This window comes from Rattus rattus, chromosome 17 (genome assembly GCF_011064425.1).
Source record: "Rattus rattus isolate New Zealand chromosome 17, Rrattus_CSIRO_v1, whole genome shotgun sequence".
Classification (NCBI taxonomy): domain Eukaryota; kingdom Metazoa; phylum Chordata; class Mammalia; order Rodentia; family Muridae; genus Rattus; species Rattus rattus.
Genome location: NC_046170.1, coordinates 41,199,197 through 41,339,376, shown reverse-complemented (window position 1 = coordinate 41,339,376; position 140,180 = coordinate 41,199,197). Strand labels below are relative to the sequence as shown.

The following is a 140,180-nucleotide window of genomic DNA, read 5'->3' as shown; positions in this document are numbered from 1 at the left end:
CCTGGGAGTTCAGGGGACTGCTTTCAGCTTGCCTCAAGGAGTGCAGTGGGGGGGCAGCCAGGCTGGAGAACCCCAGGTTAGACCCACATGCTAGAGCCATGGACAGGGTGATAGATGGAAATGCAGGTACAAATCTGGAATCAGGTTGCAAAAAGGTCAGATGAGGCCACGAGGTAGGGCCCTCGGGATGAGGTTAGTGCCCTTGTAACAGAGGGCACCAGGGGGCGCTCTCTCCCTCTCCTCATCTGGACTGTAAGTGAAAGCCACCGTGGACACACCAGGAAGGACCCTTACCAGCCTGCATGCTGCCCCTGAGGAGGCAGGCTGATAACCCCAGGCTGGCCATGCTGCCCCTGAGGCAGGTTGATAACCCCAGGCTGAGAAGCTAGGCTGGCTAACCTTACTGAGGCTAGTTGGGACATAGGCCACCTCCAAATGACCACTGAGACCAGGATGACAATGCACTGTAGCAGGTCACCTCTGTGGAAGGAGGAAGAGAGTAGGGGCTGGGGGCTCGGGAGCAAACCCTATTGTCCCTCCATCCACAGGGAGACACTAACCTCCTCCCCTTGTGAGAACTCCAGTCTGGGTTTCCTTCACCACAGTCTGGGTGGGCCTCCACAGTGACTGTGGTGTTGCTAGGTGGTATCCCAGGATTGGTCATAGGTGGGGATGTCCCAGCCACCACCACGGACAAAGTGGTTTGTTTGGCAGCCATCACTAGCAAGAATGGTGGGTGAGAAAGTGGAGCAGAGGCCTCTCCATCAGAGCCTTTCTTTCTGGAAATGAGGAAAGGCGAGAGACTAGAGGATCCGCATTACTGTGGCCCTGCCATGCCAGAGCCAGAGCAGGGCCCGGCCCCCCGAGGGAGTCTCTGCCTTGTAGACACGAAGGCCCCAAACCCAACCTCTGGAAATGCTGAGGGAGAAGCTAAGGGCCTGGAAAGGGTAAGGGCATGAAGAGCTCCCCAGCCTCTCTACTCTAGAGAGAGCCTAGGGCATGGGGCATCCTCCATTCCTGAACCAGTGCTGGCCTTTGCTAGATGTCGCTCTGGAGATGTGGCTCTGAGAAACACTCTGCTTTTGTGTGTTATCAAATGGGATTGCCCACACACACACGTGTGTGTGTGTGTGTGTGTGTGTGTGTGTGTGTGTGTGTGTGTGTGTGAGAGAGAGAGAGAGAGAGAGAGAGAGAGAGAGAGAGAGAGAGAGAGAGAGAGCCTGTGTGGACAGCAGAGGCAGCTTGGAGCCAGTTCTCTACTTGCACCATTTGGATTCCATATATCCACACATCAGCCTCAGTTTTCAGTTTGGCAGCAACGCCTTTGCCAGCGTTTAAAACAAACAAGCAAGACGCCAAGGGCACCCTCAGTAGCCCAGGCTGGCCTTGAACTCACATCAACCCTGAAGCAGCTTCTCCAGTGCAGGGATAACAGGCTTGCACCCACCAGGCCTGGCTCGGGGGCCACTCCTGCTGCAGAACCCTGGGTCATTCAAAGCACTCCTCCATTCGGCTCCTGTCTCCTGGCTTTCAGCTTGGTAATTCCTGGACATGGTACAACCTGTGACATTCTTTATGACTTCTAGTAGCTTTTCTCCTATACGATCAAGTTTTTAAAAGATCGCGTGTGTGCATGTGAGTGTGCATGCGTGAATGCTTGCATATGTGCAAAGTATTGGTGACTGTCATCCTGGAATTGTCGTTACTGCCTCAGCCTGCTCTCAGTCTGCTAAGCTAGGCCTAGTGCTGGAAACTTCTAGCCTCCATGCAATCTAGTCTAGGCCTAGAAAGTTTTCAGCCTCTGAGACTCGCTGCTGAACAAGCTCACCCTTTCTAGCTCTTTCCGAGCTCTGGCTGACCGGCTGGTTCAACTCAGCTGTTCTGGCTCCAACTCCTCTCCCAGTTGGTTGATTCTCTTCTCTCTCGGCCTCTCCTGAGTTGCTCTCCTTGGTCTCAAACTAACTTGGCAATGTGTTCTAATCTTCTGACGCCTTCTCATTCTCAGGCTCATTCTGTCTTTACCGGTATCTAGATTGTTCTTTCTCTCTGCAACCTGTCTCTGTACAACTGTCTCAGTAAACTGCTCTCTCTCTCTCTCTCTCTCTCTCTCTCTCTCTCTCTCTCTCTCTAGCTCTCTTTTTTTTCCTTTTCTTTCTTTGTGAGTTGGACATATCCTATCTCTGACTCCTTCTGTCAAATCTTTCTCCGATTCGTCACTTTGTCTGCCACTCAATTAGACATCACCTTCAAACATGGCTGATCCCGTCGACAAATGACATAAAATCCCAAACTTTCATTGTTTGTGATTACAGGTGAGTACTAAGGACGCGCCATGCTGAACCACATCACAACTAGAAACAGCTCTTGTCAGCAAATAATACAATCTTCAGGGCACAAAGTGTGATCAAATACCCTGCAACATGTGTGCATATGTGAGCACATGTGTGTGTGCATGTATTCATGTGTGTGTGTGTGTGTGTGTGTGTGTGCGCGCGCGCGCATGCATGCCTGAGTGAATGCATGTAAAGGCCAGATGCCAAGGTTGGACGTATTTCTCAGTCATTCCCCATCTTGTGAGAATGATTTGGCTAGGCTGGGCAGCCGAAGAACCCTGGAAATTCTCCCGTCTCCCCCGCCACAGAGTGGTCCTGGGGATCTGACCTCCGACTCTTATATGCTTGCACAGCTAGTATGTCGCCAGCTGAGTCAGCTCTGGATCCCTTCTGGCCAGTGGTTTTGGTGGGTAACCCTGTCTTCCCACAAGATTGGTGATTCTTGTCAGATTCTTGTTTCAAAGGGCACTGGCCCCTGGGGGATAAATTGAGGATGGCCCTGCTTTTTCTGGATCCCAAGAGCAGTCATCTGTGGCCGAGCTGTTGTTTGAGCACACCTCTGAGCCTTGTAGGCTGCTGGCTTCCTTGTGGGAAGACTTGAAACTCCCAGTGCATTCCACTACTGGTTGTCTGACCTCTCGGGTTTGCTTTCTTTATGAGTGGGTTTGGGTAGACTCCATGTGTGGTTTCCCCACTCCCCTGCCTCCGTCTGCTGAGGTATGCTCCTGCCATCACTCTCTCCTGTCTGCTTACCTCTGTGCCTCCCACAATTCCCTCGGAATCCCTCTCCTGTTCCTCTCTCCTCGCATGGGTTTCCGTGTCTGGATTCTCAGAGCTTCAAATAACAGATCGTTGGGTCGAAAATGGTCTGGACATGTCTAGCATGCAGGAAGCCTTGGGTCTCGACTCCAGCACTCGCAGACAGGACATGGTGATCTATGACTGTAACCCAGGCACTTAGCACAGCTCAAGGTTCAAAGTCACCCTCAGTGTACCTGGGTTTGAGGATACTGTGGGTTTCCGTGAAACTCCGTCTCAAAACAACAACGAAACCCAGCAACAACAATGACAACTGGGGCCTGGAGAGACGGCTTAGTTAAGGGGACCGAGTGCAATTGCAGAAGGCCAGAGTTTCAGTATCTACGCTGGGTGGCTCGAGACTGACTGGAACTCAAGTCCAGGGGCGTCTCATGCCTTTGGCCTTGGCAAGAATCTGCATTCGTGTGCACATACCCATGTGTGTAGACCCACAAATACACACATAATTAAAAAATAAAAATTAGGGGTTGGGGATTTGGCTCAGTGGTAGAGTGCTTGCCTAGGAAGCGCAAGGCCCTGGGTTCGGTCCCCAGCTCCGAAAAAAAGAATTAAAAAAAAAAAATAAAAAAAAAATAAAAATTAATCACCAGATGTAGCGATTTACACACAAACACTCTCTGTCTCTCTCTGTCTCTGTCTGTCTATCTCTCTCTGTCTCTCTGTCTCTCTCTCTCTATATATATATACACATACGTGTGTGTATATATATGCACATATGTATATATGTATACATGTATATACATTATACACTCGTATGTATATATACACATATACAGACACATGCATGCATGTATGTATGTATTTATGTATGTATGTATGTATGTATGTATGTATGTATGTATGTATTTATGTATATGCCGTCCTATACCAGCAGAGAATCTTTACTGGATTGCAGAAGCAGCTGAGCAGATACAGGCTGTCCGGGTCCAGCCTGGGCTCACTAGAGCACTGATCCCACTGGAAGCCCACATTCTTCCTCCACACAGTGGCATGATGGCTGCCGCAGGGCTGGCATGTGTGTGTATACACATGACGATGTCCAAGAAGAGGGGGCGCTTCTTCATCTGCACTCCTTCCAGTAGGAAGGAAGTTCCCTCAACACTCCCCACCCCATGCAGACTCCCTCAGGTTCTGTGGAGAGGAAGGGCTCAGACATTGGATGAGAACGCCAGCCTGGCCAGCGGAAGGGTGGCAGAGCCTGGGCGGCAAGCTGCATGTGGCTTACCTTGGATTGTCCTGCCTGACCCTCTCCTGGGCGCTGGGCGGCTGGACAGAAAACACTGAAAGCTGTGGTCTGCTGATATGCACTTAAGCTGACGCTGGACTGAGGGTTTGGAGTGAGCTGGGATTGAAGATCTGTGGTTCTTGGAATGCGTGTTGGTTGACTCCAGGTGCCTTGTGCCGACCACTGAACAGGGGTTTGGAGGGATGTGGCTGTCTCTCAGGAGCCTCACCAGCAGGCCACTGCAGCCCTGGCCAAACCCCTGGACTCTGCCTTCTGAACAGAGAGAGCAGGACACCTTGGCTAAGGATGACTGAGGCTCTGAGGGATAGCCTCAGGCAGGTAAGAGGCATCCACTGAGCATTCCTCTCCCGAGTGCCAGTCACATCCAAACAGTCTTTACCCCACAGCATCTGTGATGGGAGAGGAAACAGATCAGAGAGGTCGCAGTGCACAGTGGCCCGTGGAGTGGGGACCTGGACCCTGTACATGCCCAAAGCCTGAGTGATTTCCTGCTGGGCATGCAGCTGTCCAGTGGGAACTCTGGCGTGAGCCTAGGTCCATGTGGTTCACAGTGTAGTCTGAATGCGTCTCTGTAAAGCGGGGTGGAGATCCCTGGGGTGTTCCTCTTCATCCTCCCAGGGTGCTGGTTCATACGGCTACTCGGCCTAGAAGCTTCTGTGGTTCCCTTGGCAGGGAAGCAGAAACCAGCCAAGGGGAAGGAGCTGGTGGTAAAATGGCGCGTCCTGGTCCCTTGCGTCACCATCCTCCCAGCAGCTGTGTGTTCTGCCTCAGCCTCACTTTCAGCTTCATTTGCTGACCTTAAAGAAATAACCAGATGGCCAGGTGGTAGTTGCACACCTTTAATCCCCGCACTCGGGAGGCAGAGGCAGGCGGAGTTTGAGGCCAGCCTGGTCTACAGAATGAGTTCTACACAGAGAAACAAAAACAAACAAACAAACAAGAAAAACCGGCTAAGGGATTGGAGGGATGGCTCAATGATTAAGTGCACTTGTTGCTCTTCCAGAGGACCTGGGTGGGGTTCAGTTCCCGGCACCCCCTGGTGTCTACATAAAAGTCAGCTACATTGAGGGAGGAAGGGAGGGAAAGAGGGAGGGAAGGAAGAGAGAAAGAAAGAACGGGCAAGAATGAGATTGCATTCACCACTAACTTTAACCCCAGTGCCAGGGGGTCCTTCTGGCTCTCTGGGCATCAGCTATGTATATAGTGCACAGATATACGTGCAGGCACATAGCAGTTTTTAAGTGACTAGATAGGAGCTGAGGTGTGGCTCAGTGAGTGGAACCCTTGCCTAGCATGCACAGAGTCTTGGTTCAATTCTCAGGCACCTAGCACTCAGGAGATAGACGTAGAAGGACATTCTTGGCTACATCCTGAGTTCAAAGCTGGCCTGCTTACCTATGAAACCCAGAGAGATAGAGAGATACATACATATATACATACATACATACACACACACACACACACACACACACACACACAGGAGGGAAGGAGGGAGGAGAGGGACGGAGGGAAGGAGAGAGGAGGAGGAAGGAGGAGAGGAGGGAGGGAGGGAGGGAGGAGGAGGGAGGAGGGGAGGGAGGGAGGGAGGGAAGAGAGAGAAAGAAAGAACAGGCAGGAATGAGATTGCATGCCTGGAATCCCAACACTCAGTTGGTAAGAGGCAGATTGATTGCCCCAATGTTAACCTGGTCTTAAATAGGGAGCTGTAGGCTAGCCTGAGCTACATAGGAAGACTTTGTCTCAAAATCAAAACAGATCTGGGAAGACGACTCAGTCAGTAAGGCGCTTGCTTCCTAAGCATGAGGATCTGAGTTTGGATCCTGGTGTCTACATAAAAGTCAGTTGTGGCGGTGCACACTTACAATCCCGGGATGTGGGGGTGGAGACAAGAGGATGCCTGAGGCTGGAGCTTGTCGATCAGTCAGCCTAGACTCAATGCTGAGCTACAGGTTCAGAGAAAGACCCTGCCTTAAAAAAAGTAGGTAGGGAGTGACAGAAGACTCTGGACATTGACCTCTGACTTCCACAGATGTGCTTGTGCTTGTGCACAAGCACACACACACAAACACACCCATGCACATGCACATACAATGCACTCATCCACGCATACTCTCACACACTCATGCACATGCATACACACTCATGCATATGGACATGCACACACACATAGGCACAACCATGCACACACACATACACACACACAATCATACACATGCACCCACATGCATACACACTCATGCACATGCACACTAATGCACACACAGGCACACTCACACACTCACATGCACACATGGGTGTGCACACGAGCTCATGCACACATGCACACATATGCACTCATGCACACACATGCTCATGCATGCATACATAGGTGCACACACACACACACACACACACACACACACACACACACACAGGTACATACTCCAGACCACAAAGACCTGTGGTCCTCACTGGGGCATCCTGGAGACTTGCAGTCTCTCCACTTGGCCACTTCCCTCCAGCAATCCAAAGCCTTGCTTGTAAATTAAGGGTCTGCAAGGATTTGACTTTTTGTTTCTATTTTTCCCACGGTTGTCACACAGCTTGACTATCCTAGGAAGGTGTCCGCCATGTGATCATGGGAGCACCTTTCTTCTGCCTGGAAATTTACTGGCCTTGTCCAGCAGCAAGGCTGCCATGGTCTCTGGGTCTCCCTATGGCATACACACCAGGCTGGTCCACTGGATCTCGAGCATCCGCCATGCTCTTCGGGAGGTCAGACTCAGATATTTTTGTAAATTTCTGTTATTTCATTAAGATAAACATGAGGCACTGTGTTATTTTCAGGTGCAAGTGAAGTGGACTTTTAAAAAAAATATGTATTTGGGGTTGGGGATTTAGCTCAGTGGTAGAGCGCTTGCCTAGCAAGCACAAGGCCCTGGGTTCAGTCCCCAGCTCCGAAAAAAAGAAAAAAAAATGTATTTTTATGTGCATGAGTATTTTGCCTGCATGCATGTCTCTGCACCATGTCCTTGGAGGCCGGAAGATTTACAGATGGCTATGTGCTGAGAATCAAACCTGAATCTTTTGGAAGAGCAGCCAGTGCTCTTAACTGAGAGGCCACCTCTCCAGTCCCACAGACGTTTTCTGTGAATTTCATTTCAAAGTAAATAAAGCATTATCATGAAGTATTTTTAAAAGCTGGGGGGGGGGGGGCAAGGACTAGAGGGATGGTTCATTGGTTAAGAGCGCTTGCTGTTCTTCTAGAGGACCCAGGTTCAGTTCCTAGCACCCACACTGGGTGGTTCAAAACTACCTGTAACTCCAGCTTCTGAGAGATCCCACACCTCTGGCCTTCCAGGCATCACACACATGCATACACATGGATGCACACGTGTAATTAAAAGTAATGCAAATCAGGGGTTGGGGATTTAGCTCAGTGGTAGAGCGCTTGCCTAGCAAGTGCAAGGCCCTGGGTTTGGTCCCCAGCTCTGAAAAAAAGAAAAGGAAAAAAAAAAGTAACGCAAATCAATCATGCGTTTGTTTGAGTCAAGGTTTCTCTACATAGCCCTGGCTGTCCTGGAACTCACAATGTAGATCAGGCTAGCCTCGAATTCACAGAGATCCACCTGCCTCTGCTTCCTAAATGCTGGGATTAAATATGTGTACCTGCAGGCCTGTCTGCACCCCCTCCAAAAAAACAAAAATAAAAACAAAACAAAACAAAAAAATAAAAAACAAACAAACAAAAAAAAACTTTTTAAACTTTTAAAAAGCCGTTGGACAATGGGATAGAGAGGTAGCTCAGTGGTGAAGGACACTGGTTGCTCCTCCAGAGGATTCATGTTCAATTCCCAGCACCCACATATTTTGACGGCTTACAAATGTCTGTAACCCCAGTCCCAGGGTATCAGGTGCCTTCTGGGTATCAGTGGCTTCTGTAGCACTGCACACAAATGGTGCACGCTCAGACAAACACGTAGCTGAAATATCGATACACATACGTTTTGAAAAAGACACCGGGAGCCGATGACATGGTTCTGTAGGTAAAGGCCTGATAATCTGAGCTCGGTCGTTGGGAACCACTTGATGGACGGAGAGAACTAACTATCCCAAATTGTTCTCTGACTTCCTCATAACACACGCGCACACACACACACACACACACACACACACACACACACAAATGCAAGTATAAAATCTTAAAAAAAAAAACTTTGATGTTGGGGCTGGAGAGACTGCTCTTCCAGAGGTCCTGAGTTCAAATCCCAGCAACCACATGGTGGCTCACAGCCATCTGTAACGGGATCGGATGCCTTCTTCTGGTGTGTCTGAAGACAGCTACAGAGTACTCATACGCATTAAATAAATAAATAAATCATAAAAAAAAAAAAAAAGACCCTTTAATGTCATTGGGTCAATGTGGTTCCAGGAGCTGTTGAGACAGGTAATGTCTTTTCCAGCTCTCCAAAAAATAATGAAACTGGACTACAAAGGAACCAAACAAACAAACAAAATGTTTTCCTTGATTTAAATAGAGCAAAGTGTCCCTCTAAGGAAGTGCAAATGGAGTCTCACAGCTGACCAGAGTCTCTGGCCCCGAGGACTCTGTTCCTGCTGGGTTTCCTTTTCTTTAAGACCAGGTCTCACTGTGGATAGCCTCGAACTTGATGAGGTCTGCCTGCCTTTGCCTCTTGAGTGCTGGGATTAAGGGCATGAGCCACTATGTCTGGTCCGGTGTTTGTTTTTTTAAGACAGGGTGTCCCTAGGTAGCCTTGGTTGGCCTGGAACCCACAATCCTCATCTCTACCCCCTGAACGCTGGAGTGTGACAGAGGAACACTGTCACATCTGCCTTTGAAGACTCAATCCAAGTCCCCTTGCTTGCCTTGCCACGCATCTTCACACGTGACCTCCAGCTGCAACGTGTCTGCCTGGTTTATTTTCTTTTCCCTTCAGAAGGGAGGGGTGAGGCTGATATCCCAAACTGAAAGTCTTTCTGAGGCAATCTTAGTGCCGCAACAAGTTAAATGCCTGACTGGAATGTTTTGTCAACGTTGTTTTCCTGGAAGGAAATTTAAAATAAGAAGAGCCGGGGCTCCAAGGCAGTGTCTGGTAACAAATTGCCACGTGCGCATGCGGTTCGAGCCGCGTGACAGCAGCCCGAAAGGGCTGGCTGGGCGCCGCCTTTCCCTTGGTGAGGAGCAGAGCGTTCACGACGGCTGGTGTCAGAGATGCCTTGCAGAACCCACAGATGTGCCAGGGGGCGGGGGAGCAAGCGTGGGGAAAAGGAGGCTTCACCCAAACAGAGCCAGTCCCACGGCAAGGGAGGTTCAGGACTGCAGTGTCCTCCCGAACTCCCCAGGCACCCGTAACCCCGTCTCTGCCGATGGAGTTAGCTGTGATAAAGTCAGGCTGGATCTGGGGACCCTGAACATGACAGGGGTGCCTTTGTAAGAAGAGCAGAGGACAGAGGGACACACGGGGAAAGGCATGCAGGGGCAGAGGCTGGAGCCGTGTGGGGAAAAGCTAAGGGATGCCAAGGACTTCAGGAGCCAAACAGGATCTGGGAAACCAAGGCAAGTTCTGCCTGGAGCTGTCAGACGGGTGGGGGAAGGCTCAGTCTTGTCAGATTCCTCCTCTCTGTAGGTTCCTGCCATCTGTCATGACAGCCATGGGAAGCTCACCCAAGGCGTCTGAGGGAAGAAATGTGTGCGCTGTTTGCGGTCCCGTCCCGTTTCCACGCTGTCCCTCTATCTAGCCAACAAGAGCAGAATCTGAATTCAGAGCGAGAGCAGAATGTGGGGGTGGGGTCGGCCTGCCTCTCTGTCCTTTGGGGAGTCCACGGGCTCTCCGAGACCTGGGCACTTATTAGCACCTGCTAAGTAAAGCCTCCTCCTTTCTCCCACAGGTATACTTGGTGACGTTAACAATAAATGACACACATGGAGTTCTTTATGCTCTCCTGTCAGTCTCCAAGAGAGCACAGACAAACGCAGACAGTCCGTATTCTATCTGTTGCATTAATAACTTTTTAAGACTTATTTTAAAGCCGGGTGGTGGTGGTGCACATCTTCAATCCTGGAAAATCTCAGAAAGCAGAGGCAGGTGGATTTCTGAGTTTGAGGGCAGCCTGGTCTACAGAGCAAATTCCAGGACAGCCAGGGCTACACAGAGAAACCTTGTCTTTTTTTTTTTTTTTTTTTTTTTTTTTTTGAATGTATTTGTGCTTCCCCACACATAAGTGCAGTGCCTTAAGAGGCCAAAAGAGGGCATCGATCCCTGAGGTGGAGTTCAATTGCCTGTGAGTCCCCTGATATAGGCGCTAAGCCCTGAAATCAGGTCCTCTCAAGAGAAGAGGAATCACTCTTAACTGCTGAGCTGTCTACGCCTCTGAGTCAATAACTTTATCAAGGCATGTGAGATGTGAGCTCCACCGAAGACGTTATTCTCCAAACGACTGCATTGTAGATCACTGAATACCAGGTACCGAAATCTGCAAGGTACACTGGTATAGACTCTTTAAGAATGACTGAAACTGTCCTTTAAACATGTCATTGCTTGTAAACACACCTTAACTCTCACAATGTTAGAGTGCAGTCTTAGGGTTGGGGAGATCTGTGCCCTGGGTTAGGAGTGTGAAACTAATTCTGAGGGAGAGCTAATACGACTCCCTACACCTGCGTGTATCATCCTGGTTGATACTGCCAGGGAGCTTGCCAGCAATCCAGCCCTCACTGACTTAGGCTGTGCAAGCTACTGCTTCGAAGGCTCCCTTCTGCCCACCCTCTTTTAACATTTGAACCTTTAATTCTTAGTGGGGTACATGATCGCTCAGTAAAAAAAACTACATGTCCCAGCCTCCTTTGCAGTACATGTGGCCACGTGATAAGGTTCTAACCAATTGGAAATAATCAGAAGAGGGGAAGCCCTTCTGAGCATCATGCTTTATAAGGAAGAAAACTCCCATTCATTTCCCCTTCCCTTTGTGTTTTTGGAATGTAGATGTGTTGATTGGAGCAGAAGCCTCCAGCATCGGTCTCAGGGTAGACTGCACATGTTCAGGGTCGGCAGTCAGAAGAGATGAGCACAAAACGAGACCCAGCATTGGATAGGGTCGCTTAATCCTCGGCTGTTTCATAGGAAACAATCTGCTCTTGTCTATAAGGCAGTGTTTGTTTGGCCTCTGTTCCAGCTGCTGATAAACCCACACTTTTCTGGCTCATGCCACCCTGGGAGCTGTCCCTGTCTTCTGAGAGCAGCGGGCTGACTCCACCGAGATGTGGATCAAGTGTCTACCTCAAGGCTGAGCCTCGAGCCTGGACTTCAGCACCCTGTCTGGCAATGGTAGGAAAAAACACAACTCACTCTACTGGATGTCCCTCCCGATACCTACGTCCCCAGTGGACAGCATATCTCTTTGATTGACAGAGCATTCATGGGCAGCCCCAGACATGGCTTCTGATGCTGCAATGGGCCTTGACTAATTGATGCCTCCTCCCTTAGCCTAACAAGACCTCCCCGCTGCTCCACAAGGGGCTCCTCGCAAGCCTAACGAGGTGGCCTCTCTTTGTCGCCACCCTTCACCAGGACAGAGGGCCACTTGTGACCCAGCACGGGCAGGTAATTGGAACGTGACACATGGGTTGGTTTCTTGTCTTAGAGGCTTCAGTCTGCCATGATGAGGAGGGTCATGTAAGTGTGGCTCATCCTGTGGATGAGAGAGAGTGTGAAAGGGATGAGGGGGAGCAGAGGGACAGGGAGAGGGAGGGTGAGGGTGTGCACCCACAGTTCCTGGTGCTCTCCTTCTCTTCTCATATTCCATCCGGGCTCTTGGTCTACGGGATGGTACCACCAATGTCTCAGGGCTCCTCACCCTCTCCTAAGACACATTGGTGTGACACTACCCTCCTCAGTCCTTCTCAGCCCAGCCACGTGCATAGTCAAGATCAACCATCAAAGGCCGTAAGGCAGAAGGAAATTTTACTAGGCTCTGGTTTGTGGCTACAGGCAATCTGCAGATTCCGAGCATCTGAGGGAGATGTCACAGTCCTGATGGCTGCATGACAAATTACCTAAATTCCTTGTAACTTAGTCCTGACCCCTAGTCACGATGAAGCAGTGTTGTGACCTTTTGCTCAGCAACATAGGGGTGGGAACAGGAGGACATAGCCCTCAAGGCTGGGACTGTCTAAGTTGAGTTGGTGTCCTGTGCACCCTGCAGTTGGTACCGGCTGCCCAAGGGAGTCACCAGGTCCCCTCCTGTGGACTCACTGCAGACCCTAATGTGGGCTCACACCCTATCCCCGACCCACACCCATGTCTCAGGGCAGCACTGCTGGTTCCAAAGGCTACTTGTCACTAGAGCAAGAGAATTAGGCAGAAGTCACGGTACCCTTCCACACCCAATCTTGGAGGTCACATGTCTGTTCTATCATTCCAGAGACAAGGTCAGGAGGAGAGGCCTGAAGAATGCTTGCTCACATCGTAAGGATATTTGGATAGGCATTAAGTTAGACACCAAATTCAGAACATGTAACTTCCTATGAACTGTAAGGCCGCCATCTTTCCTTCTCACACAGACATGTCTGTCTACGAAACGACCCCAACACACAGAGCAAAAGCAAGGGTATGCGCTCCATCCTAGTCCCTGGGTCCTGATACATCTATGGGTTTCTTTTCCATTTAAAAAGCCAATGAAGGGCTGGAGAGATGGCTCAGCGGTTAAGAGCACTGACTGCTCTTCCAGAGGTCCCGAGTTCAATTCCCAGCATCCACATGGTGGCTCACAACCATCTGTAATGGGATCCGATGCCCTCTTCTGGTGTGTCTGAAGACAGCTACAGTGTACTCATACAAATAAAATAAATAAACCTTTATTTAAAAAAAAGCCAATGGAGGGGCTTCTATTGTGGGTCAATCAATGGAGAACCTGTCTGTGGTACATGATGCCCTGGGTTCAGTGGCCAACAGCTCAGGAAACTGTGTGAAGGCGAATGCCTGCAGTCCCAGGACTCTTAGGAGGTGAAACGGGAGACTCAGAAGCTTGAGGTCATCCTCAGATACACAGAACTGTTGTGGTTTTTTTTTAAATTCTTATTTTTATTTCGTGTGCATTGGTGCTTTGCCTAAATGTATGTCTGGTCACCATGTGTGCCTGGTGCCCACAGAGGCAGGAAAGGAAGCTCATTCCCTGGAGCTAGAGTTACAGGAAGTTGTGAGCTGCCAGGAACAGAACCCAAGTCCTAGGGAAGAGAACCCAGTGCTGGAAAGATGGCTCAGCAGTTAAGAGCACTAACTATTCCTTCAGAGGACCCAGGTTCGAAGCTCAGAATTCACATGGCAGCTCAGAACCGACCCTCCAGTTCCAGGGGATCTGACGCCCTCTACCTTCTATGGCACCAGGTACCCATGTGATACACAGACATACATGCAGGCGAAATACCCATACACACAAAATACATAGTTTTTATTTATTTTTTCTTTTTTTCGGAGCTGGGGACCGAACCCAGGGCCTTGCACTCGCTAGGCAAGCGCTCTACCGCTGAGCTAAATCCCCAACCCCGATAGTTTTTATTTTAATCCCAGCACTCAGGAGGCAGAGGCAGGCAGATCTCTGCAAGTTCAAGGCCAGCCTGGTCTACAAGAGTTCCAGGATAGCCAGGGCTACACAGTGAGGACCTGTCTTAAAATCAAGCCATTCCTCCAGACACAGATATGTGGAGTTTGAGATCACCCAGGGCTTGAGACCCTGTCTCAAGAGCAGAAACACACACACACATACACACGGGGGGAGAGAGAGAGAGAGAATTCAGGGTTGTGGGTGTAGCTCACTGGCAGAGTTAATGTAGATGGTACAAGTTCCTTAGTCCTAAATTACACACACACACACACACACACACACACACACACACACACGTGCACACTCACATGCCCAAGCACATACATACTTAGTAGTAACAGCTGACCCTTCTGCCCCTGGCATTGAAGAGAATCCTGATTAAGACCAGGAGAACGGGGTTGGGGATTTAGCTCAGTGGTAGAGCACTTGCCTAGGAAGTGCAAGGCCCTGTTGGTCCCCAGCTCCAAAAAAAAAAAAAAAAAAAAAAAAAAAGACCAGGAGAACACAGAGGTGCCCAGTTGATATGGGGCATTGTCTAGTGCTGTAAACTTCCCTTAATTTGTGGATTTTTTTTTTTTGAGACAGGTTTATTGTAGCCCAGGTTGGCCTTAAATGCATTATGCAGCCCAGACTGGCCTCTGACCTGTGATCTGTCTGTCTCAACCGCCTAATTATAGATAGGGGCCACCATGCCTAGACTAGCTGGTGCTTCGAAGGGACAGTTTTCCTCTGTCCCTGACTAGCAGGAGCCTCCCTGGGGTGAGCTGTCATTCTCTATGGATGTGATGAGCTTTCGGTCAGTCAGGTTTCACTTTTATTTGATTTGTTCACCTATGTATTTGTCCGTTACGTGGGGGAGTGGCACGCACATGCCATGGTGCACGTGTGGAGGTCAGAGGGCAGCCTGAGGGTATCGGTTCCTCCCTCCCACACATGCAGGTTTCAGAAATGTAACTGAGATTGTCAACCTCAGTGGGAAGTGCTTTTACCTGCTGGGCCGTCTTGCTAGCCTTTCATTAGGTTTTTAGTACCCAGAACATTCCCTTCTTTCCCTGAGGGCAACACAGCATCCATCTACAGCCCCTGGATGGTGCTGTGAAGTGGCCTGGTCCAGGGGTGGGCAACTCTAGGCCGGGAAGAACAGAAAGTTCACAGGGCTGACCTCCATCCCATGTCTGACACCCGCCTGGTAACTGACAACAGCCTGTGTCACTGAGGAAGAAACCAGGGTGGCGGCGGCTCATAGCTCATCATCGTGGCTGTCCGCCTGTGATGGGGACCCTGGACTGAGGAATTGGCTCTATCTCATTGGCCTGTGGGCATATATATTTGTGAGACGGTTTCTTGATGATCTAGGAGAGCTCAGCTCCCTGTAGGTGATACGAGCCCTAGGCGGGTGGGCCTGAGCTGTGTAAAAAAAAGAAAAACATAGCTGAGCAGGCCAGAGAGAGCAAGCCAGGAAGCAGCACTCCTCTGTGGCCTCTGCTTCAAGCTTCTGCCGTATTGGGTTTTTGCCTTGATCTCTTCTGATGATGAACTGTACTGTGTAAGCGGGAGGTACCCATGTAAGTCCTTTCCTCCCCAAGCTGCTTTCTGGTCATGGTATTTATCACTGACAAAACAAAATACGGAGAGGCAGACAAAAGTAGCACAACATATCCAAGAGCTACAGCTGAGAAGCTGTGAAGCTATATGCAGGCCCCAGGGAGCCTGAAGGGACATGGGGAGTGGCGGGTAGGGGAGAGAAATGCAAGGGGTGGGTGGTGAGGTACAGTGGGAGGGGGGGCGCAGTGTGAGGAGGGTGGGGGCGTGGGTTCTGGTAAGTCCAGCCCAGCCAGCTGAGCTGGGGTTGAGTGGCTGCAGACTGCCCCCCCCCCCCCGGTCTCTTGGCTGGGTGGCCACAAATGAGTCACACTCCCCCGTGCCTGCCTGGCCCCCCTTCTGCCTGGTCCTCGGTCTCATGATCCAAAGAAACAATGTGTGTCTGAGGTTGCAGGATCTGGGAGGGAGCCCTGATCAGGGTATGCAGGGATAGGAACCTGGTCCTCTCTAGACGACAGAGGTCTGTCCGAAAGACTGAGTTCTTTGTACAGTGGAAAAGCCAGGAGGAAGCAGAATTCCCCCCCTTCCAAGACTGGCATGCCCCATCCCCCATTCCCAGAGCCACTTCCCTGCGACCCCTTTCTTGCGACCTGATGGTCACCTTTCCCTTGATAAACACCCTCATATCCCTGAAGCAACTGTCGAAGCCTCCTCCTGGCTAGCCGGGATCTGCTTCTGTTATTACAACCCCCAAAGTCCTGCCTGGAATATCAGTAGAAGCTCCTGTTCACCAGTCCGCAACTGCCAAGGTTCAAGAAAGGAGCGGGCGGTACCCTTGGCCATCGGGCCTTCTCGGAAAGGGCCCTTCCTCCTCTGGTGCCAGTACAGACAAAAGAAGTCCACATTGGAGGGATCCTGCAAGGGAGGCAGCACCCTGTGCAGTCGGCAGGGAGGGTGCTGGTGAGCGGGGTGGGGCTACATGTGTCAGAGCTGCAGAGATGCCAGGCAGGATGTGATTAACGTCGCAGTGGGTGTGACAGCCGTCCTGCCTGCCAGCCCCCAAGCCCATTGTTCCCGCAGCCCCCTTTCCTTCGCCCCACCCTGTTGCAGCAGGCCCAGTCTCTGCGCGTCAGGTCCCCTCTGCGCCCTACCCAGCACTTATCCAAGGTGCCAGCCCCCTAAAAATAGCAGCCTGCCTGAAATGGAGGCCTGAGGCAAACTCCACCAGAGGAGACGGCCTCCCCCTCGTGCCTTGGCGCAAGCCATTCATGAGCTGCCCACCCTGGAGCTGAGCTGTGCTGAGGGCCTGCCTTCACCCACTGCTCTAAACAGAGAGAAAGCCACCGGCGGGCTCCACTTATGGTCCAGGCTCTGCTTCTGTCTCTCCAGGGATACTCTCTTCTCTCCAGGGCCCTCCATATCCCACTGGGCTCAGCCTTGGCACGAGAGAGGATGGAAGGAGCCTGGCTGTAAGCAGACGGCTTGCAGTTCTTACACCTCTACCTCTGTCCCACCCTTTGGTCCTGGAACCCTCTCTGACCACATGTCTTGTTGGCCTCGTTGAAAATAACAGGAGAGATGCCTCAGTGGGTACAGCACTGGCTGCTCTTGCAGAGGACGGGGTTCGATTCCCAGCACCCACACGGCGTGGCTCACAGCTGTCAGTCACTCCAGTACTAGGGGAATTCAATGCCCTTTCCTGGTCTTCAAAGTTATGGCACACACACAGTTCAGAGCTATACAATTAGAGCCAACGTGCAATACACACAAAATAATTTAGACTTAGAAAAAATAAAAAGACTAGCAGAAGAGCCAGACTTGGTGGTACACACCTTTAATCTCAACACTTGGGAATCAGACTTCTGTAAGTAAGATAGATAGATAGATAGATAGATAGATAGATAGATAGATAGATATAGATATAGATATAGAAATATATTAATGTTGGAAACAAAGCTCGAGGACGTCAAAGTCTCTGGATGTCTCTTCTTTGTCTCATCTTAGACACTGTCACATGTCATTCGTGCACTGAGTTGGTAACCCCATTGTAGGGGGAAGAGAAGAAATGGCCAGGATGTGTCTCCTGAGATTCATTTTAAAACATCCGTGTTTATGCCCCCCAGAACTTGGGGGATGAGGCAGGAGGAGGGTGAGTTCAAGGCTAGTCTGGGTTATGTGGTAAGCACCAAGGCAGTTCTCAAATGAAAACAATGACCCCCCAAAACCTATGACAAAGCAGTTCGAGGTTGTTTCTTGCCTGTTAATCACAGGGCCCCAGAGGTCAGGAGTTCAAGGTCATCCTTGACTACACAACAAGGATCTGTTTTAATTTAAAAAAATAAAAACTATCAACAAACGCATCTTTGTCTCGTAAATATTAAACTGTGAAAAGTCCATGGGTAACGGATATATAGATATAGATATAGATATAGATATAGATAGATAGATATAGATATAGATATATGTATATCTATCTATCTATATCTATCTATATCTATATCTATATCTATATAGATATAGATATATATATCCGTCTCTCTCTGTCTCTGTCTCTGTGTCTCCAGACAGGGTTTCTCTGTGTAGCCTTTGCTGTCCTAGAACTCACTCTGTAGATGAGGCCGGTCTCAAACTCACAGAGATCCGCCTGCCTCTGCTTCCTGGGTGCTGGGACTAAAGGGGATGCACCCTCACCACCTGGCAGAAGGTTGTTTCGTAGGAGCAGAGAAGACTGTTGACTGCCTGCTGTCAGCCATGACGCTGTGATGTGCTTTGTAACATAAAACAGTCCCTGTGACTTGAGCAGAGCCCCAGAAACACCAAGCATGGAGCATTGGACACAGAGGTCTGGCACTGTGGCAGAGCAAGGTAAAGGAGGGGTGGGTACAGTGTACACCAGGGCTGGGGGCAGGCACTGCAGTAGCTGCCGGCGGAACAGCTTTTGCCCAAAGGAGCCATGGACCGACAGCTGGGAGCCTTCCAAGAGCAGGCAGTGTGGACTCACTTCCTGGAACTCAGCTGAGCCTCTTTCTCTAGGAGACCCCAGACGTTGTCCAAATAAACAAAAGGCTGCTGGGAAACTGCTGGCCAGGAGGTCAGGGAGGCTGGCGCAGGCAGCCCTGGGGAGTAGGAGGAAGTCAGTGGTTCCTGGGATCCTGGGATTGTGGGCTGTGGGCTCTGTGGCTAGCAGCTGGCTCCTGGAGTCTAGGCTCTGTGCAACACACAGCCCACGTGCTGGCAGGCCCATCCCAACCACAGAGGACTCAGGGGCTGGGCCACTGGGATCCATGGCTTGTACCAGGGTGAACACAGACTCTCACATTTGTTCTTTAAAGTCTCCTGGCCCTTCAGCATCTTGTGAGGGTTACCGACCCATGAGCTAAGGCATGCAGGCTGGGGCTTAGGTGACTCTCTCCATCAAGCCTGAGTACGTGAGTTTTATTTCCAGAACCACAATAAGTGAATAAGTGAAGAAAGAAAGAAAGAGAGAGAGAGAGAGAGAGAGAGAGAGAGAGAGAGAGAGAGAGAGAGAAAGACATGAGCCTAGTGGAGTGGCTTACACTTGTAATCCTAACACTGAGGGGCTTGGAGGTGGCAGAAACAAATGGGTCCCTGTCTCGACAGCAACACAAAAGTCTGGAAGGTGCCTGAGGAATAGTTAGCCTGTAGTTTCAGAAGACAGACAGACAGACAGACAGAAACACACACACACACACACACACACACACACACACACACAAAACAGAGGTCTTTACTGGGTGCAGATGTATAAATATTCACAGAGGTTTTTGTCTGGACATCGGGAATGCCCATCCACTCAAAAACAAAAAACAAAACAAAACAAAAACAAACAAACAAAAAAAACCTAACACGCACTTGTCCTGTGTCTGTGGCCAGCCAGAGCCTGTGAATCTTTTTAAAAACATTATTTTTAGAATCTCAAAAGATGTGTAAAACCCTCTTCTTCTCAGGGACAATCTGTGCTGTAACTTGGATCAAACTTTTCTGTTGTCATAAGTCAAATTAATTTTTTGTTTTTATGTACGATCATAGCCCTTCTCTCTGCTGACCCAAGGGGATATATAGTAACCCAGGGTCTTGAGCTTCCTAGGCAAGCACTCTACCACTGAGCTAAATCCCCAACCCCCCATTTTTAATGCTTCTTAATAGTTGTATCCTGTAACAACTATTAATTCCAAAAGCCTTTGGCTTTATGCAGCACACTCAATACATTTCTTCATTTGCCATGGAAAGGCAGAGTTTGGAGACCATGGTCAAAACAGTGCTTTGTAGGTCTTGGTAGGTCAGACACCTTGGAGTGTGTGTGTGTGTGTGTGTGTGTGTGTGTGTGTGTGTGTAGAGGGCAAGGCCTTAAATTATCCACGTTAACTATACAGAACATGTGACCATTATTGCAAGAAAATGCCAGTAGATTATTCAAAGCATGGCCGACGGTCTAACAGCCATGCAGCAGATACCTTGTTTCCACCACTCTCTTTAGAATGACCCAGAACCATACCTTTTCTGATGGCGAATTTAGGACCAGAATTCTAAGGAGAGGCAGGGGCCACGACTGCCCCATAGTAGTGTCTGGATTTTGGAAGCTGAAGATCCCTACAGCTACTTTTGATGCCTGCCAACTGCCCAGAAGGGGGAGATAATCGAGGGAAGGAATCGTGGCTGTGTCCTAAACGCACTCCTAAGACTGAATAAAGCCAACACCAAACACGCTAGCCTTGTCTACCCGCAAGACCTGCCCGGAGCTCCAAGTCTCCTGTCAGCCTCTGTGTGTTCTTTGTTTGCCTCACAACACATTGCATGCACATGGGGTCTCCTGCCTACGGGAAGGTCACCTCACTGTGACTCGAGCAAGCACCACTTCATGGGAGCTGCTCCTCTCGTTTTACCCTTACTTTCTCTAAGGGGAGCGCCACACCGCCCTGGGGTGATCCTGTCTGGTGGTCCTGGGCAGGGACCAAACTGGAGAAGCCAGCATTTTAGATGCGCTGTGTTTGCCCAGCTGTCTAGCAGATCCGGTGCATTGGGCCCATTTTCAGTTTATTGTAGGAATGCCAGGATGGCTTGCTGTGACAAAGTGCAGTGGGTCACTCAGGAGTGTCCACAATCAGTTTGGCTTGGGTTTTCTCAACAGTGACTACACACGTACTCTTGGGTTTTTCGTGCTGGGTTTTCTCTCTCTCCACCCTCTCCCTACAAAGACACACACAGACACTCACGCATACACGCACATGCGCAGACACATGCATGCACGCACACCCAGGTATATGCTACCCTGCCTAGCACACATTAGCTTTTGTAGCGTGAGGGAACAGTGTGTGCATGATGTCGGAAGCCAGGGGGACACTGACTCCATGAATAGATTTCCTTATGCTCCCTAGTGGAGAGCCAGCATCCTCAAAAGAAGCCCGGCAAGTGACCCCTGTGCTGGCTCCAGGGCTCTACCCCTGACTCACCATGAGCCTCAGGGGACTGTCTGCCTCACCTGCAGCCCTACCACAGAGGGCTGGCCAGAGATCCCCACAACACTCGGCCCTCTCCAGCTGGGCTGAAGTCCTGTGAACTCTGCTTGTCCCTCTGACAGCTTTTTTTTTTTTTTTTTTTTTTGGTTCTTTTTTTTTTCGGAGCTGGGGACCTAACCCAGGGCCTTGCGCTTCCTAGGTAAGCGCTCTACCACTGAGCTAAATCCCCAGCCCCCCTCCGACAGCTTTTTGATGAACCTCCAGGCCGACTTGGTGACTTGGGTGCCTCTGCTCTATAGCTTATGTGTCTCTTGGGTCCCCTAGGAGAACCAGATGGGGCTGCCTCAGCTGTGGGGTCCATCTGTGCAATGTCTGTGTCTTAGGGTTTTGTTGTAGTGTGTGGTTTCTGTGTGTGTGTGTGCGTGTGTGTGCGCGTGCGTGGGTGCATGTGCACACACACGCCTACACACGCAGGCATGCACTCATGCATGCACTCATGTTTTTCTTTCTTTTTTTTCTTTTTTTTTTTTTTTTTTTTTTTTGGAGCTGGGGCCCGAACCCAGGGCCTTGTGCTTACTAGGCAAGCGCTCTACCACTGAGCTAAATCCCCAACCCCTGCATGTTTTTCTAATGCTGTAATTGATCCCTGACAAGGCAACCTAAGGGAGTTTATCCTGACTTGTAGGTAAAGTGCACAAGCTATTCCGGAAGACAAGGTAGCAGGGTGTGGGGCAGCTGGTCCACCCCATCCAGAAGAAGAGCGAGGTGAATGCTGATTCAGCTGGCTTCTTCCTTCTTAGACAGTCCAGGATCCCTGCTCAGGGAATAGTCCTGCCCATAGTCAAGAAGGGACTTCCCACATTAATTAATATAATCACGATGATCCCACACAGGCACGCCACAATCCCACAGAGGCCTACCTCCAAGGTGGTTCTAGATTCTGTCAAGTTGACACTCGATACTAGCCCTCATAGTCAGCAAATGAGATTTAAGCAGAAATCTGTGAGATCGTCTCTCAGGAGAAGAAAAATGGGTTTGTTTTTACCTCCATAATGAGGCATTACGACTTTGTCCCTGGTCTGGCGCTGACATCACAACTTATTTGTGCTATGGCAACCATATTAGTATTGTAAGAAAGCATCCAAAGACTTGTGAACACTGTCCCTGAAGTAACTGACTGACGCTGGGTTTCCAGTCCTTTGAGAAAACAAACGCCCTGTTTATGTCACTATTCATTGTAGCCCTGTTTATGTCACTATTCATTGTAGCCAATGACATTGTAACATTGTGGCTGTTATTGTGACAAAATGCTTGGCTACAGTGACTTAAATGACTTAATGGATTTATTTGGGCTCATCCTTCAGGAGTGTAGTCTGTCAGAGTGTGGAGAACACGGAGGAGAGTCGCTCACTGCTTGCTAAGAATGACCCTGGACTTCTAACCATCCTGCTTCCATCTCCTAAGTACTGGGACCAGGGCCTTGTGCCACCGTTTCTGATTTATGCAGAGCTCACAGTGGAACCTATGGCTTTTCTCACAGCAGGCAGGGACCCTACCAACTGAGCCCAAGCTGCATCTGGGAGAATTCACTTCTCTCATTTGCTGACTCCTAACGGGTTAACCTTGGCGGCCCCAGGAATATGCTTCCAGCACAGATCTTTTCCATCCTGGGATTGTTGCCCAAAGATAAGGAAATACTAACACTATTTTGGAAAGCTTCCATTCTGCAAGCATTCCAAGAGAAGCCAGAGACACATGTGACTAGCCCTAATTGACGGACCATCAACGGAAGGAACGGGCAAAGTCCATGATCTGCACAAAAGTGGACTTTGTTTGGAAGACACATCGCCAAGACTTAGGCAGGAAGTCAGACCGACCACTGACAAGTCTGAATGAGCACCTACTGTATACACAGGACCCACCGAGAGCGGGAAGTCCACAGTGATGGGGTCCTAGGTGGTGTTTACACTCTTTAGGAGCTTCTGCCGTCGTTGGATACTGTGTCATGTGTCGGCGGGGCTGACCTGTCAGGATACCACAAGCCATGTGGCGTTTGATCACACTGATGTCCATCCTGACGGCCTGTACAGGTGTCGCAGAAGTCATCCCTGGGGAAAACAACCTGTTGGGATATCAAGGAGGATCGAAGGGTTGAAAGGGGCTGTGGGGGTGACGTGGATATGCAGGTTTAAAAGAAATTTGGACCCATGGCTCCATTAGCAAAGCACTTGTCCTGCAAGCAAGAGAGTCCAAGTTCAATCCCCTGAGTGCATGCAAAAAGAACAGACCTGATGACGTGGGCTTCTCATCGCGACATTGGAGACAGGTAGATCTGTGGGGCTCGCTAGTTAGCCAGCCAGCCTAGCCTAATGAGTGAGTCCAGGCAAGAGACAGACTGTTGTGAAAAACAAAGTAGATGTTGCCAGGGGAAGGGCAGATGAGATGTTACATGTGCACATGAACATATAAACACACACAAAAGAAAATACAGACCCCAAACTATCCCAAATGAGTTGGAGCTCTCTCTCTCTCTCTCTCTCTCTCTCTCTCTCTCTCTCTCTCTCTCTCTTTCTCTCTCTCTCACACACACACACACACACACACACACCCAGAGCCACTTGAGTCAAACACAGGAGACAGTGGGATCACACAGAAGGGAGAACGAACAGCGTTGTAACCAGCATACTGATCTGTCCTTCCTGTCCACGCTGGGCTCCTGGCTCCTCGGTTTCAGTTTCTCTGTAAGAGGTGAGAGGGTACTGCTAACCCTGTAAATCGAAGCATCACTGAGATGAGTCGCATGAGCAGGGCTGAGGCATCCACCTGGCTCCTCCACGGCAGCTGAGGACTGACTGCCACTGTGGACTCCTCTCCCACACCGATGCTGTCAGGACCCAGCCTCTGTCTGCAGCCCGTCTTGGGGACAGGGCAGTGGGTTCAGGACCACACGCCGTGCCTGCTGCCTGACTTCCTCTGCACGTGGGGACGGTGATATACTGACTTCAAAGTGTACCACAAGGGGGAAATGAGCCGTGAAGGTGCTCTGTCTCCTGGCGCTGCTTTCCTTCCTGTTCTGGATGCCAAAACCTTTACTCTGGTAGGCTTGACAGGAGGCATAAGTAGGGTGCCAGCCTTAAGACGTAGCTCTGCCATTTGCTGTGGGTCCTCCCCGAGCGACATGGCCTCTCATGATACTCAGAACTGTGGTGCAATAGCATTAGCCCATAGGGAATTACCAATTCATGTTGGAGTGTCTGCCTACACACACACACACACACACACACACACACACACACACACGGTGAGGTGAGAGGTGCTTGTGAATCCTGGCAGCCCATCCACAGCTACTGTCAAATGCTACCACACTTTGCTATCCCTGCTCCTCCCAGTTCTCAGCGGAGGCCTGGGCTGCTTCTCTCTATTTTTCGGGAAGACAGGACTGAGGCCAGGGTGAACTGCTAGCTGTGGATTGGACTGCTGTGGAGTGGTCCTGATAAGGGAAGAGGAGGAGGGAGGCTGTATTCCCAAGCCAAGTGATAACAGAAAGGCCCTCAGGCACCAAAAGCTGGTGGGCCCAGAGCCACAGAAGGAAGCAGCTTGTCCAATGGCAGACCTCTGGCCTACAGAGTCAGCAAGGCGTATAATTTCACTCTTTTATGTTGTAGCCGCCAAGCTTGTGACCCTTGATAGCCACCTTAGGAAGCTGGGTTAAATCTGGTGTTAAGAGGCTGGAAAAATGGCTCAGCCGTGAAGAGCACTGGCTGTTCTGGCAGAGGACGTGGGTTCAGTTCCCAGCGCCCCCATGGCAACTCACGACTGTAACCTTAATTCCAGAGATCTGAGGCTTTCTTCTGGCCTCCTCCAGTACTGGGGACAGTCATGGCGCTCAGACTCACATGCAGACAAGACAACCAAACACACAGACATTTTTTAAAGTAGGTTTAAATAATTTAAAATAAGAAACGCTTTCAAAATAAATTTAAAGATGGATTTTATGCATTTTCGATTAGGGGGCTTCAGCTCAGTTGGTAGTGTCTAGCACGCATGAAGCCCTTGGTTCAAATCCCAGCACCTCATAAACTGGGCACGGAGGCACACACCAGGCAGGTCAGAAGGTCAAAGCCATTTGGGGCAAATACTGAGTTCGCGCTTAGCCTAATTTATTGTCATAGGAAGATTCAGACAGTCCATGGTACAGCCACATGAGGCTTGTGGACAATTTTCCTTTTCCCCTTTATTTGGGACCCAAGGAATTCAAACTCAGGTGGCAGCCCTGGACAGCAAGTGTCCTTGCCACGATGGCCATCTTGCTTGCCGTTTGCTTTATTTTCTGAGCAAGGTCACCCTTTGAAACTCAGGCTGGCCTTGAACTTGCTGGTTACGGTTACTCCAGGCTGGCCTCAAACTCTCCATCCTCCTGCCTCAGCCTTCTGGGCTGAGGGGTACGCTCCGTCACCCGTCCAGTGCTCTCTTGTCCGGTGGAATGTCTTCCTTACTATGTTTCAGTCTGAGTGTGTCCTCTGCGACTTCTAACACAGCAGCAATGGACACAGGAAGGCTTAACTTGGAGGTGGGATGTCTGGAATGTGATCCTTCTGTGAACCCCGGCTCAACCCAGAGGGGACAAAGTCCAGGCAGGTAAGACTGTCCTCTGTGTTTCCTCAGCATAGACTTGAGTGCCCAGAACTGGGAGATGTGTGCAACCGGTTAAGGTGCAGCAAGGCCCCATGCTGCCGTTATACCACCGCTGACAACAGCACTGGCTTGGTCATGTCAGGGGGCCAAGCATTGCCTGCCGGTGGTGGTGCTCGCCTTTATACCAGCACTTGGGAGCTAGAGGCAGGCAGATCTCTGTGACTTTGAGGCCAGCCTGGTCTACAGAGAGTTCCTGGACAGCTAGGGTTACATAGAGAAACCCTGTCTCAAAAACACAAAAAACAAAAACAACAAAACCCAAAACCAAAATGTATACATATATGTATGTATGTGCATGTATGTATGGATGTGTGAATGGGTGTATGTATATATGTATGAATGTATATATGTATGTGTATATGTGTGTGTATATGTGTATGTATGTATGAATATATGTATGTGTATGCATGTATGTATAGGTGTATGATGTATGCATGTATGTATAGGTGTATGATGTACGCATGCATGTATGTGTGCATGTATGAATGAATGTGTGTGTGTATGTATGTATGAATATATGTATGTCTATGCATGTATGTATATGTGTATGAAGTATACATGTATGTGTATGATGTATGCATGTATATGTATGTATGAATGTGTATATGTGTGCATGTATGAATGTATGTGTATATGTGTATGTGTAAATGGGTATATGTATGAATGCATGTGTGCATATATGTGTGTATGCATGTACGTGTATATGTGTGTGTGTATAGGGCTCAATTGTTAAGAGTGCTTACTGCTCTTCCAGGGAACCTGTGTTTCATTTTCAGTATCCATGTAATAGTGTGCTCACAACCTCCTATAACTCTGGCTCCAGAGGATTGGAAGCCTCTGACTTCCATGGACACCCTCACTCATGTGCACATACTTCCTCACATAAACATAAAAACAAAATAATGCACACGCACACACACACACACACACACACACACACACACACACACACACACACCACTTTTACTATACCAAAGTCTTTAAGAACAAATCCATCCCAGGTGAAACCGGAAGGTAAAGGTGTGAGGAGATGCTGTATTCCTCCTGCAGCTTTGTTCGGTTTGACGTCTCCCTGATGCCACTGATACGGTGAAAACATCAAAAGCCAGCACCTTGGGAGGGGAGTGAGGCAGTTGCTGGCCTTGAAGCACATAGAAGGAACACCACACACACACACACACACACACACACACACACACACACACACACACACACACAGTGGGGAGGGGCAGATCCAGGAGAGGACCCTGAAGACATGGATGTACTATTCAAGACTCAGTTTTTCCCCTTCATGTCTTTGCCAAGTGGTGTGTGTTTAAAACTCCAATCATCTTTGCTGTGCTTTTTGACCTTTTTAGACCATGTATTCTGGGTTGAAGATGAACTCTCTATGTAGCCCAGGCTAGCAATTCTTTCACCCGAGCCTCCTGAATGCTGAGATAACCTGTGTGAATAACTCCACTCAACAAAGAGTTTATGCAGAAAAGTCCCTAGGAAGGGAAAAACAGTTGCGACTTTTGTTTTTAAAAGTACTTGGTAAATGGTAAAAAAGAAAAAAAATCTTCATTCATAATTCTCTAACATTCAATGTCCTTTTCAAGGCCACCAAGACAAAGTCAGAAATTTAAAATAAAAACAAAAAATTAAAACCCCGGCATATCTGAACATGCTTCCTGGAAATCTCAGCACCTCAGGTTTCTTTTACACCATCTCGCCGGCATTTCCTTCTGCCCCTTAACCCTTGGGTTAACAGTTTATGATGATGTGAGGATGCACACACAAGAGAGTTTTACGTCTTCATTTCGGTTTGACTCTGCTTCAAAGTATCGGATAAATATCAAAAGAACATATTTTCTATTTTTAAATAAGTATCTTGTAAGCAATGAATAAAAACAAAGGGAAAGGGGTTGGGGATTTAGATCAGTGGTAAAGCATTTGCCTAGCAAGCTTCAAGGTCCGGGGTTTGGTCCCCAGCTCTGGAAAAACAAACAAACAAACAAAAAAACAAAGGGAAAGCCTCTAAGGAGGCTGGGAGCAGAAACCCCACATCCCAGGAACACCTCCACAGTGTGTGTGTGTGTATGTGTGCGCGTGTGCGGGAGAGCGCTTCATGGCACCCATGTAGAGGTCAGAGGACAGCTGGATTATCAGGTGCCTCTGCCTACTGAGCCATCCTGCCAGCCCCCCACCCCCCTTTTTTAAGACAGGGTCTCTTGATGTTTCTTGTTTTTGCATATTTTTTCTTTTTGTTTTTTTCTTTTTTTCCGGAGCTGGGGACCGAACCCAGGGCTAGGCAAGCGCTCCACCACTGAGCTAAATCCCCAAGTCCTCTCTTGATGTTTCTTAAGTGTTGTGTATTCCCAGGCCAGCCGGTCCCTGAGCCTCTGGGAGAGTCTCATCTCCACCCTCTCCCATCTTGCTCTGGGGTGCTCAGACTACGGACGGGCACCTTTACCCACTGTGCCATCACACTGGCCTCTCTACCTTGTTTGTTTTTGAAGGCAAGGCTCACATGGTGTTGACTCTTTGATCCTCCTGCCTCAGCTTTCAGAGTACTGGGGTGATATGTGTTCACTACCACATCTGGTAGGGCTCTCTATTTTAAACAAGAACCCAGGTGGGTTTTTGTCGTTGTTGTTTCCACTGGGAAAATAGAACATGTGGCCCCACGTCAGACCCCTGGGAGAACAGTTCCGCTCCAGACCAATCTTGGCTGTGCAGATACCAGGTCCAGGGGTTCTGGGGACAGACACCTGCTATGGCCACGGGTGGCCTCAGTCCCAAGTCTTGGGTGGAAGCTAGGGTTTAATAGGCAGCCTTGTCACCTTGGGCTGGCAAAACATCGAGTTGACTACCTGTGCTGCCTACAGTTCTACCCTGGGCACGGTGTCCTCAGTAGGTGATTGACATGTCAGATTCCGATTCCCCGATTCCCCGATTCCCGCACGGACGAGCTGCCCCTCCAGGCTGCTGTCTGAATCAACCCCGAAGCTGGGAACTGTGATTTGGATGACAGCCTTAGGACCCACTGCTGAAGTGATGATGCTAGGAACCTGGGCCTGGTGTAAGAATCCCACCGGTGGCATAGAAGTTGAGTATTTGGGGTTGGAGATTTAGCTCAGCGGTAGAGCGCTTGCCTAGCGAGTGCAAGGCCCTGGGTTCGGTCCCCAGCTCTGGAAAAAAAAAAAAGAAAAAAGAAGTTGAGTATTTGCTGCCGTGGCAGAAGGCCTGGGTTCCATTCCCAACACTCACGTGTGGCTGACAACCCACCTGTGGTAACTCCAGTTCCAGGTGATCCAGTGCGCTCTTTTGAGTTCTGCAGGCACGGGGATAACGTGTGAACACGCAGAGAGGCAGACAAAAGTGTTCGCACACGTAAAGTTAAACAAAATAAAGAACTGAACCAGCGGGTGAGGGTCTGCTTGAGGTCTGGGCCCCGCTTAGGGGTTTAAATGCTGGGAGAGCAGGCTTGGGCTGCTGGGGATTGCTCCTTCTACTCAACACCCAGTTCACACGGGGTTCCCTGTCCTGATCAGAGCCATGTCTTGGTTCATGGCTGCTGGGCCCTCCGTGCTAATCCTTCTCCACGGCTGGATGGGGAGGCAGAGGAAAAAGCAGGACCCTGGCACTGGGTGGGAAGGGCCCTTGGGGAGGAGGGTAATGTGCCATCCCGGAGTCTGGATTACTAGAATGGCCAGAGACAAATACAGGCACTTCACGTCATTGGGGTGGCCTGTTCTGGGGCTTGAGGGATGACTACCACATTTCTGTCTCAAGTAATCTGTGCTGTGCTCGGTTCTCTAGGAGGGAGTCCCCTCTTCCCAGCTTACTCCCAATGGAAGCCCGTTTGGAACAAACATAAATGCAGGCAGGTGGGCAGGCTGAGTTGCCCAAGGCTGGATAAGGCTCTGGATGGCTGCTGTAGCAGCAGCATCCCCTCAGATGCACTTCCAGGCAGGGGGCCTCGGGGCCTGAATGACAGCCATTTCCATCTACAGCAGGCCTTCTCCTGAACTGTTCCCTCAGAAGCTCAGCAGCTCTTCTGGTTCAGCCTGAGCCCCAGGGTCGGTTCCCAGCACTCCCTAGGTGTCCCCCAGTCCTTCCTAATATCCTGGGCTCCCATACTTTGGAAGGAGTGGACAGGCTAGGTGAGGAGAGGATGAAGGTTGGAACTGGCATGCAGTCTGCAGTCCCTCAGACCTATGCAAGCACTGGAGTGGAAGGCCCAGGAGCCCACGGCCAAGGCTGTGCCAAGGAGGGAGCCCTAGACCTGCCACAGACACCTGGAACTTTGCAAACCAACAGGAGGCCTGGAGCTCAAGGAGGTCCGGCAACAGTGACAGGGACAGAGCGTGCTCAGGACTGAGCTGAGCCTGGGAAGACAAGCTAGAGATGAGAGATCTCTAAAGCTTGGGTGTGTGGACTTGTGTCTCTCATCTCCATGACCCCAAACCCCAATTGAGGTCAGTCTATAGGGTTCTACAGCCGAAGCAAAGGGGACACAACCTTCCCCTGGTTTCCTGTGGTTGCCCTTAGGACTGACTTCGATCCTCCTCACTGGAGGCCTTCATTTAGAGTCAAGTTGTGGTGGCCATGTCCCTAGGGCATGGGGGAGGATCGGTTTAGCCTCCTCAGCACTTGCCATTGCTTGACCTAGGGTCTGTCTTTACACGACCTTTCTGCCCTTGACTCCAAGGAAGATACAGCTTTTCTATTAGGACATTGAATTTGGAGCCTCTCCTTAACCTGGCACAATGTGTCTATTTCTAAACAAGGCCAAGCGTAGAGGGTCCAGGTGGACGTGAACATTTAGGGGCTGTTATTTAATCCAGGATGGCCTTAAATACCACACCCAGCAAGAGCTGGAAGAGCATGAGGAGCTCAGCCTGGGGCCTTTTTATGGTTCCAGTCCTCTGCTTCCCAGCTAGAAAGGGCCTTGGGCAACACCCTCGACCACAGTAGCATGTGCCAGGCTGGGCTTTAGGCTGCCTTTACAGATGAGGACACTGAGGCTCGGAAGGGCTGAGAAGATGGCCCAGGTCACATAGCCAGTTGAAGTCTGGGCAAGGAATCCAAGAGTCCATGGGTTCTAGGGCACTCCTGCGGGCAGTAGGGGTGTGCTGTGTTCCAGGTCAGCTCCTTGCTTTCTGGCTCTTAGGTTTAGGAATGGATGTTTCCCCCAAACTGCAGATAATTATGGTTCATTTAGTAGCCTGCTCTGGGTAAAGGGGTTGGGGATGCCTGGTGAACTTTCCCTCTAAGCCACCCAGTACACTGGTGTAGCCAGAGAAATGTGCCCAAGAAGGTGTGTAGGACCAGGGGAACAGTCTCTTGGTCTCTTGGCGGCAATGTTCGCTCAAGGTGGGAAATCCAAGGCCAGGAATGTTCTGCCTAGAGATTTTTCAGCACCTTGGACCAGACTGGAAGGATCTATTTAGTGGCTCCACAGGCCAGGCTGCAGGCTCTGTATGGGAGCTCAGCTTAGCCCAGGTGTCCGACACTCGATGCCTAGGGACAGTCAGCCTATACCTCCAGGACGTCAGAGGACGCCATCTAGGAATGGGAGTGGGGCTTCTTGTTCCGGACCTCAGTTTCTCTGTCTGTACCGGGCGGGCCCTGTATCCAAAGCATTGGAAGGGGATAGGTGCCCGCCTGCCCCTCCCCCAACTACATCCCGGTGCCAACCAAAAGCCAGGGTGGTGGCAGTCCTTGAGCCCTGCCTCTGTCCGCGGGTTTGCATTTTCTCGGATCCAGGGCCCGAGGTGCCCGCTGACAGGGCGAGCTGACAGACCTGGCTAGCAGATACTGGGGAGAAGACTTGCTCCTTCCATCATCCTCGCCTTTAGGCGGGCCCGCCGCCTCAAAAACGCAGGTGCTCGCCCACTGTGAGCTCACTGCCTTCTCAGCAGCAACCCCCCGGGAGGGTATTATTACCCGCATCTTCCCGGGAGGCAAAAGGGACTCAGAAATCGCGACTCGCCCAAGGTCACACAGCTCGGCTCGGGCAGATCAGAAGGAAGTCCGGCGCCAGTAGTTCTTCTGGGCCCATCGCCGCCTCCTTGCCGTCACATTCGTGAATAAAGCACCGAGGCCCAACGCCCGGCTTTGCCCAAAAAACAAGGCTCCGGGCTAATCTGAGGGAACAAAAGCGCCCAAAATTCCATCCCGTGTTTTCCACCATGCCGATTCCCACCGACCAATCCGCTAGCGCCGGTCGGTAGGGGGCGGGTGCAGGCGGACCCGGCGTGATCGACAGTCCCTTTCAGAGGCGGAGCCTAGGCTTCAACCAATCCTACGGAGCTGCTGAAACGAGCCGGCACGCAGGACAGGCAGCCTGGCCAATCGGCGTGGAGGGGCGGGCCCGGCCAGCCCGGGCTGTCGCGAGAGGCGGCCACCCCGCCCACTCCGCTGGCCGCGGCCGCCCGTGCTCGCGAGCGCGCTCTGCTCAGCTCCGACGGCCCGGGCCGCGATCCGTCCGCGGGTCCCGCTGGATCCTTCCGCCGTGCCAGGCCCGTCCGGGCGCCGCGCCCAGCCTCGCAGCGGGTAACGGCCGGCCTGGGCGCAAGCGCAGGAGGCGGCATGGCCGGGGCGGCTCCGTCGGGGGGCGGCCCACACTGACAGACCCTGCGGCGCGCGGGGAGATGGGGGCGGCCGCCTCCCGGGCGACGACGACGACGACGAGGAGCGGCCGCCGCCACTGCCGCGCACCGGCCGCCGCTGGGGACGGGCGCGGCAGGGCGCCTCCCCGTGAGCGGCGGCCCTGAGGCCGCTCGCCGTCCCCGGCCGCCCCGGCCGCGGCCCCGGCTCCGGCCGCCGCGGGGCCCCTGGCGGGCGGCTCCCCCGGCCCGCGCGCGCCCGGCCCGCGCCCGCGCCCGGTTCGCGCGCGCGCGGCCTCGCCCGGCCCCGGCGCCCGGCCGCGGCCCTGCGCGCCCCCGGCCGCCCGCGCGCGCTCCCGGGCCCGGCGGCGGGCGCGGCGCGGGCGGCAGCATGGTGGAGAAGCGTTGCCCGCTGCAGAGGGACGGCGTGTACCGCTGGTTCTCCGAACTGCCGTCACCGCAGCGCGTGGAGTTCCTGTGCGGCCTGCTGGACCTGTGCATCCCGCTCGAGTTGCGCTTCCTCGGCTCGTGCCTGGAGGACCTGGCACGCAAGGACTACCATTCGCTGCGCGACTCCGAGATTAAGGCCAACAATCCGGCGGACCTGGGCAGCCTCACCAACCTGACGGACGAGGTGGTGCGCAGCAAGCTGTTGGTGTCGCTGGCGCTGCTGGGCTCGGAGCAGCGCGAGGCTGCGGGCGTATTGTACCGCACGCTCACGCACACCGACTCCATCATCCACAACTACGGGCTACAGCTCAACGAGGGCCGCACGGGCGATGAGTTCCTTCTGCTCTTCACCATGGCCTCCAACCACCCGGCCTTCAGCTTCCACCAGAAGCAGGTGCTGCGCCAGGAGCTCACGCAGATCCAGAGCAGCCTGAACGGTGGCGGTGGCAGCGGTGGCGGCGGCGGCGGCGGCGGTGGCGGTGGCAAGAGCGCGCCCGGGCCCAGCGGCGCGCTGCCCACCTGCTCGGCCTGTCACAAGGTGAGCGCACGCGCGCGGTGGGACAGCGCGGCTGGGGTCCTTTACTGGCTAGCCTGGAAGAGGACCCACTAGGGACCAGGTGGCTGGCGTCAGCGCGCGGACTCTTTGTGTGTTGTGTGTCCCAGCCCAGGCTGGAGACAGGATAAGGCCTTTGTCCTGTCAGGCTCAGCTCTTAGGTGACAGTGCATTCAACAACTTGTCGACTTGCATTGAGCAGATGTGGCGCTGGAACCTGGACCTAGGTGGGGGCCCTGCCTGTCCGACACAGGTGTCCCCGGGCGTGCATGGCAGGGGTCCGATGTACAGGTTCGCGTGAATGCGTGTGTGTTCGTGGGGGTTGTGCAGGCTGGTAAGCGTGTCTGTCTGGAGAGCCTGACCGGGGCTTCGCAGCCTCAGCAGGTCTGCGTGTAAGCTGTCACTGGTGATCCACCATCGGGGAGAACCAAAGCTCACTGAGGTGGGATCAGGTCTTAGGATGATGTCAGCTTGCTGGGCAGGAAGGGCAGCCTGACCATCCATTCAGAAATGTTTGAGGACTGGCGAAGCACGTGGTTCTGTGGAAGCTGAAGGCTGGGTGGTCGGAAGCCACAGTGAAGAGAAGATGGAATTCATTTCCTGGGTAGCCAGCCCTCTTAGTTGCAGCCCATAGTTGTGGATGGTACAGTCGGTGTGCATTTGGGTGGAGGTCGTCAGTAGTCAGCAGCCCTGGAGCCGGCAACGCAGGTTTGTTGTGAGAGAAAGGCTCTCCAGTGCCAGGGACCATTGAGGCCCCACACCGTGTTCTTGGTTGTAGGAGGCCACGTTTGGGTCTCCTGCCCAGCTGCTCTGCAGTCTGAGTTTTTTGAAGTTAAAACTCTTAATTTGCTTCCCCTGCCCAAGGTGAGCAAGGTGAGGTGGTCAGGGAGTCAGGCTCAGGCTTTGGTCGTTTTTCTTTCAGCTCTCTTTGAACCTTGGGTTGTGGCTTTTCCTTTTTGATGTCTTCCTCTAAGAAGCGGCTGTGGTTCCTGAATGGGTTTCTGTGGCGTCTTATCTTCTCACCGACATTGGCCTCTGAGACTGCGGTTTGCTCTTTGGTTCCTTCTTCTTTTTCAGTACATACATACTCTCTCTCTCCCACCTCACTTCCCTGTGTGTCACACAGCTGTCAACGAAGAGAGGCAGGGCCAAGGAGAGTTCAGTTCCTCACCTGTCACCTGTCTGTGGTCTCATCAGCTGCAGTTAGTTTCATCCAAGACCGGGAGCTTATCTCCCACCCCGTGCGGCCAGACCACTGTGGTGAGTGAAGCTATGCACGTCAGAGGTCTGTGTCAGTCTGTGTCTTTTAGCAGGGCAGTGAATTCAGAATAGAAGTGTCTAGAACAAATGCCTTGGGTCCTCTCCCACCTACACAGTACTAGGGATGGAGCCTAGTGCATACCGGCAGGTGCTCTGCCACTGAGCCCCACCCCACTACAGCCAGCCCTCACCGTAAGTTGTATCAGATAGCCTTTGTCTCAGGCGAAAGTCTCCCCATTGAGAGATGGAGTTAATCTGGTCCTGAGGGTCTGGGCACTGGTCACTAGCCTTTGTCTCCTGTGCTGTAGCAGGCTGGGCGGAAGTCCTCCAGAGGTGACAGGACAGCTGGCAGCTGTGCTCTCAATGTGCTTCCCGGCCACGTTGGCTGTCTGCATTTTGTAGAGGCGTGCGTTGTCTGGCTTGAATGTCTGCCCTGAGTGTCGCAGCTGTTGCAGTTTTCAGGAATCCTGTGGGCCTGACAGGGTCGGGGTCCTCTTTGGAAAGTTAGGGACATTGCTTGGCCTTAGCAATAAAGGCTGGGTCCCATTTGCTCAGGTCTCTTGCTTTTGCCTGGCTCTAAGTCACTTCCAAAGGGACTGTACTCCCAGGCTGGACCTTGGGCTCATTTGTAGCTCTGAAGCCGGTTGCTGTGCTTGCGGACGCCCAGCTGAGAGCCCTCTCAGCACTGGGCTGACTTGAGCCTCTGCATCCTCAGAAGAAGGTGGCTCTTGCATCGCTTCCTGAGCGGTGTCACTTGTTTGGTCTTGAACTTAGGACTGATACTTGGCTCTCAGAAGTGAAGGTGTGGCGCGTGTTGGGATGGCGTCTGATTCCAGTTTTTATTTCTCCTGACGGAGTTTTCTGGAGAGCTTGTTATTGCAGTTCGCTCAGCCCTCATCCCCTTTCATTTTAAAGTGCACGGTGTTCAGAGGAGCTCCGAAGGTTAAAGGAAAAGTGTGGCTTATTTGTTTTAAAGACCAAGGTTTGGGGAATGTGGGGAGGGGCTCTGTAAGGGGACAGCGTTTGGGATATAAATAAATGAAATAAAGACCAAGGTTTCATTGTGTGGCTCTCCCTGGTCTGGGAGTTGCTATCCTCCTACCTCTGGAGAGCCGAGAGGTTAGTTATGCACCAAGCCCAGCCATGGACATAGTTTATGCATGGCTTACTTCAGAAAACCATGTGCTGTATCTACTGGCAGGGGAACATGAGGGGCTGCAGGGCTTGATCTACTGAATGCTTCCCATCCCTTAGGTGTGTCTCAGGTTGCTGTGAACAGTGTATGTGTTTTATTTAAATAGAAAGCCTTGGTTTTGGAAGCAGGTTAAATCAAGACCTTTAACTGGCTATGAGGTACCAACTTGTAATCAACTCCAGCACTCGGGAGGCTGAAGAAGGGGGCTCACTCTGAATTGTGGTGGTCAGGGGTGTTGTGCAGAGCTGTGTGACCATTGGTTGATGTTGAATTTCAGATCATTTGGTTAGTCCTTCAGGACACCAGTGCCTGTGAGCAATCCCTCCAGTTCTCCTGACCGGCCCTCAGCAGCCCCTCAGGGTCAAATGTCTGTCTGTCTGTTTCCATGAGTTTGTTTTCTCTGATCCTGTGGTGTAAACAGATTCATGAATACTTGCCCTTTTGTGCCGGGCTGCTTTCTCTCGGCATGCTTTCCAGGCTTCTCTTGTAAGAGTGCACAGCACTGTGCTCTTTTTTTATGGCTGAGTAATATTCATTCATCACAATTTATCTGCTTACCTTGGGGTGGAGGTTTGGATTGAGGCTTAGTTGAGATTATTCTTCATGGTGAACTCCTGAATGCCTGGCACTAACACATGCTCCTTGGTACATTATTAGCGAATGGCTGTCCTAAGGGGCTTCATTCTTAGGACGGGCTGCTGCCTTAGGGGTGCTTAATGGTGCTGCCTAGTTGTCAGGCCCTCTGGGTTCTGTGGTTACAGTGACAGCTAGAGCCAGCTGTGGTTCTGTCCTCTGTGTGCTGGAACATAGTCCAGTGTCCTGTGTGGGTTGGTTTTGTTGTTATTGTTTTTTTTTTTTTTTTTTCCCCTTTTAGGGGGTTTGAAATGGTGTGCTGCCTATGGGGTAGATTGAGGTTCTGGTCTTATTTTTGGTGGATGTCTGTACAGTTCCAGAGCTGTCCACCTGAGTTTGGCCATGTATGCCCTAGGGTTAGCCTTGTGTAGACTTTCAACAATGTCCACAGACTATGTATAAAGCTGCTTGTAAGCTCTTGTCTGAGATGGACCACAGTTCCACTTGGCTGCTCATCTCTGGTAAGCTCTTGCAAGTCATTACAGTTCAAAGGTCAGGTTTTGAGGCATTCTTGTCCTGCGGGTATCATGTGAGGAATAGATGGCTTTGCTTGATTTCTCTTTTAAACCTGACCCCTGCACACAGTTGTCAAAAGCCCCTAGCGTTCCAGAGGAGCTAGAACAGATTACAGCGTCATCAGTGACCTGACTGAAGGTGCTGTTTTTTTCTGTAGGGCAACTGGAGCTCCTCTGAGTCCCTGCACTGAGCCTGCTGTCTGTCTGTAGTCATTCCTCCGTGTTTCTGTGTAAGTGAGGTACTCCAACGCAGCACCCTCAGATTCTGTGTGATGGCATTCTTAGTGGCATATTCCAACAGCAAGCAGACGTCGTGTCATGTCTTGAGTTATAGCAGGCCCCTTTGAACCACTGGTGTGACGGTGTGGCTCTGAAGGGACTGTCTTTTCCCACACATGGAGCCCTAAGGCTGTTGCTTTCACGATAGCCAGCCCACTGCTCCTTCACCATTTGCACCCCATCTGAGCTGTGTGCTGGAACGTGGTGCTTCAGAACCTGGAACCTGTCACACCGGGTCTGATGCATAGCACAGTGGCACTGCATGCACAGGTAGCTAGCAAGTGACCAGGAACACACAGAGGCAAGTCTTGCTCCTTTTCTGAAGCCATTTTTACTGAAGTTCATTCTGTTTATTGGCCTCGGTCCTGTATACCATGCCCACTTTGCCTTTGGGTTGAGAGCACACTTAAGATATATAGTTTTTAGAACATTGGCGTGCACACTGCTAGAAGTGCTATCTATATGTGCTGCGTCTGTTGACTTGGATGACTGGTGGCTTCTGGGAGGCTAAGGGTAGATCACAGTAAATTTTTTAAAAAAAGATCTATTTTTATGTTATGTGTATGAGTATTTTGCCTGTATGTCTGTACCACATACAGACCTGGTGCCAGTGGATGACCAAAAAGACATCAGGTCCATGGGCCTGGAATTACTGCCATGTGGGTGCTGGGAATTGAACCCAGGTCTTCTGGAAGATTAGCCAGTGCTTTAACTGCTGAGCCAATTCTCCAAACCCACATTTTTATAAATTATTTTTTGCCTGGGAGAAATAATTTCTACATTAGTCTTGCCTCTTCCTTAGCAGGGTCAGATTTCAGAAGAGCTGGGACCTGGCAGGGTGAGCTCACTAGTGAGATGGCTGTAGGCTTTGACTTTCTGAGGCAGTGTTAGCAAGGCAAGAAGGAACACTGTTCAAGGTCAGCATTGAACTCACAGTGAGATCTGTTCTAGACAAAAAAGCAAAACAGCCGTCAGCATTTGTAAAGCAGTAATGCTGGGTTTGTTGTGGGTTAAAGACTTGCAGTTGTTTAACTCGAGGCCGGCCAGGGTGGAAGCACACGTCCACTGGCAGGGTTGGCTCTCGGATAGCCTACAGGGCACTCAGCTAGCTTCACACTAGCCAGTGTGCCTACCTCTCCTTGGCCACAGATAGAAAGGTACAGGCTTCTCTTGATGTCCTGGCTTTAACCATCTTGTTTCCTTGGGGACTTTACAGGGCCATGCATCTGAACTTCACTGCTTCCTGTCTCTCTTCTTCCCCATCAGCACCTTTGACAAACTCCAGTGTTTCTGTGCTTGGCCCCTAAGCTACTCTTCTTTGTCCTGAGCATGGCTCCACCTTCTGGTGAGGTCAGCACTTCTTCTGGACCTGCCCATGTGTGTCTTGACACACATACATATTGCAGTAAATACATGCATGTTGACTAGGAACCGGGCCACCCTGCCACATGCCCATGGTGTCTGCCCTCATCCTCAGATACACCAGCCTGTGGTCATTCCCTTTGACAGCTCTTGTCTTCAGCTAAGATAGTTTTTCTTGATGGGAATTCAGTAGTTGTTTAAATTAAGAGATGTTTTAAATTGGTTTCATAATCAGACAAGTGGCCAAAATGGTACAAAAGAACCCTGAATGCGAAGTCCCCTCACGAGGGCCAGCTGGCGTTCTCTTCTTTCCCTGGGGCTTGGATCCCTTAGGTTTGCATTTAAGGTGCTTGCTGACAGGCCCTCCAGCCAGCACTCCAGAGGCAAATGCTACATAGCAAGAGTCTGCCTTAAAACAAACGAAAAACCCTCAAAAAAACCCCAAACCACAATTTTGCCTTTTCCCCAGCCACCCATCCCTTTTATAGAACAGTTCGTTTTAGAACTTTTGGGAAAGATTGTATGTACTTGCATGTTTCTTCCTCATACACTTGACCCTACTATATGACATGACTCAATTGTTCACCTTGCTCTTGTGAACGTGGCTGTTTACCTGCCTTGAGTTGAGCCTCACCATCCCCGTGATGCATCTTGCTGAGTACTGACAGGCACTGCAGTGTGCGTGTGTGCACGGGTGTGTGTGCGTGGTGTCTGTGCTCTTTAAGGCTGCCGCAGTGTGTCTAGGTGCTTCTTTCCCTGAACCTGCCAGTGTAGCAGCAGACCTTGGTCACATTCATAGAGAACCATCCTTGCGGCTTTCTCTAGGTCACATTGTTGCACATCTCCTCAGGTGACCACGTTAGCAGTTTGTCACTGCTTTTCCCATCAGGTAAGGGGCTCTGTGATGTAGAGGCAGCTGACCTTTGAGAACGCTGAATGTAGGAGGAGCTGTGGTTTTTTTCCCCCATCTTTGGCTTTCCAAGAGGGTTGACTGGTTATACCACATGTGACTTTTGGTGTTGTGGTCTAGTAGATCACATGTACTGAGAAGGGCACATATGTGATGCATGCATGTTAAGCATGACACCGCTTAAGTGAGGATGCTTCCCTGTATCTTCTGGCCAGAACCTGAGTCTTTTGTCTATTGACTTGCCTCAGTCGGAATTGATTTGGTATGAGGGTGACACGCATGTGCTAGTGTCTTTCTCAGCTCCTGGATGGTGGCCTTAAACCCTGAGTGAAACTGCTCTCTCGTCACGCACCCAGTACTGTTCGGATTTGCTTCTGAACTGTCTGGATGGTTTTGTGGGTGTGTGGGAGGGTATTGTCATCATGGTTGTTGTTCAGTTTTTAATTAATTTACTTACTTTGAGATGGAGTCTGACTCTATGGCCTAGGCTGTCCTGGAACTCATGATCCCCCTACTTCAGCCTCCCTAGGGCTAGGACTAGAGTTGTGTACCAGCAGGCGGGCTCCTGTGCTGTCCTTCCCAGGGTGTACTCTTAGTAGCCTTCAGTGGAGTCTAAGCCTCTGGCCCCCAGCCACTCCTTCCTTGTTCAGGGAATGCCAGCTTTTCGGTTTTAGTTTTAAGCAAACATGGCTGTTGAGCAGTTCCCACATGGTGGTTTGTGGGGTGGGGCCTAAGCTGGCTGCACCACACTTGTGTGTGGAGACTGGCTTTTCTTTCCTTTCCTTTCCTTTCCTTTCCTTTCCTTTCCTTTCCTTTCCTTTCCTTTCCTTTCCTTCTTCTGTATAATTCATGGTATTTTCCTCTTTGATTTTGCCATTCCCACTGATCACTGTGCAGCCCCCTCCCCAGCCCATCCCCAAAGAGGGTGGAGCTCCCAGTGGGCGTCCCTAGTCACCCAGGCCTTCGAGGTGTCCTTGTCCTGCTGAGGGCTGCTTGGCAAGTCCTGCATGGCATCCTAGCCTGGGGTAGTGTGTATAGCATCCTAGCCTGGGGTAGTGTGTATAGTATCCTAGCCTGGGGTAGTGTGTATAGCATCCTAGCCTGGGGTAGTGTGTATAGCATCCTAGCCTGGGGTAGTGTGTAGAGCATCCTAGCCTGGGGTAGTGTGTAGAGCATCCTAGCCTGCTTCTCTCTTCCCCACTCCCTCCCATCTCCTCTTGCTCCCAGCAACACTTACAGGGACAGATACATAGCACAATGTCTATGCATAGGGCACAGATGGACACAGAGCACACCTGGGGCGTTTGCTGTGTGTACACGTCAAGAGGCACGTGTGTGGCACATACACAGCACATTTCTTCACACCCTGGTGTCATTGTTCACTGTTCACCCTGAACAGGGGACTCCTTCCCAGCTTCTTGACTTTTTTTTTTTTTTTTTTTTTTTTTTTTTTGAGCTGGGGACCGAACCCAGGGCCTTGCGCTTCCTAGGTAAGCGCTCTACCACTGAGCTAAATCCCCAGCCCCTTGACTTTTTTTTTTTTAAAGTTAAATCACTAGAAAGTTTTGTCCCTTAACTTTCCTTAGAAATCACAGCAGAATGCCTGACTTGTGACCTTGCCCTGGGTCTGGTTTCTAATGGCAGGTATTGTGGTGGTGCCTGCATTCATTTGGTCTTGGAAAGGTGCTGTGGTTTCCTCGGCCTGGCCTACAGTTGTCAGTGTGGCGTGGCATGGCTGTCTCTGCATGCCGTCTTCTTGTGCCATTCCTGCTGCTCCTGACTCCCCCTCACCTTGCCTGTGCCAGTGTGGCTGCCTCATGGCCACTTCATGGCTCACACACACTCACCTTTTCCTTACGCTCTTAGATTTGTCTGCCCGGTAAGACCATAGGTGTCTCTGTGTTTCTGTTGGAAGACACTGGAGACAAGGGTACTTGCTGGAGCACAGAGATGGTGATCACCCAGCGTCCCTGCACTGCCAGCTCCAAGAGACATCTGTTCTAGCCTGTGGGAAGGTGCAGGGGCTGGTGCTGTGGCCATTCCTGGTGTGATCAGGGGCATGGCAGGAACTGTTTTTCTCAAGTACTGTGGGCCGTTCCCAGGGAGCTTCATGCTCTGTGTCCTACGTAATGGTCTTTGACTTGGTGTCCCCCAATGCTGGCTGTGCATTTCTGAGGGAAAAACACTGCGATGTGGCCTTTGGCTTTGTGCTGCCTTCACTGCCAGCACATAGAACCCACAGGATCCTGAGAAAGTGCGCCCAGTGGTGAGGGCCCTGGGAGGCATGGGCCGTCACCCTTTAGCAGACTGTTCTCCTATGCCACTCTACAGTTTTGCAGAGTAGCTGTTGTTCCGGAGAAAGGCCTATGAGCTGTGTTCCTTCGTGTTCATGCAGCTTGAGTGTGGCAGGCTGGGTGCCGTGGTTGCTAATGCTAATGGCCCGAGTGGCCAGCCTGCTTCTCTTAGCCTAACTGGCGACAATAGGTTACCATCAGAAGGGAAAGCCAGGGAATCATTTTCTGGTTGTTGTAATTAGTATGTCCTCGGCCTGTACTGACGGAGGTGAGCCTCATTAAAGCATGTGTGATGGGAAGTTCTACGTGTGCCAAGTACAGTCACCCGAGATTCTGCAGGTTGCAGTTCAGACTTAGTGAATGAAACAGAGGCCTAACCCTGTACCCTATCGCTCTGATACTCGGGAATGATGCTGGGCCACCTCGTGGTTTGGTAAAGTTGAAGGGATGTTCGAGGTGTCAATGGCAGCTGTGGGAAGGTTGACATGGTACACCCATGTATTGCCAAATGCCAGGCTTTTTGAGGTGGGGTAGAGGCTTCTGTGCAGGATGCCGAAGGCCAGCAGTAGGCATAGCACACAGGGAGGGAGTCCTCTGATAGCGTGTGGTGGGGTTGGGAGGGGGTGTCTGGACTGTAGAGAGAGCAGGAGTGATGGGAGCCATCAGGGGTGGGCAGGGAGGCTCTGACCACCCTGGCTTCTCCCTCAGGGTCAAGTGAGATGTGAGGCAGAGAGCAAGGCTCTGAGAAAGGCGATGATGGTAGCTCACACCTGCCGTGCTCAGCACTGCCTCCAGTGCAGCCCAGGGATAGTTGAATTGTCACTACAGAGTTAGTTGATCTATGTTCCTCTTTTGGCACCAAGAAAATAGGTAAGCCTTAGCAGTTTGCAAAGGTGGCATCAGCTAGTGGCTATTTTTATTATGTGGAGACAAAATGACGACATTTGTTTTAGTTCATTGTTAGAAATGAAGGGAATTTCCAGAGAATGAGATGTGAAGGCAGCTTTGGTCTGGGAGGCTGCAGAGGTGGGCAGAGCCATTCAGCAGAGTGGGGCTACATGCAGGGCTCTGCCTTGGGATCTATAGTCCTCTCCCAGGGCTGCACTGGGACCTGCAGGCCTAGTGTTCTCAGTCCCTCACACCAGTACTTTGCAGTGATTGATTTAAAGACAAAGCTTACAATGGTCTTCCCTGTGCTGTTTGGACTGTGTGAGCTGTGTGAGCCCACGCAGTCTAAGCCCGTCCTGGTAGATAGGGGCTCTTCTTCTCCATTGCTGCCTTCATCTCCTGACCTCCTCATGTCCTTCTGCCTGTCATCTTTGTTCTAGCTGCTACTTTTCTTCCCCTGGTTGGTTTTGTATATCTGAAGACTTCTTTTAACAGTCATAGACTTCTGTTTTCTCTGTCTTCTTCCCACTGTGGGGTTTCATGAACACACACACACACACACACACACACACACACACACACACACACACACACACACACACGAGCAGGTTCTTATGTCAACAACAGAGGCCGTAAGTCCCATAGTACAGTGTAGTAGTTTGCTTCAGTGGGAGGAGTTGTTCTATTTTAAAATCAAAATGAAGATAGAGGCTGGTCTGAAGCTCAGGGGCAGAGTGCTTGCCTAGTGTGTACAAGGTCCTTACACCTTAGTTCAGCATACAGATACACAGGGGGAGGGAGAGAAGAGGAGGCAGGAAGTAAACCCAACATTTAGAAGACTGAAGCAGGAAGGCCCCAAGTTCAAGGCCAGCTTGGGCTTCAGAACAAAACCATCTGAGTGCGTGCGTGCACAGTCCTTTACGTTTGCCCATGTTCTTACCATTTTGTGGTTTTCCTTCCCATAGAAGCTCCAGCTTGGTGCCACATTCTTTCAGTGTGTGCTGTGCTGCACACAGCTTTGCTTTTACCTGTCTCATCAGAGGACGTTGTCATGGAGTTCAGCACCCTCGACTGATAGCTTTTTTCCTCTTCTGGCTTTGAAAAGCAGAGCACTATGGACTGTTCTCACTTCCTTTGTCACCCTCTGGCTGGGCTCAGGCTTTTCTTGTGGTATTGATGGTATGCCTGTGTGCTTTCCTGAGCTTGCCTGCTGGGTGTTCTCTGGACACTTTGGAGCTGTGAATCTATGTCTTTTGCTGGATTTGGGGGTTTAGTAACACATTCCAGCCACGTGTGTTTCCTATGATGCAATCACAGGCATGCCGCCTGTTGTTCCCCATAGATGTCATCTCAGATCTCTCTCCTCTTCAGCTGTGGGGACACTTTCCACGGATCCATGTTCAAAGCCACAGCGTGTCGCCATCTCCAGCCTGATGCTAAGCCCTCCAATGGATTTTTAGTTCAGAAAGAGCATCTTCTGGTTATGAAATTTCCACTTTTAAAGCTTCTTTTTCTTGAGGGGTTTGGTACAAAGCACACACCTTTCATCTCAGCACTCCGACTGCAGCGGCAAGTAGATCTCTGTAAGTTCTAGGACAACTAGAGTTAGTGAGATCCTGCTTCAAAAAACCAACCAACCAATAAACAACCAAACCCTCTCCCACTATGTCGTTTTCTCATGGTGCTGGTAGTTCTTCACTCTGTTCCCCCGTTGTATTGCTTAGTAATGCTTGCCTACTGTTTCTGCCTGAGACTCTTAGCCAGCGTGGTCTTTGCCAGGAGCCTTTTACTCTGCCATGTCCTATTTTTGTTTTTCTTGATGTCTGTTGGTTATGGTTGTTTCTTGAATTCTGTGAGGGAGATACTGTAGGAACTGTGGATTTGGTTCTGGAGAATGAGGGTGCTCAGGGTGGCTGGGAGGACTACATGTTTCTCCTTTTAGTCCATGATGAGCTGTGATCTCAGCAATTCTAGCTGCTGTGTTGTCTGTCAGTCAGGGGTCTTTTTCAAATGCACATGGTTTGTTGTTCATTCACCAGGGATAGGGAAGGAACCTAATAACCTGACAACCTTGTTCTAAGTCAGGCCCCAGTATCAGAGGGAGGTTCACACATGGTGGTTGGGTAGTGGTGGTCCAAGCAGGTCCAGTTGCAGGTCTGAATGAGCAGTGCACAGTAAGCCACTGTTTACATCTTCTTTTTTTTTTTTCTTTTCTTTTCTTTTTTTCGGAGCTGGGAACCGAACCCAGGGCCTTGCGCTTGCTAGGCAAGCGCTCTACCACAGAGCTAAATCCCCAACCCCTGTTTACATCTTCTTATGGAGAAAGGATGGTGAGTGAGAGCTGGCTCTGCATAAGGTGCTCCCGGAGAGTGACAGAGGCTCTCGGTTGTGCTGATCCTGGTCACCTAGGGTGCTGGACATTCAACAATCACTAAAGTCAGAGCCAAGCCAGAGGCAGGAGGTCCTGGTGGCAGGTGTGGTCACTGAAAGGGTCCTTGTTGCTAGTGTACGTGGCTCATGTGTGTTGAGTTGAGGTCTGATGGAGACCAGTGTCTTCTGATCTGATGTGAGCTTTGGTTCTTAGAGCTCTTCAGCGCCTTTTTGGTCTCCGCTTTTGGTTGTTGGCAGTCCCTAGGGCTTTGCTGGTTACACCCAGGGGCTTGCTCTGATGTCAGACAGTGAGCAGGCTGGTTACACCCAGGGGCTTGCTTTGACATCAGGACACAGAGCAGAACCAACCCCATACCTGGGTTTCTCAGAACTCTTTCTGAAGTGTGGCACAATGGATAGGTAGGGCTTGGGTGTGACTCTTACAGTGTGTGTGTGGGGAGGGGTTCTCTGTCCCTTGTACTGGAACTCTACCAATAGACTACACCCTGGATCAGCTCATGGGTTCCCTCTGGCCTTCCCTGATGAGCACAGAGCACAGCTCACAGGATAAAATCCTACCCCTCGTCCTATGATCGTCTCACTCATCTGCTGCCTTTGGCACTCACTGTTCGGCTCATCAGTGTTTGTAGGTTTGGGCTGGCTACTGATCATAGTTTTAATGCTGTGGAGCCCGTGTCTAGGCTACACAGCAGTTCCCTTAGCACTCTGTCTGTTGCGGGGGGTCCATCTTAGGCAGCTGAGTCATTAGTGGATTTACTGTGATTCAGCCAGTTTCTCATAAAACTTCAAGGTGGAAACATGCTTCTGAGCCAGCCACCTGGGAGCCTGATGTGGGAACATTGCTTGAGCCCAAGACTTGGGGGACTTGGGGACAGCCTGGACAAGGTTATAAGACCCCTCCCTTCCCATGTTTAAAGGAAACATTCCTAGCCAGAATATGTGTGGTTTGTCTTCAATGTCAGCAGTCCTTCATAAACACTCACAACTAGTGCCTCTCTCCTGTCCCTTGGGTGAGGGGTCGTGGACCTGACTCCCACTTGTGGTGCCCAGCAGAGGGACAGCACGTGCTGCTTGAGTTTAGGTATTGGGTTTTCGAGGGGAGAGAACTGAGGTAATGGCTTGCTGCTTTACTTTAGATGGCAGATATTGGTGCACTGGAATGAGCTTCTTGTACCAGGGTTCGTCAATTAGGAACACTGGCTGATCTTCCAGAGAACCCGGGACCTGGGTTTGAACTTCAGCACCTATAAGTAGCTCACAAAATGTCTGTAATCCCAGTTACAGGAGATCTCACACCTCTTGTGCTCTGGGGACCTTGCACACATGTGATCCACAGGTCTATACACAGATGAAACACTTATGAATATAATAAAAATAATAAATCACTAAGCATGGTGATTCACACCTTTAATCCCAGCACTTAGGAGGCAACGGCAGGTAGATCTCTGTGAGTTCAAGGCCTGGTCTGGTCCACACAGAAGGCTCTAGGCCAGCCAAGGCTACATAGAGAGACCTTGCTTCAAACAATAACCAACAAAATTTATGGTCTGGAGAGGTGACTCGGGAGTTAGGAGTACGTACTGTTCTTCCAGAGGATCTGAGTTCGATTGGCAGTGCCCCACATCAAGCAGTTCACCAACCATGTGTAACCGACTCCAGGAGAAAGCTGACTCTGATCTCTGCAGGCACCTGCACTCTGTGTGCGCACCCATACACAGAGTTTAAAACTAAACTTGACCTCTGCGGGTCCCTCACCTTCATGGCCATGATCACCTCACTGCTAATTAACAGTGGCTCTTTCTCTTGGCAGCTGCGGCTTCCTACTTCCACCACCCTAGCCAGGCAGCCCCTTACCATCCACCATCATAGAGCAGACGCTGAAGCTAGAGCCTGGGACTGAGACGTACTGCTCAGAATTCCTGTGCCTGTCCATGTCTTCTGGTAGGGCTGTAGGGGCAGCTCACGGACTGTGCATGACAGCCCCATTCTGGGCTGCTCCCGAGAGCCAGCAGCTTTAGTCTTGAGGTTCATACAATGTTAGAGAAGCCACCTGTGCCCTCCGGCTGAATGCACAACCAGTGTGTGAGTTCCCCAGGGCAAGCGTGCAGGCCATGGCCCTTGACTATAGGAGGTCGATGGGGTCCACCACCCTCTTCATCTCTGTCTCTAGTGCCTGGGCTCACTGTGGAGACCTGGGAGAGAGTGCTGCGCAGTGATGTTGCCACAGAAGCAATGAGGCAGTAGCCAGCTCCAGTCAATAAGAGAGGTGGGGCGTCCCTTGGACCTGCCTCAGACTGTGACAGGCAAGGTGACAAGAAGCAGGTTATTACTTTGAGGGGCATCGTCTGTGCACCAAGCTCAGTCGTCAGTCACCTACATCTGTGGCGCACCATGAAGCCGTGCATGGTCACCAGGAGGAGCCTACTCTCCCAGTTTAGCCTCTGTCTGGTGCTGCAGGGTTCTCCCAGCAGGCCTGGGAGTTTTTGCTGGCTGCACTGTGGGACCAGTTTGTGATGGGTGTCTGCATGTCCTACCTAGCAGACCTTGCTGGCTGTGGAAGAAACCTGCTCTCCTGGCCCCTTAGGAATCCCTCGCAGTACCTCTGCCATAATTAAGCAGACTGTGTCTTCTTTCTCCCATCTGTCTCTCTGTCTCCATTTTCTCTATCTATCTAGTAAGAAACATTAAAAGCAATGGTGGTTTTTGGTTAGCATTGGCTTTCATTTGGCCTGAGTCAGCAAATAGCTTTCACTATTAAACTATTTTCTTGTTCTGGTTTAGAGACACATAATGACTATTTTAGTAAAGTGCTTACAAATCAGTTTTCTTTTTATTTTGTTTTTTCACATTGACTTGAAAGCATATAGCAGATGTTACTCTTTCCTGCTAGGCCTGGCTGTGCCTGACTAGACTGTGTTTGGGTTGTAGTGCCAGCTCTTGTTGCCTTGGCTCTACACACTGTCATGCCTAAAGGCCCATTCCCAGGATTTGGAAGCTCTTCCAGCCAGTTAGGCCCATGGTGATTTCTGGACCACCACCTCATCCTTTCCACTTGATCACCTTGAAGTTGTCAACTTCCCAGTGAGGAATGGCTTCTGGGGTCTTGATTGGGTGTCTGTCCCTCCCACAGCTCTGGGTAGTGCCCTGGGGACCTCGCTTGTGGAGGGTAGGGATGAAGTAGAAAGACCGCAGCTCTGTGTGCCTTCCTGAGCTGCTGCTCATAGTTGGTAGGGGTACATCTGTATTTACTGTATCTTCAGCTTCTTCTAAAAAGTAATGTCTGCTCTTTGAAGAAAAGTTGGAAAATGGAAAACTGGAAAATAAAGGCAGACATGTTGGTTGGTGTGTGCCTGTAACCTCAGTACTCAAGAGGCTGAGGCTGGAGGATCACTGCATTTGAGGCCCTTAACTAGTCTGGCCTCTTCGCTCGCACCGTCACATCTGCTCTGATGCTACTGCTACTAAGGGGCTTGACCGGCTCCACCCTGTGGCTGGGGTGCTCATGCCCAGTTAGTTCCATTCCAAGCTGCTGCAGGAGCAGCTGGAAGGTAGGGCTCACTTCCTGCCTCCCGTGCTGCCTCCTGCCTGTGAGCTGGGTACCCTGTCATGGCTGAAGAATTACAAGAAGCAGGAGAGAGGTGGGACTGTGCTCCCAATGTCCTGTGACCAGAACACCTTTGCCAGCTCTTCCTTATCCTGTCTCCTGTAGTCATGACTGGCCTTCCCTGGGATCATGACATCTTGATGTCTCCATGATGACAACTGAGACCACATTTATAGGCTCTGCTGGATGGAGTCTCTTTATAACATTAAAGTCTATTTAAACCTCGCTAAACAATAGTCATTTACATCACCTATATAAATGCCATAGTAGTAGTCGTCACCTATATAAATGCCACAGTAGTAGTCGTCACCTATATAAATGCCTTAAACTCCTTTTGAGTTTTTCTTCTCTCTTTCTGGTGCCTATCTGCTTGTAGACCCACTTTCCTCTTTTCACTACCTGTGAACATTCTGTATACTGGAGGAACCTTGTTTCCTCCAATTCAGTTTAAAGGACTCTTGGTCTGCAGTCAGATGGCTGTGACTTGTCTGTGTCACTTGTGAATTTGGTGTGTGTTGATGTCATTGGTTTTCACCCTGTGAAGGTGAGTTGTGTCTTCCTGCATACAAGTCCTTGACTTTGTCACTGGTTGGTGACAGCTTTAGAATCTGTTGAGTCCTCCAGGTAGCTTTAGACACTCAGAAGGTGCAGAGGTCATGGATAGCTGGGCTCTGCCTCCTGGCAGTCCAGCACTGACACTAGTGACACTTGCCAGCCGAGGCTGATTGCTGCTTGTCTTGAAGTGATGATTTTGTTCTACTGAAGTTCAGATGATGAAACGACTTTTTACACTGTCATTGCTAGTTTCAGAAGAGGTGATGGCCTGTCATGATGGAAGGAGGAGAGACCCCCCTGGTTATCCCCTGGATTCTAGCACAGGATGTGGACGTTGACTGGCTGTTAGACATTCTGTCCAGGGCCAAGGGGATACCTAAGAGGGCAGGAAGCTCTGTAGAACCCCCGCCGTGCAGTCTTTCTGTGTGGCCATGTTTTTTCACTGTGCTGACCATGGCAGCACTGTAGGCCACTGGGTACCTCAGCAGCCACACTGAGTGCCACAGTGTTAGCATGAGTGTCCGGTTTCTGTCTTTCAGCTTGGTAAGCCCAGTAAGTGCATTTTAAATACCACTGAAGCCCCTGGAGCTCCCTGCTATCATTTCCATGTTGTGACTAAAGAGGCTGGGACAGAACAACATGAAGTCTCCTGAGCAGGCTCATCAGTGAGCAGGGCCTGCGCCATACCCATGGCCGTGTTCTCTGCACACTCTTGTCTTCCAACTTCCCTTCCTTCTCTCCTGTTTATTTTGAGACAGGGTCTCCTTATGTAGCCCAGGCTGACCTAGAACTTGCGACTCTCCTGCTTCAGCCTCCTTGAGTGCTAGGATCACAGATGTGTGCCCCATGCCCACTGGTCCCTCGCCGTCAGTGCCTGCCATGTTCCACTCTTTCCTTCCCAGCTGGGCATGTGGCCCTAGACACAATGTGGGAGCTGTGCTTGAGGTTTATCTGTAGTGGGGGGACAACTTAATCTGTTCTGTGGGCTGATGGTGGACTACTCTGGCAGCTCACTACCGTTCCCTTTTGGAGCAATGGTGCTGGGCTATGGGAGGCCCAGGCTTCTTCTGGTCGGTTTGTCTGTAGCAGTCTGCTCTATTTCCAGAAGTCTGATTGTATATGAGCATGTCCTCCTTGAAGGTAGAATTGTGTTTAAAAATTAAATTTCTAAAAATTGTGTTCCTGATCCATGACTATTAAAAGTGAATTACATGCAGCTTTAAAGAAGCCTGTGTAAAGTTTTTCATAGACATACAATCTGAGGAACAATTATTAGTTATCGTGATGGAATCCACACTGGTCATGAAGCCACATGACCCCCATGACTTACCAGGAAGGGTTACATGGCTGATTGGTCTGATTGTCTACATGCCCCAGGCTTCTGTTCATATCCCTTCTTATGAGGCAGGCCTTTGGTCTGACCAAGTGTAATCCTTTATTTTGAAATGCAGAATCTCAGAGTCTACCTGGGACCTGAGTCAGAACACACACATACCATGGTCTAGAAACTCTTGTTTTGTTTTGTTTTACATGGCCCTAGGCATCAAGTCTAGGCCTTGCATGTTCCAGGTGAGGCTCTGCGTGAACTGGGGACACTCTGCCCCTTTTCACTTTTTGAGACTGGCTGGCTATCACTTAGTCACCCAGGCTGGCCTTGAACTTAGTCTCTAGTTCGAAGCGTCCATCCTCTTGTAGTCTCCTGATTCTCTGAGGTTAGATGCCTGTGCCCCTAGATGAGACCTAAAGGTCTTTACATATTTGGTCTGGATGCACCAGCTCAAATCTGTATACCCGGAAGTTATACCTCAAGAAGCGGGATATGCTGCTGCTTGGGACCAGGCACTTAAACTGCACTCCAGCAGGGCACTTCTGAACAGGCAGCAGCACTGGAGAGGAGTATGTCCTGGTCTTGGAGTAGGTGCTGAGCATCAGATCTGCCTGTAGCCATGGCACCCAAGCAGAGCAGCTGAGGTGCTAGTGATACCACCCAGGCAAGATGGGGGTACAGCTCATCACCTGGAAATCAGTGCCGCTGGGGCCAGGGGAACTCTGGCTGTAGCTGGATGTCATACAGATAGATCTAGTGTCTAAGTGGAAGAAGGGGATCCTTCAATGAACAGAACGGTCCATAGAGGTAAGACACTGAAGGAGCCGTGTGGACAAGGAGCAGAGTCAAGGTCCTCTAGAAGGGACTGTGTCCACTGGGCTGGGGTGAGGAGTAGGGCTAGGTAAATGGGCTGGGGTATCTGCCTGAGTCTCTGGGCTGTGCCGCAGGCCCTGTTGGTTTAAACCATGAAGATGAAAGGAGTTAGCCAGACAGCAGAACCTCTGACCTTTCCATGAAAGTAAAGTTAGGTGCTTTGCTCAGAGAGGATTTGAACTCAGGAGGAGCTGGAGAAGGGGGTACCTTGGCTTAGTCTACAGGCCTTGCACAGAATGGGAGGGAGACCTATGCACATGGGGCCATTGGAACTCTGCTGAAGTGAGTCAGAGAGCATCTGAGTCGAACTGCGGGTCATGTGGACAAATTAACCTAACCAAAAATAACCTAAAACAGCATTTCTGGGAATTACAGTGGAAGACAGCATCCAGTATAAACAGAAAAGCAAGAAGTGAGAGGAGGAAGACGGGGCGGGCAGACAGACGGGCACTTGGCCTCCAGTCCTCACTTTTAAGCATTTTTTCCCTGCCTGTGTTTTCATCAGGCAGCTCTCAGGCCCGGCCAAGTGCTGCTGGCCTGGGGACAGCACCCTCAGCTCTGGGCTGACTCTGCATGGACACAGGAAATACTTCCTGTTGTTGTCACTAGAGTCCCCAGGGGGCACACTGATGCTTAGTGAAGTGGTCCTTATCTCAGCATGGGTCTCCTTACCTGGCAGCACACAAGGATAAGCCCCTGCGGGACTACCCTGGTGAGCCCCATTGTCAGCACTATCCTACCCTGTCTTCATCTGTAGTCTTGGGGTGAGGAGCTGGGTTTTGCTAGTGGCTCTTTGTGATGGGGAATGCTGGCCTCCTGTGACTGGTCAGATTGACTTCCCGGTGCCAGGGATCTTGGGCGAATGTGCGGTAATAGGTTTATAAACTTAAACACTCTCTGGTGTCTTTTATAATTTTACTAGTATTGTGTGTGCACATGGTGTGAGTACATTGTCGTCCCAACACTATGCATGTGGGAGACAGAAGACAGCCCTGGGGAGTAAGTTCTCTACCTTCTTACTTCATTTTCAGGGACTGAACTCGGACTTGTAAGTCGGACGTCTTTAGTCACTGAGCCATTTTGCTCAGCCTTCTTCATTGACTTCTTTCCCTCCTTGCCAGCCCTTCCCGCCCTCCTGTCCTCCTGCCTGCCCTCCCTTCCTCCCTTCCTGAGACAGAGTTCATACAGCCCAGATTAGCATTGAGCTTGCTCTGTAACCAAGGGGAACTCTGAACTTTGGATCTGTCTTTACCTCATGGGTGCTAGGATCACAGTTGCTCTGTCCTGCCTCTGTTTTACAGAGTGTTGGGGGCCAAACCTAGGAAGCCATGTATGGTAGGCAAGTCCTCTGCCAACACTCCAACCAAATCTAAATGTCTTGATAACTTCTTGGTCCAGTTCGCTGCAGTGAGTTGTAAAGTGAGTGAATGAGTAGGATTTATTTTCCTGAGTTTAGTTGAAGTTCAGAGACTGTCTGGGGGCACACTGCCTATAGGCACTTGTGGTGCTCCACTGCAGAGTAAGCCTTTGGTGGTGGGTGGTGGTGGTGGTGGTGGTGGTGGTGGTGGTGGTGGTGGTGGTGGTGGTGGTGGTGTTAGGACAGGGTCTCTCTATTTAGCTCTAGCTAGCCCGGAACTCACAATGTAGGTCAGAGTGGCCTCTAATTACAGAGGTCCACCAGCCTCTGCTTCCCAAGTACTGAGATTAAAGGCATACCTCCATGCCTGGTCAAGAGTAAGCCTTCTTGGGTTGGGGATTTAGCTCAGTGGTTAGAGCGCTTGCTTAGGAAGCACAAGGCCCTGGGTTGGTCCCCAGCTCCGAAAAAAAAAAAAAAAAAAAAAAAAAAAAAAAAAAGAGTAAGCCTTCTTGACCCCAGTTTGGCCAAGTTTCTAGTGCGTGGCTATGACACTGGGTAGCAGCGTGTGCCTTCTTTATTCACATGCCACTGTCTACCTCAGCTGCAGGCCTCTGGGCCTGCCATCTGCCACCACCAGGCAGGTAACAATGGGAAGCCATGAGCAAAGAGCTAGAATTGCAGGAGCAGCTTATCCCAACTGCTTACTGCCCAGGTTCCAGGCTCTGGATCAAGAACAGCTGCTGGCTCCTCGACTTCATGGCCCATGGTGCACACACTATAGTCACTCAGTCATGGAACCTACAAGTCTTTTGCCAAGATTTAAAATGTTGAGCCTTTTCCTAATATTAGAACATTTGAGACCCTAAGACTGAATGAAAGCACTGCTATTTTCATATTTTACATCTAGTCTATTTGTGCTATAAAGTTTTCCAAAACTGATGGGGGTGGGGGGATTGAGGGTACTGCAGTCCATCTCCTTCCCAAGAGCCAGTCAGCTGACCAGGGCTTGTGGAACACGAGAAACTTCTCCTTAGGTTTAGCCATGGGGCCAGTCTCAGTCGGGATAATGAAGTTGTCGGTGTCAGTTCTCTTCCTGTGTAAAGCTTTGATGTGGTGAATCCTCCTGTATGACAGAACGTGTGTGTGTGTGGGGGGGAGTGCGGAGCGTATTTGCTCACCCCAGATAGGCAGCCTATGACAGACCAAGTACAGATACCACCAAGTCCAACTTGAGTTTTTTGGGGGGTCACTTACAGAAACATAAATGACTCAAAGACAGTTCCATCACCAAGGCCCACCCCAGCATAGGTGACAGCTCACAAACCTGGGAACCTGGAGCATACTTCATGGCCTGCAGGCAGCTCAGAAGGCTGGGGAGTGTCCTTTCCAAGTGACTCAGTTGGTTTAAACCTCTTCCAGGCAGCTTGGTCTAGGGGTCTTTGCAATTTGTTCTCTTGAGAGCTGTTTTTCCTGCCCAGCTTCACTGCTATGTCTGCTCCTTTGAGAGAATTTCCTGCTTGGCTTTCTTCCTTCTGAAAGGACTTTCAGCTTATTGTTTACTCTGGCAGAGAGGGCTGGGTCTAGTGAAATCTGCTCAGTTTCAGGGACTTCCTGAAGCTATCTTGAGTTGTTTACCTTACTGTTCAAAGAGCTTCCTCTCAGGATGGAATGTTTCACAGTCTAGGAGGAAGATATTACAGAACAGTCCTTAGAAGTGGAATTGTGAAATTCTCTTTGAGCTGTTCAAATTGTATCTGGCCACATGTGCCATTCTCTGCTTTTCTGTGGCTTTCAGAGCTCTGTGGAATTTGTCACAGGGAAACATTTAATTTGAAGCTGTAAAACAGGGTTTTGCCTTAGATGAAAGCATTCGATGCGTGCCACTGTGGCTAAGGACTGCCATTCTGGATGGTTAATGACTCTAGGTAGACAGAAGCCCAAGATCTGTGATGGGTTTGGGGAGAGGAGTAGGCTGTGAAGCCTGTCCTCCTCAGGAAGTATGCCGTGTTATGGTAGGGAAACTTGGAGCCATGTTTGTGTGTGTGACTTTCAACAAGAGACAATTGTGCAGGAAAAAAAATAAGAAGATGATATTCTTACCTCTTCAGATGGCTCCCAGAACCGAGACCCCCGTCAGCAGCATCAGCAACAGTCTGGAGAACGCATTGCATACGTCAGCACATTCCACGGAGGAGGCCCTGCCCAAAAGGCCTTTGGGAAAACATGGCAAAGGTGGGTGAGTTACGCTGGACAGTAGTGGGAGAGCCCAGGTGGGGAGTGGGGGGCGTGCGCTCCACAAAGGTGTGCGCTGTTGAGACAGGATCTTCAGGTGTCCTCACTCAGGCTGTGCTTCTGATTCTCCCAAGGAACTCGTGATCACACATCAGCAACGTGAACTTAAACTCTAGTGTTTATTAAGGGAGGAAAAAGGGTTTAAATATCTTCCGCCCCTCACACCAGAACAAGGTAAAACAAGCAGCTGGGCCGTAGAACACGTCTTTCCCAACCAAATGGGCTCCTACGTCTTCCTCCATGCTGATGTGGTGACAGGTACTCTTGTCCTCACTCACCCGGTGCCTGCCACCTTCCGAAGTGAAGTCCCACACTGCCCATGCTGCTGAACGCATTTTTAAAAAACGTAATTGGAACGTGGGTTGCTCAGTGTGGATCTGCAGCTGATGGAGTCTCACCACAGGCGTGGGTCCTTCTGACTTAATGTCCAGATCGGCTCAGGAAGCACCTGGGCAGCCGGGTATAATTTAAACTGGATGAGAGTATTGGTGAGACCAAACCTTAGCAGAGTTAGTCAGGGAGGCCTGTCCTGACTGGTCATACACTTTGAGGCTCCTGGGAGACTGCCCATGCCAAAGCCTCACAGGTGTGTCTGTGCCCTTCCTAGCTCAGAGTGGGTGGGTCCAGTGCTGGTGTCCCAGGCACCATCTCCTATCTCACAGCTGTGTCCTGTGCTGCAGTTCTAATGGCCTGCGCTCTGTACAGTGCTGTCTCTGCTCGACTTGGCTCGGTCAAAGCTCAGGGCAGTTTGCTTTCTTGCCACTATGTCACACGTGTGTCTTAAGACCATGGCACAATGGAGAGCAGTGGGTGACAGGTCCTGTAAAGCCGTTTTCCCACCCAACACTGGCTGCAAGGTGACAGTATACATGGTGCAGGTTGTTCCCAGGAGACTGCATTCCTCTGTCCCACCAGGTCTTCTCAGCACTGCTAACCCAGAATGGAGTTTGCATCTGGAGTGCAGGGCTGCCTTGCCATGAAGGCTGCTTCCCCTGTGCTGTCCCCTCCAGACCATGCAGGGCATCCACCTGTGCCACACAGTGCTTTTTCTTGAGACATAACCAAGGAGTTGTAAGGGGTGTGATCTCTTCTCTTCTCTTCTCTTCTCTTCTCTTCTCTTCTCTTCTCTTCTCTTCTCTTCTCTTCTCTTCTCTCTCCCTGTCTCACCCTCTCTCCTTTAAGGTTTATCTTATTTCATGGATATGGGTATTTTGCCAGCATGTGTGCCTGTGTGATGTGTGTATGTGTACTGCTTGTGGAGAAGGGGGCATTGGCACCCTGGGACTGGAGTGTAGACCCCTTTACACGGGGGGCTGGGAACCGAACCCAGGTCCTCTAGAAGAACAGTCTGTGTGCTAACTACTGAGAAACCTCTCCAGCCTCTGGGTATAATTTAAAATGTGGCTGTTACCTACTTCTCCCTGATTGTTATGCTTAAATGCCAAGGAGGAGAAGACTGAGCAGTGGTGGAGCACACTGCGGGCTGTCCTGTAGGAACATAGTGGAGCACACTGCGGGCCGTCCTGTAGGACCATAGTGGAGCACACTGCGGGCCGTCCTGTAGGACCATAGTGGAGCACACTGCGGGCCGTCCTGTAGGACCATAGTGGAGCACACTGCGGGCTGTCCTCTAAGGCCATAATGCTCACTCTCAGCCAGGCTAGCATCAGCCATCATCAACCAACAGGAGTTTCTTCTGTTCAGCATAGGCAGGCAAGCTAGCTCAGTTCTCAGTCCCTTTCTCATGGTCCTGTCCTCTGTCCTGGTCGTCTCTGCTGTCTTAGGAGTCTGAGAGCAGTATGATGGAACTCAGGGAATGGTCAGGCACTGGACAGCATTCCTAAAGCATCTTGTGTTCCCAGTCTCTCAGTGCTCTCAGTAACCTGGGAGCATGGAACCGAAGCCCTTATCTCTGCAGTAATACACCCCACTTTGCAGATGAGACTTAAGCCACTGGTAAGCTCCTGGGTCTGACATGAGCTGGGTCTGAGAGCCTGCCGAGATGAAGAGAAGGAAGGGTTAATGGCAGCAGTGCAGTCTCTCTCCCAGTGCTATTTCTTACCTTTCTGTGTAGGAGCAGAGGTACAGGCCTGGCCAGTGGTTGCCCTCCCTCCCTCCCAGCTCCATTCCTCCTTCCCCACTGACTATGGTTGGGAACCATTATACAGAGAGCTCATCTCAGATCCCAGTCCCTGTGCCCGTTGTTACAAGCACCAAGGGGTTAGGGGCCTACCCAAGTGCAGGTGGAAAAGGAGACACCCCTGGTGATTCACTTCTGGCAGTGGGGGGCGGGGTTCTGTGCCTGTGCACCCAGAGTTGGAGTAGCTCGTCTGTTTCTGACAAGAGTGAAGGTAGGCTGCTTCTGTTGCCTTGATTAAACTGCAGATCTGCAATATCTCAGAACTCAGGTTCTTCGTACACTTAAAAATGATGGGCTTGTTTACATGGATCAGGTCTGTAGGAAATGTACACCATCAGACAGAGTGGAGGCTCCCAGCCTGGGCAGTGTCTGGTTCTGCACCACTTCGGTTTACAGCTTCCTTATATAATGTTGTCATGGTGAAGAGCAGCTAAGAGACTGAACCAACCGCGAGAGTCTTGGGCTTTTAATAAAAATGAAACGCGGAATAAAAGCATGAGTTTTAACAAGAGGGAGTTAAGGGTGAAAGCTAACTCCTGACACATAGCCGTGTTCTCTCCTGAGTTGCTCTGGGACCACAGTGTGGAACGGATAAGAAGTCTTAGTGCTCCAGACACTCCTGGTTCTGTGTTCAGTCTCAGTGTGAGGACAGAGGCCATAGTCGAGAGCTTTGCAGTGCGTGCCTGTGCCTGGCCCACAGGCTTGTGTCACTGCACTGCTTGGCTTTTAAGTTGTTGTTGTGCGGTGCTGGAGATCAAACCCTGGGCACATTGTCTCTTAGGTCAGTGCTGTCCCATTGCTGAGCTGGCTGGTCTCAGCCTTCCTCAGCAATTCTCCTTTGAACCATAGGACATAACGACAGTAATTGAATGGCTGCTTCCTCAGTTTCCCTAAAAAACATGAGGCTGGGATGTGGGATTGAGGGACATTCCCCTCAGAGTTTCTATAGAAGGTAGGTGAGTCAGCGGAGTACACAGCGTGTGCAAGGGCGGGTCGTGTGCACCTCTCACTTTTCGGACTCCACTCCGAGCGAACATCTCACCACTTCACAGTGTAAGAGTCTGGGTTAGGAAGATGGCTCAGGGGCCAGAGTCCAAGGCTGCTCTTTGGGAGAACCCCCATCAGATGATGGCTCAAAACCATCCTAATTCCAACTGCAGGCAGTACTGTGCTCTCCTCTGACCTTTATGGACACCGGGCATACATGTGGTATACATATATAAATGCAGACAAAATATTCATACACATAAAATTAAGTAAATTTTAAAAAGCATAAATCTAAGATTGACACCCGTGTGTGCATTACCAGCTCTTGAGGTGGAGGTCAGTGCTAAAGTTCAGGTGTTGGCTGGTGGCAGCGTTAATGACTCTGGCAGTGGCAGACGCTCTGAGTGAGGTGCTCAGAGTTGCTGTGGTTCTCTGCATGCCCTGTGCAGAGCTGCCACATGTACCACAGGCTCAAATGTTGTGCACTTTGTGCCCCTAATATAGTGCCGAGGCTGCCGGGTGCTGAGGCTGCCGGGTGCTGAGGCTGCCGGGTGCTGAGGCTGCCGGCAGTAGGGCATGAGATTCATACTTAGCTTTAAAACCGTATTTCATGGTCAGTCACTGGCTGAGTCCTTGGCCGGCTCCAGAATGCGTTTATGTTCAGACAGCAAAATGGTATTTATCTACTTTGCCCATTTCCTGTCCAGCTCTGAGTCACTTCCCTTGTCCAGATGGGCTTTTCCTTTTTCCTTTCTCATGCACCCTGATGCTCTTTGGTCTGGGAACACTGGGTTCACATCGATTCTCTGGGTAGGGCAGGCCCGGGTCCTGCAGTTGCTTAAAGAAGGAGGTGGTCTAGACTGTTGTTACCAAGTCTGTGCCGAGGGTTGTTTCCTGCCGATCTCTAGCTGAAGGAGGGGCTGGAATGGCCAGGGCACCACGCTGGCCATCAGGATAGTGGCACAGCTCTTTTCCCTGTGGGCCCCTGCAGCTGACCTGGGGCTGAGTGCTCTACTGTGGTACAGCGCCTGTCCAGACAGGAACGCTCGCAGTGCAGCCACACAGAGCAGGTCTTTTGTCTGTGAGACTTGTGAGTTGTCCCTCAGCATCATACACGACTGGCATTCTGGAGGGCACTGCTCTGCTGACCAGAAGGCTGCACCTGCAGGGGGTATAAAGCCTGCGGAGTCCACCACGTGTTACTAGGGCTCATGGGGTGCTGAAATCTGCGCTATATGGAGGAGGTGGCTGTGCTCTTCCTAGTTACCTAACACAGTGGGTTGTGTGACTGTCAGCCTGTGGAAAGTGATTGCCTGGAAGAGGCCGAGTCGCTGAGTGGATCCAGCAGCAAGACTGTTGTCTGGAGGAGGAGGAGTGTGCCCAGGTAGACAGCTTGGTTGTGAGTGTGTGTTTGTCTGGAGGAGGAGGAGTGTGCCCAGGTAGACAGCTTGGTTGTGAGAGTGTGTTTGTCTGGAGGAGGAGGAGTGTGCCCAGGTAGACAGCTTGGTTGTGAGCGTGTGTTTGTCTGGAGGAGGAGGAGTGCCCAGGTAGACAGCTTGGTTGTGAGCGTGTGTTTGTCTGGAGGAGGAGGAGTGTGCCCAGGCAGAAAGCTTGGTTGTGAGCATGTGTTTGTCTGGAGGAGGAGGAGTGTGCCCAGGTAGACAGCTTGGTTGTGAGCATGTGTTTGTCTGGAGGAGGAGGAGTGTGCCCAGGTAGACAGCTTGGTTGTGAGTGTGTGTTTGTCTGGAGGAGGAGGAGTGTGCCCAGGTAGACAGCTTGGTTGTGAGCGTGTGTTTGAACTTACCTGGAAACAGTGCTTATAGTTTAATGGCGTCATTTCATTTCTGAAGAGAAAGATTTGGAACAGGAAGTAGTGATACTTTAGAGCTCTGTGGTGACAGAAAGTCTCCTTTAGACTTTTTAAAGCATCGTCTGTTCCCAGCCTTGTAATCATGCCATGCTGTGTGGGAAGCAGTGTGATTCCTCCCAGACCTTGCTGTACAGAGCTTCCATGTATGTGCCTTTGCAGCGAAGCTGGGTAACCGGGGCGGGCTTGTAGAGAGACCCTCTAAAAGAGAGCACTGGGCTTTTCATACAGCCCAGTCACCATGGAGGACACAGTCCTGCTCTTCCCAGGTGGACCCAGTTCATGACCATCTTAAAGGACTCACAGACGAGTGGTCCCACTCAAGCCCCTACACTTCCTTTCCTGGGATCTCCTTGGTATCCCTTGGTCTTGTAAGGCTGATGTAGGCACTCCTCAGGCCTGGTTCTGGCAGTCTTGTATGGGATAGCTACGTGGTACATGCCCAGCAGCCATGTATATCTCAAAGGCTTCCTTCCTCCTTATACTTCTGTATTTGTTTTTACAGTGAGTGTTGAAAAGATAGACCTGAAGGGATTGTCACACACGAAAAGTGACAGAGGCGTTGAGTGCTCCTTTGAGGTAAGATGCTGTTTTCCCCTTCTCCTTGGAGGTATCTAGAGGCACACATGTCACTTCACATACCACGGTAAAAGCTATGCTTCCTGAATAGCAATGGTGCTGTGGTGGGCTTAGAGCCTGGCTGGGGCAGGTGTCTCTAGGGTGGGCAGGGTGTTAGAGGATCCCCACCTTTTCATAGAGAGGCTAAGCTCTAGGGCCCATGAATTTAGTCCTGGTCACATGTATGGGACAGTGGCTGAACTGGCCTTCTTCCCTGGGGGAGGAGAGAGAGGGTTGTGTGACCATGGACCTTGGTCTTACACTGGGGATGTGCTCCAAAGTGACGCATCATGGAAGTGACTGAGACAGTCCTAAAGTTTCTTTTATTTCCTGTCAATGGAGTTCAAGAAGGCAGACCCAGGCCTCCGTCAGAGGCCCTGCGTGGCTGCAGGGTGTACAGTTATGGCCTTGCGGTCCGAGATGGTAGCTGGGGCTCTAGTGCTCGCACTTCCGTCCTTACTGGGGAGCGTGTGCCCGGGAGCAACCGCAAGAGTTCTGCTTACATTTTGTTGACAAGAATTCGGTGTTTTAGTCTTACTTAGCTGCATGGGAAGCTGGGAATGTATCACTTGCTTGTATTCATGATTCTCTTATTTACCTGGCATGGCAGGGTAGACATTTCTCAGACCCTGTCTTCAGACGTGGGCAGATCATGAGACTCTGCCCCAGCAGTAACGGTGAGCACACAGGAGACTCCTGTTCAGTGTTCAGACCATGTGTGAGCCAGACCTATATCGTTCAGGGGGTGCGGTGTGGTAGAACCTGTTGTGTTGTAGATGGGTCTGTTCTGAACCCAGGGAGAGCCCTTGGTGCAGGTTTTGGAGGCTGTTGACTGTGCTAACACTGCAGCACCATGAATCCGCCAAGCCCTAGTGTTGAAGGTGGTATGGGCAGCAGGTTCTAAGGGACCCGGGACATGCTGTGGTCATAGTCTACTTGGAAACTTGGGTGTCTTGTGGTATTTGAAGAGGTGATCTGTGTCATTGCTTCCATCTGTCCTGTTTTGCTCTGGTACATCTGAGAGAGATGTTCTCAGCCCAGCAGGGACTATTTGCAGAGATAAGAATGCCCGTGGAGCCATCTTGGGAGGCGGTCTTGCTTCTGCTAGTCGGACACAGGCCTGGATTACCCTGGTCCTCAGGGCAGCTACTGTGGCAGTGGGTCTGGGCTTTGGTAACATGGTGTCCAGGACTGCCCACAGCTCTCCGTGTAGTGCGGCCACCTGACCTCTTCTGGAAGGAGGAGCTCTCAGCAGAGAGGACAGGAGTAGCTGCTGCTGTGAGCTGAGGTCCCAGAGGTGAAGTGCAGCTTGTAGAGCAGGCATGCTTGGTGCCCATTGGTGACTGACCAGTGGACAAGACCACAGAGATGCTTTCTGCCCCAGAGGACTGAACTGGTCACCTCCATAGAAGACAGAGGATCAAGGAAGATAGGCTGTCTGGGAACAGACATCTGCCCTAGATCTCGCTCACAAGTGTTAACTTAGAAAGGACCAGAGACTTCTCTGGGAGTCAGATACTGAAAGGTTTCCAGAAGAGAGCTGAGAAAGCTTTGAGAAGCCAGCAGTGAAAGGCTTCTGAGTCCAGGGCTCAAATGTGCTTTCTCCAAGCTGCAGCTTGTAGGCAGGACCATTGCTGCTGTCCAGGGCTCTGAAAAGAGTGAAGAGTTGACATCCGAAGTCTACAAAGAGCTCTCAGAGCTCAGTAATGAGAACATTTGGTCAACAATAGGGCCAGACTTAGTAACACACGCCTTTAGTCCCAGCCTTGTCAGGGGCAGGGGGAGGCTGCAGTGGATCTATATGAATTCAAGGCTAGCCTGGCCTACATAGTTGCAGGCCAGCCAAGGCTATATAGTGAAACACTGTCTCAAATAAAACGGGAGGGTGAGGGGTAGGTAAAAGAAAAAAATGGGCAAAAGATTTGAATAGACAATACCAAGAAGGCAGCATGGCTGGCGGCGAGCACGTGTGGAAAGGAAAGGTGTGCCGGCAGCCTGAGTGCTGGTGCACAGTGTTAAAGAGCTCTTGCCGTGGAAAGAGCTGCCATGAAGAAGGCTGGCCACACTTGATTTTGTAGGACTGGAGTTCTGTGTGCATTTGCTCCTGGGAGTTGGGAGTGACTTCGGCACAGTGAGCAACTGACAGCTTTCAAAAGGCAAAGAAACTCCTCCGTGAGACCTTCTGAGTCCACGCCTGCTACAGAGCCTTGTTTGCTAATGCGCTCCACGGCAGATTTGTGATGCAGGGTGAATGATGTGCATCTGTCCTGGGAACCTGACGGCATTACCCAAGGGAGGGAGGGGTGCAGAGAGACACAGTGGCTCAGACTCTATATACAACTCTAGAAAATGCAAACCACTACATGGGGAAGGAGCTTACCAGAAGCTTCTGTGGAAAGGATGAGAGTCTGCTGAGGGCCTAGAGGTGATGTGCTCAGCTGTCGACGCACAAGTGTGTGGTCAGATGTTTTGGCACCCCTCTTACTCAGGTCCGTTAAAGGTGTTTGTCACCACTGTCCCAGCTTGAGGCCATTTCTAAGTATCCAGGCAAGGTGGTGCAGCCTGTACCTGACCATAGGGTGGCTGGACAACACCAGCCAGTGCTGAGCTGGCTGCTTTCCTGGATCATCCAGGTCTGCCCTCCCAGGGTTGTAGTTGTTGTCATTGTGTGCCATCCTCCCTCCAGACAGGATTCCCCTGTGTAGCCTTGGAACTTGCATCCTAGACTAGGCTGGCCTTGAACTCAGAGATCACTTACTTGCCTTTGCCTCGTGAGTACTGGTGTGTGCCAGCGCCTGGCAAGTCATCCATTTTTAACAGTGTCCGGCAGGGTCTTACGGGCTAGCCAGGCTCTACCATTTGATGCTTCCTGAGACAGCGTCTCTATTGTCGTGTCAACTGTCCTGGAGGTCTCTGCATAGACCAGCTGGCCTTAAACTCACAGAAGCCCTCTTACCACTGCCTCCCACGTGCTGGCATTACAGGAGTATGCCATCATGTCTCTACGCAGCTTTTCTGCTCTCTGGTTTGTCTGTCTGGAGGTTTACTGGGGCCTGTGCTCTCTTCTGTGACAGACCATTACCTGCCCCCATTGCCTCAGCCAAGCGCTTCCTTGTGCTCTTGGCATCAGGCCCTGAGAGTGTGGGCTGCAGCCTTCATCCTCCATGCTGGGTTCGTTAAGATGTCTGGGAGGTTGGTAGAGTAGGGGGTCTTAGGCTGTGCCTGTTCCCAGGTACCTTGTGGGCTGGCCGGGGCCTTCTGCCTAGCACACACACAGCACCTTGCTGGTATGGAAGGAAGCACGTGGCATTTTGGTGGCTCCAGACAGAGGTGGAGCTGCATGTGGGGCTGGCCTGTGCCCGTGTGGTCGCCTGCTTTGTCTTTCTTGAGTGACGTAAGAGTCAAGTCCGTCTCAGCACCGCTCTGCAGCTCTTGGAGGAAGTAGTCGGTGCTATGTGCCTCGACCCTCCTGGAGCGCCTGCTGATGGATTGGGAGGGATGGGTTCTAGGAGGTGGATGGCAGATGCCAGCTCTGATTGGGTGCGAACTGCATACAGGTCCTCTTACGTCTCCTGCCTCTGTGTGGCTGTCTTCCTCAACACCTGTGTTGAGTGGGTGGAGCGTGAGTGTGGGGCCAGAGCAGTGTTGGTCCTTGGCCAGCTGAAGTCGGGCAGCTTGGAAATTAATCCCAGTGGATCTCTGGGGCCTGCCTGGGACTCCAGCCTGTGTCTTGGCTGCAGTGAGGAACCCAGAACACACACAGGCACAGCAGTGTCACAGCAGGTTGGAGTGCGCTTTCAGCATGGCTGTCCTGCTGACCTGTTTGCCTGTAGGCTTTGTGCTTTACTCGGGTTTGATGCATCCTGTGGGATGGGTGTGGAAGAAAAGACTCCTGCTAGAAACAGGTCGCCAATCGTCTCAACATAAGACTTTGGGTGACTCGGGGTTGGGGATTTAGCTCAGTGGTAGAGCGCTTGCCTATTGAGCGCAAGGCCCTGGGTTGGTCCCCAGCTCTGAAAAAAAAATAAATAAATAAAAAGACTTTGGGTGGCTCAAGTTTTCACCTCAAATCTGGAATGTCAGGGTGGATATGGGCCACCCTCAGTGACCCGAGCTCTGTAGATTGTTAGAGGACAAGACACACTGAGGGGTCTTCCTACCAAGTGCACACGAGTCAGGATAGAAGCCATGCTTCTGCTAGCAACTGTCTCAGACTGGAGTCGCTCCACCTGTGAAGTCACTGGTCTCTCTCCATTTACTGTGGCCCTCTCAGGTCAGGGGTGAAGGTCTCAGGAATACATAGGAGATGGGATTGGAGGCTTGGCATCTTGAGCTCTTGCCTCTGTACCAGGTTGAATGTGATATGTCTCTTTTGGGCAGTGACTTGTGGCTTTTAGGCAAAATTTGTGTTTTGTATCTCCCAATCAGCCTGCTCCTCAAACCTTCTGTGCTTGCCTTTCTAAGTGGATACAGGTTTTTTACACAGACCACTCCCTGCCCCCAAGTGAAACACACATCCACCCACCCCCAGCACCACCCCACACACACACTTGCAGCAGTAGCTTCATTCAGGCTGCATAGCACTGTTGTGAACATAGGCATGTTGTAGTCAGGACTGACTGGAGAGCTCAGCCAGGGCCAGCAACTGGATGACGTCAGAAGACCATGCTGGCCACAGTGCCATGGCTTAGAGCAAGTGCCAAGTCCACAGGCATGTGCAGCTTCTGCCATCAAGTCCTGTTCACCTCCCAGACTCTGAGGGCCCAAGCCAGCCTTGGGCTCAGGTTTTTATGTAGACACAGTACCCCTGTGGCACAGACACCTGCTCCCAGATGAAGAGGCTGATTTCTGTGACTTGATGCTGTGTCCAGCATCTCATGCACTATGAGGAGGAAAACACATACTTAGTGCACATGGGCACCCACCCAGACGGCTGGTGACATCCTAGGAGTGACCCCCGGGGCCACTTGAGTTCTATGAGCGTTGTCTTCACAGCACCTCAGGCAGTAGGTACTAGCTGTGAACCCTGGACACTTAGACTCTGAATCTGCGGCATCTGTTTTTAAGGCTTGTTTATTTGTCTTTAAGGTCTTATGGTCTGATTCTTCAGTAACTTCAGTAACTAAGTCTTCTTCAGAAGTGACAGAATTTATTTCAAAGGTAAGGTGATCAAGACCTCTCAAGCAGTGAAAAGTGTCCCTCCTGCTAGCCATGACTGTCAGCAGAGAGGCTCTGGGGTCACAAGCATGAGCCACCTGTAGATGTCTCCTCACGACACTGGCAATTGTCTCCCTGACCTGTATTTTCTCGTGTCTTTGAGGTGTTTATTGGATCTTAGGCAGTATCTTTGGAAGGCGATAGAATCTGAGGAAACGGTGGTCATGTCTACAGTGGGAACTCCTCTCCCCCTGGGCCAGTGGTGAGGTCCTTGGGTCAGTCTAGGCAGGCATGGCTGGCGCTGAGACCTCTTCTCTGAAGGGCTGCCGTTTCCCGATTTTCTAACGACTGGAGGACTTTGCAGAGCCTTGCTTACCACGCAGCTCTCAACAGTGTCAGTACCAGAAGCACAGGGCTTTCTTCCTATTTGTGCCCCCTCTCTGATGGTCACCAGTGCCCATTACCTGGTGCTAGACTTTCGGTAAGGGACAGAGCAGGGTTCTCCACTATCCTGTCCTGCTCGTGGTCCTAGACACAGGGCTGTCAGGCCTGGGTTTTGGAGACGAGGCTTTGTCAGAACCCCAGCCCCTTCCTGGTGATACAGGGTCCTGCATACATGGGAGTTTCGTGTCCTTGCTCCTGGGCCAGAAGATGTTTACTCTTCTCTTCCAGAGCATTGCCTGCCTAAGAAATCGGGGGCCTTTTTTATACACTGAGCCATGAATAGTCTCCCCTAAAGGTTAAGGACCTTTGCCTTGGAGACAAAGCCCTGGGAATTTAGATCTGTCCCCAGGTACTTGTGCCACCCTCTCTGCCTCTGTATAGTGGTCGTTATGGCCCAGGGGATACATCCCTCTTACTCCGTCTATGCTGACACAGCTTCGAAGAGTCTGCTTTCCTTGGGGGCCTGGTCCCTGTTTACACTGTGGTCAGGACTGGCTCTGTGACTCACATTATGTCAGACTCAGGGGAAGTTGAGTAGACTGTAGGGCTTCGCTTGCCCGTGGTGGGATGGGTGTCGTGCATGCTAAGGTGCATGTAGAACCTTAGTAGCTGAAAAGGTCCAAACTGTCCTGCTACAGATGTTCCTGAGGCCCGTTGCCACACCTCTTGAAACAAGGCAGGCTGCTGCTGGTGTGCTGCAGAAACTAACCTCCCTTGTCCTTCCTTTCAGTTATCCCAACTCTGCCCTGAAGAGAACTTGGACAAACTCATTCCTTGCTTGGCTGGCCCAGATTCCTTCTATGTGGAGCGCAACCACGTTGATTTGGAAGCAGGCCTAAGGTACAGAAGGCTCTTGGCCAGGCGGCTGCGGCTCTTTGGTGTGGGCCCGTCCCCTACCCCAGACTATCTGTCATGAGGGTTTGAAGGATGTGGACAACCTTAGAGTAAGCTGAGGATGAGGTTACGGAATCAAACGCCATGCATGTTGCAGAGCCTTTCTCTCTGTGAGATGTATGCAGTCAGCTGTGCTGAGGGGTTAAACGCTGTTCTGTGTCAGAGTGAAGAGAGGCTCCCTGGGTCTTCACCATGCCCCACACAGTGGCACATGCCATGCTGAGACTCTCTGGTTCTGTTTCGTTGGGGTTTTTTGAGACTGAGGAAGGCCTTGCATTTGTAACCTTGCTTCTGTCTCCCAAGGCTGGGGTCACAGGTGTGCTCACTTCGTTTATGCTGTATTAGGGTGGAACCTGGGGCTGTGTATATTGGATAAACATTCTGCCACCCACGTCACAGCTGTGGCCTGGGCTGGTTCTCTAGTGTTTAAGTAGCCATGGTCCTGTCTGGGCTCTGTCACCAATGTCTTCATGTTGTGACTTGGTTCCAGCAGACTCAGGGACTCTAGGGTTCCAGTGCTTGTCACTCACTACAGAAGGCAGCAAAGGGACACGTGAAGAACTTTTCAAATTGAATGAAAGCAAGAAGTGCCAGGCTGTGGGACTTGTCTTTCTGTAATATCTCATTCTCTTGCATGGAGTTTTCAGTCTCTCAGTGTTGATTGTTTGGTGTTCCGGGTGTCATTTCACTGCTGACGCTGCTGTGCTGCTCTCCAGGTTCTTGGCTTCAATCCCGGCACACACACTGAAGCACGAGCACGTCAGGAAGTTCTTCAGTGCTTCATCTCCCTCCCAACAGCTCCAAAGTCCAAGTAAGTTTGTGGAATGGTTAAAAAGAAGTAAATAAAGTTACATTATTATCGTCTGTAAGTTTCTGTGATTCTTTCCTTCTACTTTGTAGGTCCTGGCAACCCCTCCCCTCCTAAAGTGGGCGCCATGATGGGCGTGTCTGGAAGGTTAGTGGCCCTCTTTAGCCGGCATTGTGTGTGAGCAGCTGCTCCTGGAGCTGCTTGACCTACATCTCGATTAACGCCAGGGGAGGAATTGGGTAGCAGGGATCCAGTGTTTGGCTCCCCGGTTTTACGGGTTTCTCATTGCCTACCAAGTAGCTTGTTTTAACTCACAGTCTACTGATTTCATTTTGTTCCTTGGAGGTGGCAGAACCAGGTAGCTCGGTTGGGTCTCTGGTGCACACAAACACACACAGCAGACAGGCACAGGAGTGTCCCTGTGGGCGCTGTGCTGTGAGGAGGGACGGACGTCGTGGTGGTGGTGGGACAGGACCCCGGGTGTACTGTGAGCTGAACACCAGGTGCCAGCGTGGGAGTCCTCTAACCTCCTGGTTGCCACCCGGCAGCTTTGTAAAGCAGCGCCTGCACTCCACTGTTCCCTGTCCTGCAGGCCCGTGTGTGGCGTGGCTGGCATCCCATCCTCGCAGAGCAGCACCCAGCACCACCTGCAACACTCGGCCGGTTCATCCGCTTCCCTGCCCCACTGCTCCCACACAGGAGGTGCAGGCCCAGCGCTGGCGTACCGGACCCAAGTGGACAACTCGCCCTCCATCCTGATGCCCTCTGGTCTGCAGGCCCCCCAGCCCCAGGAGCAGAATGGGATTTTAGACTGGCTTAGGAAACTGCGTTTGCACAAGTATTACCCCGTCTTTAAACAGCTTACCATGGAGAAGGTAAGATGGCTACTCCGATGTGCGTGGTGTGACTCTGGTAGCCTGTGCCCCGTCCTTATTCCCAGTGGGTCAAGTAGGCTTTAGACTCCATAGCATGGAAGGACATGGAGGTGACGGCAGAGAGGACCAGCATTTCACTCCCAGACTGCAGCCAGAACAAAGCAAAGCAGAACAAAGAAGCAGCTTTTCTAGGTGTTTCAGGTCTTGACAGACCAGGAACTCCGAGTTGAAATGGCTCCCTCCCTCAAGGTGCTGTAGGCCAGAGCTCATTCAGATACCGTTCCCTCCTCTTTAAAGCAGCTCCAATATAGCTCGTGTCAGTGTGGCCTGCCTACAGGGACACAACAGTGGGGTCAGACAGCCAAGGCCACATTTAGTGGTCGGCCCTGAGGGTGTGGCATAGTAGCTGCTCAGGAGCCATGCTGTGGTGGACAGTTTTGTCAGGATGCATGCGTGTTGGCGTTTTCACGTTTTCTAAGCCAAATGATTCCTGCACAAGGTATTTGAGGTCTCACTCCCCCTGCTGGACAGGATGACTCTTAACAGTTCCACCCATCTCAAACTCCACTTGTTAACCCTGGAGATGGAGCTTTGTAGACAGTGGAAAGCGCAGCATCTGTGCCAGTGATGCTGCTGCCGAGGGTCCATAAGTCTTAAGGACAGAAGACTTTCCTACCATTTGTCCGAATCAGTTTGGATTTTCTACTCAGAGTTACGGTGAGGGGACTGGACCCCACGCAGGCTCTGATGTGGTAAGCCAGGTGTATGGCCTTGTCCTAGGGCGTCAGGCCTGTGAGATCATCATTTCATCCGGAGAGTGCCCTGTTTCTAGATTTCTTGGATCCTCACCATGATCCTGGGATTTGCTGGGGGAAAAAAAATCTTCCAGCTTAGGCCAAGTAACTGTACTCTGTTCCGGTGTGCAGCATGGAGCAGGGTGCCCCACACTGGCTGTCCTCCACACCGAGTGTATCAGCCACCCAGAGACCAGATGCCAGCAAGACCATCTGCAGAGGGCAGGGGCAGCCTTGAGTTGTAAATGTTTAGAGGTTAAAGCTGTGTGTCCCTGCCTAGTGACTGGGCTGCAGGGTGCCTGTTAGCTATACTCTGAGAGCCTTGGGAAGTGCTGTCAGGGCCTCAGGCTTCTGTTTGCTATCCCTTTAGTCTGTTACTCTCTCAGCTTCCCGCCACTTCCAGAGTTCTTGTGGTCATCTCCGTAACTGCCTTTTTGTTTCTCTTATGCAAGTTTCTGAGCCTTACTGAAGAAGATCTGAATAAATTTGAGTCCCTCACCATGGGAGCAAAGAAAAAGCTCAAGACTCAGTTGGAGCTGGAGAAGTAAGCATGATGTCATTTGACGTATGCTGGGGTGGGGTGAACACCTTTATCCCAGCACTCAGGAGGAGGCGGACCTCTTGTTTGAGGTCAACCTGGTCTACAGAGTGAGTTTTAGGACAGCCTGGACTATACAGAGAAACCCTGTCTTGAAAAACAAAAGAAGAAAGAAAGAAATCCTTTGGTGTGTGCTTTGCTGGGCGTGGCCACAGTGCAATCCTAGTACTTAGGCTGGAGCTTGGGGATTGGATTTGAGGTAGCCTGGGCTACATAGTGAGACTGTGTCTCAAAACATCAAATCAACACAGAACGAACTGTGTTCATTTTAGTTTCTCGTGTGCCAAGTGGTGTTAGCACCTGCAGGTTTTAAAACGTCGGTGTCCAGGTTACCTTACTCCTTCCCCAGTTCTCGGGTAAGAGTCAGCATCACAAGGGTGCACCTGTCTGGAGACCACTGTGCTTGTCATTTACAGGGAGAAGTCAGAGAGACGGTGCCTCAACTCCTCAGCCCCATCCTTGGTCACCAGCAGTGGAGTGGCTCGAGTCACCCCCACCAGCCACGTGGGGCCTGTGCAGCCTGGGCGGAGCAGCCACGCTTCAGGTGTGTGAGACCTTGTAATTGAGGTGTGTGGCATGTGTACAGGCCTGATGTCGTGCGTTTTGACCTTGGAAGAATTTAGGCTTCCGGTCACTCTTGTTTTATATTTACAGGTTTCAAAAGGTAACTTTCTTTATTCTGACTCAGTAGTGTCTAGTACAGGCGAGTAACTGCATAGGTGGCCCTGGACACCAGACACGGTGCTTGGCTGAAGGCTATTTGGGTAGCAGTGTTAGATCTGAACGCTTATCCTGTAGGGGGAGCGAGATTCAGTCCAGAGAGGAATGGCTCCCCTCCACTGGGCAGGCACCCACCTTGCATGAGCCGTAAATGCCATGCAGGAAGCGCCCTGAGATGAGCAGTGCAGTGCAAACTGGGAAGGAGTCAGTTTGCACTGGACAGTGCCTTGGACCCTAGGGGGCCGTGCTCTCTCCTCTACAGCATGGAGCAGGGTGCCCCCACACTGGCTGGCCCTCCACACTGAGTGTATTAGCCTGAGTCACAAGTTCCCCTTTGGTGCTGGAGAGATGGCTCAATGGTTAGAGCACTGGCTGCTCTTCCAGAGGACCCAGGTTCAATTCCCAGCACCCACATGGCAGCTTACAACTGCCTGTGACTCCAGCTCCAGGGGATCCAGTGTCCTTGAACAGGTGTAAATGCAGGAAAAACAAATGCGAGTGAAATGAAAATACATTTAAAAAGAAGCACTACCCCCTTTGATGTGTCACCTAACATACGGCCTTGAGTGCTTAGTGCAGTTTTCAAGATTCTTGGAGCTTGGTCTGACTTTGGCTGGGGCCCTGCTTCCTGGTGTCATGGCAGGCGGGATTCTTCTGCCTGTGGGCACGGGCTACGCAGCTGTTGACCTCTACCTGCCTTCTCCACAGAGCTGCGGGTGGAGGTGGAGCCGCCGGCTCACCAGCTGCCCCGAGAAGGCAGCTCCTCCGAGTATTCCAGTTCCTCCTCTAGCCCCATGGGTGTGCAGGCTCGAGAGGAGAGCTCGGACAGCGCCGAGGAGAGCGATAGACGTAAGACTCCTGTGTGTGATCTGTGTCCTCCCCACCTACCGAGCCTGCAGTTACCCTGCTAACGTCTTCCCCGTCCTCAGGTGTGGACATCCATGTTGAGGGCACTGAGAAGGAGAAGCCCGTGATGCTTCTGGCTCACTTCCCGTCCAGCTCGGCAAGACCCACAGCCCAGGTTCTGCCTGTGCAGAACGAGACCGGCTCCAGCCCTGCGGGCCACCACCCTCTGCCCGCACAGCTCATGCCTGCAGCTCCACACCTGGCGCCTGTCCGCATGCTGAACTCGGTGCACAAGTCAGACAGAGGCAGCACGGACGTGAAGCTCCTCTCGTCTTCTGTCCACTCCCTTCTGTCTCTGGAGGAGAGGGGAAAGGGACCTGCTCCTAGAAGTGGCACGAAAGTGGACAAGAGTTTCGGCGGGGCTGTGCTGGACACACTGCCCTCAGCAGCACCTCACCCACCAGTGCAGGGCCTCTCGGGCCTGGTAGAGAACACCTCTGTGTCACCCACTGTCTCCTTTGGTCCCCGGGCCAAAGTTGTGCATGCAGCCACACTGGACAGGGTGCTGAAGACAGCACAGCAGCCGGCCTTGACTGTGGAGACCAGCTCAGCCGCCACAGGGACACCGAGCACTGTCCTGCACGTGGCCCGGCCGCCCATCAAGCTGCTGCTGTCGTCCTCTGTTCCTGATGACACCGCCATCTCTGGGCAGACTTCTTGTCCCAACAACGGGCAGATCAGCGTGCCCCCTGCAATACTGAACCCCCGGAATGCTCTGTACACAGCCAACACCAAAGTTGCCTTCTCTGCAGTGAGCAGTGTGCCCGTGGGCCCACTGCAGGGCAGCTTCTGCGCCAATAGCAACACTGCCTCCCCCAGCAGCCACCCCTCCACCTCTTTTGCCAGCATGGCCACTCTACCCAGCTGCCCAGCCCCCAGCTCCAGCCCTGCCCTCTCTTCTGTCCCCGAAAGCAGCTTCTACAGTGGCGGTGCTGGCAGCAGCTCCCCAGGAAACATTCCTGCCTCCAGTCAGAGCCACCACCACCACCACCACCATCAGCAGCCCCCCGCACCCCCCCAGCCCGCACCCCCCCCACCAGGCTGCATTGTCTGCACGTCCTGTGGGTGCAGTGGCAGCTGTGGCTCCAACGGCCTGACGGTCAGCTACGCCAACTACTTCCAGCACCCATTCTCGGTGCCGTCCATGTTCACCTTCCCTTTCCTGCCCTTCAGTCCCATGTGTGGCAATGGCTATGTCAGTACCCAGCAGTACGGTGGTGGCTCTGCCTTCCCTGTGGTACACACAGCCTACAATGGCAGTGTGACTCCAGACCCTGTCCTAGGTGGGCAGTCCACGTTCGCAGTGCCACCCATGCAGCACTTCATGACGGGGACAGCGGGGGTGCACCAAGCCCAAGGCCTGGTGGGCAGCAGCAATGGCTCCAGTCACAAAAAGAGTGGGAATTTGTCCTGTTACAACTGTGGGGCCACTGGCCACCGTGCACAGGACTGCAAGCAACCGTCCATGGACTTCAACCGGCAAGGTAAACACACCAGGAGGAGCCTCGGCCTCCTTGCTCTGTTGCTTGTGGCTCCTGGGACAAGTGCCCATGGCTGCTTGGCTTGTTGAAAACAGTAAACTTGTTTTTAGAGGCAGTGTATTTAACGAAACCCAGGCTAGTTCCTGGGCCCTTCACAACTGCCTGTGATTTCAGATCTAGGGAGTCCACTCCCCTCTTCTGGCCTCTGTTGTCACTTGTACGCATGAACACACCTATACACATCCCTGCCCCAAAGCAACAAGAACCTCAGAGCCTCTTTACCTTAACAGAATGAGCTGGATGTGCAGCCAGGGGTTGCTGCCACCTCCTGGGAGAGTTGTGAAAATGAAGGACTGAGCAGTCACTTAAGGAGTCCCTTGCCTCCGTAGCCCCCTCTGCTGGTCTGTCTGCTCGGTGCAGCTGTGTGGCAGCTGCCTCCCTCCTTCCCGTTGTTTATTTCCTGTTATCTGTGTTCTTCACATCGAAGTGTCTACTGCAATATGCCAGGTTTAGTCTTTTGGTGTCCTGTCTGCTCTCAGCCTCCAGAATGCTGGGATGATTAACACATGCCAGGCTCACCAAGGCTCACTCCTATTTGTTTTGGGAAAATTTCAGTATGGTTAGGAAAATTGGTCCCACTTTATCCAGCTCTGGGTCCCCAGCACCTCCATCTCTGGTGTGCAGTTTCCAATGATCCTCACCACCTGCAGAACTTTTTGAAGCCTAGTCAATACCTGTGGCTCGAGAAAGGCAGTAGTGTGCAGGGTGCCACCTCCCTTCCCAGAGCTGTCCTGCATCTGCTCAGTCCAGGCCTTCCCTGCCCATGCGTGCAGCCGGTTTGAGTGTAAGTCCTATGCCCAGAGAAAGACCCAAGGCACTGAGACATGGGCGGTGGTGCTCTTTTGCGCATGACTGCGGCTGTGCATGGGTGCGGTCAGTCCTGAGTGGCATCTCAGAGCAGGTGGGTGGTGTGTGCACTTCTATAACTGACTCAGGCTTCACCCTCTCCTCTCTCTCTCTTTCTCTCTCTCTCTTTCTCTCTCTCTTTCTCTCCAGGAACTTTTAGGTTGAAATACGCCCCTCCAGCAGAAAGTCTGGACTCCACGGACTGATCCTTTTTTTTTTTTTTTTTGGCAACAGAACATTTTATTAAGCCATGAAAAATCACATAGAGAACTGAAGTCAAGTTGCTGTGGAACCATGGAGACCTAAGGAAAACCACATAGAGAGCGGAAGTCGAGTTGCTGTGGCGCTTAATATTTTTAACCCAAAGGTGCTTTACTTCACTATACTGGATAGAGAATCTAGCGTACAAGTACGTCAAACTCGATTTCATTGCCAAATTCCTAGTTTTGGAGCTTGATCCAAGGATTGCCTAGTGGACATCGCTTTGGCAGTAACATGGCCGTCATACCATTGCTGCAGCATGAAGACCTGTCTCCTGAAGATCGATGATCCTTCTAGGCTCACACGTAATTCCAGGGCAGCTATGCACGACCTGAGTCAAGACTGCAGGTCAGAGTTCTCTCAAGTTCCCCAGTCGGATCCAGGACCCCTTTTTGGGCTAGGAAGAGCCAGCTGGACTTTGCTGTTTCCTAAAGCGGGAGCCTCGTGTCCGGCTTCTGGAGGATTGCACTACCTGACAGGGGCCTCTGCAGTCTGGGAGGCAGCCTCTGCTGGGACGGGCCATGTAGGAGCTCCATCGGTGGGCATTGGGGTTGGCACCAGCAGGCTGCTCCGCCAGGTACACCCAGAAACCGATCGCAGGGTGTTCTGTAGACACTTGGAGCAGTTCCAGGTTTTTAATATTTTTTTCTGTAAACAGATTTACACTATATTAGTAAATAAGACGTAGCTCACTCTCGACAGCTTCATTCCGAAGGGTCCAAGTCCCAGGGAATCCAGTCACCGAGGCCTGAGACCAGCCCTCCCATCGGAGGCTTTGAGCCTGCTCTCTCCAAACAAGAACCAACTCTCGAGGACATGGGAATGACTCTGCTTTGTGAGTTGGGTGTGACTGCCGCGCCTCATTCTTCAGGAAGCTAGCAAGCTATGTGTGTCTCAGATGGCTTCCCCAGGACCCCAGCCCCAGAGCTCACTGCTGATGAATTCACACTTGACACAGACATCAGCAGTAATACAGTTCTGTGATTTCATGAACAAAGACTGGAAACTGTCGGCTTCTTTTGTATAGGCTGTGTGTTGATTGTTAATTCCGTTAAAATTGCCTGGAAAACTTCAGTAGAGAGACGCAAGACTCCTCGAAACCGCTCACCAGTTACCTACCAGACCAGGGGTGGGGGTGGGTCCTCACTCCTCAACAGGGTGTGAACGTTTCAACCCACACAGCGGAGGCATAAGGGACTTAGACCTCCGAGGTTAAAGGGAATTTTATGCTCAGATAACATTATTTATAATGCTAAAGCCTTCGGTATTAAAAATCGATGGTAAGATCTTGCCAAGGATTTTCCAGCTTCCTATTTACAGAGAAGAAGAATCACAGTACTTAAACCATTCTTCAGATGGGACAATCACCCTTATGCAGAATTAGTGTAAATCTAAATACCCTAGAACTGGAGGCGTTGTGACATAAGGCTTCATGCTCTCAGATGGGCTTTGTGTCTGTGGAGACCCACGGAAGGCTTGAGTGGTGTGGATTCTATGCAATGCAGGACCGATAGACCTGTTCTGTCCATGGCACACAGGATCCTCTGTTCTGAGGTGATGGTGATGAGGCATTAGGGGATGCTCTGTTGATCTCTCACTCAGAAACACTACAAATGTCAACACAAGAACTGACACAACTTTGCCTTAAAGAGCACCAGACTGGGATTGGTCGCATTGTGTTAATAAGGAAGACCTAGAGTGTTCACTGATGTTTACGATTTTAATATTTCTGAAGGCCATCACAGTGGCCTGGGTATGTGCTGAAAGCCAAACTTTTAAATTTTTTGGTTTTTTTTTAAACAAAGAAATATTTTAAATAAATCCTATTTCAACACAGTTGTTGTTGAAAACTGTCTCATAACAAAAGAAAAAATCATATTTAAGTTTTCTGTTCTGTGGTCAGTATAGGGAATGCAGTGTTTTACGGCTGTTGATCTGCTGTGGCAATTCCACGTTACCTTGTGGCATTGAGGAGGTGAGCGAGCTCCAGCACCATTCATTGCAGCTGTCCAGGCAGCAGATGTCTGTGTCTGGAAGCCGCCGGCTGCCTTTGGAAGAGCATTGTGGTGTGGCATCTCTGTGAAGCCGGCTGGTGAGGAGGAGCGAGGAGCGCGTGCAGCCTGGCCCGCAGGCACCTCCTCACCAGACTTCATCGTTACACACCTAACAGACCAGCCCTTTCCTGTCATTTCTCTAAAACTGCTCAGTCAGGTGCAGTGGTGCCCAGGTGCGATGGCCCCAGACTCATGTCAGATTCTAGCCCTGTGTTAACATCTCGGGTACAAAGTGGGATATTCAGACAGGAAGGAGGGCACAGTGTTGGGACAAAACAGCTATGTGACCTTTTTGTTGTTGTAGCAAAATACTCCGTTTTTTACCTTCCTTTCCAGTTTTTATTTCACGGTCAGTAGTGAAAATTGGAAAGTGTTTTAATGCTGAAAACTCCTAACTGCTGAAGGGCACCGGGGGATGGGATCTAGCGCTCGCAGTGAAGACAGTTGTTGAGTGTATGTGGCTGGGTATCCGGAAACCAGCGGCAGGCACACTCCTCTCTAAAGATGGCAGCAGCTGGCCTGTTACACAGTACTCAGCAGTTCCCGTGTGGGACTCATTAGGCTTCCAGTCATTTCTGCAGGTCAGCCTCGCTTGTACCACATGCACGTGTGCCATGACAGTCCCGTGAGGACAGCCCAATGGGAATTGGGTCTCACCCTCCTCACCCCGTCCCTGTTTCTCTGCGTCTGGCATTTGGTCTGACGTGCTAGTTTTACAGCCGGCTAATGGGTGGCATCACTTGCCGAAGTCTTAAAAGGTTGCAGGGACTTGGTCTATCTGTTCAACCTCATCCCCAAGGAGTCTTGGGGAACTTGAGCAGGGGGACAGCTGTCCTTTCCAAAGTACAGGTGACTCCTGTAGAGCCAATCAGGTGGCCCAAGAAACCATCAGTCCAGAGATGGGACTGACCGCTGCCCCGTCCCAGGGTTTCTCTGAAAAGGCAGGCACCTGTAGTCTACACTTGGCAATACTTCAGCAAACCACATACTGTACTGGCAGGGCCAGGGCCAGGGCACTGCGCTGCCACAGGGGGCAGTGGCCCCGCCTCCAGGTCAGTTCTCACGCACACAGGTGTTGGTACCAGGACTGAAACCTTCAGATTCTATTGGGCATATTTTCTTGTTAGGAATGAAGGACAATTCTCCCATTTTTGAGCCATTCTTTTGTCAATTCTACAAAATTGCATGTAACTTTATAAATATTTTTAAAAGATATAGTTTTGTAAATATTTAATATTCTGCTAATTTGATTTTGAATTGTAAATGTCAAGTATTGTTTTTGGGGTTTTTATGTTTTATTATACTTTGTTAAAAGGAAAAATTGTACATTTTTAGACTGTTTTTATGAGTAAATTTAATGTACGGAAAATAAAAATTTAAAAAAACTCAAAAGTATTCAACCTTCTTAGATCTTTTGTCAGTGAGGCAGGTCCTTCGTAAACATTGTCACCTAGAGCTCTAGAATGTGGCCTACTTGCCTGCCCGCCCGCCCTTCCAGGACGGGGCCTGCTAACAGCACTGCTAGAGATGGACCTGGATGATGTTCTCACTGAGCGCTGCCAAGGCAATGCTGTACCCAACAGGCGTCTACCACCCAGCTTCTGGGCTGAGGGGACTTGCAACAGCTTTGCAGAGCCTGTCGTCTGCTCTAAGCTGAAGTTGATTACAATGTCCCCCAAGTACCAGCAGCTGTCCCCAGGAGTAAGTCCTTTGGTGTGTGTGTTCTGGTAGCAAGGTCACCATGTGTTCCCACAGCACCACTGTGCACCTGACGGATGGCAGGTCAGTCAGCTATTCAGAGAATTAAAGGCAGGAGCTGGTGGCAAGCTGTTGACCAAGGAAAGGTTGTCTCCCCCTCCCCAGCAAGAGCAGTGTGGGCATACTGCAGGATGCGGCTGCCGTGCTGACACCATGAGAGAACACTCAGGACAGGTCCAGTTGTGCCTTTATTGACTTAGTGCATCAGAGTACAGGTGTCCTACAATGGCTGCCTGAGCAGCATCTTAGAGCAGCATTACAGGAGTCCTTCCCGACCGCACCATAGTTATAAACCAGGGACATGACGTACACAACCCACACACGGCAGCAGTGGGGATTTACACAGTGTAACATAACATTAGGGTTAGCAGGGACAGCTGCATGCAGGGAGGGTGGGTGCTGTGGGGAGCCAGGTCGAGAGGTGGCTGTGTTGGCTTCCGTCCGTGACAGAGGCAGCTCTCACTGAGATTCTCAGACACGAGTGAGTGAGTGACCGGGGATGGTCTGAGTGTCACAGTGGGCTCCATGCAGGTAGCAGGAAGCAGAGGCTTGCTTTAGTTGGAAGTGGCTGTATGTCTGTCACAAGCATGTCTCTCTTCCTGTTGCTGTTGCCTTCAGAGCTGACATGTATGTACTGGCATGAAATGGGGAAACCCCAACAGCTGTCAGAACTGCCCTTACAAAGACTGGGTGTGCACTGACAGGTGTGAGCCACGCACAGGCGAGTGCACTTGGACTTCAGCCCACCACTGGACAGCTGCATGGGAAGGCCAGCATTGCACACCTGAAGCAGGCATGGACCAGAGAAGTCCAAACCAGGAGAAAAACACCTTGCAGTTTCTTAAGAAGCTGGACCAAGCAACCCCTGGACAGGGTTGGAACTGGCCTCTGAGCAGTGGTGCATGTGGTAATGTCTACACAGCAGCGGGTGAGCGTCCCACACTGCTGAGGTGAAATGGCTGGGGTTCAGGACCAGGGCCCGTGTGGGTCCTTAGAGCTATGTCCTATACACCTGACCTGTTTCGGGCAAAGCCAGAGCCCTCTAGGGACCTCTGCTAGGCAACCTGGGCGAGGGACTGTTTCCAGGGACTTCTCTGAGTAGAAGCCCTTTTAGAGAAGGCAGCAGGTCCCAGGAAGAGGCCGCCCCTGACACTGCTCTTCTATTTCAAGTCCCTACTAGGGAGAAAATGTCAAAATAACTTGGTCTTTTTATTGGCAACTTAGGATGCAAAGTATTTTATTTTTAAACTAAAGTTTGAACACAGGATAGTCTAGTTTAGATGAGTTTCCAAGCCAAATGCACTTGCATGGCGCTCAGTTTCTGGCTGAGATAGTTTCTAATCCCCTACGTGGGTGCCTACGTTCTGATCTGTGGGTGGTGAGCTGACCAGCTTCCGCTGGTAACGTCCCTTTTTGCCTTGGTAGGGGCTTAACAAACATTAGGCATTGTTCTAGTCTTACACAGCCAGTGCTGTCCCGAACGTCTCCTGGGAGGCATAGACCATGTACAGGAAGCCGTCTTCATCTCTCTCGCTCTCGTACACTTCAGAGATGGGTGTGGACACACTCACCATGCTGTGCCCATTCACCAGGAGGAAGAAGGCTTGGTTAGCATTGAGCTGCAGGCGCCTTCTGTGGAGAGAAGAGAGCAGGGGGCTCGTTGAGGACTCCACAACTTAGGCCCCGAAAAAGCACACTGACCAGTAAGACCAAGCACGCCCTGGTCCCCAGCCCCTGCTAATCAGGGACTAGCATCCACGTGGCCATGGGTTCATGGCCTTTGGGCTGCTGCAGCTGAGACCTTATGAATGCCCCCTGTGCAACTTAAGTTTACTAGAAGGGGAGGATCTTGAATTGGGGCCAGCAGCACTCTACCGCATCTAGCACACTTTAAAGAGTCGTCATCCAGGAGGAATGTCCACCCTTTAGTCCCTCAGAGGTGATGCCTTCATGCTAGCACACATCCACTGCTGACCTGAGATACACGCAGCTGAAAGCTAGACCGGCCTGCCTTAGAAGGACGCAAAGAAGCAGGAGGGACCTAGGGCTGGCACGGAGATGGCTAAAGGACACTCAAGGAAACAGGACAAGAAGTGGCCAGATACCTAATTATCTTGATGAGCTCGCTCATATTCACGTGATCAGGTACAAGGAACTTGGTCTTGTCCAGGACGGGCAGCTGCTTCTCACCCTTGTATCGCTCTATAATCACCTGCAGAGAGAGGCCAGACACTCAGCAGCACACAACACTCCCCACGCTGAGCCTGGCCCATGCCATGCAGTCGTCTCACCCAGCTCTCCTGGCTGCCCACAGTGCTCCTGTGACCAGTGCTCGTTCACAGCTCTGCCACTGTCCCTGGCAAAACCGTGACATGGCCACCAGGCACCTCTGTTGTCTGAACTGTGCTAGGAGTAAAGATGCACGTCACACCCAGCTATTGTTTCACTGTAGCCCAGGATGTCCTTAATCAGGGCCCTCCACCTGCACAGCCTCCTGTGCTAGGATCACAGACGTACGTGAGCCTCATAGCCAGCAATATATTCCACCCAAGTCTTATGGACCAGATGGTGGTAAGCTGCCATGTGGGTGTTGGAAATCAAATCCAGGTCCTCTGTGAGGGCAACAAGTGCTCTAAGCCACTGAGCCATCTCTCTGGCCTCCAAAAAGAAATGTTAAAAGCAGCTTGGTATGGTGGTGCATGCCTTCAATCCCACCACTTGGAAGGCGGATCTGTGTCTGAGGCCAGTCTGGTCTACATAGCAAGTTCCAAGACAGCCAGAGCTACATAGTGGGACCCTACACCAAAAATAAATCTTAACCAAAATAAATGTTAAGCCAGGCATGGCTGTAAGAGCACATTTACAATCTCAGTATCTGAAGGCTCAGGAGTGAACTGCCTTCAAGGCTAGCCTGGATAAGACCAGCCTCAAAAATCAAACCAAACCGAAACGTTGCTAAAAGATCTGAGCATTGATGGGCTGGAGTCGCAGTCCACCACGGTGTCCAGACGCCATGGACGTTTACCTGGACACCAGAGATTCAAGCCCAGTCACAGCATGCCAGAGGGGGACACCGCCACGTGCTACTTCCGGAGGGAAAGTGCTAGTCTCCAAGCACCCCAACTCCAAGCTCCAAGGGAAGCTTGAAGCAACCACAGGAGATGCCAGCTATGGGTACTACACACCTGGGTCGAGGCGGACTCTCGAGAGAACGGAGTAGAGAAGGAGGCTAGGAGGTCCAAGGCATTCTTCCACAACACCAGAAGCATGGGGACACTGGAGGGCTGTCCTGAGACAGGCTGTGAGCAGGGCCCAGCCCTTGTTGGGAAGCCCCACATTCATGTGAACATGCCTGGCTCCCTCCCCACCCCCCAACTTCTATTCTAGTCTCGAGTTTGGGAAGAAGGATTGGCTGGACTGAAATGGGCTGTCTTCGAGGTTTCCAGCCCGGAAGGACTGGGGGTCACCGCTGTGGCCACCCTGTTTTCAATGGGGCAGCACGGAGCCTTGCTCTCATGTTTGCTTGGTGTCATGCGCAGAAGATGGCAGCTGAGTTTCTGCAGAGATCCCTAGCTATTGTAGAAGCCACTGGCTGTGCTGAGACCACAGCTCGCAGGAAGCCGTGCGCAAACCCTGCAGGCTCAGGCACCTGCGCTTCCTACAAGTGGGTTGGGCAAGCACTCTAGACTGAAGGACTGTTCCAGGCCAGGAAAAGCTACTCAGAGCACCGGTCCAGGAAGCCCGGCCCCTAGGTGAGGAGAGCCTGGGAATGTCCAGCCAGCTAGAACAGCAGGCCCACACCCCCACCCTGACGCAGGAGTCTCAGCCTCTCCTTATCAATGCTCCTCTTTCAGAACGGTTCCAAGGCTGTGAAGAAGGCTGCACAGGGACATACGTGCAGGACTTGGCACTGGGGTTTTTTAACACTGGGAAAACCGACATACTTCCACTATGAAAGGGGCCCGATACCAGAGTCCCTCCCACGATGTGCGGACTAGCTGGAGTACAGGCATCGTAAGCAGTGGCCTGCCCATGCCTGACTCTGCATGCAGCTGTGTAAGGTCTAGAACTGGGGCACATGGGATACAGTAGGGGCTGAGAGTCAGTCCTTTATGTCCTATAAGGCTGCCATGCCACCCTGAGTGCGACTGCTTCCTTAGTGACAGCTGGAGTGCAGATTATCAGTCAGTCAAAAGCTCGGGCCCTGGGTTCAATCCCTGGCACCACCGAGGAAAAGCAAACCGCTCTGGCCCTCCTGCCCTTTCCCCTTTGACATCCCAAGAGCAGCTCAGGTTGGGAGGCAGTGGTTAGTGGGCACACAAAGTCTGTAAGCCCAAGGGCTCCTGGGGCTCTAATGGGGCTGGGGTCCCCTCTGCCCAGAAGCACCATTGCTGTAGAACCTACTGGGATCTTGGTGGGGTGCTGCTCCCGGATGAGCCGGACATCTTCCACTCTTTGTTCTGCAAGAAAGAGACACAATGATTTCAGGGGCCATGCTGCCACAGTCTGCTGTGACGGTCTTGTGTTGAGGCAGGGCAGTCAGTGGAACCTACCAACATGGCCCAAGGGATAAAGTCCTCATTGCCAGGGGCTGCAAACCCAGATGGACAGCCACACAGAACAGGGTTCCCGTGTCACCCGGGGAGGGTGGGGGTCTCTCGAGCTCATTGTCGCCCCTGACGATTTCTACCTTTGCTGTTAAGTCTTGTTAATTTTTCAGCCCTGGTAAACCAAGGACTAATGCAGTTTTTGCTGAGCACCAGGTAAGAAAAAGAAGGATTGGGGTGGAGAGATGGCTCAGTGGTTAAGAGCGCTGACTGCTCTTCCAGAGGTCCTGAGTTCAATTCCCAGTAACCACATGGTGGCTCACAACCATCTGTAATGGGATCTGACGCCCTCTTCTGGTGTGTACTTATATATAATAAATAAGTAAATCTTAAAAAAGGGGGAGGACTGGTTTTATTTATTTTCTGAGATGGTCGATGTGTCCCGGGCTGGCCTCAACTCAGACCCTCATATCTGAATCTTCCCAGTACCGAAATTATAGCGTGCGCCTGGGCTAGTGTGGGGCGCTCTCTCAAAACACACACTGCCCCAGTCAAAACACCAAAAAGCTCACTGCTGAACTCTTCTGAGAACGCCTGCTTCCCACTGCTTGTTAGCGACAGGCTCTCCTGTCCCACGGCTTAGCAGCTAAGGATGACCTTGAACTCCTCCCGTGCCGGGAGCTCTTCAGCCAGTCTAATCTTCATTTTCAACACTGTACCAAGCTCTCTGCACTTCAGGGTGCAAGGAGCCAGCCATGCCACAGGAGATGGACCTGCCCTTCTCCATTCTGAAGCACTAGCTGATCTCTCCTCACCATTTCTCCATCACCCCACAGAGGGGATGGCACCATCTCTTCACACGGCTTCCGGCCACTTTCCAGAAGAACCCTCCACTGTATGCCTGCTGACTACTCCAGGGTTTAGTCACTGCACTGAGTTCACTCTAGCAAACAAACAGCTACGCACGCACCTGGCACGCTCTACGCCTCAGGCTTCAGAGAGGGCTCAGTAGTTCAGAGCAGCCTCTCCCTAAGAGGACCTGGGCTCAGCTCCCACCACCCACAGGGACTCATAGCCGTCTGTAACTCCCTTTTCTGACATCCACGGGCACAAGGCATGCACATGGTGCAGACATATATGTAGGCGAAGACCCACACAGATAAAATAAAATTTAAAAGGTTGGCAAGTTCTAGGCCAGCTTGAGCAACAGTGTGGCACAGGTCCTTATTTAATCCCTGCACATCGGGCCAGTCCCTATCCAAATCTGAGGCCAGCCTGATCAGGGCTACATGGAGAAACCCTGTCTCAAAACACAGACAAACAAAAAGCCAGGCACAGCAGCACACCTTTAATCCCAGCGCTCAGGAGAAAGACACGAGGGTTCAAGGCCAGCCCGGGCTACACAATGAGACCCTGTTTAAATCAACCAACCACTGACAGCGGAAACCCTTAACCTAGGTACACAGTAGATGGGAGCAGGGTCAGAGCTTTAAGGGCAGAAACAGTTAACACTGGTAAGAGGAGAAATGCAGGGGTTGGGGATTTAGCTCAGTGGTAGAGCGCTTGCCTAGCAAACGCAAGGCCCTGGGTTCGGTCCCCAGCTCCGAAAAAAAGAAAAAAGAAAAAGAGGAGAAATGCAGGCCGCAAGGCTCCACCACCACAGACTACCACGTCATTCTGATTTGTCCCAAAGGGAAATGCAGGAATAGTCGTCTTTACTAAAGCTAACGGCCAAAACTGATGGCCTATAGGACCTGCCAGCCCTGGCTGGCCGCAGGGACAGGGAACCAGGAGGAGGCCTGCAAGAGCCGAGACACTCGGGGCAGACAGCTGTGCAGAGCCAACAGCTTGTATTGAAGCCCAGCTCTAACTGAATGGCACACTTATTCATCGTCTCTCTGCTCACACTGGGCCAAGCAACCCGAGACAGCTTCAGCACCTCCTCGTCCCACAAGAGCCCCCACCCAGGCTTGTACAGAAGATGACAAATGACCAAGTAGAAGCCACAACACGGCAGGGACCCGCTGAAGAGGCCCAGCAGTGTCCGAGCTTAGATGCCTTCCCTTCAACCTCTGGAAACCAGGAGTCCAGAGAGCAAACGCGCCGAGAGAGTCCGCACTAAGAATCTGCAAGCCTACACGCCTCCTGGCTGCCTCAGTCTCCTTCCATCACTGGGGATGATTGTTACTTACTGGAAGTATGAGAATTTATGACAGAAAGCTAATGGGACTCTGCCACTAGGCGGACCTTGAGCTTCACCGCCCCAGGCCCCACCCAGGTGCTTCAGCTACAAAGGGTCGGTTTGGGGGTGAGCCCTAAATCCATCCACCCAGTAAGCATCCCCTCCGTCTGGATATTGCAAACTCCAGAGCTCCAACCTAAATCACTCCAAACTCACTGGAAAAGAGCAAAACCAGCCTTGGCCTCCTCAAAGAGGCCGCTAAAACAACGCCTGTGTGGCAAACCTCTAAACTGTCAGTGCCCACCGTCAGGACCAATAAAGTCAGAAGCAAGGAAAGCAGCAGCCATCAGACGCCGGTGCTTTCTTCAGAATGGCTGGGGTAGGGAGAGAGCAAAGGCAATCTAGGGAAAAACATCGCAAGCCAGGTGGAACTTTGGAGAGATTACCCCCGGTCACTCTGGGGACCCGTGTCCTAGCTAATGTGCACGCCTTATTTTTCCCACCCACACTCCTCTCTTGAAGACTGTTCCAGAATAACTTAAGATCACTACAAACAAACAAAACAGCTGTTAAGTTTCCGTTATGAGACAAAGGCCACCTCTCCCACACACACGTTCCCAGGCGACTGCGGTAGCAGAGGCGGGCTGGGTGCTGCCCCGGGGATCGCAGGGCGCCCAGACCTGGGACCCACTAAGGACACAGCCGAGCGCGCCCCGCCTGCGGTGTCCTCAGTCACTGGGGTCGGGTCTCCAGTCCCGCAGGGAATGCCGAGCCCACTGGTGACCGACGGCCAAGGCGACGCTGCGCGCCCGGGCTACCCCGGGGACTGAGCCGCCAGGGACCGAGACCCCTCCGGATCCCCGCTCCCGCTGCGTCCCAGCCCCGCACGACACCACCAGGGAGACCCTACCTCCACCCCTCCCGGCACCCAGATCTCCCACTCCCGGGCCCGCGGCGCGCACCGAAGCTCCGGCGCTGTTTGAAGGTCTTCTCGGACGGCATGGCGCGCGGGGGTCCTGGGTCAGACGATCTGGCTCCCGCGACGATCACTTCCCTTGTGTGTCTCCTCAGCCCGCAGCCGAGTCAGGTGACTCGCGGCGCATCAGCGAGGGTGGGGCCGAGAGCGGCCCGGAGAGCAGCCATGACAGGCGTGGCGGAAGCTCGGCGGCCCGCATGCGTACAAGCGTCCAAGAATTGGTCCTGCGCCTGCGCCTGCGCCGGCTGCGCTGGGCACTTGCTGGTCGAGCATCTATTAGCCATTTCGCCTGGTCGGGTGTTGGTGCAGCGGAGCCCTGCACACCTTATTCCCCCTCAATCCTTGCATGGCCCAGCTGGTGTTCCAGTGCCCGCCCCCTTGCCGATGTTTTGACATTCCTAAATTCAGGCCTCGGTCTCCTTCTCCCCCAAAAAGTCTAAAAGCAAAAAAACTGACTTGATTCTCACCTGCCAAATCCTTACGTTTATGGACTCTAAGACGTCTGGAAACTTATGGTTGGATCTGAACTTGCAGCGCCTTCCCTGCGAGTCTTGTGCAGCCACTATCACGAGTATGTATCCCTAAGAGAAGCAAGGTCTGAGGAACTACAGACCTGGAGGGCAAGTTCAATGACTCGTCCTACTTGAGTGTCCAGCCTGTCCACTCTCCCTATAAAAGCCCTTTAGTGTATCTGAGCTGCTGATTGTGGAGTCTGAGGGACAAGGCTCACCTAGACTTCCCAGGGTGCTAGCCCATATGTATCCTCATTAACTTCCCACCACCTCTCATACATTTTTTTGGTGGGTGGGCAATCAAACTGTGTCCAGGAACTCCAGCAGAGGCCTGATCCAGGCAGGATCCACCTTGGAAAGTACCAGAGGACAGTTCTGTCCGGAGACCTTTATCTCAGCTGTCCCTTCACAGACAGATCCTTCTACCTCAGCTGACCCCTGGGTGGCTTTACCACAGGCATGTCCTCACTTTGACTCCTGCAGGCCTCCCGACTCCATCAGCCTTAGCTGACTACAGCCTAGGACAGGTTTCAGTCTCATCAGACAAGGCCATCGGTCCCATCAGCCACCCTTTCACACTTTCTTTGAGCCCCAAGCTGCCTGTGAGGCCATGCTGCCTCCCACCTTCCGTTTGTAAGAGCAGGTGACAGGTCTAGAGTTCAAACCAACCGACAGTATGGAGCAGCCACCCCCACCCCCACTGTGATGGCACATTTGAGCCAGCCTTGTGTTTTTACTGACACTGTACTGTCCCTACAGCCCAGACTTCCTCCTTTAACTGGGAACAACCTTCTTCACATGATGTTTGTCCAAGAGATCTATCTCCTTATACACCTATGTGAGCAGGAAACATTCAAAACGTATTACTGAAGGGAACCACAGAGGGCCTGCTTGCTTTGCTTTCTTATTGACCTGAGGACTATTGTTTTGTATGAAGCCTCTGGCCTGAGGGGCGAGAGACCAGGCTAAAAGTCAAAATGGAAGCCAGATCTGGTGGCGCACGAGGGCTGTCAGCCTAGCACACTGGAGGCTGAAGCAGGATTATCAAAACTTCAAGGCCAAATGGGACACGGTGCCTAGGCCTTTAATCTCAGTGCCCAGAAGGGAGAGGCAGTCTGGTCTGAGTCTGAGGCAGCCTGTTCTGTACAGCATATTCCTACATTGTGAGAACCTGTCTCAAAGCAGGGGAGGAGTGAGCCGTGGGGGGAGGGGAGGGGGGAGGTGCTGGTGGGATGGTCCAGTGGTTAAGAACACTGGCTGCTCTAGTTGAGGACCTGGATTTGGTTCTCAGAACCCACATGGCTGTTCAACTGTAGCTCCAGGGGATCTGACACCCTCTTCTGGCCTTCAGGCACCCACATAGTACATGTGTACACATACAGGCAAACACTCAAACATGAAATAAAAATCTTAAAAAAAAAAAAAGGCAACAAAAGTCCAAGGTCACCCTCAGTTACATGATAATTCCTCCCTTTGAGATAGGGTCTCTCTCTGGGACTGTCCTGGATCTCTCTGTAGACCTGCTCTGCCTCTAGAGTGCTGGAATGAAAATTCCAAGCCACCACACCCACTGTAACCTTATCTCAAAAGATAAAAGAATGGATACTCTCAAATGTATAATCCATGCATAAATGAAAACTGGGAGAAGCTGGGTGTAGTGGCCCACACCCTTAATCCAGCACCTGGGATGCAGAAGCAGGCAGATCCAGTCTAAATAGTAAATTCCAGGATAGCCAGGGTTTTACCCTATGTAACAGGTCTCAAACAAAACACCACCCCAGACAGACAGACAGACAGACAGACAAAAGTAGGGTGTATAGAGCCATGTCACTCAGCAGGCTGCTCTGGCTAGCACAGAAGGTTCTTTTACCTTTAACAGTTTCTAAGATAGTCTGATGTCTGTCAGTTGGTTTTCTAATGTCTGTCCTCACTTGGGAAGGAAAGTGACTTTGAATTGTCCTGTGTAGCACTGCTGGCTTAGTGTTGCGTTTGCTTGGTTTTGATGCCTTTCTCCTGTCCTGTACGCACCTCCTGCACCTGGCTCAGGAAAGCCCCATCCTGATGTGTGGGATGAACTGTTGCCTGACCTCAGAACAAAAACTAAAGCCAATTAAAATCTTCAGGGTCCCCGGGGAACGTAGCCAAGTGGTATGGTGGGGTCCTGGTCTGTGCAAGACTCAGGATTTGAGCCCTAAAAAGGAACAAGAGAAAGGTGTAGCCTTTTCAAGTTGTAGCTTTAGTCTATAACAACAGTCAAAGGAGCGACTTGCTGTTCCAGGTGGTATGATAAGCCTCGCCTGCTCACGTCTTAGCAACTGCTACTGTGCAAGGATTCTGGTTTGTTTTGTTTGTTTCGGCTCAGATTTGACTTTAACTCCAGCACTTGGGAGGCACATGATTTCTGAATTCAAGTCCAGCCTGGTCCTGGTCTACAGAGTAAGTTCCAGGACAGTCAGGGCAACACAGAGAAACCTTGTCTGGACAAACCAAGAGGGGGGGGAGGGAGAGAGAGAAGAAAGGAGAAGAGAGGAAGAGAAAGAAAAAGAAAGGAAGGAAAAAAGAATAAAGGAAAGAAAGAAAAAGGAAGAAAGGAAAAATAAATAAATAAATAAATAAATAAATAAATAAATAAATAAATAAATAAATGGGCTTTTTGTGTTGTCGAATTGTACAAAAGGCAGGAAAGGCAGTGTTTGTGGACATGCTTTGTGGAAGTAGGGAAAGGGAAGGAGGAGACTTGCCTTCACCTGGCAACCCCAGAATCCCAGGCTTCTCTGTCTTATCAACAGTCCCAACACCCTCAGTAGTGGAGTGCCTGCCCAGTTTCCAAAAGACCCCGAGCTCCATCCCCAACCAAAACCCGAATGAAAGATGCATGGTTTTTATGATACATGCATTTTTATGAATATGGTTTGTGAGGTTCTGCTGGATGCATTTCTGTACACCGTGTGTGTAGTGCCCACAGAAGCTAACATTGGGTCCTCTGGAACTGGAGTTACAGACTACGAGCTGCCATGGGGGTTCTGGGAACAGAACCGAGCTCCTCTGGGCAATCATAACCCCTAAGACATCGCTTCAGCCCCATAGTATAACTTCTTTTTAGTAAGTGATATTATCCCCACTCCCACCCCTAGATAGTTCATCTACAGTAGTAGAAATGCGAGAACGCAGTGTTTCTATAGACTTATTCTGTTTATTCAGAGAATTTCTGGTGCTTTTAAATTTAGCTACTGACTGGGCGTGGTGGGCACACTGTTCATCTAAGCACTCTGGATGCAGACGCTGGAGGGTTTCTTTGAGTTCCTTGCCATCCTGGTCTACATAATGCGCCTGTGTCTAAAAAGTAAATAACAAGTAAAAACAAGCACATCAACCAAACTGCTCATTCTTGAGCCCAGGCAGTGGCACTTTAAAAGTTCCCACCCCAGTGCTAGTTCGTACGATGACTCCTAAAATCCGACGCTCATTCCCAGGAAAGAGCCGGGGCTGGAACCTGGGCATTCCGGAACGCCGAGAGCCGGAAGCCAGAACGCCGGAAGTTGGGCGGGCACTTCCGGCCACAGCGCAGAGACGAGCGCCACACTCAACATGGAGAACGTAGGCCCCCGAACGTGCTCAGGGCTGCGGGGGCCTGCGCACGACTCGCCCCGCCCCTGCCTCTTTTTGATTGGAAGAAACAGACAGTCGGCTTTGTTGTCTTGGAAACTATTGGCTAGCTGTGCAGTCAATCTCCGCGTCACCTGCTCTTCAGAACAAGTAAACAAGAATTGCTCAAGATGTCGAGGGGAGCGGGACGTCTTGTCCCGTGGGGACGGCGGCCTCGGGGCCACTGGGTCGGGGCTTCGGCGTTGTCCCGTCCATACACCCTGCGGGGCCCCTCAGGCTAGCAAGGTGGCTGCGCCTTCATTCCATCCCGGAGCCTTGTGCAGGGCCTTTCCCGCACTTCGTGCCACTCCACTTGTGCATCTGACACAAGTGGGCAAATAGACGCTTCTTTTCACTATGTTTTTCTTTATTCCAAAGGTCTCATACTGTAGACCACATTGGTCTCGAACTCGCCTCTCTCCTGCTACCTCAGCCTTCTGGTGCTGAGATTGCAGGCGTGAGCCACCATGATTATCCAAAATCAACATTTACTTGGTTTTTGAGCCTGGGTTTTAAGCACCCTAGGCTCAACTTCCAGTGTAGCCAAGGGTGAACTCCTGATTCATCAGTCCCCATCTGCCAAGTGTTGGGATTGCAGCTACCACACACACAATACCACTTGATACTGCTCTGGATAACTTTAGAGGAAACCCACTGAAAAATACAGTCCTATTTTCCCATTTCCTGTCACTAACACCTCACTGTTGTAAGCTTGGTTAACTCTTCCGTGTAGCTTTTCTGTTTTTAGCAGGAGTGCAAAGCTGAAAAAGCATCGTAAGAACAACGCACCAATCTGGAGGGGACCTGTGGCCACCGGTGGGGTCTCCTGGCTTCTCCCTACAGTCTGTGCCAAGAGTCTACATTACTCTTCTCCTCCCTAGCCAGGACCCATTGGTGCACAACCCAGCATGCCGGCTTACACACACACACACACACACACACACACACACACACACACACACACACACTACTTAAACCTAGGGTCCACATGTGAGAGAAAATATGCGGTATTCATCTTTCTGAATCTGGCTTACGTCACATAATAGAATTTCCTCCAGTTCCATCATTTTCCCACAGACACCGTAATTCCATTACTCGTTATAGCTAAATAGAATTCCGTTGTGTACACGCACATTTTTTGCACCTGTTTCTCAGTTTCCCTCTTGGGGCTGTTGTGAACAGAGGTGTTCCGGACTCGGTGTGTGAGTATCTATCCCTGTGTCCTGTGGGCTCAGGAGTCCTCAGGTCTGCATCCTGGAGGTCGTAGCTACATACAGATAGTTCTGCTTTTAGATTTTTGAGGGACCCGGATACTGACTCCCATAGCATCTAATTTCCATTTCCAATAGCCCTGTGCAGAGTGCCACCATTTCTTTCAAATGCCCCAATTTTTATCTGAAGCTTTGGAGAAAGAACTTGGTTTTATGCAGAGGTATCCAGGCACTAGAGATGTATACATTTTATGTACTATTTAGTTTTCATTTTGTGTGTCAAATGCTAGGCCTAATCGGAGTGTGTTTGTGCATACTCAACTGCATCCCACGCTGCTCTGGAAGCCTGAGTCGGCTTCCCAAAACACCACTTTCAGGATTGCGTCATCCTCCGAGGTCCTGGCTCTGTCTCCTGATTCATCTTCTGCTCCTGGCTTCTGCGTCTGGCCTGAGCCAGCCTCTCTCCCTGCTCAGTCCCTGCTTCCTGGCAGGTCTTTGCTGCCCTAAATTTGGTGTATGCCATTGTCTGCTACCGGCTTATTTTGCTAAGTTAGTACTTAGCAATTACCTGCCTCCTCGTTCCAGAACATTCTACCTCCTGTGTTTTTCTCCTAGGTAACTTCACTTCTTTATATATGCATATATTCTTCTTTCTTCCTTGTAATTTTTCCTCCTTTTTTTCTCTCTTCCTCCTCCTCCTTTTTAAAACAGGGTATAATGGCTGGTTGTGTGTGTCACCTTTATACAAGCTAGAGTCATCAGAGAGGACAGAACCTCAGTTGAGAAAATGTTTCCATGACATCAAACTGTAAGGCATTTTCTCAGTATCATCGAGGGAGGACAGAGCCCATAGTGGGTGATGCCATTCCTTAGATGGCTGGTCCTGAATTCTATAAAAAAAAAAAAAAAAAAAAAAAATCAAGCCCAAAGCAACATTCTCCATGGCCTCTATGTCAGCTCCTGCCTGCAGAATCCTACCCCGTTTGAGTTCCTGTCCTGACTTCCTCCAATAAGGAACTATGATCTGGAAGTACAAACGGAATAAACCCTTTCCTCCCCAACATTTTGGCCATGGTCAGGCAGATTTGTTCTTTCTTGAGGCAGGCTGTGACCTGTAGCCCAGGGAATTGGTTGCCAAAGTTTTTGGTTTGGTTTGGAGTCACTCAGAGATTAGCCACAACCATGATTAAATTTTAATGGGAGGAGGCTTTTTATTTCTGGCATCTGGACCGATTGGGGTCTGAACCTGAGGCTTATAGAGGCAAACACCGTAAGTTACATGTATTCTGTGTACACAGGGTGTAAATCTAACATATATGTCTTGCAGTCTTCCTTTTGAGCAGAGGAAGCCAGTTTGATTACAAAAACAGAAGCAGCTGTTAAGTATTATGACCAACTATGTTTTCATTGTTGTTGTTTGTGTCTTTTGTTTTTTTCTTTTTCTTTTTGGGTATTTTCTGATCACCTCCCCCCTCCCCCTTGTTTGTTATTTTTCTGAGGCAGGGTTTTTTCCCCCCCTGTGTAGAGCCCTGACTGTCCTGCAACTCACTGTGTAGACCAGATTGTCAAACTCATAGAGATCCACCTGCCTCTTCCTCCCGAGTGCTGGGATTAAAGGCGTGCGCCACAACACCCGGCTATGACCAACTACCTTGCTGGAAAGGAACGTTTTATAAGAGCAGACAATTAAAGAATACTCTTTCCCCGGCAGTGGGGGCACATGCCTTTAATCCCAGCACTCTGGAGTCAGAGGCAGGTGGATCTCTGACTTGCAGGTCAGCCTGGTCTACACAGTAAGTTCCAAGGCAGCCCGTAGCTCCACAGAAACCCTGATACAAAACCCAAACAGGCCAGCCAAACAAAAAGAATAGTGTTCGGTGTCTGGGGATTTAAGGGAAGTGAGCTGCTGGGATACAGAGCCTCGGCAAGCTGGGGGCTTACACAGTTTTGCTTTTTGGTCTTTCAAACTGAGTTAAGCCTCTCCTTTAAATGTAGCGTTAACCGCCTCTCATTCCCGCGGCTGAGATTGCAGGAGCGTGCGGTCACGGCCGGCTTTGTTTTTGATTTGCGATAGACCAAGATGTAAACAGAGCGAGTGTCACTCTCTGGAATGGAAACATGCGCAGTAGTGCCCAGCCTAGCCCGCAGCTGTCGAGGTTGCTGCTGATGCAGCGGCCAGTCCCTTCCGTTCCCTCTCAGCTTCAAGTTCCTCGTTCTTCCGCGTGACGCCTTGTTTGTTTTTATTTCACAGACTCGGAGAGTAAACACACCCCGCCCCAACCCCGCGTGCCGCTTGCCACATCCGAACTGTGTTAATAATAAACCATAACCTTTGCCCTGGAATAGTGTGTCCTCTGAGGGACAACATGGGACGCTGCATAGAAGGGGCGGTCATGATTATGATGCTGGGGAGAAAGGTGCGGAGTCCCCATAGATTGGGAACTGTGTACTCCAGGGGACACCCCTATTCCCTCCCCACGCCCTGGAAGCCAGTGAGGAGATGGACTAGAATGGAGGTGAGGCAGAAGCTAGAGCTAGAATGTGAGGAATGTGACCTGGGCAGGAGGAGTCAGTGAGGTCAAGGGGGTCGGGGATACCTTCCAGCAGGAACTCGCCGGCATTTTGTTTACGTTGCCAGACAAAGGACCAGCGTCAGCAGACACACACACACACACACACACACACACACACACACACACACACACACACACACACACACACACACACACACACAGAGACAGAGCCCATAGAATGATAGACCAGAGGGGTTCAGCTTGGAGCGCACAGCTGCCCAGGGACACAGCCGCATGCCCACAAAGAGCTTACCCTCCCCCAGCGCCTTAACACACGGGAACAAGAGGCAGCGTATGCTCTGCTACACTTTTACAGGATGGTAATATTATCGTGTAATTTAAGCCTTTTTTAAAAAAAAAACTTGAAATCTTGCCGCGTAGCTAGGCTGTCCTGAAAGTCCCCATCTTCTTGACTCATCTTCCTAAGGTCTAGGATTTCAGGCCACCGTGGAGCCTTTGCTTAATGTTATTGTTGATCAATCAACGAATGAATTAGGTAATATCTGCTTGCCTCTTGGGAGAATTTACTGAGTGGATTTCTAGGGGACATGTAGCCCAGGTTGGCCACAAAGTCACTAAGTAGCCAAGAGTGACCTTGCAATTCTGATCCCCCTGCTTCGATCCCCCAGCCCCAAGTTGAGATTAGAGACCGGCACTCAAACGGCTAATTTGAATAATCATAATCATAATCATAATAAAAGATATTGTTATATAGGGTCATGAAGCGCAGAGCTGCGGAGAATATACCAGACTACTCCTTTCCTGAAAGGGAAGTTTCTAGATGCCTTCTGTTGCTCCGGAAACGTGAGCTGGAGAGCAGGTTGGGGACACCAGAACTCCCATCTCACTGAACACCAGACCTTTCCTTTGCAACCAAGGCAGCAACCGTGGCAAGTTAGTTTAGATGTAGTGTTGCTAGGCAACAGTAGCTTTGGTTTGTGGTTTCCCTTGCCAGATTTTGTTCGTGGCGAGGCCACCACCTGTGCAAAGGCCCTGGCGCGGGACGGTTGCTAAGGAGCCTCGTTAGCGCAGTAGGTAGCGCGTCAGTCTCATAATCTGAAGGTCGTGAGTTCGATCCTCACACGGGGCATCCTGCATCGTTTTTTGCTTAGGGCAAAACTTCATTCCCAGCAAACGGGGTCAGAGGTGGGACTTGTGGGAGGGGTGTGGTCATGCTAGGGGCGTGGCTTTCCGGACCCGAACTCAGCGACCCTCTTTTAGGGAGCAGCTGGACATCCTAGATTTCCGGTCCAACGTTCTAGGGGCGGAGCCTGGAAATAGGATGTAGCGCCATGCAAGGGCGTGGCCCTAAGAGAGGGCGCGCCCACACATAGGGCGGGGCTAATGTGGGGGGCGGTGCGAAGAATCTGGGTGGGGCTTGAAGGGTGTGGGCGCGTCTAGGGGCGGGGCCTACTTTCCTCTTGGGGCGGAATCCTTGCGGGTGTGGGGGTCTAGGGGGAATCGGAGGGCGTGGTTACGCTTTGGGGTGGAGCTTGAGGCTCCTGCAAGCCGGACTGCGGCCGCCTCGCCGCCTGCGCAGAGCGCTGTGCGTGCGCGCTCGCTCGCGTGCGCGCGTCCGCGGTAGTGACGGGCATGGCGGTGTGTGCTCGGCTCTGCGGCGTGGGCCCCGCGCGTGGGTGCCGCCGCCGCCAGCAGCGCCGCGGCCCGGCCGAGACTGCGGCGGCGGACAGTGAGGCGGACACGGACCCCGAGGAGGAGCGCATCGAGGCGGGGCCGGCGCGTTGCTCCCTGCTGGAGCTGCCGCCCGAGCTGCTAGTGGAGATCTTCGCGTCGCTGCCCGGCACCGACCTGCCCAGCCTGGCGCAGGTCTGCAGCAGGTTCCGTCGCATCCTGCACACCGACACCATCTGGAGAAGGCGCTGCCGCGAGGGTGAGCGGGGGCATCCCATGTCACGGGCACTCGGCCGAGGCAGGAGCATGGTGCGAGTTCCAAACCAGGCCTGCTGCAGAGTAAGAAAACCAGACAGCCAGCAGGCCTGGGCTGCAGCGTGAGACCCTGTCTTAGAAAACCAGTCGAAAGGCTTGGGCTGCAGAGTGAGAGACCCTGTCTTTAAAAATCCCAGCCCCCCACCCCACCCCCAAACCTCCCAAACCCTACAAACTTACAGCCCACCCTCCCGGTGCAGCAAGAATGAGGACGCAAAGCGGTGACAGTCCCATTTGGAAGTCCATATACACGCAGCACGGTACTCAGCCTGAGTGTCTTGTTGGGGTGTGTGTGTGTCCTGGAGCCTTGCTGGTGAAGGGAACTTCAGGGATTCCACTGTCTGCATGCCACACAGACTAGTGACCGGACTGTGGACTTCGGCATTTTCTGTCTTCTCGCCACAGCACACCGGAGACTGCTTTGTGCATTTTGTAGAAATCCAAGGATTTTACGTCCGTCTTCTGGAAAATCTCTGGGGTGGTTGATCTTTGTGGTCCTGCACTTCCCAAAGTGGGATTGTGGGATGGCAGGCTGTGTGGGGTTTCCCTGGTCCTCCCCGCAGCAGGGTTCTTGTGTAATTTCACGGTTGACATCAGAGTTCTGGCTTGTCTCCACTTAGCCACTGTGGGAAGTTGGGGTAATTTTACCCCAAATCTGAGTGGGAGCGTTTGATAGCAATGACCCTCCTGAGGGGCGACTTGGGTCCCGGCTTTTATAAGGAGAAGCTTGCAAAGCCCTCAGTCCTGAACATGGCTGTTTGGCATGTCTGTTGGCCCATGTTATGCCCTGTTTGTCTTTTGTCTTACTTTCTCTTGTGAGGATCCTCAGTAGTAACCTTTAGTCGCACAGGATAGGTGAAGTTTGTTTCAGTTTCTCCCTGAGCACTGCCCTGTGACCTGTGTGACTTGTGTGTGTGTATGTGTGTGTGTGTGTGGGGGGGGGCATGCATGTCTGTGGAGGTTAGAAGACATCTGCTTCTTCTATGGCAGTGATCCTCAAACTTCCTAATGCTACAACCCTTTAATACAGTTCCTCATGTTGTGCTGACCCCAACCATACGATTAATTATTTTGTTGCTACTTCATAACTGTAACTTTGCTACTGTTATGAATTGTAAGGTAAATATCTGTGTTTTCCAGTGGTCTTTGATATCCCCTGTGAAAGGCTCACTCAATCTCCTTTATGGGTTCAGGTGATGGAGCCCAGGTTGTTGGCCTGTGCAACAAGGGCTTTCTTTTACCTGCCAAGCTGGCTGGTGTTCACCCGATGCTTCGTGTGTGCACTTGTGACACTCCAGAAGTGCTCTCCATTGCCTGGCTGAGCTTGTGCTGATCTTGGGGGAATTGTGGGAGGTCGGGGTAGGTCATTGCTAAGGCCAGGATCACAGACTTCTGTGAAACTAGAGATTTCAAAGGGGTGCTCTTACTATGCTAGCTGAACTGGAGCTTGGGACACACTCAGAGTTGTGAACAGAAATGTATAGAGTCCCCTTGCCAGTGTAGAAAGTGGTGGGGGAAGCTTGAAGGGGTCTCTTCTAGCCCCCCACTTCCACTGCTACAGATCTGCACAGTTTGGTGGGACTCCAGAGCCATGAGTACAGAGTAAATCACCTCGCCAACACCACCAGAATTCCAATTTTGAGAAATTAAAGGCTCAAGAACCAAGTCTGCCAAATATTGGTGTTACAGGTGTGAGCCCCCACACCTAGCATAGAAAAGATTTATTATTATTATTTTTATGTGTGCATGTATTTGTGTGTGTGTGTGTGTGCCCGTGCGTGCGTGCGTGCGTGCGTGCGTGCGTGCGTGCGTGCGTGCGTGCCCGCACATGTGATTGCAGGTACCTACTGGCTCCAGAAGAAGGGATAAGATCCCCTAGAACTAGAGTTGCAAATGGTTGTGAACCACCCCCATGTGGACCACCCTGAGGATGCTGGGAACCAAACTCGGTCCCCGAAGAGATCAGTTCATGCTCTTAACTGCTGAGCAATCTCTTTAACCCTCACCCAGCATTTTTCCCTTTGGTCTGTGGTTTTTATTCAGGTAATCTGGAAGAATTTCCATTTGATATTTCTTTTGTTCTCACTTGTTTTTGAACTCTTTTTTTTTTCTTTTTTTCGGAGCTGAGGACCAAACCCAGGGCCTTGCGCTTGCTAGGCAAGTGCTCTACCACTGAGCTAAATCCCCAACCCCGTTTTTTGAACTCTTTTTTTTTTTTTAAAGATTTATTTATTTTATATACAGCATTCTGCCTGCATATGTGACTGCAGGCCAGAAGAGGGCACCAGATCTCATTACAGATGGTTGTGAGCCACCATGTGGTTACTGGGAATTGAACTCAGGACCTCTGGAAGAGCAGTCAGTGCTCTTAACCGCTGAGCCATCTCTCCAGCCCCCGTTTTTTGGACTCTTGTGGTAGTTACTGGCCTTAGAAGTTTGTGCTCGCTTGGTCTCTCTCGGGCACCCTAAGACGCTGAGCATGGCTCTGACTGTGCTGACTGGGTTCCTGGTGGCCCTTGGTGAGACAGGATCTCCCAGTGTAGAGGAGGCTGGCTTTGAACTCTTCATTCTCCTGTTTTGACCACCCTCACACTGGGTCACAGCCGTGCCGGGCCACCTGGCTAATGAGGAAGTGTGAACTCTAATCGGGCCAGGTGCAGCTTGACTGGGGGTCTGGAGTTTGTGGGTCTCACTGGGGCAGCCTCCTTGTGCCTGACTTCCTGAGGAATTGCTGCGTGTGAGACAGGCTCACCCGTATTTCTCTGAGCCTCCCCCCCCAGCATCTTCTTTCTTGGACTCCAAGATTTATGTGAAAAACAGCACGCAGCCCCTCCCCTCGAGCAGGTCTGTGGTTTCCTGGCAGGGCTGTGATGTTGGGTTGGCTCCGTTTGTGGTGTGTCCCAGGGGAGTAGGTGAGGCTGCTTTAAGTGCTTATGAGTTTATCGCTGGCATTTATTCTTGCCGAGACTTGGGCCAGGACTGACCATCAAGGTGTGGACAGCTTTACTTTATTAAGTTTGTAAGTGGGCCTTGGAGGCCAGGTTTCTAATACAGCTTTCAGGAAGCTGAGGCAGAGGGATTAAAAATTCAAGGCTGGCTCCGGCTATAGAATGAGTTCAGGGTTAGCTCTTGTCTCATAGGGAAAGGAGCCTGGGTGTAGCAAACCCGTTCTTTCTACCAGGTAGCCCGGTCTCAGACTGGGAAGTCACTAGGACCCTGGGATGGTGTCATCAGCGGTTAAACTACCGATAGAGTCTCAGAACCTGTGTCCCAATAGTGACATGAGCGGATGGACGGTCGCTGCCTTGGTCCCCCTGCTCTGCTGGTCAGGATGTTGAGGGACTTGGGGCAGCTGAGCAGTGATGGAAGACTTTCTCTGGGCAGGTCAAAGACTGCCTCTGATTCTGCCCCGTCTCTGGGGCTTGTGCCATAGGTGGTTAATTCTCTCTCCAGAGGAGAGGGACAGACCTAGCACCCAGTCACCTGGGCATAAACTTTTTCTTTTTTCTTTTTGGATGCATCACTCCCTTGGCCAAAAGCCAACTATATTTGTGTCCTGTGGGAAGGAAGGGCTGTAAATATATCCTACCCTCCAGCGAGGGCAGGAGCCTTAGGTACCTGCTCTTGCCTGACTGGACACTGGTTAATGCTGCGCCCAGAGCTGCTGCTGGCTGCTGACCAGCTCCAGTGCCTCCTGGCTGGGTGAGTCTGCTTCCTTTTTTTCCTTTTTTTTTTTTTGATAATTTTATTTTTCTTGGTTATTTTATGTATTTACATTTCAAATGTTATCCTCTCTCCCCCTCCCCCATACCTCCTCCAACCTCCCCCTATTTCTATGAGGATGCTCCCACTCCCACCCTCTCTAACTTCAATGCCCTGGCATTACCCTACATCGGGGAAATGAGCCTTCACAGGACCAAGGGCTTTCCCTCCTATTGATGCTGGACAATGCCATCCTCTGCCACAGATGTGGCTGGAGTCATGGGTCCCTCCATGTGTACTCATTGGTTGGTGGTTTAATTCCTGGGAGCTCTGGTGAGGTCTGGTTGCTTGATATTGTTGTTCTTCCTATGGTGTTGCAAACCCCTTCAGCTCCTTCAGTCTTTTCCTCCATTGGGGTCCTCTTGTTCAGTCCAATGGTGAGCTGCAAGCATCCTCATCTGTATTGGTTGGGCTCTGGCAGAGCCTCTCAGGAGACATCCATATCTGGTTCTCTGAGTGTGCTTCCTTAAAGCCAGTGCAGGGCTGTGGAGTTTAGACATCTCAGGTTCTGATTCTAGATCAAGCTGCTTGTTCATACAGGGGCTGGTAAGATGGCTCTGTCAATATAGCACAAACCTGATGAGTTCACTCCCTGGCTCTCACCCAGCGGGAGTCCTGCAGGCTGTCCCCTGACTGCAGTGACACCGGTAGTTCCTCTAGGGTGGTGTGTGGCACCCGCAGCTCCTCTAGGGTGGTGTGTGGCACCCGTAGCTCCTCTAGGTCATGTGACTGGGGAGTCTACTATGGGTTTGCTTGTTGAGCCCCTCACGCTCTGAAGAGAGGCAAATGCCCCTGCCCTTCCCAACTTCACTGTCAGAATGAGCGCTGTGAGCCACCCACCGTGTAGTTGCTGGGAATTGAACTCAGGACCTCTGGAAGAGCAGCCAGTGCTCTAACCACTGAGCCATCTCTCCAGCCCACAGAGTTGGGTTTTTTTTTTTGTTTTGTTTTTGTTTTTGTTTTTGTTTTTTGTTTTTTGTTTTCATTTTCGGTTGGTTTCTTGTGAGGCATGATCCCACGCAGTCTGTAGCCTAGGGTATCCTCGAACTTGGACAGATTCTCCTGCCTCAGCTTCCTGGGTGTTGAGAGTACAGATGTGAGCCACCAGGCCTGCTTCAGGTTTTTGTTGGTGGGTGGCGGCTTAAGGATCAAACCTGGACCTTGTTTGTACCTGGTAGGTGAGTTCTCTCCCATGAGGCTTTGGGCTTGGTTCCCAGTTCTTCCTGACTGATTGCTTTTGATTTTTTATTTATTTTTTTTGTTTTTTTGAGACAAGTTCTTGGTTTGCGGCCCTAGTTGGCCTTGACCTCCACGGTGCTGGTGTGTACGTCAGGTTTAAACCTGTTTTGTTTTTTGCGAGACAGGTCTCATTTGGTCGTCCAGGCTGGATTTGAACCTCCCCTTCTGAACTGGGATGACAGGGGTAACCATCACAGCCCAGATGAGGCATTTAAAAGTTAACTTCCATACACAACCTGTGTGGCCTTTCACTTGGCCGCAGAGGCAGGAGGACCGTGCGCTGGGGTCTTTTTAGGGCTGCTTCACCGTAGGAGAACAGGCAGGTGTGAGTCTGCCTCTGCAGGCATAAGGGAAGGCTGGCTTTGCCACAGTGAGTGGGTGGACCTGGGCGATTGGCTCTCTGAGCCGGCCACAGGGTATTGGAAGAACTGGGTGTGTCTTCCTTCTGGGCAGAGAGTAAACAGATATGCAGAGGAGACTGTCGCCTCCTGAAGCCCACACTCCCCCCACACTCCCTTCAGAGACGCCTGGGCCACTGTGAGTCACTGTCCTCTGACAGCTGCCCAGCTGTCCCCAGTGATGAGGCGTCGATGGGCTGGCCGGGACTCATGAGCCTGGCACCGGTGTGTGGGAATGTCCCATGTCCCAAACCTCTGAAGGGTCCAGGGCAGCCTCCTCTCAGATTCAGACTGCAGATGGATGGGGGCTCTGCCCACCACGGCCCTGCTGTGCCGGTGTCTTGGGGATTACCAGTATTACTCACTAGAGGGTAGAACGGGCTTCCAGAGACTCCTGGAGATGAACATTGCTTGCCGGCTGCCTGAGGGGCCATGTCGATCATGCGTGCATCTCAGCTGCTGTGTCTGAGATTGAGTGTCCAGGATGGGGAGATGGCTCAGTGGTTAGAGAACTGCCTGCTTTCCAGAGGCTCTGGGTTCAACTCCTTGCTGTCACATGGTCTGCACAACCAACCATAACCCCAGTTCCAGGGGATCAGTGTCCTCTTCTGGCCCCCACCTTGTACTGCATGCTTATGATGCACATACATGCAAGCAAGCAAAACTCTCGTAACATGACATAAAAGCAGATGAATAAATGTTTTAAAAAAGAAACAAGAGCTGGCCTAACAGCTAAGAGCAGTGCTCGCTCTTGCTGAGAACCCAGGCTTGATTCTCAGGGCCCGCGTGGTGCCTCACCACCTTCCCCTGTCTCAGGGGATCCAACGTGCTTTTCTGGTCTCATCGGGCACCAGGCACAGTCATGGTACACAGACCTGTGTGCAGGCAAGACACTGTACACATTAAAATAAATGAATCTAAAACGGGGGGTTGGGGAGACAGGTGTTTCCTGCAGTCACCACACCACAGTGGCTGAGTCCAGGGCCCGCCTGGACAGACAGGCGTCTGTGCCTGAATCTGAAACCACGTGGGCATGGGTGGAGGGGGTGACCTGAGTGTCCAGAGTTCATCTGTCATTACCAAGCTCATGGCCTGGTCCTGTGACTGGACTACGAATCTGCCCCTGAGGCCCTTGTGGGTGTCCAGTTTCACTTGCTGGCCCCTTGTCTGTGCCCAGGGCCGACTCTGCTGTCTGTGTGGGACTTCCTCTGGGACACACATCAAGGGAGAGAGACATTTGGGGACAGTGACACTAAGTCCCCAGTGGCTGCAAGATGGGGCCATCTGCAGCCAGCAGCTGTGTTGCAGGCTGGCCTTACTGGGTGGAAGTCTGTGACCCGAGGCTGCAGCCCTGCGGTAGAACCATGACCGGTGGAACCCAGTGAATTGCCTGTTGCCTGTAGTCCTGGCTGGCCTGGAACTTGCTCTGTAGACCAGGCTGGCCTGGAACTCACAGGGGTCACCTGCCCCTGCCTTCTGAGTACTGGGATCCAAGGTATGAGCAAGGTATGACTTCAAAGTATTTTTTAAAATAATTATTTTGGACATTTTCCTGTTAAAACATGAGGAATCTTTCCCCCTTAACACGTCTAGCCCCCTTTGATGTATCTCCCTTTTTTCTTGTAGGCGAACCCAGGCTTGCTTAACTCACTATGTAGCCATATGTTGACCTCGGATCTGTAGGTGATCCTCCTGCCTCAGACCCAACCATACTAGGATTACAGCTGTGCTAGCATCTCTCTTTTCTTTTCTTTAAAAAAATTGGATATTTTTATTTATATTTCAAATGCTATCCCCTTTCCCAGTTTCCCCTCCAGAAACCCGCTATCCCTTCCCCCCTCCCCCTGCTTCTATGAGGTTACTCTCCCACCCACCAGCTCCCTCCCTAGCAACTCTTTTCTTTCCTGTCCCTACCCCCACCCCCACCCCCCAATAGGGCTCAGCCATGTGTTTCTGGTTGTCCTGGATCAACCCAGCCTCAAGCTCATAGAGCTCTGTTCTACAGTCTCTGTCCCCAAGGGCTGGGATCAAAGGTGTTCACCATCACACCTGGCCTGGCCTGCCTTCCCTTTTGTGTATTCCTGGTTGTCCTGGACCTAGCTCTGTAGACCAGGCTGGCCTTGAACTCACAGAGCTTTGCCTACCTCTGCCTCCACAGTACTGGGATTAAAGGTGTGCGCCACCACTGCCTGGCCTTTTTTTTTTTTCTTTTCTTTTTTTTGGAGCTGAGAACCAAACCCAGGGCCTTGTGCTTACTAGGCAAGTGCTCTACCACTGAGCTAAATCCCCAACCCCTTCTTTTTCTTTTTTAAAGATTATTTTATTTATATGAGTACACTGCAGCTGTCTTTCAACACACACCAGAAGTGGACATCAGATCCCATTACAGATGGTTGTGAGCCGCCATGTGGTTGCTGGGAATTGAACTCAGGACCTCTGGAAGAGCAGTCAGTGCTCTTAACTGCTGAGCCATCTCTCCAGCCCTATTTTTCTTTTTAACCATTTAAACTTTCTGTAGTATTTGAAGTGAAGTGACAGGTTTTATTTTGCTTTGCTTTTTATTTATTGGAGTAAAAATATACATAACAGCTTGGGCATGGAGGCACCTTCTTGTGATCAAAACTCTAAGGGGACGGAGGTTTGAGGCCAGTCTGCTGATTGTAAGGCCGTCCTCCAGAAACCCACACATGTTCATCTCTAAGTCCAGTTTCCCTTGGGTGTCTGTGCTCAGTTCAGGGATGGCAGGCCCATCCTTGAAGTACATTTGTCAGCTTGTCCTCCCCAGAACTATCCCTGCAAACTGAGGCAGTGTCTTAGGGTTTAACTGCAGTGAGCAGACACCATGACCAAGGCAACTCTTATAAGGACATTTAATGGGGGACTGGCTTACAGGTTCAGAGGTTCAGTTCAGAGCTCATGCACACACCCTCCCGGGGTTTGTCTCTTGCTGTGCTGCCATTTGTGGGGTAGGCGCTGCTCAAAGAGAATTACTTATACCACTTCACTACAGCGAGAGAAACCGCCAACCTGCAGTGCTAAATACATTCCTTAAGGAGCACTGTGCACGGGGCTGGGATGGCTCAGGGTTCCATCCCTAGCTCCGTGCAAAAACAAAAACCCAAACCAGGTTGGCGTGCTACCTTCAGCCCTCTTGGCTGAGCTTGACTCAGAACGACAGCGAGTGCTTGTTAGCTTTTCTGGAAGCGGGAGAGGGGACCACCTAGCTGCTGTCCAGGGTCTGGTGCGGGAGCTAAGCTAAGGGCATCTTGTTTTGATGATTTGTGGGCAGGTTGCACAACAGTGCCAGGATGTGGGATTGGTTGTTCTTCGCCCTGTGGACAGGAGGAGCGGTGGGGTCAGAATGACTCCGCTTTTTCACTGGCGGTGGGTAAGAAGGAAAAACCCACAGTGGCTCAGTGCCTTCCAGTAGCGCAGCACAGACCGGCAGCTCTCAGTTCTGACGCGGTTAGGCTGTGGAAGAATCAGACTGAGTCACTGCTCTTCAGTGACGTGAACGAAGAGACTCTGCTTTTGATGGGAGCACGGTGCGGAACTGCATCAGTCAGATGATGCAGGAGGAGGAAAGCGGTCCCAGCCCGCTGGTCTCTGGAGCAGACCTGGGGTCTCTGAAGGTGGATGGGGAGCTCTGGTTGTAGCCTTCGCCTGGGCTTGACCACGCTCGGCCCAGTCTGAGAGTCAGTGTTACTGAGGGGCAGCTGCTCATGCTCAGAACTTCAGAACACGCGAGATGACGTCACCCAGGCAACGCTGCGGCGGGCAGACCCGGGAGCATTCATCAGGCCGCCTGCGCGCTGCCCTCTCGTCTAGATATGCTCCAGCTGACCCGCATGCTGCTAAATGCTGCTCTGATCCAGCCCTGCTCGCTGCGTGGTGTGCCTCAGAACCCACTCCCAGTCCCTACAGCCACCACCATTGGTCAGGACCCCAACCCCCCAGTCTGGCTGCCCCAGGCTTGGGGGATGGCTGCATGGGCAGTTATTTTTACCCTTACAGCTTTTGCTGAGTTAGGGATGGCTACTTTCCTGTTCCAGCCTAGTCCCTTTTTATTTTCGAGACATCTTATATTGTGGCCCAGGCTAGCTTGGAATTCACTCTTTAGCCCAGGCTGGCCCCTGACTCCATGTGCAGCTCAGGATGACTTTGAACTTCTGATCCTTTTGCCTTTGTCTTCCAAGTGCTGGGATAGCCACAGCGTTTGGTTTGTGCCCTGCTGGGAATTGAACCCTGGGCCTTGGATGTGCCCGGCTCCTCTAACTGAGCTACATCCCTAGCACAAATTACACTTTTTTGAGAGTAAAGAAAGCACCAGTAAAAAGCAGAGAACTGGATGTAAGTATCTGGGGCTACCCTGGTCTACTACAGAGTGAGGCTATCTCACAGAAATAAAGGACAAAGTAAAACAAATGTCACAGTGTTTGGTGTCCTGGGGCTCTGGCTTAGTGGTGATCGGCAGAAAGGTCTTTCGTGTCGTTTTCCCAGGGGTATTCAACTATTACTGTGAGCTTCACAATCTTATAGGACAGTCTTGCTGCCATCCCACAATAACGATTTCCTATGTTTAATTCGCAAACTTAAATCATGGTTGGTAGTGATCAGATTTCCTCTTTGAGGTTAGGCTGGTGCCTGGATCAAATCTGTCGGCGTTTCTTTACAAAGGGCTGAGTCACATAGTGTTTCTCTGTGATAATCAGGTGGGCATCTAAATGTCCGCCAGCCTATGGTTACCCCATATAGGGTAGCTTGGACATGGGAGCTCTCCGGCTTTGGAAGGCAGTTCCTACAGATAAGTTGTAGGCCTGAGGAACTGAGCCCAGGCAGCTTCAGGGGCTCAGGTTAGACAGCGTGAAGAACTGGCACTGCCCCCACTGTGCGTACCTGCTTTGCAGCGAGACCCAGCGCAGCTGTGTCTGGTAGTCAGTTCCGGTTCTTCCTGGCACGGTTGGCAAGGACGCCTCCAAGGCAGTCAAGTTCCAGGTTTCTCTGCAACCTTCGTCTCAGTCCCTCCCTCCTCAGCTGACTTAACAGGAATCACTCAGCCGCAGCAATCAATCACAAGGGTAGACTGCTGGCTCAGCACATCTGAGGTTGTAATTGGGCTGTGGAGGTAGGATGGCTGTCCGCAAGGTGAGCCAGAGACACATGGCCGAGATGCCCATGTCCTGACCCTGCTGACCCAGGGCCACTTCCTGCCTCTCCTGTACATTGGTCCACAAGCATCCTTCCCTCCAGTTGGAACTGCTGAGTAGGCCGGGCCTTACAGACACCGGCCCAATCCCTGTGCTGTGCTGGAGAGATGAGCTCACCGGTGGCATGTGCCAAGGTGAGCGGCTTTGGAGCCAGACTGTGACCCCCGTGTGACTCAGTCTCCAAGTTTATTCACACACACGCCCTCCAGTGCTGGGACCTTGCCTGGATCTTCCCCCTGGAGGGGACGGCCAGACACAGCTGAGAGAGGATGCTGAGTGGGATTGCACTCTGGGACCTGGGGTGGAGGGAGGAAGCTTGTGGAGCCTCTGTCCCCGCTAGAGCTGCCCAGAGAACCTCCTGGATGCAAGCCTCAGACAGCCCATGAGTCCCAGCAGGATCTCTCCATCCAGAGCATGGGGCTAGGGGCATCTGTGACCGAGGGGAAAAGATCAGTCTCGGGATTTCAGAACTGAGAGTCTGGTTTTGGAGACCCCTTTCCAGTGCACCACTGTACCACTTCCTGTTCCTGCCTCAAGGCAAGGCTGAGTCCTGACAGGGAGGTAGGTCACTGTGAACATCTGATAAGATTGTGCTATGAACCTGCCCGTGGCGTGACACTGGAAGTGTGAGCTCTCAAGAGCTGTCTCCGGGGCCCATGACTTTCTTATACCCTGTGCTCACCACTAAGGGGCACCAGCTTCGCTTTGGTCCTGGGTCCCACTGTTGGCTCATGGTCCTTTGTTCCGGTCACATGACCTCTGTGCCTCAGTGCTAACGGAGAGGACTTGGGTTTTCCAAGATGTCCTGGCCGAGGGTCCTGGCTCGCCCTTGGGATGGCACTGTGGATGGAGGCTGCTCTGTGGTGAGGGCTGTTTTAGTTAACTGCTGGTTGTCCTCCTTTCCCCCAACCTGAGACCTGAGGCAGGGGGCCGGCTGGCGCTTGGTTGAGGTGTGCTGGGTGTGGGGTGGGGCTGTGACCGGATGAAGGTGAACGCACCAGGGGGTTGGTGACCACTGGGGGTGGTGGAGGAGGTAGGAGGGTGCTAAGCGCCTTTGTGTGGATGTGGTGTTAGAAATGGGTCTTCAGTGTCAAGAAAATCACCATATTGTGTAAAGTACCCAGAGATGGACGAAGATTCCCTTCTGTAGAAGTGTTTGTAGGTAGCACTTGGCTTTTATTCCTAAGTCAAAGAAAGGTCCCACGTCTCACTCTGAGTGGTCAGAGCTCGGCCTCTCCCTCTCACACCATTGGCTAACTTAAAGGGACATCTGTTAGCAGAACGCCCTTCCCTGGCCCTTCTGCAGCCTTGGCCCTGCTTTGATCAAAGTGCGGACTGGGGAGGGATTTCTGCCAGATGCCTCTTTACAGACTTCCCTGAAGATGAGATGACCTTTGTAACCCTCTGACAGAAAGGACAGTGCATTCCACTTGCACTTCCCTCAGTGGGACGAGGGACATTGGGGGCTGCTCTCCAGAGTCTGTGGTAAGGACAGGTCCAGCCATACTAGGTATTAAGTAGGCCTCTGGCCATCTGGGACCTAACACCAGTGTCGCAGACCTCATAAAGGTGTGAATGGCCACCGTCTCCAGAGTTCCGAGTCCTCATCTCATTGTACAGTTAGGTTGCTGGACCACAGCAGAGCGGACGGGAGCGGGGGTGGGGTGGGGTGGCGGCGGCCCTCACTGAAGCCCAGCAGGGGCGTCATTTGTGAGCCAGCGGAGAGGTCACACAGTGGAGGCAGACTCCTACTGATGAGGGTGTGTCAGCCCGGCGAGTCCCCCGCCTGTCACAGTCTCTGCTGCTTTGTGACTTCTTGGTTGTACATCTAGTGTGTTTCTTGTTGCAGAGTATGGTGTTTGTGAGAACCTGCGGAAGCTGGAGATCACAGGCGTGTCTTGCCGGGACGTCTATGCCAAGCGTGAGTCCGTCCTCTGTCTTCTGCACCCTTGCCTTAGTACCAGGGCTCAGCAGGTGGCAGCAGCCATGACTGTCGGTGAGGCTGATGCTTGCTGCTGTCCTGGACACACTCCTTTCAAGTTCATTCTTTAAAGTTTGTTTTTGTTTTTGTTTTTTTTAATTTAATGTATGAGTATCTGCAAGTACACCTGTGTGCCAGAAGAGGGCATCTGGTCCCATTACAGATGGTTGTGAGCCACCATGTGGTTGCTGGGAATTGAACTCAGGACCTCTGGAAGAGCAGTCAGTGCTCTTAACCTCTGAGCCATCTCTCCAGCTCCTTTTAAGTTCATAATGGTTAAAGGCATCCAGGACCTGCATTTCTATTTAACCTCTGTTTTACTTGGGTGCTGCCAGGGATTCAGTGCTAGGCAAATGCTCTCTTTGTGACCCACATCCCAGTCCATATATTCTGTTGTAACATATTTGACAATTGTGTGAATCTGTGGGACACAACAACCTCAGTACATGTACACAACAATGTACACTGACCAGGTCAGGGTGAACGGCGTATCCATTACCCCAGACATTTATATCCTGCTGGGAGCATTTGCGGTTCTGTGTCTGCTGTGCTGTAACTCCTGCCCACCGGCAGCCGGCCCCTGTTACAGAGACGAGCTAGAGTGTGGGCTGGGTAGGAACACGCCCACCGTCTGGGGCTGAGCTGGGCCTGCAGGAATGGAGGAGTGGGTCGAATTCTCCATCAGCTCCCTCAGTTCCAGAGCGGCTGCCTCTGCTCCACCCTCCCCATCCTTCCGCAGTTCCCATTCCCTCTTCTGTGAGTGTCAACCCTGGTCTTGGTTCCCGTTAGCTCCTTCACTTCCCAGAGTCTCGTCCTCCAAGCACTCAGCGTCCCTGTCCCTGTTAGCCTCTCTCCAGAACCTGTGGGGCTCATATTGTCCCACCCTGTGGTCAGGTGGCTGCCTGACCCTCGTCATTACAAGCCAACAGCACAGCTTGCCCCTTAGGAGCGCCAGCAGCCTCGTCCTCACAGGGACATAGCTGTGGACATTGGCCAGGTGTCCTGCGACAGCTCATGGAGCACACACGGTTAGTGCTCCTCCGTCCTGTGGGAGAACCGCCCTGGTTACAGGGCCTGGGGACGGTGTCGTGTGGTGGAGGCAGACCGGTGAGGGCAGTGGAGTTCTGTGTTTGGCTCTGTGACTGCTGCGGCTGCAGAACCTGCTTTTAGCCCCTGGGTGTTTGTTTTGCATTGGCTCAGTGGTGAGTCTCGTTGAAGTATGGGAGCTGAGATTTTGAAAGTCTGCAAACACTCTTAAACCTGGGACTGATGGCCGAGGAGAGTCAGCCTCAGTCCCTGAACAGGTGGGTGAGCCGGCCAATCCGGAGTCAGCAGTGACAGCTGTGATGCCTTAAAATAGACATCATGAGGCCGTGGCTCTGGAGGGACAGAACCCCGCAGGACCCTAGGGGCCTGTCAGCCACACTGCCTTCCTACTTCTGGATCCCAGTGAGCCGGGAGCCCCAGGGGCCACCTGAGTTTATGGCTGCAGGGAGTTGCAGTAAACAGGGAGACCTGCCCCACGGTGTGCTCTGCAGCCACCTTGGCCAGTCCGGCGTAGCCTGACCCCGGAAGTAGGAGGAGGACGAGGACAGCGGGTCACATGGCAACTGCTCACCACATGTGATCACATGGCAACCGCTCACACGTGAGGGGACCCTCAGCCTTTCCTGCTGTGTCCGTTCAGGTATAAACCCTCGTGTGAAGTCAGGACGCTTCATGAAAATTCTCCCCGATTACGAACACATGGAGTACAGAGATGTGTACACCTGCCGTACGTACCTCACGCCCTGCGCCAGGGCTGCTGCTGTCGCTGCATGGGCGATCGTGCTCAAGCTCGCTTCCCAGCCCTGGGAGGTGCCGTCCCCAGCCTTTTCTTCTATACTCTGCTGCAGCTGTGGTGGTCGTGCTGAGTGGTAGCCTAGGCTCTCTGTGTGTGGGCTGGGTTTCCATGGTAGCTTCTAGGATCTTGGGCAACACTGTAGAAGTTAGGCCTGGCTCTTTCTGCCTCCCAGCCCCATGCTCCCAGAAATAAGACCCAGACTCAAAGTATATTTTCAAATACCTTGGCCATAGAGCTAGGCTTTTCTGTGACTGGAATCATAACTTAAGGTAACCCATTTATTTTGATCTGTATTCTGTCATGAGGCCGGTTACCTGTGCTCAGGTACTGCGTGTCTGTCTCTTCACATCTTCCAGGACAAATCTCCTCAGCCTGGCTCTATCCCAGAATCCTTTCTGCCTCCCGGATGTTCTAGTTTTATTTCCTGCCTAAGCCTTAGGCCATAGGGTTTTTGATTGACAGGTGATGCATCCATACAATACACAAGATGTTCTCTCTCTCTCACCACAGCACAGTTATGGTTTGGGCAGGGAGAGCTCACTAACACTTTTTAAGGCAGTTGCCAAACAGTCAGGTAGAGCAGAGAGCATAAGGCCGTGCAGAGGCCTCTAAGGCTCCTCCATTTAAAACGACACGTAACTGGGTTCAGTGCCACATGCCCATCAGCCTAGCACTCAAGAGGCTGAGGCAGGAGGATTGCTGTGAGTTCTGGGACAGCTTGAGGAATAGAGTAGAACTACCATCAAAAACAAAATAAGATCCCCCCCCCTAAGAAAAGACCCCCAGAAGAAATGTAAACCAATCTCTACATTTGCCAGTTCATTATGTGAGCGCACAGAAAATTCCTGTGTGGTGTGCCGTGCCTCCCCTCCCCATCCCCCTGTCAGATGAGGGGTGGATGAACATGCTACACTCACTTAGTTACCTGAACTGACTCCATCCAGTCGTGTCCCCTCCAGGTTCTGATTGTGGCGTGTGTGCACACAAACAAGTAAAACAATAAGGAGTTTTACAAAGCCACCCACCTTCCCTCTCTGACAGTGAGAGGCTTTCTTTGGTGCCGTGAGGATGGGAGAGAGGATTTCAGCTGTTAAGAAAGATCAGAGCTGGAATGGCCTTGCCTGCCGTCCCAGCTCTTGGTGGAGGCAGGAGAATTGCGTTCAAGGCCGGCTTTGGCTATATCATAAGTGTGAGACAAGTCCTGTTTCCAACAACCCCCAAACAAACAAGTTGTGAATGACCTTTTCCTATCTGTCCAACAAAAGCAATGACAAACTTGTGACATTTCCCAGAGCGCTGTCAAGGTCTGGACACCAGGTTCCAGCTCCCCGCGGGGACAGTCCCAGCTTTGTGACATGTTGCCTTTGTCTGGCGTGCTCCAGGGCGGTGTGTGGGCACGCTGAATAGCTGCTAACACGCACCTTTGCTTACACTGGCTGGCACACAGATGGACTGACTGCCAAGGTCATGACAGGGTATGGGAAGACCCGGGCATGGCTTGAGCTTGGGAGTGCTGGCGGTTTGCAGAGTGGAGCACTTCCTACACGGTGTTGGGCAGGGTTTCTAGAACACGGTGTCCTGGGCCCAGCAGCCCTCCCTGCTGAGCAGAGAGCAGCAGGTCCTGCCAGCCCCATGAACAATGGGCCCCACGCAGGGCCACACGGGATTCTTCTGGAACTGCCTGGACACCCAGCCCTCTCAGAGGTCTGTGAAGATCATCGAGCCTTCTCCCTCATTACTGGGAGGTGCTGCCGAGTGCCTGGATTTTCAGCCTCCTGTTTGGCGGGCCCTATTACTTGTCAGTGGCAGGGTGGCAGTGGCTGTCCAGCCAAGGTTCGAGGACATTTGAGTCACGAAGCACGTGGTAGGGGCATCCCTGGTGGTGAGCCTCTGGTAGCCCATGGCGTGCCAGAAAAGAAGAAAACAAGGCCCACACCTGACCTTTGCCCTCTCACCTCTGGCTTCCAGGCACATCACACCATCTGGGCTCTCAGTGAGCTCTCACCAGCCTGCCACAGGAAGGCTTTGGGACCTGGCCCTACCTGGGTTCTCGTCACACACAGGGGCTGCTGCCTGAGGTGGGACTTGTGCGTACAGGCCTATGGGCCCCAGACCTCTGAGCTGGATGGGTTGAAAAGAACTGAGACGTGCCCTGAGGTTAGGAGTGTCCCAGGCAGACTCAGGGTACGACAGATCTGTGGAATGGCGGCATAATAGAGTATTCAGGGACACCTCTATCTTTGGATGGAGCTGTTGTCTGTCCTTCCTTGTGGTCACTTGGAGTGACTGTGGGTGTCAGATGATGCTCCAGAGGTCTGAGGCAGGGGCCGGACGGAGGACAGGGAGGGACTCGGTAATGGGACGTGATAGCCCCGGAGATCCCTGGGCTGCCCATTGGAGTGTGGTGGGAATCCCCTACAGAGCTCCAGACCCCCCCACTCCTGCAGAGCCTGCAGACGCTCAGGGTGAGCTCTCTGTGAACCATGGACTGCTGGCTGCCTCAGTGACTAGGACAAGACAGGACTATTGGTTACATTTTTCCTTTGGACAGGAGGGAAGCGTGGGGCCACTCCCAGGCTCGCCCACGGTCTGCAGAGAGACCTGAAGACAGCTCACTCAGTTCTTTTTTTTTTTTTTTTTTTTTTTTTGTGAGCACACTGTAACCATCTTCAGACACACCAGAAAGAGGGCACTGGATTTCATTACAGATGGCTGAGAGCCACCATGTGGTTGCTGGGAATTGAACTCAGGACCTCTGGAAGAGCAGTCAGTGCTCTTAGCCGCTGAGCCATCCCTCCAGCCCAACTCACGTCTTTTCCATCACGGGTGGGAGCCGTGTTTTGGCATTGTGCTGGTTTTCTGAATATTTCTGAACTGGCCTTGTTCCGGGTGAGCCTGGGCTGACACCCTGGGAGGCAGGTTGGTTCAGTGGTTTTTGTAGACAACTGTAGACTGACTGCTGGGAGAAGCGGCTTGTTTCTTGTCTGGGTGTCTAACTCTCTCGCTGGTGTGAGCTGAAGGGAGGGGCTGGCTTCTTCCTCCCAGGGTTTATGGGTAACTTAATGCCCCACCAGATGGAGTCGTCCACTACAGGTCATCCCTCTTCCCGAAACACTCAGTCACTAATGTTTGCGATTGCAGTTTTTTTTCCTCAAATGATTCTGAGATGGGTGATTTCGCCAGCGTTTCTCTTTTACATTATTTTTCAACCGGAATTGCTGGCATTAAGAAGCTGTGGTCCCTGAGGTCGGTGCACCTACAGTGTGTGTGTGTCCTTGTGGTTCTTTGGAAACGGCTGGTGGCATCACAGGCTAACCAGCTCCACACTTACTGGAGCTGCTGAGAAAGTGACTGGTGTCTGATGCATTCAGAGTAAGATGTCCACATTAGCGTTCCTTGCACCTGGCCCTCCCCTGCGCTGTCCTCTGTGTGAGTTCTGTGCGTGTCCCCGAGCTGCTTGTCAGTAGCTCAGGTGTGGGCATCAGTCGCGGCTGCTTCACTGTGTCTTAAAGTCTGAGAGCCTATGCCTGAGCCGGTGACCCATGCCTTGTCTTTAGAACCCCTGTGATGGTCTTGGGCTGGACCTGGGGGTGATGGTGGCAGTTCTTTAACAGTCTCCAAAGGCTGTGCTGTCCTTCTCCCTGAATCCCACGTCTAGGCCTCTGGTCCCTATCCCTCTGTGGTCCTGCCTCGTTAACCTGAGTGTGAGCTGTGCTCAGCCCCTATCTGTGACCCCACGGCCTTCAGGAGCCCCCTGCTTCACCCATCTGCCACTCTGTAAACAGAAACAGTGGCCGTGGTGACAGGCACAGGCTGGACTGTCATCTCTAGTGGCTCATGGTAGAGGTGTTTCCTCTGCCCCAGGAGCATGCTGGGTAACTGTGTCCCTCCTCTCCCGACAGTGCTTCACCGGTACAGACACATTTTGGGGCTGTGGCAGCCAGATATTGGGCCGTATGGAGGATTGCTGAACGTCGTGGTGAGTGGGAGCCTCGTGGTGGTTCTTTTTTTTTTTCTTTTTCTTTTTTTCAGAGCTGGGGACCGAACCCAGGGCCTTGGGCTTGCTAGGCAAGCGCTCTACCACTGAGCTAAATACCCAACCCCTCGCGGTGGTTCTTATTTAGGAAGGAAGTGCCCACAGTGGAGACGGGGTTTCCTTTCAGGGCCAGATGTTACTTTCCAAGTGAACAGAGATTTATTGTAAGCAGGCTTCTGGGCTTCTGTCTGTGCCCCTGGTCTGTTTAAGAGCCATGGGGCCAGCCCTCAGCTCCTGTATGAAGAAGCTGCAGGCTCATGTGTGAGGACACAGGCTTTGATGTACACTTGTTGACTGAGAGAGCACCCTTCCTGACTTGACCGCTGTCTCCCTGCTGCAGGTAGATGGACTGTTCATCATCGGCTGGATGTACCTGCCTCCTCATGACCCCCACGTTGGCGACCCTATGCGATTCAAGCCCCTATTTAGGATCCACCTGATGGAGAGGAAGTCAGCCACGGTGGAGTGTATGTACGGCCACAAAGGGCCCCACAATGGCCACATCCAGGTAGAGGAGAGCTGGGTCGCTGTGGTGTGACGTGCATGTGTGGTGAAGGGCTGCCTCCCTTTGGCTGTCACAGCCCCAGTGCCATCCTGCTGGGTGCCAGGCACCGTCAGCAGCGGCCTGTCACAGTTCTCCCACGATCCTGTGGCTGCAGGCTGTGGGTTGTCCAGCTCAGTGGGGTGGAGGAAGGGTCTTCCCCACACTGTGTGAGGCTGTGTGAAAATGGGATTTGCCAGAGCCCACGGGAACATTGTTTCTCTCTCTCTCTCTCTCTCTCTCTCTCTCTCTCTCTCTCTCTCTCTCTCTCTCTCTGGAGCTTTGTTGCTCTCCCTCAGGGTAACTTCTTTCCTTCCTGTTGGCTGGACAGGTTTGGGGATCAAATTCAGATCTTCAGGCTTGGTTGATTGTGACAAGTGCCTCAACCTTCCAAGCCATCTCACTGGCCCCCTTAAATAATTTATTTGGGCGGGCAGGTGTGCGTGCCCCCACCTGTGAGGGTGCCTGTGGGCGAGCATTCACCTGTGTGAGCATGCTTGCTTGAGGATGCAGGTGTGCATGTATTCACCTGTGTCTGGATACCTGCGGGTTTGTGTGTGCATCCACGTGGAGGTGGGGCCAGCCTCAGGTGTTCTTTATTGTTACCCATGAGCCTCTTGTGTCCTGAGTTGGGGTCTCTTGCTGTGACCTGGGCTGGCCAGTTAGGCTAGGCTGGCCAGTGAGCCGTAGGAATCCGCCCGTCTTTACTTCCCCAGCTCTGAGATCACAAGCCTGCGTCCCCACACTACCATTCAGGTCCTCACAGGCCGCCACAAGCATGTCAGCGGTGTCAACACTGAGGCTGAGTTCTGTATCCCAGCCCTCCTTATATTTTGAGGCAGTTCACTGGGTTGCCTAGCCTGGCCTGGAGTTCACCCTCTTACTCAGGCAGAACCTGGGGTGTCCTGGGAGGCTCACCAGGTAGCTGGAATTGCAGGCCTGCACCACCAGACTGGCACGTTTGGGTCTCGGTGGGTTTGGTGGACACTGGGACTCATTGTTCCTTCTCGTCCTTTTCCCTCTATGGTCATACTGAAGATTGTGAAGAGGGATGAGTTCTCCACCAAGTGTAACCAGACAGATCACCACAGGATGTCTGGTGGGAGGCAGGAGGTGAGTCCCGGAGTCTGGGAGGGAGGATGGGGAAAGACATTTGTGTGGCTGGTTGTCTTTTCTGATGGGCACCGGCCTGGCCTCCTGTGAGGGCCCAGCGTTTGGAGTCGCCGCACTGTCTCCCCAGCTCTGTCTGTGCAGTGTGCCTGCCGTCCACCTTACAGAAACGTCCACCACTTAAGTTCTCCCACCAGGCTGAGGCGCACTGTGCTTTCCCGCACTGTCCGCTGGGGGCCTGCCCACTCAAACTGTGGGAAGCTGCTTCTCCATGTGCAGTCAGGGGCTCTGAGGGCTGTTCAGAGCTGCTCTCTTCACTCAGCGGACCTGGTGGCCCGGGTGGTCTACAAAGGACAGGACAGTACAGTGGATGAGGGTGTGCTGGGCCTCCAGCCATTTGCACAAGTACGTTGCCTTTGAGGTCTGATTTGTGAGCATCTGAGCCACACCATCATTAAGAAGAACTTGGAATTGTCAAGTGTGGGTGTCTGTGGGAGCTGCGTATGATGGCCCCATTGTAGTGACGTTCTCAGTTTCCAGGGCCTGTAGAGACCCATAGGAGTGTCCTGGTGAACAGCGCTTGCACTGGCAGAGTCCCGGCTCTGACACTGCCGTTTAACTTAGGTTTCCTGCAGTTTTGACTTGGTGCCCTGTGAGGTTCTCATGGCTTTCCTTCGTGGCCCTCGGCTGTTAGACCTCAGACGGAGGCCCTGGGCTCAGTTTCCGGAAATGCCTGGTGTGATAAAGGGTTCTTCCTGGCTGGCGGGCTTTGACATGCAGCGTGCTCCTGGCTGAAATGGGGAGCGGGTACTTCACGGGGAGCTGGGTGTCTGCTTAGGAGTGGGGTGGGGAGAGAGGAAGCACAGCCCTGTCCTCACCGCTGGCCGTCTCCCAGGGCCGTAGGGAGTGTATGATGGTGGTTGCCCAGTGCCAGGCATCCTGAGCTGGGTTCCAGGCCCCGATGCTGTCCTCATGTAGCTGGGACTCGCCCTGGTGATCACAATGCTTCAGACCTTGACTCTGAGGGGTCTGCTGGAGGCTTCCTAATGACATCCCCGCCCCCAGGGCAGCCTCCCGGTGATGTTAGCTCCAGTTAGCATGGCGGCGTGATGCTGAAGTCTTCCGTTCTCCCTCTCAATTGGTTTCATTTCACCGGTTACCTATTTGAGTCTTATAAAAATGTGTTCCTTTTAAAATAAAAACGTGCTCTTGTGTTCTTCCACAAGAGCAGCCACTGTTGGGAAAGGCCTAATTTTGAGGGTGGGGCAGAGTTCACTAAGCCAGCTTGGCTGCTGTCCTGGAGCTGACTGTGTAGATCAGGCTGGACCCCAGGACAGATGATATGCCTGCCTCTGCCTTTTTAAAATTGTGTGTGTGCATGTGTGTGTGTGTGCGCGCGTGTGTTTGTGTGCGTCCATAGGTGTGTGTATGTGTGTGCGTGTGTGTTTATGTGAGTATTTGTCAGAGGAGTCCAATCACCTGGAGCTGGAGTTATGGTCATTGTGAGCTGCTAGATGTGGATGCTGGGAACGGAACTCAGGTCATCTGAAGAGCAGTACTCTTAGCCACTGAGCCAGCTTGTCAGCATGAGGGGTTTAAGTAGAGCCTAATTTTATTTTATTTATTTTTAAAGATTTATTTTAAAGATTATATATATGTGTGTGAGCCATATATGTGTGTGAGTGTGTGTGTGTGTATGTGTGTATATATATACACACATACACACACACACACTCACACACACACACACACACTCTGTCACACACCAGAAGAGGGCATCTGATCCCATTACAGAGGGTTGTGAGCCACCACATGGTTGCTGGGATTTGAACTCAGGACCTTTAGAAGAGCAGTCAGTGCTCTTAACCACTGAGCCATCTCTCCAGTCCCTGGAGCCTAATTTTAAAACAAAAAAACATTTTTCTTCTGGGTCACTCTGTGTTTTATAAAGCCTCATCTCCAGTTTGCAGACTGCCTTCCCTTCCCCCTTTAAGCAGAGGCGTGGTGGTCTCCTGTTAGTGCCTTGACCCCTCCCCTCAGTATTGGGGTAGAAAAGATTTTGCTTCGTGGTCATGTCTGTGGCCTGTGTGTGTTGTGTGAGTAAGGGATGGCTCTGTTGGTTGGAGACTCTCTTCAGTCAGGGCTTGGGCACCCTTGCGGAAAGTGGGCCGGGTCTTGGTCCAGTCCATTTTATGGCTCCAGGGACCCCACCCCCCCTTGCTGGTCCTCCTGTCGTGGCTGTCTGACCGCATCTGGTTGGTAGAGAGCTCGTGGCGTCTTCCCATTTCACCCATGCGTCTGGACTCTGCATTCCAGCATGTGCTCTCCTCCGTGTGGTGTGTGGTGAGCATGTGTGTGAGGCGTTGGACCTCCATGTCAGTTTGCGGAGGATCTTTGTCTTTGCGGAGTGGAGCGCTCACGTGGTTGTAGCCAGCACGTTCCCTTCATGTCCTTTCTCAAGTCAGCGCCTGTCGCTCTGTGGCTTGCACAGTAGCGGGCCCTGTACACACTGTGTTCTCAGGCTCCTGGAAACAGAAATCTGTAAGATTTTGTGTTCCGCTCTGCTCTGCACTCTCTCTGGCTTCCTTTGGGCCCCACCTTGGCTCCTGGGTTCCTGATCAGTAGATTAACCTGTTCTCCATGATCAGAGGCTGTCCAGAGTGAGCAGGACTTTCAGGACATGACAGCATAGGGCACGTGAGTTACTGTGTCTCACATATGCAGCGTTCACGAAGGCCCCTCCTCTATACATATTCCTTGAATGGGCTCAGCAGGCTTCGTAAGTGCTGTGGGAAAGGTGGATCCACCCATCTGTCAGGCTAGGTCCCACTATGTTCCTCATTGGCAGCCCCAGGCGTTGGCCCCGCTGGCTGCATTGGCCCCACTGGCTGGGTTGGCCCCAGTGGCTGGGTTGACAGGGGCCCTGCTGTGCCTGAGCTCTTCCAGGTACCTGAGGTCTCCTAGGCTGTGCAGGGTGGAGCTGGATCAATGTGGATCACTGCTTCCCACATGGGCATAGCAAGGCCAACTCGCTGCAGCCTGGGACAGAGGTTCTGGCCCTGGCCTTGCCTGACAGAGCCCTCTTGGGAGTCTGAGGCTGTGCACCCTGGTGGGGGGACTCTGGTTTTTCCCAGCTGGGCCGCCCTCAGACCCAAACCCCAAGTGCTCACAGCTCCTGCTCACGCCTGTCCACCCGGAAGCGCGTTCAGCTTGGAAGTGTTTGTCTGTTCAGCGCTGCACAGCAGCCTCTGCCCCTTCCATTTTGGTGACTCCCATGCCCTTGTTCTCTGAAGGAGTTTCGGACGTGGCTGAGGGAGGAGTGGGGCCGCACGCTGGAAGACATCTTCCACGAGCACATGCAGGAGCTGATTCTGATGAAGTTCATCTACACCAGTCAGTACGAGTGAGTGCCAAGTGGTCACCTCACTGTAGCTGTGAGTACAGCCCCTCTCTGTGGGAGAGTGACGCCCGGCTATGGGACCATGCTGTCCCCATTCTCCGGGTGATGTGAACTATGAATACAGTTCTCCCCTCTCTGGGTACCAGGAACACAGTTCTGCCCCTTTTTGGATGCCGTTCTTCCTTTCCTGTGTGGGTACTGTGGACTTAGTCCCCCCTTTCTGAACGTGTGGGTGTGGGTCCCCTTTGTGGGTGCTGTGTGCACAGCCCCATCTCTCACCCCTGCTGTGGTAGTTGTCTTGTGTCACCCAGCACAGCCATCAAGTGGCCAGCGTGTGCTGAAGCCAAGCGTCCCTCTTCTTAGCCTCTGGCTCCAGGCCTAGCCGTGCCCCCTCAGTGCCGTGGGGACGGGCTCTGTTTCTGAGGGTCATGCTGAGCCGTGCTGCGCTCATGGGCTTGCCCTCCTAGGCCCTGAGGATGCACATGGGTGCGGGAGGGCTGTGCCCAAGGTCTGGGGCAAGCGGTTTAGCCTGCTCAGCCATGGAAGATGCCTATGCAGCCAGGCTGAGCCCTTGCTTCTTCTGCCTCCCCGCACAGCAACTGCCTGACCTACCGGCGGATCTACCTCCCTCCCAGCCACCCCGATGACCTCATCAAGCCCGGCCTCTTTAAGGGCACCTACGGCAGCCATGGGCTGGAAATCGTGATGCTCAGCTTCCACGGCTCGCGTGCCAGGGGCACCAAGATCACGGTGAGCCATGCCAGTCCCTCGGTGGCCACCCGGTGGGTGGGCAGGCATGAGTCCACCGTGCTCCAAAGGCACAGGCTTCAGCGGATGGCCACCCTGTCCTGCTGGGCGTGCTGGTTTTTAGGCCCTCTCCAGCGCCGATATCCCAGACTTCCTAGGTTCTGCTGAGCTGCAGCTGGGTTAAGGGGCCCAAGGCTGGCAAACGCCCTTGTGCAATGTCTCATGGTGTGGCTACTGTTGCGGGCTGGGCTGGGCTCGTGCCTCAGATAAAGTCCCTCTTCCGAGCTCTGGGTACCTGGCTACACAGGTGGTCGCTCCTTGTCAAGGCCTCTTTGCCACTATATTCCCTTGTCACTGAGTTCTGGGAGGAGGGTCTTAGGTCTCTGTCGGGGCTTCACGTCCCTCTGCTCTGGGAGAGCCTCCACAGGCAATGCTGGTAGGATCCAGATCAGGATCCCAGCTGTGTGGTGGCCGCACAGCCCCAGCCCCTCCCTTGGGGTTTTAGCACCCCGCCAGCACGGGCTGAGCATCCGGCCAGCTAACAGCCAGGCCCTGGGAGGCCCACATACTTCACAAATGTTGGTCTCTAGGCACAGGAGCACCTGTGTACACCTATGTTCCAGCCGGCCGCCCCCGGTCACTCACTGGCCAGTCCTGGGAGCCGGAGGGAGCCTTCAGACTCTCGTGCCTTGTGAGACGCTGCTGCTGGAGCGTGCTCCACGGGGGCCTCTGTGGTCTCCCGGCCCTCCTGACTCTTGCCAAATGCCCTTTCTACAGGGCGACCCCAACATCCCCGCGGGGCAGCAGACTGTGGAGATTGACCTGCAGCGCCGCATCCAGCTGCCTGATGTGGAGAACCTCCGAAACTTCAATGAGCTCTCCAGGATCGTCCTGGAGGTCCGGGAGCAGGTGCGGCAGGAGCAGGAGGCTGGTGAGGGCCCCGCTCCACCCCGGGAGCCTGCAGTCAAGGACCCTGAGGGGCCACCTGCTAAGGCCAGCAAAGAGGCCGGCCCTGGAGCTGAGGCCGCTGAGCAGTCGTCCACGTCTGGGCAGGGACAGCCGTTTGTGCTTCCTGCGGGTGTCAGCTCGAGGAATGAGGATTACCCCCGCACCTGCCGGCTGTGGTGAGGACCGCGGGCCCAGCTCTCAGCCAGCACAGCTTCCGGTGCTCCCGGAGGGTGGAGGGATCCCTGGAGGGAGGAGGGCGCATGCGTGGCCCGGTTTCAGGGCTTGAATTCAGGGTGGCTGGCAGGTCTCAGAGCTGATACCCTAACTCACTGGGCCACCTCACTGCCTCAAGGTCTGTTTTGGGCTCATGGTTTCAGCTCTTTGTGATGGTGGTAGGGGCTGGACTGTGTTCCTGCCTTAAGTATGCGGCAGATGCAGCTGACACGTGAGAGGCTGTCCCCAGTGAACGCCTTCCTGCAGCGCAGCCCCACCTGCCGAGGGCTCCCGTCTTCCAGAGCAGTACCAGCAGCATTCGAACCCTGAGACTGTGGGTGGGGCGGGGCACACACCACTGCAGACCAAACACAACAGCCGGTCCTAGATGGACCTACAGTGGGATTTCCAGGAGTTCCAGGACACTGGCCACTTCAGGTGGCGCAGATGGCAAAGCTTCAGCAGATAACTCACCTGGTTAGCCAGGTGAGAGAGAGAGAGACAAGGAAACTGCCCCACAGGTGTGGCAAGTAAGGGGAGCAGGGAGGATTCCAGTGCTGCAGTGTGCCTGGGTGTCCCGTGGGTGGCGTCACCGTACACATCTCACACTGGTGAGTTCGGTTCATGGGGCTGCTGAGGGAGAGGTGCCATCTGCCTCCCCTGTCCACCCCTGCATGTGGTGAGCAACCAGACATACGGGGTGCCAGCTCATGCCTCTTTTGACCTTCGCCTCTTTAGCCCTGGCCACTGCCTTCAGTCTGTGTTGGCCATTCCCTTTGACATTCAGGCTGTCCTGCATAGATGAATATGTGACTGGGTGCAGGGAGGGGCCTGGGAGCATCCCTGGTGGGCCTGCCTGTCACGCCTACCTCAGTTGCCACAATATCTTCTCGGCCACAGATAGGCAACTCTTGGGCTCTGTGCACAGACTACCTAAGTGGCTCAGGGCCCTGGCCTGTGTCCAGGGCTCCCGTGTGCTTGTTAGCGAATTCAGTCAGGAACTTGGAGCCTAACCCTGACCCTGTAAGGCGAGGCCCTCCTGGGGTGCTGCCTACCTGCGAATTGCTGTGGTGTGGCTGGGAGCTATGGAAATGGCTGCATGCACTGTGGATGTGTGCACTGCGTATTCCCTGTGTGGTGTGGGCTTGTGCTGTCTGTCTGGGCCCCTTCTGATGGCGCTCTCTCTCGTCTCTGTAGTTTCTACGGCACAGGCCTCATCGCTGGCCATGGCTTTACGAGCCCCGAGCGTACCCCCGGCGTCTTCGTCCTGTTCGATGAGGACCGCTTTGGGTTTCTCTGGCTGGAACTGAAGTCCTTCAGTCTGTACAGCCGAGTCCAGGCCACCTTCCAGAACGCCGACGCGCCGTCGCCACAGGCCTTCGATGAGATGCTCAGGAACATCCAGTCTCTCACCTCCTGACCTCCTCGTGGGCGGGCGGAGAGGCCGCGCCGGTGCCCGGGTGGGGGAAGCATGCACTTTAGAAATGAACGCACATCTCCTCACTGGGGTCCTGGTTGCCCTGAGACGCCCTTGTATAGTGTGTAACATACTCTTGTACATTTGATTTGTTGGTAGCTATGAAGGTGAACGTGAAGCACTGTGGGAAAATAAACAGAGTTGAGCAAGGATGAATCTGGATGGTTGGTGCCTGTGGCACAGAGAATCAAACGGATGCGTGGGACGGTGGCGTCGGGCTCAGGGACCCCGATGGGTTTCCATCTCCTCACTGGCTTGCTTAGATTTTACGAGGGCACTCGACCATGACCTGTGTTCCTGTTCTGGTTGCTAGGGGCCACCAAGGACTGCAAGGGAGTCTCCATTCTGGCCCCTAGTGGTCTCTGGGCCACACCTCCGCTAGCAGTAGAGCCAGGCTGTGAGGCCAGCTACTTGTCCCCAGCAGCCACACGCTCTCCCTTGGTCCTCTCTCTGTGTTTATCTGGAGGGCCTGCCCTGCTGGACACCATGTCCCTGATGCTTTCTTTCACGGCTGTGCTAGTGCCTCCCGCAGTGTTGACGGTGTCAGCGGAGGACGCTGTGAAGCCCTTTGGAGGTGAATGAGAGAAGGCAGTCCTGTAGACGGTCGCACTTCTGTGTGCATTACTAATTCAGAGCATTACTGACTGAGGGCTTATCTGTTCACAGACCCTGAGGCTGGGCCATGCTAGCATCTGTGTTTGGGAAACCTGAACCCAGCATTAGTGTCTCCTAAGGGCAGAGGCCAAGAGCTCAGACCTTTCGGAGCATCTGCCAGCGCTTCCAGTGTTAGCAGGCTTCTAGGCTGCCCTTTGCCTATGGCTTTTCATCCTCTGTGGCTTTGGCAAGCCCTGGTTTTAAGAACTCATCCTACTGGTGAGGGACTTTAGGAAGATGGCAGGCATGTGAGGATGGCTATATTCTGATAGCTGGAAGGGCTGGTAGACTCAGGAGAGGTGGTGAAGGAAGCTTTAGGATTTGTCAGGAGCAGTATGTAACAGACCTGCTGTGAGCTGCCAGGCCGGGTCCTGACTTCGAGCGTCTTTTGTAGAATTGGGCTCCAGGCCTTGTGTTACTTCCCCTGTTAGTCAGGAGAGGCTTTGGACAGTGGTGAGTGTGACTGTGAAGCCACAGGGCCAGTGGAGACCAGGCAGTTGGGCACGCAGGTGGCTCTCGTCAGGTGTCACTGGGGAAAAGCAAAAGTATGTGTTACTCAGAAGCGGAGTCCTGCTCTGGGAGGCTCCACCTAGTTCAGGGTTTTCTTAAGTGTCCTCGGCCGCTCCCAGTTAAGTCAGGGCAGTCACACCGTATTAGCCAACCACACACCGGCTTTCCTAAACACGGGGCCCGTTTGCTGCAGGTTGATGAGGGTCGACATCGCCGTTGGATGTAGTGCGGCCTCGTGTAGAGAAGAGCTAGGTCCTGTTACTCCACTGGGGCAAGTGGACGTCATTGTCCCTGGGCCTCACCAGGTCAGCACCGTTGGTTGGTCCTCAGTTTGCTCCTCAGGCTGCATAGCCAGCCCATGGATTTTGGAGAGAAGGTGCCTTGTGGCTTTGCACACTCGGCCTGCCCTGTGTGCGGAGATGGTGTGGGTAAGGTCAGAGGCAAGCCTCAGGAAGTTTCTAGAGGGGACTGAATTCTTTCGAGTGATCGCTGATGTCTGTTTATGTCCTGATTTGTTTAGGCCTGGCCGTGTCAGGCCATTGGCTGCCGTTACCCAGACCTCAGACATCAATGGTCTGTCAGTGTCTTGGTCCATGTCTTGGTCCTGACTCAGCTTGTGTCCCTTAGAGATCAGCTGTCTGGCTCCTTATGGCGTGAGTTCAGACTCTGGGCCATCCCCACTGCATATTTCTTATATTTCTCCTTGGGACCTCCCTGTCCCCGCATGTCTACCTATAGAGTGGGGGCTTGGCAGTGGCTTCTGTCCAGATGCTGTACCAGTCAGGCCCCCCTCACATCATGTGGTGGTGCACTCGCCTGTTAGCCTTCTTCCTTCCCGAGAACTTGGAGCTGAGCATGCTGTGGCCTGGCCAGCTGGGACTCCTACCCCAGCCCTCCAGCGGTTCTCTCTGCCCAGCTCGCTGTGAATGGTGTTCTACCTTTGTGTATGTTCACCTTTCGGTACCTGCGGCCATTAGTGGCACGGACCTATCCCGCTCAGCTGTCGGGACTTCGTGAACCCCAGGACAGCTGCACTTCCTAGTTTGGGACTGTCTTTTTCTCAAGACAGTGGGGGTGCAGGCAGCACCAAGCACTTGGCCTGTAATGGGATGCTGGGTGGAACAGCTGGGTGTGCAGCACCCCTTGCGCTGCTCCCCGCCTTTGTCCTGACGGGGAAGTGTCCTGTGTAACCCTCACCTGGTCCACCTCCCCAAGCCACCATCTCCCATTGGCTGTGGAAGACCAAGTCTGGTTCTGGGGGAGAGTGGATGAGCTCCCCGGAGAAACTGTAAATGGGGTGGGAGTAGGGCACGGTTTAGAACTCTGTGAGACGCTGGCGGTCGCAGCCCCCGGCCCACATGGCCCAGCTCCCAAGAAGGGTTTAATGCTGGGGTAGTGACACTGAAGGAACCTGCCGGGTGCTTCTCTGTGGCTGGATCCTCCGTTTGCACGGAGACCACGAAGCGACAAGATGTGCTCTTCCAACCTGTTTCTAGTGCTCGAAAGCCTGTTGGGAGAGTGGGGTTTGTCTGGAGCACGCCCTCCCACCCCCCCACCCCCCCCAGCTCTGGACAGAGGGTGGCTCTTAGAAGCTCTCTCAGGTCAGCTCTGCTTTGCCCAAGGGTCAGGGAAGGACCCTGGAACTGTAGCTGCTGTTTGCCTGGTGCCTGACGTCACCTGTGTCTCTCGCCAGGACGTGTGTGGTTCTCCCTTCAGTTCTCAGTAAACCTGTTTTTGAAGCCTTGTTGTTGGTTTGTTTCTCTGATGTTCTTAAGATGAAGATGGGATTCCCAGCATGCGTGGCTGGGGCTGTGTGTCTCACACACACACGCACACACACACACACACACACACACACACACACACACACACACACACACACACACATATATACACTACATATACATACACACATACACATACCATACACACATATACACACATACATATACACATATACACACATACATATACACATATACACACACATACATACCACACACACTACACACACATATACACATATATACACACACACACCACACACACCACAACACATATATACACACACATACCACACACCGCAAACACAAACACACCACACATACCACAACACACACACATACGTACACCACACACCACACACACACGTATACACACATACATGTACATACACACATACACACACCATACACATATACACACCACACACACACCACACACACCCCTAACATGTTATATGTATGTTTGCTTGTACGTGTGCATCATATACATATACATATTCCCAGTGCCTGGAGAATTCAAAAGATGTCAGATTCCCTGGCACTGGAGTTCCAGATGCACCCAAATTCAGGTCCTTTGCAAGAGCTGCCATACTCTTAGCTGCAGAGCTAATCTCTCCATTCCTTGTATGATCCAAAGAGAACCTTCAGCTTTTCCCAGTGTGGATGAGAGCTTTGCGCAGTTGCAGTATCGTAGCCAATGAAGTTTATCCAAGGCACGATTATTGCTAATTGAAAACTTTTTCCAAATGTTGAGGAGACTCCTTAGTGCCCAAGAAAGTGTTGGCTTGTGTCCTTGTCCCCATCCAGCACTCCCGAGAGACAATGACAATGTGTTGGAGGGCAATTATGCAGCTATAGGACAGAAATGGGTGTGCTTTCTGCCAGGTGTCCACAGCAAATGTGGCAGATTTGAGAACTCGGATGTCTATCTGGGGGTCTCAGTGAAGCCCAGAGGGCCCCAGTCCAGCTACGGTGAGGGCACAGGCAAGCGGGGCCAATGTGCATGAATCAGTCTTGCACCATGGGATGCTGGAAGAGGTACAGTATTATGTTTATGTAAAATGTAAGAACAGAAGAGCTATACTTGATCAATACACACATAAGCTTCTCGCTTTGCAAGCAGGAGACTCTTAAGTTCAGATCCCTGGCACTCAAGTGCCGGTAATGCCAGGACTGGGGAGGCAATAGCAGGGTCAGCCCCAGGGGCCTTCTGGTGAGTGAGTGAGCTCAACAAGATAAGTGACTTAAGTAATGCGGAAGGGTCAGGAAGGCGGCTCAGTGGATGGGGGGCTGGTGCAGTCAGAGACCTGGGTTCTGATTCCTGGAATCCATCTTAAAACCCAGATGCCATGGTTTGAGTCGAATCCCGGCATTGCATCTGATGGGAGGGGAAGATGGGAGAATCGGCCGGAAGCCCACATGTGCAGTGGAAAGGAAGAACCCACTCAGCCAAGGTGCCTGCCGTCTGGCCGTCTGACCCTTTAACCACGTGTCAGTTGTGACACATACAAAGTAGTCTTCAAAATCTTTTTTTTTTTAAAAAGTGGACAGCGGGCTGGAGAGATGGCTCAGCGGTTAAGAGCACTGACTGCCCTTCCAGAGGTCCTGAGTTCAATTCCCAGCAACCACATGGTGGCTCACAACCATCTGTAATGGGATACGACGCCCTCTTCTGGTGTGTCTGAAGAGAGCAGCAGTGTACTCTTATTAATAAAATAAATCCTTTTAAAAAAAAAAAGTGGGGAGCGATTGAAGAAGACAGTGTCAACCTCAGGCCTCCACAAACGTGTATAGCCATGCATGCATACATCACAGGGACACACACACACACACACACACACACACACAGAGATGCAGCGCATAAAACTTAAAAAGCATGCAGTTAACGCTGAGGCTTTGAGGCCGCCGTTGGGCTTCTGCCGTCCCCCAGGGCAGCCAGCGGTGCATTGGCCTCCTGTCAGATTGAGACACTGGGGTCCAGAGGGGGAAGGTGTGTCTGCTGATGGACTGATGTGTCTCCACACAGGTCTCTGGGACAGTTTCATTTTCACAGGGTGGGGGTGGCACCGGGCAGATGAGTACCTCTGAGGTGCAGCTCCAGGCCTGAAATACTTTAAAGCAAAATATCAGGGGGTCCCACTAGATTTTTCCCTTTCCTTTCTGAACTTGGGCTTTTTTTTTCGTCCCATGGGAGACAGCAGCCAGCCAGCCATGAGGGCAGGGTGGATGCTTTCTGGAGCTGAGATTACAGATGGGGCCTGGTGGAAGGGTCATGATCTGTCACCTGGCCCCGATGTAGCCTCCAGTCTCCGAGGCACTGTCTTGTCAAGCTGACCACCCAACCATTCCTTTTAAAGAGGTTGTGGTGTGACCTCTAGTGGGCACTCAGGGTTACTGCAGCCCACAATTCCTTCGTAAACGCTCTTCCAATAGGGAAGATCTCTGTCTTGTCCTGCTTCTCCTTGATGTGGAAAGGAAGGTACAACCTGTGGCTTAGCTGTCACCTCCTGCCCGGTAACTCGGTGTGTCTGTCTGCAGTCCTCCAAGCAGTGGGCTCCTGGAAGGGGCTCTGGCCAGGGGAGAGGCCCCCCTGCAGCCCCATCCTTGGTAGAGGAAACCCCTTTAACAATGCGGGGTGTGGATATAGGTAGAAGAGGAGGCAGAATCCCAGGGGATGGGTCATTTGCCCAAGGCCATAGAGCTAGAGACATTTAGAAATAGCCAAGCCAAGCCAGACATTTTTGGATAGTAAGATTATCTGCATGCTCGTGAGTACTTTTGTTTTAAAGACAGGGTTTTTTGTTTTTTGTTTTTGTTTTTCTGTGTAACAACCCCAACTGTCTTGGTACTCATTCTGTAGACCAGGCTAGTCTTGAACTCTCAGAGAGCCACCTGCCTCTGCCTTCCAAGTGCTAGGGCCCCCACATCCAGCCAGACTCCTTACTTTCTTGCTGCTGCCTTTCCAGTGCAGCATTGTGCAACCACTTCTGCCCTGCCAGAAATGGCTTTATTTACAGGCGGTGCTGGGGATTGAACCCAGGATCTTGCATATGCTGGGCAACTGTTTCGGCACTCATTGAGGTATTGTTCCCAGCGGCTGCGTGGGACACTGGGCTGAGGACCACTTAAGCCCCACAGTGGGGACAGAATGATGTCACCCTTCCAGATTGTGTAAACTGACCCACGGTTCACTCCTTTCCCGCTTCCAGAGTGTTCCGCCTGCGCACACAGTAGGGAGCTCAGTCCATTTCTCAACTTGTTTCCATACTGTCTCTTTCAAGTCTCTTTTCAAATGCTTCTTTTCACATACATCCCATACTCATCACACACACACACACACACACACACACACACTCACACGTACACACATCACTCACATCACACACATATACACACATCACACATATCATATACACATCACAAACATATACACACATCTCAGCACACACATATCACACATATATACACATCACGCACACATATCACAAGTACACATCACACTCACATACATCACACACATGTCACACACACATCACACACATCACGATCATATCATATATCACACACACATCACAAACACACACACGTCTCACACATCACAAGTATCACACATACCATACGTGACACACGCATCACACAAACACACCCATCACACATATCACACATACATGACACATGCATCACACAAGCACACACACACACCGCATATCATACATGACACTTACATCACACACATGCACACATCACGCACATATGCATATCATACATATCACACAAACACACAGCACACACAACACACACGTATCACACACATCATGCATTACACACACGCACACGCACACATGAGAGAGAGAGAGACTGAGTATCTCTAACTAGATGAGGCTGGCTTGAAGCCCCTGCTCCTGCTGCTTCAGGCTCTCAAGTGTTGGAATTACAAGCTGGCAGTACTGCAGCTGCACACCCTCCAAGAATCTCATAGTGGGGTTGGGGATTTAGCTCAGTGGTAGAGCGTTTGCCTAGCAAGCGCAAGGCCCTGGGTTCGGTCCCCAGCTCCGGGAAAAAAAAAAAAAAAAAAAGAATCTCATAGTACATTGCTGTTTTCTGTCTGCGTTTTATACTTCAAACTTGGGCTGCTCACATAGAGCCAGCCATCCATGGGGGTCATTTCCCTGTTGAGACTTTGTGTCTGCCCGTGCTGGGGCTCCCCCACCCCTCAGCACCTGTCAGACACACTCCTGCATGGCTGACTGGCTAGTGCTCGTCTCTCTCCTGCTCCTAGATCTTGGATTGTTTGCGATTGGGCGTCCTGTGAGTAGTTCTACACACCCTGGCATATCTTGTGTGTGGATGGGGTCTTTAGAGTACAGAGAGGCGCCGTGTGTGTGTGTGTGTGTGGGGGGGGGCGCCGCTGGGCCTTCAGAACCTGCCCGGGCTGGCGAGACGACTCACTGGGTAGGAGAACTGGCTGCTCTTGCAGAGGACTTGGGTTTTGTTTCCAGAGCTCATACGACAGCTCACAACCATCTTACAACTCCAGTCCCAGGGTCTCCGGAGCCCTCTTCTGGTATTGTGGGTGCTGTACAGATGTTCTGCACAAACCCAGCATGCAGGCAAACACGCGTACTCATAAATACAGGTAAGCACACGCAAACCCAACCCTGCTTAGGCTTGACAGTGGCTGCCCTGTCTTGCTTTCCCTCCTGCACAGGATGAAGAGTATGCTGGAAGCCCCTCATTGTCCCTGGGCACATCTACCCTAGCCATCCATCCTTACGGGCCACAGTGATGCCCACTCCTTAATGGCCAGGGTGGCCTCTTTCTGTCTGCATGCCGAGATGCTGGCCATGCACAACAAGATGTGCAAGGTCTCTGCACTGTCCCTGCAGAAAATGCCAGGGGAGAAACGTGGGAGGGAGAAAGGACACGAGCAGCCGTCTGGGGAGGGGACACCTGGGCTGGAGACTGGGGACGAGTCCATCTGGGCCAGTGGCTGGCCAGAGCTGGTTATTGCCCTGCCATTCTGCAGAGAATGTATCCAGTAACCTGGTCACAAACTCGGTCCCTCGGATGGGTCCCTGGCTGGACTTCCTGAGTGCTGAGAGCTCACTTACCTACTACAAGTCTCTGTCTCCCAGTGTCACCTGAAGTGACTGTGGAAAGAAATGCAGAAAGTACATGTGTCCGGCACTGCCAAACCCTGGCTTAGCTGGTATCATCTTGTCATCTGAAACTCACAGTTTGCCTTGCTCAGTCTGCTTAGTACGGCCTGTTCTGTGGACCCAAGTAGTGAAGCCTACGGGTGGCTGGTGACGGCAGGGCATTATGGGTGGAGGGCGCAGGTGGCTTAATAAAGGAAGCACATGGCACTGTGGAGCAGTAAAGAGCATCGTGTCAGGGAAGGAGGCTGAGTCGCAGAGTGGATAGAGTCTGTCAGTGTGCCTGTTTGGACAAGGACACACAGGCCCACATTAAGTACTGCCCCAGAGGCCGTGATAAAGACTGTGGCTCTCTGAGTGTCACAGAAGCCCCTGAAGGGACCGAGGATATACTTGGGCTGCCTTGCTAAGAATGGTCTACAGGGCGTTGAAACAGCTGCTGTGAGGGTTGAAGATGTGGGTTCCTGGGTGTCTAGGTACGGATGAGGAGCTAGGGAGGGTCAGAGGTGGGGCAGAGCTGAGAGAACAGTTGGGTGTTGGGTCGGACTCCATTTGCCTGTGCACCAGTGAGGCTGATGCAGCCGCTGCCTGGGGCCCACCGGTCTAAACTCTGTGGCTAAACTCTGGAGCCTGCTGCATGGAGCTGCTGGGTCACTCTGGACACCAGGTCGGGACAGCTGCTGCATACACTGGGATCCTGTGCTTCCTGGGCCATTTCCACTCAGGAAGTTACCACAGAGCTTCCCACACCCTGAGCCCGGTGGACCTCGTTTCTGTCCACGTCTGCAGCTCCTGGGCCTATGCTACCCTTCTGGAGCCAGCAGGGGACAGGGCTGCCTGAGAGGGATGGCTGTCCCACCATCACCGTGGAGCTTCTGTTCCCAGCATTCCATAGTTCCATTGGAAGTCCGGCTCCCACGGAGTACCATGGTTGTGGGGGACACAGACGGTGCACAGGCAAGTAGGTGGCTGCTTCCTCGCAGGGAGCCCTAGGACCATGGGGAAGCGGGCTGTCGGAGGCGTTTGGGGAGTAGCAAGCCATTAGAATCCGTGTGGGCCTTCTCCCTTTCCCGCTCTGATGTCAGTGAGGATGATGATGGTGACACCGTCTCCCACAGCACACTGGAGGGCAGAGTGAAGGAAGACCAGGCACAACCACTGAGGAAGAACTGGGGCGTGCCACCATTGGAGGCAGAGGGAAGGGATGGCCATGATACCGGCGAGCCCACAAGGAAAAGGTAACGGCTAAGTTGGTAGAGCACACAGAGTGTCTACCCCGGGGACGCTCACAATACCACCGTCGGGCAAGATGCTAAGAGCCCTGTAGCCAGGGAATCAGGGAATGAGATGTAACTGGCTCTAGTTGGAGGAACTGGGGTGACCTTGTCCTAGAACCCTCCAACATCCAGTCTGATAGACAGACCTGGGAAGTGTCCCCAGGAGGGAATATGTTCTTAGCATTTTAATTTCCTCTTTCTTTTGTGTGTGTGTGTGTGTGTGTGTGTGTGTGTGTGTGTGTGTGTGTGTGTGTTTTGTTGTTGAAGACATGTTTTTTCCGTGTAGCCTGGTCCACCTTGGACCATACCCTGTAGACCAGGCTGGCCTCCAACTCAAAGAGATCCACCTGCCTCTGCCTCTCTGAGTGCTGGGACTAAAGGCGTGTGCCACCCCTGCCTGCCTGATTTTTTTATTTTATATTTTTATTTCTTTTAAAGATTTATTTATGTGAGCACACTGTAGCTGTCTTCGGACACACCAGAAGAGGGCATCAGATCCCATCACAGATGGTTGTGAGCCACCATGGGGTTGCTGGGAATTGAACTCTGACCTCTAGAAGGGCAGCCAGTGCTCTTAACTGCTGAGTCATCTCTCCAGCCCCTTATTATTTTATTTTATTTTTGCGTTTTGAGTCAGGGTTACTCTGTAGTCTAGGCTGGCCTGGATGTCTTGACAATCCTTATGCTCTGAAATGGTTTCCGTGCTCAGCCAGAATGCATCTTTCCTGCAGCACGGACACCTCAGCTTCGGGCTTGCTGTGCTCCCCAGCACGGCCATGGTGGCAATTCTTAGTCTTTCTTTTTTTTTTTTTTTTTTTTTTTTTTTTTTTTTTTTTTCAAGGCCGAACCCAGGGCCTTGCGGTTGCTAGGCAAGCGCTCTACCACTGAGCTAAATCCCCAACCCCATTTTTTTTTTTTTTTTTTTTTTTTTTTTTGGGCTGGGGAATCGAACCCAGGACCTTGCGCTTCCTAGGCAAGCGCTCTACCACTGAGCTAAATCCCCAAAATTTGGAGCAGTTTTTTTTTTTTTTTTTTTTTTTTTTTTTTTTTGGGGCTGGGGACCGAACCCAGGGCCTTGCGGTTGCTAGGCAAGCGCTCTACCACTGAGCTAAATCCCCAACCCCAGTCTTTCTATTTATTGAGTTGTTCCTGTTGTTTATTAGTAGGGGTCCAGCACCCTGCCACAGCCACCACCCCTGTGTGCAGGGTGACTGGTGTGCCTGCCCCAGTCCACCAGGTCTCTGAGCTGTTGCTGTCCATGCACAGCTGCAACTGCATGAGGTCCAGGGACTGGGGAGGGGGTTCCCCTTGGTGGGTGTTGACTGTCAGCGGGGTGATGGGAAGAACTTGCCTCAATTTAGGATCCTCCAGGGGCAGACCCCAAGACAGGAATCCAAAGTAGTCACAGGGAGGTGACTTAGGAAACAGATGAGAAGGTCCACCCTAGGGATGTGCTCTGGAGTGTTGCCATGGCAGTGGGGAGGCAGGGGCGGGTATCCACATCCCCCTCCTCTGCTAAGGGCAGTCCCAGGATGAGGCAGAAAGAAGTCTGTTCCTTCACCAGCCCGTTTTTTGATTGACAGCTGTGTTCCCTTGGTAGTCAACTTTCACAGTTCTCTGTAAATTCGGAATTTAATCCCCTGCCTGAAGTGTGGCTGGATTTTCTCCCATGCTGAAGGCTGTTTCCGGAACTGCTAGGTGAGATGTGCGGGAGTACTCGCCTTCCACCATGTGGGTCCTGAGATCGAATTCACGTTGTCAGGCTTGGCAGCAGAAGCACTATCCTGCTAAGCCGTCTCACAGGGCCCCAAACACTAAGTCTGGTTTGACCAAAGTCTTGGATGGAAACCTTTCTTTTAAAGTTACAACTCATGCACGTCTGACGGGCGTGTGCGCGACGTTCAGGTTCTCCAAGTTGTTACTCTACTTGATAACGAGTGGCTTGGGGGATCCCGGGTGGTATCTGGGACCCACAGAAGGAATTTAGCCCATGGGGACCCCTTAGGCTCTGTCCCACTTCCCTCTGCCTCTTTTCAGGGGATCCGGACCGGGTTGTCCCACGCGCGCACAGACCCATCCACAGGAAATGGTGAGTGCCCTCCGGCTGGTCTTCAAGTTCACCCAGGCGATGAGAGGATAGGGAGCGCGAGACAAATGTCCTCTCTGTCCTACTGCTCCCATCAGTAACCAATCAGCTGTCAGCTCAGTGCACACCCAAATATGACAGCTTCTGATTGGCTGATCGAGGGCCAATCAGCCGGTCGAGCGGGAAGCTGTTGGGAAGCAGCGCAACCCTCCGGTCTTAGGGAGGACCTTGGACCTCGCCTGGCTCTGGTCCGACCTGGCTGGATAGCACATGCCCAGCACAGTGCATCATGACAGATCAGGTCATCCCAGAGTCTGCACAGGTGACCTCGGAGTTCACCTGTGAGTGCCCGGAGCCCCGAGGCTGCCAGGTCCAGCGGTAGCGCAGTGGCGACCTACACTTTCCATCCCTGGAAATGTCAGGAGCAGGCCTTCAGGCATGGCTGTATCCAGGTTTGCACGGACTGCGGTCCCTGATGGGTTTCCCTCAGCCCTCTCCTTTCCTTTGTGCGGGCTTCTCTCCCAGGCCAGGTGACCACCCAGACTTCCTGTGGTAACTAGGGTAGCTCTTTCAGCAAAGAAGGAGACCAACTGCGCTCGCTAGTCCCAGCAGGCAGTTCCAAGGATTCTGACACTGTAGTGACTAAACTCGGAGACCAGCTGGACCTCACCTCTAGGCTGGGCTACTGTGGGCAGACCAGATGTTGGGCCGATCAGCCCCCGTGACTTATTTTTCAGTTATCAGCCATGAGCACTGAGTGCAAAGGCACACCAAGCACGCTCCTGGGATTCCCGCACATAGGGAGATGAGGCAGGAGGATCGCTGTGGTTACCTCAAGATAACAAAGCGGACAATAATGATTGGGAGTATTGTATCAAGCCACTAGGGGGCAGCACTTTCTGACGTGGAGCAAACTGGCACCTGCTGCAGAAACTGTTTTGCCCAGCATTTGACATCTGCGTGTCAGAGACTCTCACACAGCCAATATCCTGGCAGCATGTGGCTGGCAAGAGTAACTGTCACTCCAAGCACACTGTCTTGCTGTGTCTCTCCCCTCTACCCGTTTCTGTCCCCCTTTGTTCCACTCTGCCCTCTCTGCCCCCCTTTATTTTGCTGCGCCCCCTCCCCCCAATCTGTTCTCTGTGCCCTTGTGTCTTGCCCTGTCCTCCTTGAGGCAAAGTCACCAGGTCTACTGAGTTTTTTTGACAGTTTTGACATGAGCTCCCTCTTAATGCAGTAAGTCTGTCTATAACCAACAAAGCCTCACGGGGATCAATGGAGCCCTTGAGGCTTGAGCCCTTGAACCCAATGAGGTTCAGGCCTTTGTACCCTCCTGAGAGCCAAGCCAGGCTCTAGCTGGAGTGTATTGAAACAGGTTGGCTTGGGAACACAGGGTCCCACGTCAGTTGGAAAGTTATAATGTGTGTGAGCCTGCCCTTCTGTCTCCCTGAAACACCTCCCGGGCTCAGAAGGACGACCTCTCCACCCTGAGCGTAGTGCCAAGGGCCAGCAGTGCCCAGCCTGCAGTTTGCACGGAGCTCAGAACCTTCACAGCCACGCGTTTGTCTTTTCTAGGAAGAGTTCGTTTCAGACCTTTGGGAAGGATGTGTGCATCACGGGTCAGTCGGTGAGGAAATGCCCTCAGCCTCTTGCCCCTCCTATGGGTGAGAGGAGGGAGAGGAGAGTCTCAGGCTGGGTCCCGCCCAGAAGCATGTGGTTATATGGGTCATCTCTCTGTCCCCATATATCTGTGTAGTCTCACATCTTCCCAACTAGTCCCTCCAGGAGCCCCTTCAGTGACTTGCCCCAGTCATCAGCATCTTCCTCTGCCCCTAGAGGGGGTGGTGGTCCTAACACGTGGTCCGTGCAGAAAACCACAGGTTTGCCAGGGAGGAGATGCCCCCTGCCTCGAGGTGCTTCAGTCTTCCATAGACAGATTTGCTCACAGTGAGTGGCCAGGATTGCCCACAACCTGGCTTGCAGATTCATGCCGGCAAACAGCCGTGTAGCCACAGGTCTGAGTCACAGGCAGACCTGAGTGCCTGCCCCTTCCTCTCGGTGCTGCCCCCAACGCCTGTCACAAGTGCCTTTCACACTCAGTTCTGCTCCGTCTGTGTCTTTCTCGGGTGCCCCTGCTTAGTTCTGCTCTGTCTGTGTCTCGGTCAGGTGTACCCCGCTAAGTTGTGCACTCTGTGTGTCTTGCTCAGGTGTACCCTGGCCTCCGCACTGTTCTCCAGGAGTGCGTGTGCTGCCAATGCTATGCCAAGTTTGGGGGCCACCTGCCTGTGCCCCGGGCTGATGCACTGCTGCCCTACTGGGTGCCTCTGTCCCTGAGACCACGAAAGCAGGTAAGTGAGCGACTTGACTGCCGTCACTTAGGGCCAGGACACTTGTCCCAGTCCAGAGCCACAGCCATCGAAGTCACAGGCACTCTATGACTGAAGTGTCTGCCCTGGTCCAGAGCCCATCAAAGTCACAGTCACTCTATGACCAAGTTTCTGGGATACGGTTTTGGTTTTATTGATTGATTGATTTTATGCTGGGGCTTGCACAAACTAGACAAGTGTTCTCCCCTGAGTGACAGTCCCCACCCACGTTCTTCCTCTTCTTCTCTCTACCCCCCTTGTTTCTTTTAAAGTGTGTGTGTGCACACACGTGCGTGTGCATGCAGTGTATATATGTGTGTGTTCGTGCAGTGTGTATGTGTGCATTATGTGTGTGCAGTATGTGTGTGTACAGTATGTGTGTGTGTTCGTGCAGTGTGTGTGTGCAGTATGTGTGTGTGCGGTATGTGTGTGTGCGGTATGTGTGTGTGCAGTATGTGTGTGTGTGCAGTGTATGTGTGTGTGCAGTATGTGTATGTGTGTGTGCAGTATGTGTGTGTACAGTATGTGTATGTGTGTGCAGTATATGTGTGTGTGCAGTGTATGTGTGTGTGCAGTATGTGTGTGCAGTATATATATGTGTGTGCAGTATGTGTGTGTGCAGTATGTGTATGTGTGTGTGTAGTATATGTGAGTGTGCAGTATGTATATGTGTGTGTGCAGTATGTGTATGTGTGTGTGCAGTATGTATGTATATGTGTGTGTGCAGTGTATGTGTGTGTGCAGTGTATGTGTGTGTGCAGTATGTATATGTGTGTGCAGTGTATGTGTATGTGCAGTATGTATGTGTGTGTGTATGTGTATGTGCAATATATGTATGTGTGTGTGCAGTATTTATATGTGTGTGTGCAGTATGTGTGTGTGCAGTATTTATATGTGTGTGTGCAGTTTGTGTATGTGTGTGTGCGTGTGTGCAGTATATGTGTGTATGCATGTATGTGCAGTATGTGTGTGCAGGGTGTGTGTATGTATGTGTGTGCAGTATGTGTGTGCAGTATGTGTGTGTAGTGTGTGTGTGTTCATGTACAGTGTATGTGTTGTATGCTTGTTTGTGTGTGTTGGGGGAACACATGCACCCACACAGATAGATCTGGAGGCCGAGCATGTTGTCAGGTGTCTTCTGTCCTGTTCCCTTGAGACAGCCTCTCCCTGAACCTGATGTTTGCTGTTCCTGCTAGGCTGGCTGTCCGCAAGCTCCTGGGACCTGCCGGTCTCCACCCCAATGCTGGGCTTACAGTCAGACAGCCATGCCTGTCTTCGTGAGGTTGTTGTGGATCCAAACGCAGGTCCTCAGAGGCACACAGTAGGTGTTCTCACCCACCGACCCACCAGCTCCCTAGCTCCTCTCTTCTCCTGCTCCTCCTCCTCCTCTTCCTCCTCCTCCTGCTCCTCCTCCTCTTCCTCCTCCTCCTGCTCCTCCTCCTTCTTCTTCCTGTCCTTCTCTTCCTCCTCCTCCTTCCTCTTCTACATATTTTTTGATGCATGTGTGCATGTGTGTCTGTGTGTATATGTGTGTGTGCATGCATGCATGTGTGCTTGTGTGTATACATATGTGTGTATACATGTGGTACCACAGTATAGTTGTGGCCATCAGAAGACCACAGAAGATGGGGTTGGTTCTCCCTCCATCCCATGAGGACCAGGGATTCAAACTCATGTCATTGGGCTTTGTGGCTGTGTACCCTGACCTGCTAAACCATTGCTTTGGCTTGCATAGGTCTTTTGAGTTTCACTCATGTGATCTGTGTGCTAAGTCTGGAGTGTTCTCCAAGATCCCTCGTACCTGCCTCTCTCCTGTGGGGATCATGGTCACCGGGAGCAGCTGGCCGAGTGACAGGGCCTTGACACCCTTGAATCAGCCCATATCCTCCTCCAGGGCAACAGGAACTCAGAAAGAGCCACACAAGGGCAGTCACCCCCGCCCCTGCCACAGGCTCCTAGACTGTTCATTCACCACTGACAATGTGCCAAGGCAGGTCAAGGCCAGCCATAGAGACATAGAGACTCTGTCTCAAAAAATCAAAAAATCAAATAAAATATAAAGAAAGAAAGGGAAAAGATCACACATCCCGGGCTGGGGAGATGGCTCAGCGGTTAAGAGCACCGGCTGCTCTTCCAGAGGTCCTGAGTTCAAATCCTAGCAACTACATGGTGGCTCATAACCATCTACAATGGGGTCCGATGCCCTCTTCTGGTGTGTCTGAAGACAGCTACAGTGTACTCATATATACATAAAAAATAAATAAACTTTTTTTTAAAAAAAAAAAAGATCACACATCCCTTAACTCTTCTCAAAGAGTTCCAGCAGCTACAGACCAAGCATTCAAACAGAAGAGCCCGTAAAGACTGTTCTCATTCAAACGACCACAAATACCATGCTTCTTTTGAAATTAATTTCTTCCTTCCTTCCTTCCTTCCTTCCTTCCTTCCTTCCTTCCTTTCTTTCCTTCTTTCTTTCTTTCTGGGTATGTGTATGTGTGCATATGTGTGTATGTGTGTGTAGTATGTGTATGTGTGTGTGTGTGTGTGTGTGTGTGTGTGTGCGTGCACACACATAGGTCAAGGGCATGTGTGGAAATGAGAGGAACATTTACAGGAGTCATTTCTCTCTCTCCACTGTGAGTCCCAGGGCTTGATCACAGGTGTGCAGGCAAGGCAACAGGTGTCCCTACCAGCTGAGCCATCCTGCTGGCCCCTACACACCTGATGGTGCTGGAGATCGAACTCAGGTCCTTGTGTGTGCGAGGAGAGGACTGCAATAGCTGGGCTATAGCCGCCCCTCCCCCACACACCTAAAGACTCAGTCTTGCTTTGTAGACCAGGTTGTCCTTGAACTCTCGAAGATCCACCTGCCTTCCGAGTCCTGTAACCACGGGTGTGGGGTGTCACACCTGGTGCCCCCTCGACCCTTTCCCACTGTCCACTGGTAGGTCTCGAAGATGATGCGGTGTTATGTCCCCAGAGCCATGAGGTCGTGCCGGTGTTCCTGCCACTGCTTTGGGGGCCGCCTTCCAATGCCCAGGGACAGGGCCGTCATGCCCTACTGGGTGCCCCAGGGGCTGAGGTCACAGAAGAAGGTAAGTGGGTGTGTGTGTGTGAGACAGGGCTGAATGAGAGGGGAGGAATCCAAGAGCCTCTTCCCTAACAACCATGGTGACGGTGGAAGGTTGTATCTCCTAGAGGCTGCTGGGAAGTGTGGGCCCCATTCTCTGAGGATGGGTGAGAGGCATCCGGTACCCAGGGTGCTGCATCTTTTCCTCCTTGCTGTCCCTTCCTCCCTCTTTCTATCTTCCATGCCCTGTACCCATTCCTCTGCCCCTGTCCAGAGTCCTGCAGCGGTGTTCCGGAGGGGCTGTGACTCTGGGTTTCCTTCCTCTAGAACCACCTGCATCCCCACAGTAGTAGTTCCAGACCAGGAGGCCTGGATTGTCCATATCCAGCCTTCTTGCAGCCTAGAGGACCTTCCCAGTGTTTGGGACTAGTTAGAAGTCTTGTCTTCCCCTCCTCCTGCCTTCCACTT

The 140,180-nt window shown here is 52.0% G+C and overlaps 4 protein-coding genes and 2 non-coding genes across 8 annotated transcripts in view; 5 read left to right on the top strand and 1 right to left on the bottom strand.

Moving 5' to 3' along the window:
- The first annotated feature begins 32,650 nt into the window (after positions 1-32,650).
- On the top strand, positions 32,651-77,951 carry Zcchc14 (zinc finger CCHC-type containing 14). Of its 2 annotated transcripts, none has more exons than XM_032888084.1 (13): positions 32,651-33,296; positions 54,863-54,986; positions 60,546-60,619; positions 65,747-65,818; positions 66,990-67,099; positions 67,870-67,964; positions 68,054-68,108; positions 68,554-68,836; positions 70,083-70,174; positions 70,645-70,772; positions 71,657-71,797; positions 71,878-73,338; positions 74,476-77,951. In XM_032888084.1, the coding sequence occupies exons 1-13, from the start codon at positions 32,700-32,702 to the stop codon at positions 74,493-74,495; spliced, it is 3,252 nt and encodes a 1,083-aa protein (XP_032743975.1). In that variant the 5' UTR covers positions 32,651-32,699; the 3' UTR covers positions 74,496-77,951. The 2 variants fall into 2 exon arrangements, with proteins under 2 accessions (XP_032743975.1, XP_032743974.1); XM_032888083.1 differs by having other exon boundaries at positions 74,392-77,951.
- Positions 77,952-78,484: 533 nt separating this feature from the next.
- On the bottom strand, positions 78,485-86,198 carry Map1lc3b (microtubule associated protein 1 light chain 3 beta). 2 transcript variants are annotated; one of them, XM_032888086.1, is made up of 5 exons: positions 86,006-86,160; positions 82,719-82,774; positions 80,420-80,526; positions 79,776-79,946; positions 78,485-78,948 (listed from the first exon to the last, which is right to left on the bottom strand). In XM_032888086.1, the coding sequence occupies exons 1-5, from the start codon at positions 86,043-86,045 to the stop codon at positions 78,894-78,896; spliced, it is 429 nt and encodes a 142-aa protein (XP_032743977.1). In that variant the 5' UTR covers positions 86,046-86,160; the 3' UTR covers positions 78,485-78,893. The 2 variants fall into 2 exon arrangements, with proteins under 2 accessions (XP_032743977.1, XP_032743976.1); XM_032888085.1 differs by having other exon boundaries at positions 78,485-79,946; positions 86,006-86,198.
- An 8,779-nt stretch (positions 86,199-94,977) lies between these two features.
- Positions 94,978-95,050, top strand: Trnam-cau. Its single transcript has one exon. It is a non-coding gene; the product is annotated as a tRNA-Met (tRNA).
- Positions 95,051-95,497: 447 nt separating this feature from the next.
- Fbxo31 (F-box protein 31) lies at positions 95,498-122,965 on the top strand. Its single transcript, XM_032887619.1, has 9 exons — positions 95,498-95,851; positions 108,363-108,434; positions 114,240-114,316; positions 114,714-114,881; positions 115,953-116,027; positions 119,318-119,427; positions 120,021-120,174; positions 120,949-121,295; positions 122,530-122,965. The coding sequence occupies exons 1-9, from the start codon at positions 95,554-95,556 to the stop codon at positions 122,750-122,752; spliced, it is 1,524 nt and encodes a 507-aa protein (XP_032743510.1). The 5' UTR covers positions 95,498-95,553; the 3' UTR covers positions 122,753-122,965.
- A 3,460-nt stretch (positions 122,966-126,425) lies between these two features.
- LOC116886781 lies at positions 126,426-126,567 on the top strand. Its single transcript, XR_004386175.1, has one exon. It is a non-coding gene; the product is annotated as a U4 spliceosomal RNA (small nuclear RNA).
- Positions 126,568-134,691: 8,124 nt separating this feature from the next.
- C17H16orf95 (chromosome 17 C16orf95 homolog) overlaps positions 134,692-140,180 on the top strand; it is a 9,114-nt gene continuing 3,625 nt past the window's right edge. Inside the window, exons 1-4 of the mRNA XM_032887326.1 lie at positions 134,692-134,728; positions 135,852-135,895; positions 136,484-136,624; positions 139,591-139,737. Coding sequence (XP_032743217.1) covers positions 134,692-134,728; positions 135,852-135,895; positions 136,484-136,624; positions 139,591-139,737 — 369 coding nt within the window. The remainder of the gene's footprint in view (positions 134,729-135,851; positions 135,896-136,483; positions 136,625-139,590; positions 139,738-140,180) is intronic.

Bases quoted from the DNA above. Each gene is read 5' to 3' on its own strand.
- Zcchc14 (XM_032888083.1), top strand. From the start codon at position 32,700: ATGGTGGAGAAGCGTTGCCCGCTGCAGAGGGACGGCGTGTACCGCTGG. The intron at 60,620-65,746 runs GTAAGATGCTGT...TTTGTCTTTAAG, and splicing joins GCGTTGAGTGCTCCTTTGAG to GTCTTATGGTCTGATTCTTC. The intron at 67,100-67,869 runs GTACAGAAGGCT...GCTGCTCTCCAG, and splicing joins GATTTGGAAGCAGGCCTAAG to GTTCTTGGCTTCAATCCCGG.
- Map1lc3b (XM_032888086.1), bottom strand. From the start codon at position 86,045: ATGCCGTCCGAGAAGACCTTCAAACAGCGCCGGAGCTTCG. The intron at 80,527-82,718 runs GTAGGTTCTACA...CTCTCTCTGCAG, and splicing joins AGCACCCCACCAAGATCCCA to GTGATTATAGAGCGATACAA. The intron at 79,947-80,419 runs GTATCTGGCCAC...TTCTCTCCACAG, and splicing joins GAGCTCATCAAGATAATTAG to AAGGCGCCTGCAGCTCAATG.
- Fbxo31 (XM_032887619.1), top strand. From the start codon at position 95,554: ATGGCGGTGTGTGCTCGGCTCTGCGGCGTGGGCCCCGCGCGTGGGTGC. The intron at 95,852-108,362 runs GTGAGCGGGGGC...TTCTTGTTGCAG, and splicing joins GAGAAGGCGCTGCCGCGAGG to AGTATGGTGTTTGTGAGAAC. The intron at 120,175-120,948 runs GTGAGCCATGCC...CCCTTTCTACAG, and splicing joins CCAGGGGCACCAAGATCACG to GGCGACCCCAACATCCCCGC.